Genomic DNA, 144,179 nt, shown 5'->3' on the forward strand with positions numbered 1-144,179 from the left:
AAGGATGGCCGCAAAATATTTACATGCCCACAACAAGCGATGTCTTTCAAAAAATCAACGGACTGAGGAAGTCATGGTGTGTTTCTCAAGTTGCTCCCAAGTGAGCTTGACCATCCGAGGAAGCTGGGCGCCTTTCTTGTTTCTTTTTGTGCTGGTTCCGCCTAGCGGCTGGAGTTTGTTTTGTGGAATAACACTCCTTCGGGACAGTTGTGGATGAATCTGCGCATTCTTTGTGCTTATGTCTCCTATTTGCTGGAATTTGTTTTGTGGAGTATTTTTTGCATGACATTGAAAGGATTAGGTCATTTGCTGCACTTATGAACAGCTGGCTCACTGAACATTCATTTGACTGTCCGAGTAAACTGAAAAAAATTTTGTTTTTGTTTTTTGTGCTGGTTCTGCTAGCGGCTGGAGTTTGTTTTGTGGAGGAACACACCTTCGATGCAGTTTTGTGAATGAATCTACCTGTTCTTTGTGTTTATTCTGCCTATTGGCTGGAGTTTGTTTTATACATTATTTTCTGTTATGTAATTCTGTCTCACGAGATTTGTATAGAAGCACCAGTTGTTGTCGTACATTAGATCTTGAAGGGATATTGCAAGCCGCTGGCACCCCTCATGATGTAATATTGGGAAGAGACTTTAATCTTTTGATGGACTCAGTCCTTGATCATAGTGAAGCAAAAATGTGTAAGCCCCCGAGCAACATTGACACTTCACAGGATGTGTAAAAATCTTGGTCTTGCAGATATCTGCCAACCTTTTAACCAATCTGGTAGGGACTATACATTTTTTTCATCAGTTCATAAGATTTTTTCTAGAATAGATTTTTTAGTCCCTCATTTCATCTGTTGTTGATTGCTCAGTTGGAAACATCTTAGTCTCAGATCACACCCTGGTGAGTTTAGAGACATTCCCACATACAGAGAAAAAGAAATCGTATAGTTGGCACTTTAATGAATCCCTTTTGCAAAATCCTGATTTCCAACAAATGTTAAAGACTGAAATCAATGTTTGTATGGAGACCAACTGGTCCTCAGTATCCTCTGGGAGGCACTTAAGGTGGTTCTTAGGGGTCGGATCATACAGTATGCCTCATTTACAAAAAATCCAAAGCACGTGAACTCGTGGAGTTGGAAGGAAATATTAAAAGTGCCGAGGCAGAGCTGAAGTGCCAAATGTCGTCTGATGGCCTCAGAGAATTGACCCAATTGAAATACAAATATAATACTATTTTGTCGTGGAAAGTGGAGTTTTGGTTGTTCAGGGCAAGACAGTCATACTTTGAGTCGGGGAACAAATCAGGGAAGCTTTTGGCTAGACATATAAAGCAGACAGAGTCTTTTTCTACCATTCCCTCATTTACCTCAGCCATTGATATTAATAATGCTTTTAAAGAATTCTATCTTGATCTTATAGTTCCACATCTTCATCTACCGATGAAGATATTAGAAACTTTGTGGAACCATTAGAAATCCCTAAGCTGATGACTGAGCATAAAAATTCCTTTGATTCTGAGATAAACTTGGAGGAGCTTGACGAGGTAATTAAGGCCTTGCCTACAGGCAAGGCTCTGGGGCCAAATGGCTTTGCCGCTGAATTTTTTAGATCTTATACTACAGAACTGGCCCCACTTTTGTTAGAAGTTTATACGGAATCATTAAAGAATGGAAAGCTTCCACCAACTATAACACAAGCCCAGATTAGTCTGATTCTCAAAAAGGACAAAGATCCATGCAAGTGTAAGAGTTACCGTCCAATTTTCCTGATCCAGCTAGATGTAAAAATATTCAGACTGAACTGAAATTTTGGATAAATCACCTGTAGAAATTGGCGAACCCCAGGAAGCATTGCAACTCCTTCACGGAAGTAGGTTGAGGCCAGTTTAGTAACGCACGTACCTTGCTGTTGTTCATGGCGACCCCTTCTGGGCTGATGACATAGCCAAGGAAAGCCACAGAGGTCTGATGGAACTCACATTTCTCGGCTTTGGCATAGAGTTGGTGGTGGATCAGACGCTGAAGGACTGCTCGAACATGGGTGATATGTTCTTCCAGAGAGTTTGAATAAATTAGGATATCGTCAACATAGTCAATAACCCACTGGTTAAGCGTGTCTCTGAAGACATCATTAATGAATGACTGGAAGACCGAAGGACTGTTGGCCAATCCAAAAGGCATGACCAGGTATTTGTAGTGGCCACTGCTGGTGGAGAATGCTGTCTTCCATTTGTCCCTCTCCCAGATGTGTATGAAGTTGTATGCACTGTGAAGATCAAGCTTGGTGAAGTATCTTGCGGTGTGTAACTGTTCAAGTGCTGCTGGGACCAGAAGTAGAGGATAACAGAACTTTACCGTAATGTCGTTGAGAGCGCGGTAATCAATGCAAGAACGGAGCCCACCATCCTTCTTGCCAACGAAGAAGAACCCGGATGTCGTGGGTTAGGTGGATGAAGCCCTTTACAGTTCTTCCTCAATGTAGTTTTTCATAGCCTCAGACTCAGGTTCAGACAAAGGAAAGATCATACCTCGGGGTAATGTAGTGCCAGGTAACAGTTCAATAGCATAATCACTGGAGCAGTGAGGAGGAAGTTGAGAGGCTTTGGCCTTACTAAAGGCTTCAACGAGGTCGTCATACTCAGAGGTAGTTTGAGCACTGAAGAGCGAACCTCCGTGTCAGTAGTGGATCCGATGGAAACGGGTGAAATGGGCTTTAGGCAGCTGGAGAAGCAAGTTGAGTCCCACCGGGAAATCTGTCCTTCACGCAAAGAGATTTGAGAATTGTGTTGTTGAAGCCACAGTAATCCAAGTATCACAGGGTTGTGAGGAGAATGAATGATATAGAGGCGTTTTCTTTCAGTATGAATAGTGGCAACTTGGAGGGTGATGTCCGTAGTGGTGAAGTGAACATGGCCGGTTCCCAGTGGGCATCCATCTAATGCTGCCACTGCCAAAGGAGATTCACAGGGGATTAGTGGTATCTTGACCTCTTAGCTAAGTCCTCATCAAGAAAATTGCCTGCGGCACCAGAATCAATCATGGCTTGGGTGGTGATTATGTTCTGACAACCAGTAATAGTGATGGGTACTTTAATACAGGAAGAAGTGAAAAGAGGAGTCAAGACATCACACACCGTCGGTTTAGATGATTGGACTGGCTGTAAGGGACAGGTTGCTCGTAGATGTCCGGCCTGACCACAGTATAAACACAGATGGAGCTTCGTGCGGCATTCTCTCTTTTCTGATGTCAGATGAGCATGCCCAATCTGCATGGGTTCAGTTCCACCAGTGCTGGATGTGGTCTGTGAAGTGACAGTAGAGAAGTGGACCGGTCTTCGAGAGCAGATGAGATTATCGAGGCGAAAGGCTAGATCGATAAACTGGCCCAGGGTTCTCCCTTCATCGTGGCGTGCCAGCTCAGATTGCAGTTCCAGATTGAGTCCCCTTCGGAAAAGCAACTTAAGTGTGTCCTCTACCCATACAGTCTGAGAGGCGAGAGTGCGGAATGTAAGCGCATACTTGGCAGCGGTGTCCTTCCCCTGTTGGAGTGAGAGTAACAGCTCACCAGCGATCTTTCCTCCCTCGGGATGTTGAGAACATCATCAAAGGTGGGGAACCTCGAACCCTCACAAGACCATATAGCGGTAGCCCAGTCCAGAGCCCTTCCAGTTAATAAGGAGCAGACAAAAGAGATGCGACTGTCATCAGTGGGATATAACGTGGATTGCTGCTTCACAAACATTGAACATTGCATCAAAAACCCCTTGCATCTAGCTGATGTGTGATCAAACTTCTCCGGAAAAGCAAGATGTGGGTTGGCGGTGAAGGTGTTCTGAGAAGGAGGGGTATTCACCGGAATGGGTTGAGATGCGTGTGGCGGTTGGATCGATGCATGAATGCGGAGGGTTCGCAAGATCTTTACTAACTCCTCCGTAGAAGCAGTCAGCCTGATGAGTTGCTGTTGGTGGGCAGCCAACACATTTGCTTGAGCGAAAACTTCAGTAAACAATTGCTGGAGCGATTTTATATATATATAAAATCACATTTACAGGTCCAGTAATGTCAGTGTAACAGATAAAGGTCGGGCAAGGAGGAGTCGGGAAACCAACAGTCAACGTAATGTTTAATATCAAACTCAACATAAAACAAACATAACCAAACACACACACACACATGCAGCATGGCCATGTGCGTCTCTCTTTCTCTCGAATTGGCTTCTCCGGCTCCCCTTTATCTTGCTTTTCCACTGATCATCTGATTCAGCACAGGCCGTGCACCCTCACAAAATGAAATTTGAGTGCCCAATACATCACATACAAGACTCTGAACTTTCAACCAAAACTCCTGGATTTTACCACACCTCCAAAAGACATGGATTATGACTCCATCCTCTGAATGGCATCGCCAGCAGGTGGGTGTGTCTTTAAGACCAAGCCTATACAATCTAGAGGGGGTCCAATCAAATCGGTGTAAAATCTTGAATTGCAGAAGGCACACCATTGCATCTCTAGATGCAGACTTGATGTTTTTTAGAATCCTAGCCCACTCTCCCTCCTCCAATACCAAGTTTAAATCTTTCTCCCATAATCTCTTAAAAGAGGTTGAAGCTCTGTCCCCCAGACTCTGAATTAGCAGGGAATAATACATTGATGCCTCATGACCTTTTCCAAAAGCAGTAATCACCACTCCCAGAGTATCTGCCGCTGTGGGTGGGGGGGGGGCTACTCCCAAAAATAGTACAGAGCAGGTGTCACAGCTGTAAAAATCTAAAGAACTAAGATCTGTAAATCCCAAAATGTTGAACCAGATTTTCAAAGGATCTCAATACTCCACTCTCATATAGGTCACTGAGTGTAGTAACCCCCTCACAATCCACTCTGACCAGCAAAAAAAGGGGACTTATTAATACATAATTTGGAGTTAAGCCATAAGATCGTGGCAACATATACATAAATGTCTGAATTAAAACACTCTGGACACTTTTGTCCATACCGAGTGTAAAGGCGAGATAACGGGGTGTAACTTAACTTCTCCAATTAGTTTGATAGAAAGGCTTTGCAATGGCGAAATAGGGGTAAGAACTTCCTGTTCAATACAAAACCAGGGAGGGGCTCTCTCAGGTGGAAGCGACCAATGAGCCAGATGTCTGAGAACGAAAGCATAATAATAAAACAAAATCTTGGGTAGGCCTAGCCCATCTTTATCAATCGGCCTATGCAGCTTACTCAAATTTGGGACATTTCCCATTCCAAATGAAGGACTTCGCTACTCTATCAAATTGCTTGAAATAAGAGAGGGGGACATCTATAGGGAGTGACTGTAGCAGGTAAATGAATTTTGGAATACAATTCATTTTAATAACATTAACCTTCCCAATCATCGATAAATGTAATGAAGCCCACCTGTCCACATCACACGAAAACCTTTTTATTAAGGGGTCAAAATTAACTTTAACTAAATCACATAAATTTCCTGGAAATAAAATAACCAAATACTTAATGCCCTGTTTGGGCCACTGGAAAGCGCCCGGCTGAAAAAACGTTATCGGACAATATGCTGTCAGAGACAAAGCTTCGGATTTAGACCAATAAACTCTGTATCCCGAGAACTTAGAAAAGGAATTAATAATTCCGTGGAGGCAAGGCATAGATCTAATAGGGTCAGAGACGAATAATAAAATATAATCTGCGTAAAGCAGAAGTTTATGCGCCACACCTCCCGCCATCACCCCAGGAAAATCATCCTCCTTTTTTTTCGCAGCTGCTAATGGTTCCAGGGCAAGACAGAACAATAATGGGGTAAGAGGGCAACCCTGCTTGGTGCTCCTATCCAGAGTAGATTAATCTGAAATTAATCCATTTATTTGTACCGGCGCTATAAAGTAACTTAATCCATCAAATATACGTACTCCCAAACACGTACATTTCCAAAATCTTAAAAAGATAATCCCATTCTACCATATCAAATGCCTTTTCAGCGTCAAGTGAGATGGCCGTGACAGGAGTCTGATCATTTGCCACTAACCACATGATATTGATGAAACGCCTAATGTTATCAGAAGAGCTGCGGCCCCGAATAAACCCCACCTGATCTGTATGTATAGGAGATGTCATAACTTTACTTAATTGGTTAGCCAGAATTTTAGACAATATTTTTACATCCAGCTGGATAAGGGAAATTGGACGGTAACTCTTACACTCACTTGAATCTTTGTCCTTTTTAAGAATCAGACTAATCCGGGCTTGTGTCATGGTTGCCGGAAGCTTTCAATTCTTTAACGATTCCGTATAAATTTCTAACAAAAGTGGGGCCAGTTCTGTAGCATAAGATCTAAAAAATTCAGCGGTAAAGCCATCTGGCCCCGGAGCATTGCCTGTAGGCAAGGCCTTAATTACCTTGTTGAGCTCCTCCAAGATTATCTCAGAATCAAGATAATTTTTTTTGCTCAGTCGTCAGTTTAGGGAGTTCTAATGGTTCCACAAAGTTTCTAATGTCTTCATCGAAAGACGGAGATGTGGAACTATAAAGATCAAAATAGAATTCTTTAAAAGCATTATTAATATCAATGGCTGAGGTAAATATTTCATCACCAGCATATTTCACTGAGGGAATGGTAGAAAAAGACTCTCTCTGATTTATATATCTAGCCAATAGCTTCCCTACTTCATCCTCTGACTCAAAGTATGACTGTCTTGCCCTGAATAGCCAAAACTCCACCTTCAAATAGTATTACATCTGTATTTCAGTCGGGTCAATTCTCTGAGGCCATCAGACAACATTCGGCACTTCAGCTCTGCCTCGGCACTTTTAATATTCCCTTCCAACTCCACTAGTTCTCGTGCTTTGGATTTTTGGATGAATGAGGCTTACTGTATGGTCCAACCCATAAGAACCACCTTAAGTGCCTCCCAAGCCACGCCCACCGAGGATACTGAGGACCAGTTGGTCTCCATATAAACATTGATTTCAGCCTTTAACATTTGTTGGAAATCAGGATTTTGCAAAAGGGATATATTAATTAGCGCCAACTATATGATTTCTTTTTCTCCGTATGTGGAAACACCTCTAAAATCACCAGAGTGTGATCTGAGACTAAGATGTAAAAAAAAAAATCTATTCTAGAATAAATCTTATGGACTGATAAAAAAATGTATAGTCCCTCCCAGATGGGTTTAAAAGTCTCCAAATATCTGTAAGACCAAGATTTTTACAATCCTGTGAAGCATCAACATTGCTTTAGGGGGCTTACACAGTTTTGCTTCACTATGATCAAGGATGGAGACAACAAAATATTAAATTCTCCTCCCAATATTATATCATGAGGGGTGCCAGCGGCTTGCAGCATCCCTTCAAGATCTATAAAAAGCCCTGATCATCAGCGTTAGGTGCGTAAATATTAGCCAAAATCAACCTTTGCCCCTGAATTTCTGCTAAAACAACGATGACCCTTCCTAATTTATCTTTAATCTGTTTGAGACATTTTAATTGCAGATGCTTACTTATCAATGTAATGACTCCCCTGCTCTTACTTGAGCCAGCACTAAAGAAAACATGTCCACCCCATATCTTCCCAAATTTTTCAGCTTCCTGTGGGGAAAGAAGCATTTCTTGAAGAAACACTATATCATATTTCTTACGTTTAAGAAAAGAAATAACCTTCCTTCTTTTTATGGGGTGCTCCAACCCATTCACATTCCACGTGGACAATACACTCATATTAACATTTTGACATATTAGAAAAAATGTATTGTGTGTCAGAAATAAAATGATAAAGACCACATTCCCCATTAGTGCAACAATCAAACCCCGAACCAAAAAAAAAAAAGAAAAATGTGTGCATTAATCCGCACACAACAGTGCCAATTGGTGTCCATTCCTCTAAACTCAAACAGTCCATTTACGCCTACGAGTGTCCCTGCGACAACTTTGCCATCAGATTGCTCAAGTCTGGTGTTTCTATACAAATTTTGTGAGACAGAATTACATAACAGAAAATAATCTATAAAACAAACTCCAATCAATAGGTAGAATAAACACAAAGAACATGTAGATTCATTCACAAAACTGTATCAAAGGTGTATCCCTCCATAAAAAAAACTCCAGCCGCTAGCAGAACCAGCACACCCAAAAAAAAACCCTGCTCAGTTTCCTTGGACGGTCAAACAAATGTTTAGTGAGCCGGCTGTTCATAAGTGCAGCAGATAACCTAATCCTTCCAATGTCCTGCAAAAAACACTCCACAAAACAAACTCCAGCCAATAGGAGGCGTAAGCACAAAGAATGCGCAGATTCATCCACAACTTTCCCGAAGGAGTGTTATTCCACAAAACAAATTCCAGCCGCTAGGCGGAACCAACACAAAAAGAAACAACAAAGGCACCCAGCTTCTTCGAATGGTCAAGTGTATGTTCAGTGAAACAAGCTCACTTGGGAGCAATGTGAGAAACATACCATGACTTCCTCAGTCCATTTATTTTATGAAAGACATCGCTTGTTGTGGGCATGTCAATATTTTGTGGCCATCCTTAGTGTCTGTTCTCAATTTGGCCGGAAACATCAGTGCAAAAGCTATCCTTTGTCAATGCAAGAGTTTCTTGAAGGAGTGTTACTACACAAAACAAACTGCAGCCGTTAGGCGGAACCAACCCAAAAAGAAACAAAATGGCTCCCAACTTCCTCAGACAGTCAAGTGTATGTTAAGCGAGTCGAGCTCACTTGAGGGCCATGTGAGAAACACCAAATGGCTTATTCACCCTATTGTCTCCATAAAAGACAATGTTTGCTGTGGGCATGTAAGTATTTTGTGGCCATCCTTAGTATCTATTCTCAGTTTGGCCGGAAACATCAGTGCAAAAGCGATCTTCCGTTGATGTAAGAGTTTCTTACATTCCTTGAAATGATCACGTTTCTCTCTTGTAAAAGTCTGGGAACAAGAAAATGCTATGGTTTTTCCAAGAAAGCCTTCCTTTACTCCTTGCCTCGCGTAACACAAGATCTTTATCGGATGGTCTCAGAAATTTGGCCAGAATTGATCGGGGCCTGTTTCCTCCATGGATCTCCGAGCTGGCTTATGGCCTGTTATGTCAAGCAGACTCAGGAAGAGCTCGTCTAGGAATTTCAACATATATCTGCCTTCCTCATGCTCAGGAATTCCAACAATTCGAACATTGTTTCGCCGATTACGATTCTCAAGGTATTCCAGCTTTTCCCAAATGCATTCCATGTCTACTTTGGTCACTAGCGGATTAGCAGCTAATTCCCTCTCCAGTGACTCCAGATAATCAATCCATTTCTCGATGTCCCCGATTCTTGTAACCAACTCAGAGAATTTCGCCTCCATCGCCGTAATCGATCAATGTATTACAGCAAGATCCTCCAGGTCCGCTACGACTTTCGCCATTACAGTCATGCTGGACAGTTGGCATTTAATTTCTCCCACCACACAGTCCAAACCAAGTCCCTGGTCTGCGGCCCTGTCTGAGGTATCAGCTTAAGCACGTAAGTGTCTTTTAATATCTCCAGAGCTTGAAGATTTTGAATTCTTTGACATGTTGACTTCTTAGAAAAGTTATGTAGCAGGGTGTATCGAATTTCACCAGTTTATGATACAAAAAGAATTAAAAACTAGCAAAGTGCGCAGAGCTCGTCGTTCACACATCCGACCCTCACATGATGCCACGTGACTCTCCGGAATTATCTTTTTAAGATTTTGGAAATGTTCAATACGTTTATTAGATGGATTAAGTTACTTTATAGACACCTGGTAGCAGTGGTACAAACAAATGGATTAATTTCAGATTATTTTACTCTGGATAGGGGCACCCAGCAGGGTTGCCCTCTTACCCCATTATTGTTCTGTCTTGCCCTGGAACCATTAGCAGACAAATGTGTCCAGAGTGTTTAATTCAGACATTTATTTAAATGCTGCCTTGAGTTTATGGCTTAATCCCAAATTATGTATTAATAAGTCCCCTTTCTGCTGGTCAGAGTGGATTGTGAGGGGGGTTACTACACTCGGTGACCTATATTAGAGTGGAGTGTTGAGATCCTTTGAAAATCTGGTTCAACATTTTGGGATTCCCAGATCACAGTTTTTTAGGGATTTACAGCTGTGCCACCTGCTCTTTTCTATTTTTGGGAGTAGCATACCCCCTAAAGCGGCAGATACTTTTGGGGGTGTGTTAAGATCCAGGAGTTTTGGTTGAGAGTGAAAGAGTCTTGAATGTGATGTATTGGGCACTCGGCTTTCATTTTGACCCAGACTATTATGTATTTTGGGCAATGGGGCGGTCATCGATGTTGAGAATAGGCACATAAAGAGTTGGGTCCTAACTAGCGTCATGATCGCCAGACAGGTTATTTAAGGGGTTGGAGGTCGGCTGGAGGGCCCTCATTTCATGAGTGGTGCTCAGAGATGGGGAGGGTGGTGGCCTTTGATGAAGGGTCATTTAGAAGGCTAGGAAAATGTAATTTGTTTATAGAGAATTGGGGCGGATACCTGACATTACTGGACGTGTAATTATATATATATATATATATATATATATATATATATATATATATATATATATATTCTTTTTTTTATTTATTTTTTTATGTGTGTCTATAATCATGTGTATATACTTTTATGTGACCACAGGCATGTTTGTTGGGGGTCAGGGCGGGGTTGGGGTTTGGGAGGGGTGGTTGTGGGGTTTAAATGTTTGAATGATTCCATATATATATATATATATGTTATTTTTTGTTTTTTGTTTTACTCTTGTATATATGTTTTGTAGAAATCAAAAAAATGGTTTAATTACAAATAAATAAATAAATGTCAAAAAAAAAAAGAGGTAATAAACTTTCATAAAACTGTACTCGTTCAGCTTAGACATCAAAGATAATTTTTTAATGAGATGTTTTGGCTGTTATGTGCTGATTTGACGCAACCCTGTTACTAATACTGGGGAACCTGAAAAGTATAATAGAAAACCTTTCAATTAAACTTATTATCAAGAACAGTCATATTTACATGAAATACTCACTGAACATCTGATTAAAGTTTTTTTTAATTATTATTATTTAGAGCAAGTTTTTCCATGTAATTTGTCTGTCATTATAAAACTAGACATTTTCCCCTCATTTCAGTATTTAATTGCATTTGTTTGTTCAAATACATTTTGTTTGTAATCATTCATACTTTTAAAAGGACAACACCTTAAACATACTAGAGCAGAAAACATATTTTTATATTATTTTTATTAAAATGATACAAAAACAGAGTTAAATGCATGCAATGCTGATGTTGTGGTCTAAGACAATGCTGATCTAAGTCACATTTAATTTTCATGGCTTACAATAGTGGCCCATACATCCCTCACAATTTATAGTGTGTTCTAATATGTGATTGTTGCATATGTTGTTTTGATCTAACTAAACATAACTCAACATCACTGAGAAAATTAGGTAAAAATACAAGGTGGTCAATGGGGAACCTACCCGTGGCATGAGGAAGAGGGGGATGGAGGGGCAGATGGATGGATTAATCATTATGCAGTCGAAATTATTTTGCTAAATAGATTAAATACACATATATGATTGTACATGTGTATTTTTGATTGTTTGCATGTGTGTTCATGTCACAGGATGCCTCGTACCAGGGATTGGAAAACCAAGATTGTATTTCTCTGCCCTCCGCCTCCCACATCCTCTCTAACAGCTGATGACTTTACCACTTTTTAACAGACAAAGTAACAACCATTAGCAATCAATTCTCCACACCACAAACACCCACCAACACCCTATTTCCCCACTACATTTTAGCAGGCTCTAACCCCAATGCTGAACAAATCCATAATAGACCCTGCACTCCAAGAAAATTACAGACTGGTCTCCCTCCTCCCATTCATAGCAAAACACATGAACAAGTTGTGTTCAACCAAGTCTCCTTTTTTCTTGCCCAGAACAACCTGCTAGACAATAACCAGTTGCTAACTGAGTCTTGCTGACCGTTACTGAAGCTCTGAGGTGAGATCAGCATCCAAATCATCTGTCCTCATTCTGCTGGACCTGTCTGCTGTTTAATATTCTGTCTCTCACAGCAAAGGGCATCACAGGAAACATGCTCTGCTGGTTTTAGTCTTACCTCACAGGTAGGTCCTTCAAGATGTCTTGGAGGGGAGTGGTGGCCAAGTCTCAACAACTAGCTACCAGTGGACATTTGGGTTCAGTGCTTGGACCTCTACTCTTCTCCATTTACCTGACATCACTGGGATCTGTCATTCAGGCACATGGCTTTTCCTATCATTGCTATGCCAATGACACACAACTGTACCTCTCATTCCAGCCTGACGATCTTACGGTTTTTGCACAGATCTCAGCCTGACTGGTGGGCATTTTGTGTTGGATGAAAGAACACCACCTCCAATTCAACCCAGCAAACACCGAACTTCTCGTTTTTCCAGCCAGCCCAGCAGTTCATCATAGCTTTTCCATCCAACTAGACTCATCAACAATTACATCATCAAAGACAGCCAGAAATCTCTGAGTTATGTTTGACAATCAGTTGAACTTCACAGATGACATTGCGAGAACAGCCCGATCATGCAGATTTGCGCTGAATAACATTAGGAAGATGAAAACTTTGCAACTGATACAGATCGCAGTGGCACGATTGGTCTTTAGAGTGCACGTCACACCTATTTTCATCAAATTGCGCTGGTTACCAGTGGTTTCTTGCATCAAATTCAAGGCATTGATGCTCGCTTACAGAACAACCGCTGGGTCCGCACTCCCTATCTACACTCGCCACTTCAAGTCTATGTGCTCACCAGAAGTTTAAGATCAGCGGGTGAGCGGTGCCTCAAGGTACCATCTCACAGAGGCACAAAATAATTTTCCCGGACCTTCAATTCATCTGTTCCTCGCTGGTGGTAGACCTTCCGAACCCCATTCGAGCAGCTTCTCTATAGCAGCTTCTCTAGCCACCTTCAAGAAACATCTAAAGACACATCTCTTTCATGAGCACTGGACCCAGTCCTTCTAATGCAAATGCTGTCTTCTTTCTTCTCAACAATATATATATATACATTTATATAGCTGAGATTTTCACACACAACAGTCTCTAGAATTTACTCAGAATGGTGCCAAAAACAAACAACATCCAGTGAGCGGCAGTTCTGTGGACTAGAAATGCCTTGTTGATGAGAGAGATCAACAGAGAATGGCCAGACTGGTATGAACTGACAAAGTCTACGGTAACTCAGATAACCACTCTGTACAATTGTGTTGAGAAGAATATCATCTCAGAATGCTATTATGAGATGCGGATTGGTGCTGTTTTGGCAGCACGAGGGGGAACTACACAATATTATGCAGGTGGTTTTAATGTTGTGGCTGATCGGTGTGTATATATATATATATATATATATATATATATATATATATATATATATATATATACATTTTTTTTCTAAACTCATTCTTGTTCACCCCTGTTTCTCACTTTCCTCTCTATTTGTGCTTCTCTAAGCAATTTGCAACTTTGTATTACAGTACTTCTCTTATTGCTGATGAATCACTTCTATTGTACTACTCATTTGTAAGTTGCTTTGGATAAAAGCATCTGCTAAATGAATAAATGTGAATGTAATATTATCGATTTCTCAAAGAAAGATGCTAATTAAGGAATTAAATGTCACTGTCAAGATCATGAGTCATATTTATGAAATAAACAATGAAAACTTTTAAATAAGTACCCTTTTACACTCATAATGTAAGTAACAGGGATGAGTTGTTAAGATGGACAAAGGCACCAAATGCTGAAAAGATGATAAAGAATATAGAAAATAGACAAGGTCACTTATTTTCTTCTGGCCATACTGTTAACAAATGTCTAGAGGATGTAATTTCATGTATGTCATGTGACCTATTGTTTTTCTATTTCCTTTATCAGGGTAGATTTTGTAACATGGTTGAGAAATTTACACCATCAAAATACACTTATATCAACCACACCATACAAAACGAGATTTAACAGTCATTTTACCTGTTATATTTGACATGCAATTTGGTCATCAACTAGATGGGTAAAGAGAAAATAGCTTTTTTAGTAATGCTTGAATTTCAATAAATAGTTTTTATTTTATTTTTTTAATTAAAGTTGTAATTTGTTTTCAGATAACTTAATTAAACACAACAAGTACATTTTCGGTTTTCTGAGCATTGTGAAGATCTACTCTTTGAAAATGTATGGGTTGGACTAAAAAAGGTGTGTGTCTGTCATTGAGTGTCTTACATTCCAGCATATTTACATTGATCCGGCCCTGAATAAAGACATCTTATGCTGTTTCACTTAGACTTGCATGAAAAAGTTTTCATCAGAGGGAGAAACTTCAAAGAAATGTGTGATTGTGATGTCCTGTCAGATTGTTGAAAAGTCTTGTGAACACTGAACAGTGAGACTGTTTTTCACATCAGAACTGACTGTGGAGTTAATAAATAAATAAATGTACATGTAAAAGTAAATGACCAGATATAGTCAATTCAAATCAATCTATTGTCACTACACCATTTACAAGTATAGATATAATGAAAGTCTTTGTGTTGTGTGTCATCCCTAAACACTAAGACAGGAGGACATAACATACACAGTATACTAAGTAACCATTATACACGTGTATACATAGTCTACGTATATTGTGCACCCGGCGCCCGCTTCCTCCTTTGTAGGGAAGGCAGTGAGTTCTGCAACAAAGGTGTAATATGAGACATTATGAATTCAGTATAATGAATTTATAATGCATTATACATATTTGGGATTCATAGAAAGTGTTACCAAAGTTTTTGTTTATCCAGCATTTTATATCCTCCAAACACACAAAAGAGATTTAAAAGATAAATCATCACCAGACTTCATAGGGAGGTACATATGTGTATCATCAGCATAAAAATGATACGAAATGCCATGCTTCCTAAAGATTAAGCCAAGGGAGGGCATATATAAGGAAAAGTATATAGTCTTTCACTGAATGATAGTGAAATGGACTTTGTGCCTCTTTGTGACGTGATCATCATTGACCGCAGAGAGCATGTTGGGACATAGACCTGGAGGAGTGAATTGAAGTAAGAGGGTTCTGTTCCACAAGCCATAGAATTACATTTTGTGTATGTGTTGCTAAGCAATGACTACTAACTGCAGACTGTGCCAGCCAGATACCACTTCATTCTTCTACGATGGACTTCAAAGAGGATGAACTGATGCCAGCACCAACCATCAGACATGGGATACTTCACTGGACACTGCCTGAAACTTGAACTTAAGATGGATTCCTCTGGAAATTAATCTGCCACAAGCTTACAGTCGAACTGCAGTGCACATTACTGACCTCTGCCTGCATCACCTTGGTCAAAGGGTGGACTACACTCTTAAAATGGAATACATAGATGATAAATTAATTGCAGCCTTCATCGGTCAAATAACAAAGGACAATGCATTTGTTTGCACTTCCGCAGTTAATTCAGGATATTAATTCTAAGACATTGGTCATTAATTTTACAGTTCATACAATATTTTTTTTGTTTAAACATTGGCCCCTAACACTTACTTAGTTTACTCATTTTAAATCTTGACTTGCACTGCACACAAATAACTAATATAGGCATTATATTCATAATGTTAGTCAGAGGGGAACTGGCCCCACAGTGAGTCTGGTTTCTCTCAAGGTTTCTCCTCTCCAAACACCCTATTCCTTCCCACCTTCTCCAGGCCATCTCTCCGTCCATCCTACCTGCACTCACACACATAATTAACACATCTCTACTTACAGGCACTTTCCCCACTACATTTAAGCAGGCTCGAGTAACCCCGCTGCTGAAGAAATCTGCACTTAACCCCACACAAATAGAACACTACAGACCAGTCTCTCTCATCCCATTCATGGCAAAAACACTTGAAAGGGCAGTTTTCAATCAAATCTCTGCCTATCTCTCACAGAACAAGCTGCTGGATGACAATCAGTCAGGCTTCAAAAGTGGACACTCCACCGAGACTGCCCTGCTGTCTGTCACTGAGTCGCTGAGACAGGGCGAAAGCTGAATCGAGATCATCCGTCCTGATTCTCCTGGACCTTTCTGCAGCCTTTGACACAGTCAACCATCAGATCTTACTCTCTACCATCTCCTCGCTGGGCATCACAGGAACTGTGCTTGACTGGTTTAATTCCTATCTATCAGGTAGGTCCTTCAAGGTAGCCTGGAAAGGTGAGGTATCCAAGCCACATCAGCTACTTACTGGGGTACCTCAGGGATCAGTGCTTGGGCCACTTCTCTTCTCTATATACACATCACTGGGACCCATCATTCAGGCACATGGTTTCTCTTACCACTGCTACGCCGATGACATGCAAATCTACTTGTCTTTCCAGCCCAGCGACACCACGGTGACTGCTTGTATCTCGGCCTGTTTGGCAGACATCTCGGCCTGGATGAAGAAACACCACCTGCGAAGACTTTCCAGCCAACCCTGCTGTTGAACATAACATCACTGTGCAGCTGGGTTTAATTACAATAACACCTTCCAAAACGGTCAGAAATCTAGGGGTAACCATCGATAACCATCTCAATTTCACAGACCCCATGTCAAAGACAGCATGATCATGTAGATTTACACTCTACAATATCAGGAATCAATATCTTAAAGCTGCTTTAAAATGATGTGTGTGAAAAGAGCTATTAAAAATAAAAATGAGTTGACAAATTAAAGGTGCTTTAAGCAATTTTTTTTTATGGAGTAGTATGCAGAAAATGTTCCTTCTCACTGAAAGATATCACTGAAATATGTGTCCTGAGCAGGGTTATTATTGTTATCGAAAACTAAAACTAATTAAAAAAACATGTTTGTTTACTGAAATAAAATAATACGAATATTAGATTAAAAAGAAACAAACGAAACCAAAATGCAAAATCTTGCCTTGACAACTAACTAAAATAAAATAAAAAACTAACAGAAAGTTGTAGATTCAGTTTTTTGTATTTTTAGTTTTTGTTTCATTTTCACATCCAAAATTAAGTGAATATCAAGGAGCAAAATGAAGTCATCTGCAGTTTTGAACAGATCTGGCACCACAACAATAGGTGGAGGTGTTCGGTGCCACACCTACTCAGTGTCTTCAAAATGTGCGAGCTGTTTAACAGGGTATACTGGAAAAATATATATTATTATTAAAATTATATATATATATATATATATATATATATATATATATATATATATATATATATATTGTGTGTGTGTGTGTGTGTGTGTGTGTGTGTGTGTGTGTGTGTGCGCGTTTAAATAATTTTTATGTAAAGCACTTTGAATTGCTATTGTGTATAAATTGTGCTATATAAATAAACTTGCCTTGTTGCGTCTGCGAGCGTGATTTCCCCCCCAAACCACTTCCTTACTGAAACCTGGTGATGGAGCAAATGAGTGCTGTGTGGGAGTACTTTAATACCAAACAGTGACTCTAAAAAGAACATGCATCTCTGTGTCACACAATACTACATGTGGCACCTAATAATAAACACATTCTCAAAAGTACAAGGAGAGATTGAGGTCCATTATTGGCCACTTTTGCTTTGTTTTTCCCCATTTGTTTTGAATTGTCACGTTATTTAATGTTATTTTATTGGAAATACATTTATCTCAGTAGTGAAGAGAGCATGTTGCAATGCTTCTGTATATGATAAATTAAATGATGGTTAAATCTGTATATTTTCATTAAAGTTTTTTATTTTTTTATTTTTTATTTTAATTTTAAAATGCATATTAACATACATAACATCAAGAGGAAATTCCACACAATCAGCACTGCATAACTTCCATCTCAGGTACAAAGGGTTCAGTTATTCAAATAATAAGATATAGAAAAATTAAACAAATAAAAATAAACATGCCAGATTATTATAACACAAAACAATCGAACAAAAGGATAAGGTGCCATTTATCTGTCAATTCTGAATTTGCAAACAATATTACAAGCCCTGGAAGATTTTTTTATTTTTACACTTATACAAAATATTGCAGTATTGTTCAAAATCATTTATAAAATGAAATAAATTTGGTTTAGCACCAGACCACTTCATTGTATGCATATGAAACTTCCCCATTAAAACTAGCAATTGGATGATGTATGCTTTATCCTTTTCTATCCCACAGTCATTAACATATATCATTATATCAGTCCCACCCAGTTTTACATCTATATGGAGTTGCCTTATAATTAAATTTTCAACATCAACCCAAAACATCTTTGTGTAAATACAATAAAAGAATAACTGAAAAATGGTTTCTTTTTTAAGGAAGCTCTGAACCGCAAGGTGACATAATAATAATAATAATAATAATAATAATAATAATAATAATAATAATAAAAAACTCTCTTCAAAAAACTTTTTTTTCTCTCTTCAAATATTTTTTTTTCTCTCTTCAAAAAAATGCATGCCATATGTTTGATATGGCATTCGTTGTCGTGTAACAACTGGAGTCATTTTTTTGTTTTGAAACCATCTATGCCGTTTGCTCAGTGTTACATGGTGGAAGCGAAGGAATGTATTGAGGGAAACATGGGGAAATGATTATTATGTTATGTGTAACGTTACTTATTCGTCCCCCAGCATTTATTATCATGAGCGTGTGTGTGAGTGGGGGTATGAGAAAGAGAGAAAAAAACATTTGAAGTGAGAAAAAAAAAAAAAAACTTTTTTTGAAGAGAGAAAAAAAATTTGAAGTGAGAAAAAAATTAGGTACAGAGAAAAACATTTAAGGAAGGAACTGAGACACAATTTATTTATTTATTTATTTATTTATTTATTTATTTTTCACCTCGCGGTTCAGAGCTTCCGTACTCTTTCATTATTACAGAATTCACATGAGTAATCAATATTCAATTTGAAACATTCCAATACATGTTTCACAGGAAAAATTCTGTGCATTATTATTTTCATTAAAGTTAAAATATACCAGATGTCTGACGTCATCAACACAAGACTGCGTATTTGTGACGCAATCAGCAGGCGACAGAACTGACAGCCGTTCATTAAACAGGTTTGTGAATAATAATAATTTATCATGATGTATTGAACTGATGTATTTAAGAGTCTTCCCGTTCAATGTTATTGCTGTAAAGAAGTAAAACATTACCGTTTTCAGTGATTGTTTTTTATATAAAAAACGAAAATGAAATCTGTATAAACAACAAGATCTGTGTAACACGTTTATATACAGACACATAAAGCACATGAATGCTGCTCAATATTAAAGTGAACTGTTTTATTCATCGTTTTTATTCTGATGATAATTTCTCTCATTTACAGTATCTAAAATTAACTTATTGATTTCATGTTTGAAAAGTTTGTTAAAAGGAACAGTTCACTCAAACATGATTTATGTCATTTCTATCATCTATCACTAAAGTAAAGACCATTTTTCCTCTCATGAAGTGACTTTTAGAAAGTAAGGAAAAAAATCTATCAAAACATAGTGTTTTGGGCTGTGCAATATGGAAACACCAAGTATCATGAAAGTAGTCCATATTACTCGTGTGATATATTCCAAGTCTTCTAAATAATATAATAATTTTGTGTAAGAAGCAGAATGAAATATAAATAGTTATTGACTGATAATCATCCCGTCCACTGTAGTTGTCAAATCTCATTCTCCATTCTGTGCATCACATCCACAACGCACCATTTTTCAGTCTGAACACAAATTAAATTTCAGAGTTGCACTAAGATTCTTCGAGTGATGACAGAATTTACGTGTTTAATCCTCCTATGGTATTCAAAAATGGCACCTCGCTTTAGTATTTTTGACCGGAAGAATCAGATGTGTAATCCTTTTTTATGATGATGATGATACCATTTCCACTTCCCTGAATCAATTTCCATTTTACCATTACAAATAAGCTAATTTAATTTATTTTATTTTTTTAAATTCAGAACCAACACTTCTATAAGCTGAAACATGAAGAAAATATGAGAATGTGACATAAATTGGAGGCAGATTGCTGCCATCTGGTTAACAAAATATAAATAATATGACTAGAAAACTATGTCACGCCAGTAACAGCTGCTATATTGATGGCTATATTCACCTACAGTGATGGCTTGTTGTAACCTAATGTTATATTTTATCACAAGATATGTATTTGGATATATATTTAGACATTGTCAAACTATTATTTGTCAAAGTTTAGCATTTTAAATTTGATTTGAAGTGTCAGTTTTTGCAGTTTATTTCATTATGCCTGCAATCAAACCTGACCATGTTGTTACAAAGAGAAGACACAAAATAAACATTTTTATACCAATAATTTATTTTAAACATAAAAATGTAATAACTCAAAGTGAATGCATAATAATGTCAAGAAAATGAACATCAAGAAACAGAAATGAACTGCAAAATTCTGAAAATTCAATTAGAGTATAAAACAGAAGAATCAAAGTAAATATTTTGCAATTTCAAACTTTCTAGAGTAAAAATTTATTTGGCAAACGTGTGTGTGTGTGACAGATTACTGTCATCAGCTGGAAAACAACAGATGACTTGTAATGCCAACAATGACCAGAAGAAGGCTGTAGAGCTCCACTTATTGATGCCCTGGTTCTGTGTCTGTGTGTGTGTGTGTGTGTGTGTGTGTGTGTGTGTGTGTTATGCATTGTGAGTGTGTTATCATCTCACCTCTTCATTTCTGAGTGTGTTTAGCATTGTGACAGACCTTTGTTTTTTTTTGTTTTTTTTATTTGTAAAAAAAAATTTTTTATAGTCTCACCAGATCATGTTTGTGAGTGGATGTTTTGCACTGAGGATGTTTTAGAGCGGTGGTTCTCAACCCTGTTCCAGGAGGCCCCCCAACATTACACATTTTGGATATCTCCCTAATCAAACACATCCGATTAAGCTCATCAGCTCATTAGTGGAGACTCCAAGACCTGAATTGGGTGTGTCAGAAAAGGAAGATATACAAAATGTGCAGTGTTGGGGGGGCTCCAGGAACAGGGTTGAGAACTACTGTTTTAGAGTCACCCTGTAATTTCTGTATTGTTGCTGATTTATTGATTGTATTTGACAGATCCAAAAAAAAAAAAAATTGTCCTTCCCATTCATTTTCAATGGTCGGTCAGTTTTTACTGCAAATAGCAAATGTGTTGCTTTTTTTTTTACAACCACTTAGACTTATCAACTCAAGCCCAACTTTTTTTTTTATGTTCAGATGGCAAATGGAGGAAAAGTCACAAAGTCTTGTACTGCTCAGATAAAGGAAACCATTTTTTTAAATGAGGAACATTTCACTCAAAAATGACCGATTACCATAGAAGAGTTAAGCCAAACGTTCCTTTAAGCACTTAGACACATGCATGCATGTTACTGACGTGTTTGTGTATTTGTGTAGATGATGATGTCAAACAGTTGGTCCGGCGGTCACGTGACACCCGTACTCTGCGCTGCAGTCTCACATGGATCAGAGCAGCTGATCGCCACCGGAGCCGAATCAGGCGAACTGACCGTGTGGAATCATGACGGATTGCCGCTGTCCAAACTGCACGTGAGCTCCGACGATGTCACATGTGTGACATTCTCTCCATCAGTGCCCACACTGCTGTACGCTTCTCACGGACAGACTGTTAGTGTGCTGGATGGCAGGAATCTGAAGTCAGCTGTGACAGATGTGCAGGACGCGGGCGAAGATGAGATCAACTGTCTGTCTGTGAACAAGACGGGTGACACGCTCGCTGTGGCCGATGATTCTGGAGCCGTGCGGATTGTCGATCTACAGCTGCAGAAAGTCACCAGGACGCTTCAGAAACACACAAACATCTGCTCATCCGTGATGTTCCGGCCGCACAGACCTCAGAGTTTAGTGTCTGCTGGACTCGACATGCAGGTGAGACTCTAACACCACACAGAAAGATGATCCATGAAGGTTTGTGTGACAAAGGTGGATTTTCTCTTTTGAAGCCATTCTGTAGTGGATTTAATTCAACGTTTTAGGGTCATTGTCCTGCGGCATCACCCAACGTCTACTGATCTTCAGCTAGGAACAGCCACCCTGATATTATCCTGTAGGTTGTCTTGATAAACTCGGGAATTAATTTTTCCCTCGATGATGTCATGTGGTCCAGGCCCAGAAGCAGCCCCAAAACATGATGCTCCCTCCAACATATTTCACCGTTGGGATGATGATTTCATGTTGGTATGCGGTGCCCTTTTTACACCAAACATAGTGTGTTCTTCCCAAACAATTCAACCTTAGTTTCATCAGTCCACAAAAATTTTTCCCAGTAGTGCTGTGGAGTGTCAAGGTGACCTTTGGCAAACTTCAGGTGTGCAGCAATGCTTTTGTTGGAAAGCAGCGGCTTCCTTCATGATGTCCTGCCGTGAACACTATGCCTGTTTAATGTTTTCTGTATAGTAGACTCATGAACAGAGATGTTAACCAGTTCCAATGATTCCTTCAAGTCTTTATCTGTCACTCTAGGGTTATTTTTTACCTCATTGATCATTCTGTGGTGTGCCCTTTGAGTCATCTTGGCTGGACGGCCACTTCTAGTGAGAGTACCTATAGTACTAAATCATCTCCATTTATAGACAGTTTGTCTAACTGTTGACAGATGAATATCTAAGCTCTTCGAGATAAAGCTGAAAAGGTTTACAAAGTTATGCAAAGCAACAATTCTTGATCGTTGGTCTTCTGAGATCTCTTTTTTTTTTTTTTGAGGCATGGTCCACGTCAGCAGATGCTTCTTGTGAAACTTAAAATGTTTGAGTGCTTTTTATAAGTCAAAGTAGTTCTAACCCACACCTCCAATCTCATTTCATTAACTGGATGCCAGGTTTGCCAACTCCTGATTCTAATTAGCTTTTGTTGACGTCATTAGCCTAGGGGTTCACGTACACTATATTGCCAAAAGTATTCGCTCACCCATCCAAATAATTGAATTCAGGTGTTCCAATCACTTCCATGGCCACAGGTGTATAAAATGAAGCACCTAGGCATGCAGACTGCTTCTACAAACATTTGTGAAAGAATGGGCCGCTCTCAAGAGCTCAGTGAATTCCAGCGGAATTCGCCACTGGACTCTAGAGCAGTGGAGACGCGTTCTCTGGAGTGACGAATCACGCTTCTCCATCTGGCAATCTGATGGACGAGTCTGGGTTTGGTGGTTGCCAGGAGAACGGTACTTGTCTGACTGCATTGTGCCAACTGTGAAGTTTGGTGGAGGGGGGATTATGGTGTGGGGTTGTTTTTCAGGAGCTGGGCTTGGCCCCTTAGTTCCAGTGAAAGGAACTCTGAATACTTCAGCATACCAAGAGATTTTGGACAATTCCATGCTCCCAACTTTGTGGGAACAGTTTGGGGATGGCCCCTTCCTGTTCCAACATGACTGCGCACCAGTGCACAAAGCAAGGTCCATAAAGACATGGATGAGTGAGTTTGGTGTGGAAGAACTTGACTGGCCTGCACAGAGTCCTGACCTCAACCCGATAGAGCACCTTTGGGATGAATTAGAGCGAAGACTGCGAGCCAGGCCTTCTCGTCCAACATCAGTGTCTGACCTCACAAATGTGCTTCTGGAAGAATGGTCAAAAATTCCCATAAACACACTCCTAAACCTTGTGGAAAGCCTTCCCAGAAGAGTTGAAGCTGTTATAGCTGCAAAGGGTGGGCCGACATCATATTAAACCCTATGGATTAAGAATGGGATGTCACTTAAGTTCATATGTGTCTAAAGGCAGATGAGGGAATACTTTTGGCAATATAGTGTACCTTTTCCAACCTACACCGTAAATGTTTGAATGATGTATTCAGTATGTACAAGAACAATATAATATTTGTGTGTTATTAGTTAAAACAGATTGTGTTTGTTCATTATTGTAACTTAGATGAGGATCAAATCAGATTTTAAGACAAATTTATGCATAAATACAGCATCTTAAAAGATGAAGGAAAGTGTGATCGCTTATGATACAAGCTCTTCAATGACTTTTGACCTGTTGCTGTGTTCATCTGCAGGTGATTCTATGGAATCTGCCAAAGGTTCGTCCGCTCTGGTCGTTCAGTCTCACAGACACGCTTCAGGACAATGCTCCACCGCAGACCGCAGGACAGATGTTCAACCCACCACTTGCTCACTGTGTCAGCGTCACATCCTGCGGTAACGTGTTTGCGTGCGCGGCTGAGGATGGCTGCGTGCATCTCCTGCGTGTGTCTGGAGACTCGCGGCTGTGGAAACGAGGCGTGTTCAAAGCTCACAGTCAGGGGGCATCGCAGGCACACTTCATCGGCTTCCTGTCGCACCCGTACTGGCTCGCTACAGGCGGGAACGACGGACTCGTGTCTCTATGGGACCTCAGTGAAGATGCCGTGGTAGCCAATGAAAGGACGCACAAGCAACATGTGAGGGCCCATAACAAGAGACATAAAGCACGAGAGAAGACAACATCTCTGAAACAGCAGACGAAGGAAGAGGAAGCTGACGGTGCCTTGTCCAGTTCAGACACATGTGGAAACATCGGACCAAAACTGTGTTTGAGTCACAGAGAGAAGGTGAACTGGATCTGTCCAGCTGTGCTGAAGGGGAAGCCCAGTGTTCTGGTGACCGACCAGAGCTGCAGTCCAACCGTCTACTCGATCGAGAAACTATAAACTCAAAAAGTGTGATCACTGTTCCTTATGGGTCTGGGAAAGTCATGTAAAATGGATTTATATGGATATAGAGCTTAAGTTATTAAAGTCATTTATGAAACTCAATGACATACTCCTGATGAATTTGTCTCGCCAGAAAAGTTATTCATGACAAAGTTCATAGTAAAACTACAGCAACATTTCTAAACGTTTTAACAGTTACTTTTAATAACACAGACAATGATTCATCAGCCACTTTAATTTTAATTTCAATAACAGCATCACTTGTCTGTAGCAAAACAAACAACATGAATGAAATGGGGAAATTGTTGACCTGAGAAAAAGTTAATCATGACATTCAGAATTTAAGTGATAATACTAGGGCAAGGAAATACAAAAAGAAGTGCCAGTATAGTTTGGTTGAATGGACAATATACCGTATCTTGCAATGATAAGGAAGAAAACCAAGAGAAGATGAACAATTGGTTTCATGTGATGAGGCGAATGAATTACATTAAAGTTCCTCAGAGTTTGGCCAGACATTTCTCCAGAGCATCAATATCTGCATCTCCATCTTCAGCTTTGCTTCCTCGAGCGCTGCACTCAATAAACTCCACACGATTGGGCAACTGAGAGAAGTCGAAGTCTTTGCCCTTCTTCCCCAAATACACGGATCCTGTCACGGCCCCGTCCTGAGCGGAGAGCGCAGCGGAGCGTGTCAGACGCAGAGTGTTCCTGTCACAACAAACATCACATAATTAAACACAACGTGCATTACCTTGTCAGTTATCTGGTCTGTTGTCCATTTTTCTTTGTTTATTTTTAGTGTTTTTAATAATGAATAACATTATTATAATTGTGACAGAAATAATAAGTGAATTACTCACAGTTCCTTCTCCAACTGCTGCTGAATTAATTTAGCTGATTTTGCCATTGTGATATCTGCAAGAAAACAAACATGTTCAGTGCAACTGAAATCTCTTTAAAGTAGGGTACACCTAAAGGAAAATGGGATTTTTTTTTCTGGTCACAAAATGTACAGAGATTGAAAAAATACATAGCTTTTCATTGAATATTGATGGAGCAACATAATTTGTGTGAGAATAATTAATAACAAAAGGTTGATTTGATTAAGAAATATAAAAAAGGTTTTTTACCCCACACTTAGGTGTTGTAGTGATATCGTCTAAATACAGGGGCAAAATGAGTCAACTAATGCAATTAATTTTGAGTCGGCGGTGGGGGGAGGTGGTGATAATTTTAGATAATGCTTATTTAATCCTTGTGTTCGTTTTGTGCGAGCACCTTTCGCGTTCCCAGTCAAAAATGACCATCCCACTAAGATTGTTAATAAAGCTCTCATACTGCATATATTATCACAAGATATTGCATTCGATCTTTTATCAGTTTCTTTTTATGTAATTATGTGAAAGGGTGAGGAGCGCCAACAAAGTGTCATGTGGGCAACTTCAAAGTTTTGAGTCGCTCTTAATAAGATGACATCCGGCACCCGCAGGTCAAGAGAAAGTGCCGAAAATTCTGTCAGAACAAGACGAAAAGTTCAAGTCAGTCAGAAAAATAATTAAGAACTGGTGAAGATATGCAAGTACTTTCTATCAAAGTGATATAAGTTGCTTACAAAAAAAAAAAAAAGAAATCGCTCTGTACTGTTGTGTATCATACAGTTTTTTTCATAGTCCAGTCCTTCATAAATAGAAAGACATCAGTTCAGTATGACGTATAATGGTCAGCGTGTCACTCATTTATTCTTAACAGATCTTATCTGTTCTGTGGAAACTATTATTATTGTTTATCTTTTTTATTATTATTATTTATTGTTTGATTTTTTTTAAGCCAAACTCTGTTTATTTTAGAGATAGACACCGATCACATGGTGTGACCTCTGACAAACACATGCATACAAGATCTCAGTGGAAGATAAACTCCCTACTGCCCAATTTATGAGCGCCACATCATGCACAAATATACATTTCTGACTTTAGGTCTGTAATGTCCCATTTGCTGTCTTTGAAGTTAGGTTATCAGGTCATAATCTCTACGAGTTTTCACCCAGTTCTGTTATCACTCTGGGAAAAGCTTTTAATAGCTGGCAGGTAATGGGATAGCTTATGTAAGGAGACCCCCATGTAGAAGGGAAGTGGATGTCTGAACTTTTCCCCCTTAAACCATGCTCTTTTCATTGGCTACAAGCCTTTCAACAGTATATATTCATCCTCTCGCCTGTGTAACCAAAACCAGCGGGGGCTGTTTGAAATTCAATCTTTACAGTATGTAATATGGTTAGTTAGCATTAAACACTTTAAGGAAGTTGACTTGTCCTGTGATGTGACATGCCATACTCCATCTAAAACCATTTCAAACAGCATTGTGCTTTTTGTCTTCTTTTTTTATTTTTTTTATGATTAACATTTTATTAAAATACAGAAGGCAAAACATAAATACAAAGAAGCAACTTTTAACACCCACTAGAACCCCTCCCCATCCCCATCCCCATCCGACCCTCAACAAACTCCCCTGTGGTCATACATGAGCACATACAAAAGAAAACAAAACAACTAATAAAAAAAAAAAACAATAAATAAAAAAAATAATTCACACTCATTAAAAAAAATACCCCTCTCTCTCCACTATTCCACCCCGAGAACCCTCCAAGAACGCCAAGTATCTACCCCATTTCCCAACAAACAAATCCAAATTCCCCAGTCTTCTATATGACCCTTCTTCTAAAGCCACCACCCTCCAACCGACTTCCAACCCCTCAAAATCACCTGTCTGGTGACCATATCACTGTTTAGGACCAAATCTCCAAATATTTATTCCCCACATTGATGACCGCCCCATCTCCCAAAATACAGAGTCTGGGGCAAAACGAAACCCGAGTGCCCAAGACGTCACATACAAAATTCTGAACCCTCAACCAAAACCCTTGGATCTTAACATACCCCCAAAAACATGGGTTGTGTCTCCATCCTCCGATTGGTATCACCAGCAGGTGGGTGTGACTTTAAGACCAAGCCTATCCAATCTAGAGGGGGTCCAATAGAACCCATGTAAAATCTTGAATTGCATAAGGCGAACCCTTGCATCTCTATATACAGACATGACATTTTTTAGAATCCTAGCCCACACTCCCTCCTCCAATACAAAGTTTAAGTCTTTCTCACATAATCTCTTGATAGAAGTTAGAGCTCCGACCCCCAGACTCTGAATTAACAGCGAGTAATACACTGATGCCTCATGACCTTTTCCAAAAGCAGTAAATCACCGCTTCCAGAGTATCTGCCGCTTTAGGGGGGTGCACGCCCATCACAATCCACTCTGTCCAGCAGAAAGGGGACTTATCAATACATAATTTTGGGTTCAGCCATATGCTTGAGGCAACATAAAATAAATGTCCGAATTAAACACTCTGGACACTTTTGTCCATACCGTGAGCAAATGCGAGATAACGGGATGTGACTTAACTTCTCCGATTAGTTTGATAGAAAGGCTTTGCAATGGCAAAATGGGGCAAGAACTTCCTGTTCAATACAAAACCAGGGAGGAGCTCTCTCAGGTGGAAGCGACCATTGAGCCAAATGTCTGAGACTGAATGCATAATAATAAAACTAAATCTTGGGTAGGCCTAGCCCACCTTTGTCAATCGGCCTATGTAACTTATTAAAATGTAATATCGGACACTTTCCATTCCAAACGAAGGATTTTGCTATGCCATCAAATTGCTTGAAATAAGAGAGGGGGATATCTACACGGAGAGACTGTAGCAGATAGTTAAATTTTGGAAAACAATTCATTTTAATGACATTAACCTTTCCAATCATAGATAAATGTAATGAAGCCCACCTGCCCACATCGCTCGAAAACTTTACTAAATTAACTCTTAACTAAATCAGACAAATTTGCTGAGAATAAAATGCCCAAATACTTAATGCCCTGTTTGGGCCACTGGAAGGCGTCCGGCTGGAAAGCCGTTATTGGGCAGTACACTGTCAGAGACAAAGCTTCAGATTTAGATCAATTAACTCTGTATCCTGAGAACTTAGAAAAGGAATTAATAATTCTTTGGTGGCAAGGCATAGATCTAGTAGGGTCAGAGACAAATAATAAAACATCATCTACGTAAAGCAGAAGTTTATGCGCCACACCTCCCGCCACCACCCCTGGAAAATCATCTTCCCTCCTTATCATGGCTAGCTGATGGTTCCAGGACAAAGACAGAACAATAATGGGGAAAGAGGACAACCTTGCCAGGTGTCTCTATCCAGAGTAAAATAATCTGAAATTAATCCATTTGTTTGTACCGCCGCTACAGGGTGTTTATAAAGTAACTTAATCCATCCAATAAAAGTATTCCCGAACCCGTATATTTCCAAAATCTTAAAAAGGTAATCCCATTCTACCATAATAAATGCCTTTTCAGCATCAAGTGAGATGGCAGCGACCGGAGTCTGATCATTCGCCACTGACCACATGATATTGATGAGATGCCTGATGTTATCAGAAGAGTTGCGGCCCTGAATAAACCCCACCTGATCTACGTGTATAAGAGATGTCATAACAATCGATTAGCCAGAATTTTTGACAATATTTTAATGTTTAGCTGGATCAGGGAAATTGGACAATAACTCTTACACTTGCTTGGATCTTTGTCCTTTTTAAGGATCAGACTAATCCGGGCTTGCGTCATGGTTGGCGGAAGCTTTCCATTCTTTAATGATTCTGTATAAACTTCTAACAAAAGTGGAGCTAGTTCTGTAGCATAGGATCTAAAAAATTCAGCAGCAAAGCCGTCAGGCCCCGGAGCCTTGCCTGTAGGCCTTAATTACCTCGCCAAGCTCCTCCAAGTTTATCTCAAAATCAGAAGAATTTTTTTGCTCATTCGTCAGTTTAGGGAGATCTAATGGTTCCACAAAGTTTCTAATATCCTCATCAGTAGATGAAGACGTGTAACTATAGAGATCAAGATGGCGCCGAGTATGGCTGCTGCGTTGCGAGCTCCGACACAACATAGTAGTGTTTTGTTTGTTTTGTTCACAATTCTTATGTTTTTTGTCTTGGATGTTGTCTGCCTTATTGTCTACGACAGACAAACACTTTTGGACATTGGTTCAGCAATTTCACACCGTAAACCGGACTTCACATTCCTCAATGCCGACCCGCTGTTTACAAACACGCAAGCGGAGCCCTTTGTCTGGGCAGCACGGCCGCAGAAACGCAAAAGCTACTCTCCCTTCCAGGATGGCTACAAATCCCTCCCCCGCCCACCATTTGGCAAATCGGACCACTCTTCCATTCTGCTTCTGCCCACTTACAGGCAGAAATTGAAACAGGAAGCACCCACCCTCAGAACGATCCAGTGCTGGTCGTACCAATCAGATTCTACGCTACAAGACTGTTTTGATCACACGGACTGGGAGATGTCCTGGTCCGCCTCTGATGACGACATCGAGCTTTACGCTGATAGCATAATGTGTTTCATCAGAACATGCGTAGAGGACGTGGTTCCGACCAGAACAATACGGATCTATCCGAATCAGAAACCTTGGATTAATAGCGATGTTCGCGCAGATCTCCGCTTTTAATTCCGGGAATGGGAGGAGCATAAACAAACCAGTTATTCCCTCCGAAAAGAACTGCAAAACGCCAGTACAGGAACAAGATTGAAGGACAGTTTAACACCACCAACTCTAGAAGCATGTGGCAGGGAATTAACATCATCATGGACTTTAAAGGGAATAAAAACTCCGCCATGAACACCGCTGCCTCTCTCCCGGATGAGCTAAATACTTTTTATGCTCGTTTCAAAGGAAATAACACCGCCCTCGCGAAGAGAGCTCTCGCGGCTGAAGCTACAGAGGTTAGTTCACTCTCCGTCTCTGTAGCAGATGTAACCCGATCCTTCCGACGGGTGAATATCCGCAAAGCCGCGGGCCCAGACAGCATTCCGGGCCACGTCATCAGAGTGTGCGCGAACCAGCTGGCTGGTGTTTTTACGGACATTTTCAACCTTTCCCTCTCTTTGTCTGTAGTCCCCACATGCTTTAAAACATCCACCATTGTGCCTGTTCCAAAACAATCAAAAATAACTTGCTTAAATGACTGGCGTCCTGTTGCTCTGACCCCCATCATCAGCAAATGCTTTGAGAGACTAATCAGAGATTACATCTGCTCTGTGCTGCCTCTCTCTCTTGACCCGCTGCAGTTTGCTTACCGCAACAACCGCTCCACTGATGATGCCATTGCATCTACAATACACACTGCTCTCTCCCACCTGGAAAAAAAAGAACACTTATGTGAGAATGCTGTTTGTAGACTACAGCTCAGCATTCAACACCATAGTGCCCTCCAAGCTAGATGAGAAACTCTGGGCTCTGGGCTTAAACAGCTCGCTGTGAAGCTGGATCCTGGACTTCCTGTCAAGCAGACGCCAGGTGGTTAGAATAGGCAGCAACATCTCCTCATCACTGACCCTCAACACTGGAGCCCCGCAGGGCTGTGTTCTCAGCCCACTACTGTATTCCTTGTACACACATGACTGTGTGGCAACACATAGCTCCAATGCCATCATTAAATTTGCTGATGACACGACGGTGGTAGGTCTGATCACTGACAATGATGAAACAGCCTACAGGGAGGAGGTGCACACTCTGACACACTGGTGTCAGGAGCACAACCTCTCCCTCAATGTCAGTAAGACAAAGGAGCTTGTGGTGGACTTCAGGAGAAAAGACAGAGAACACAGTCCCATCACCATCAATGGAGCAAGTCGTTGTGAAGAAGGCTCATCAGCGCCTCTTCTTCCTGAGACGGCTGAGGAAGTTTGGAATGAACTGCCACATCCTCACACGGTTCTACACCTGCACTGTAGAGAGCATCCTGACTGGCTGCATCTCCACCTGGTACGGCAATAGCACCACCCACAACCGCAAAGCACTGCAAAGGGTGGTGCGAACTGCCAGACACATCATCGGAGGTGAGCTTCCCTCCCTCTAGGAAATATATACAAGGCGGTGTGTGAAAAAAGCTCGGAGGATCAGAGACTCCAGCCACCCAAGCCATGGGCTGTTCTCACTGCTACCATCAGGTAGGCGGTATCGCAGCATCAGGACCCGCACCAGCCGACTCCATGATAGCTTCTTTCCCCAAGCAATCAGACTTCTGAACTCTTGATCTCCCACGATCAAATACATCAGCACTGCACTTTATTACCCTTACTCTTATCTCTCACACCGGACTGTCATAAATGATATTATATTCTCTCTTAACAACTGACTATCAACCGACAGCCTGAATGTCAATACAGTACAATACTGTACATTCTATATATACTTTTTTATATATATTTTTTTTATTGAATAATGTTTATCTATATAGTGTGTATTGTATACTGTACAGTGTATGTTATTATTTGTATATTGTTGAGTGTAATTATGTGTATATCAGATGTTTAAATTGTGCTGTGTTAATTTGACGTTATTGTAAATTGGTACTGTCTCATCACTGTCATGACTGCTATGTTGATCAGAACTGCACCCAAGAATTTCACACACCATTGCACTTGTGTATATGGCTGTGTGACAATAAAGTGATTTGATTTGATTTGCAGATAGAATTCTTTAAAAGCATTATTAATATCAATGGCTGAGGTAAATATTTCACCACCAGCAGATTTCACTGAGGGAATTGTAGAAAAAGAATCTCTCTGCTTTATTTATCTAGCCAAAAGCTTCCCTGCATTGTCCCGCGACTCAAAATATGACCGTCTTGCCCTGAATAACCAAAACTCCACTTTCCACGACAAAATAGTATTATATCTGTATTTCAGTCGGGTCAATTCTCTGAGGCCATCAGATGACATTTGCACTTTGCCTCTGCACTTTTAATGTTCCCTTCCAATTCCACAAGTTCTCGTGCTTTGGATTTTTTGATGAATGAGGCATACTGTATGATCCGAACCATAATAACCGCCTTAAGTTCCTCCCAAGCCACGCCCACAGAGGATACTGAGGACCAGTTTGTCTCCATATAAACATTGATTTCAGCCTTTAACATTTGTTGGAAATCAGGATTTTGCAAAAGGGACACATTAAAGCACCAACTGTATGATTTATTTTCTCCATATGTGGCAACACCAAGATGCTTCCAGATGAAACGAGGGACTTAGATATCAACAAAAATAAATCTTATGGACTGATGAAAAAAAAATTGATAGTCCCTCCCAGATGGGTTCAAAAGTCTCCAAATATTTGTAAGACCAAGATTTTTAGACATCCTGTGAAGCGTCACTGTTGCTTTAGGGGGCTTACACACTTTTGCTTCACTATGATCAAGGACTGAGTCCATCAATAGATTAAAGTCTCCTCCCAATATTATATCATGAGGGGTGCTAGCAGCTTGCAACATCCCTTCAAGATCTATAAAAAAGCCCCGATCAACAGCATTAGGTGCATAAATATTAGCCAAAATCAACCTTTGCCCCTGAATTTCAGCTAAAACAATAATGACCATTCCTAATTTATCTTTAATCTGTTTGAGACATTTGAATTGTAGATGTTTACTTATCAATGTAATGACTCCCCTGCTCTTACTTGAGCCAGCACTAAAGAAAACACGTCCACCCCATATCTTCCCAAACTTTCAGCTTCCTGCAGGGAAAGATGCATTTCTTGAAGAAACATTATCATATTTCTTACATTTAAGAAAATAAATAACCTTCACATTCCACGTGGAGGGAGACAACCCACTCATATTAACATGACATTTTAACATATGAGAAAACATAGATGGAGTCAAAAATAAAATTATAAAAGACCACATTCCAACATTAGTGCAACAGTCAAACCCTGAACTCCCCCCCCCAAAAAAACAAAGAAAAAAAAAAAAAAAAACAGAGAAAAGACAAATGTGCGCATTAATCCCGCGCGTCCATCCCTCAAATCTCAAACAGTCCATATGCGCCTCTATGAGAGTCCCCACAACAACTTTGCCATTGGATTGCTCAAGTCCGGTGTTTCTATACAAATTTTGAGATAGAACTACATAACAGAAAATAATCTATAAAACAAACTCCAGCCAATAGGCAGAATAAACACAAAGAACATGTAGATTCATTCACAAAACTGTCCCAAAGGTGTGTTCCTCCACAAATCCATTCGGTTTCCTCGGACAGTCAAACAAATGTTCAGTGAGCCGGCTGTTCATGAGTGCAGCAGATAACCTAATCCTTCCAATGTCCTGCAAAAAATGCTCCACAAAACAAACTCCAGCCAATAGGAGGCATAAACACAAGGAACATGCAGATTTATCCACAACTGTCCCGAGGGAGTGTTTTTCCACAAAACAAATTCCAGCCGCTAGGCGGAACCAGCACAAAAAGAAATAAAACAGGTGCCCAGTTTCCTCTGACAGTCAAGTGAAGTGAGTCGGGCTCACTTGGAACGTGAGAAACACATCATGACATCGCTTGTTGGGGACACGTAAATATTTTGCGGCCATCCTTAGTATCTATTCTCAATTTGGCCAGAAACATCAGTGCAAAAGCGACCTTCCATTGATGTAAGAGTTTCTTGCATTCCTTGAATCGATCACGTTTCTCTCGTCGAATTTGCAAAGTCTGGGAACAAGAAAATGCTGTGGTTCTTCCAAGAAAGCCTTCCTTTACTCCTCACCTCGTGTAACACAAGATCTTTATCGGATGATCTCAGAAATTTGGCCAGAATTGATCGGGGCCTGTCTCCCTCAGCGGATCTCAGAGCTCACTCGATTTCCATTTTATGGCCTGTTATGTCGAGCAGACTCAGGAAGAGCTCATCTAGGAATTTTACCATATCTTGGCCTTCCTCATGCTCAGGAATTCCAACAATTTGGACATTGTTTTGGCGATTACGATTCTCAAGGTCTTCCAGCTTTTCCCAAACGCGCTGCAAATCTACTTTGGTCGCTAGTGGATTAGCAGCTAATTCCCTCTCCGATGACTTCAGATAATTGATCCGATTCTTGTAACCGCCTCAGAGAATTTCGTCTCCATGGCAGTGACCAATCGACGTATTACCGCAAGATCCTCCAAGTCCGCCATGACCTTCGCCAGCATTACAGACATGCTCAACAGTTGCTGTTGAATTTCTCCCGCCGCACCGTCCAAACCGAGTCCCTGGTCTGCGGCCCTGTCTGGGGTATCAGCTTGAGTACTTAAATGTCTTTTAATATATCCAGAGCCTGAGGATTTTGAATTCTTTGTCATGTTGACTTCATAGAACAGTTATGTAGCAGGGTATATCGAATCTCACTGGTTTAAGACACAAAAAGAATTAAAAACTAGCAAAGTGCGCAGAGCTCGCCATTCACATGTCCAACCCCCTAATGGGACCACACGACTCTATAATTTTATTTTTATTAACAATACCTGTAGTAACTGTAGTATTTTTTGGCAGAACTATGGTTGTCATGGTACATGTTTGAAGGGGTTACAAAATATGATGCTTTCCAGTTCAAAATGGATGCAACTGTTTTTAATCAATATCAACCTTTTTTTCCCTTTACTTCTACAGTTTGAGAATGCATGTTTGTGTGCATGTTTTAAATGTTTTTTTTTTATTTTTTTTATAAAGAGTCTGTGAAAGAATAATGATTTCTGTAAGACACTTTCTATATCACAATTGTTTTAGTTATAAAAAGGTTTATAGATTAAAAGGATATAGAACATCCAGCATATTGCATGGTTTTGTAAGTGTGGGTCCCAAGTAACCACTGTAGGGCTTTACTGGTTGTTTAGATCAGTGTTACTATCAGAACTAATTAATAATTATTTCTGTAGTTATTAATAAATTAATTAATTGGATCTAACTCATTAAAACCTCATATGGGACTCCAGTAAATGTAGTGTGCTACGTTTAGGAGCAAGTTTGGTTATTAGCAATAATTAATAATTATCAAAGATAATTATTAAAATCAATAGAACATTGATAAAGCTTTTTTTAATCCTTTAAATCAACAATTATCAAAGATAATCGTTAATTGTTAACGTCGATGAAACATTAATTAAAATTAACACTAGCGTATTGATCATTCAAATTCAATCAAAGATAATTATCAATTATCAAAAATCAATATAATATTAATAAGGATTAACATTGACGGGGCACCACCCTGAAATCAGGGACTAATAACCGAATATTAAAACAGTCTCAATATTAGATTGTTTTCTTAGGAAAATTGACATCCGAAGAATATCGATTTTCGGGAAAAAAACAATGAATGAAGGTTTGAATCCGAGCACTGACATCCCGTCAGCATGACACAGGCGTATGCAAAACAAACCAAAACACTTCTCTTTGTAATATAAACAAAGTTTATTTATGCAGTAATATCAATTAATAATTAATACAATACAGTCAATAAACTTCCGACTTACAACTACAAACTAAACAGTGATATGATTAGATATGGAAATAAAATAATCCTGTAACACATAAGGTGTGTGTGTGTGTGTGTCAGTGTGGTTAGTGAGAGAGAGAGAGAGAGAGAGATTAAGTGACAGCCCGAAAGCTGATTTCGCAATAGCTGGAGATAAAGCAGCCGTGTTCATCACTCAGAGACGCGGTTTTACGAGCGGGGCTCGTAAAAGTCCCTTGTTATTTGACTCTTTAATGGATGAACTCAGTTTCTGTCTCACCCGCGATGGCGAAAATGCACAACAATCCAATTTGGTTGGACCACAATACAGCAAAACAAATTCGTGATAATTAATATCGAGTATTAATAATTAGCGGACATGGCGGTCCGTAAACTGTACAAGCAAAAACCTTGAAACACAAGAATAACACACTATAATATTCTATCTCTGCCCAGACGTAAACCTCTTACTTGAATCGCATGAGGACACAGGTAGAATGTGTTTTCCTCCGTCCTTTAACTTTGACACTGGTTCCTTGAGGCTCGGGTGATGACGGGAGGCCGTTTCCTCACTCTGTTGGCGGGCGGTACAGCTGTTGATTGTCAGCGGGCAGTACGGCTGTTGATTCTCGGCGGGCTGGCAGCTCATCCTGGGGGATCCCAAGGCGTTTTCAGGCCAGCCGAGAGATTTAATCCCTCCAGCGTGTTCTGGGTCTTCCCCGGCCCTCCTCCCAGTTAGACATGCCCAAAACACCACCGCATGAAGGCACCTATTCAGATGCCAGACCCACCTCAACTGGCTCCTTTCAACACAGATGAGCAGCAGTCCTACGCCGAGCTCCTCTTGGATGTCAGCGCTTCACACCCAATCTCTTATGGTGAGCCCTGACACCTTACGAAGAAAGCTCATTTCGGCCGCTTGTATTCGCAAAAATATTATTTCAGTCACTACCCAAAGCTCATGACCATAGCTCAGGATTGGAACGTACACCGACTGGTAAATTGAGAGCTTTGTCTTCAGGCTGAGCTCCTTCTTCACCACCACAGTCCGGTACAGCGACTGCAATACTGCAGACACTGCACCGATCCGCCTGTCGATCTCATGCTCCAACTTTCCCTCACTTGTGAACAAGATCCCAAGATACTTAAACTCCTCTACTTGGGGAAGCAGTTCACTCCCTACCTGGAAAAACCAGCTTCAAAAACACTCCAATCAGTGCAGTCAAAACAGACTTGTAGTTCCAGCTCTGCTTCATTGGTCCATCTTTTTACAGAAGTCCATCTTGTGGGCAGAACTGAAAAAGTGTGTGTGAGCAAGGAGGCCTACAAACCTGACTCAGTTACACCAGTTCTGTCTGGAGGAATGGGACAAAATTCCAGCAACTTATTGTGAGAAGCTTGTGGAAGGATACCCAAAACATTTGACCCAAGTTAAACAATTTAAAGGCAATGCTACCAAATACTAACAAAGTGTATGTAAACTTCTGACCCACTGGGAATGTGATGAAAGAAATAAAAGCTGAAATAAATCATTCTGTCTACTATTATTCTGACATTTCACATTCTTAAAATAAAGTAGTGATCCTAACTGACCTAAGACAGGGAATGTTTTCTACGATTAAATGTCAGGAATTGTGAAAAACTGAGTGCCAAAACAGTCATAAAAGTTACAGTATTATTTAACAGCACATCGAGCATTTTGGATCAAGGAGAATGTGATTCATCGTGACATTTGACCCCTGCAATGCCCCTAAAACTCACAGCTACATCAGAAACCGTGACGTGACATGTCCGTCTGATTTTGTCATTGGTGCATGAATATTTATTTCACAGCAGGATGAGTGTGTATTAAATTAAATAATGACCTTGTTTGTTGCAGGCGATCAGAAGTGTGGGATTATTTTTGGCCAGAAGAGCATCTGTGAGGATGAAATACAGGAACTCGGCCACATCTCTGACGTCCTTCTGAAAGATGCTGCTGTCCACCACAAACACAACAGCACTGACACAACACACAAACACAAACAATCAGTCACATGTACACAACAGCACTGACACAACACACAAACACACACAATCAGTCACATGTACACAACAGCACTGACACAACACACAAACACACACAATCAGTCACATGTACACAACAGCACTGACACAACACACAAACACACACAATCAGTCACATGTACACAACAGCACTGACACAACACACAAACACACACAATCAGTCACATGTACACAACAGCACTGACACAACACACAAACACACACAATCAGTCACATGTACACAACAGCACTGACACAACACACACAATCAGTCACATGTACACAACAGCACTGACACAACACACACAATCAGTCACATGTACACAACAGCACTGACACAACACACACAATCAGTCACATGTACACAACAGCACTGACACAACACACACAATCAGTCACATGTACACAACAGCACTGACACAACACACACAATCAGTCACATGTACACAACAGCACTGACACAACACACAAACACACACAATCAGTCACATGTACACAACAGCACTGACACAACACACACACAATCAGTCACATGTACACAACAGCACTGACACAACACACACAATCAGTCACATGTACACAACAGCACTGACACAACACACACAATCAGTCACATGTACACAACAGCACTGACACAACACACACACATCAGTCACATGTACACAACAGCACTGACACAACACACACAATCAGTCACATGTACACAACAGCACTGACACAACACACACAATCAGTCACATGTACACAACAGCACTGACACAACACACACAATCAGTCACATGTACACAACAGCACTGACACAACACACACAATCAGTCACATGTACACAACAGCACTGACACAACACACAAACACACACAATCAGTCACATGTACACAACAGCACTGACACAACACACAAACACACACAATCAGTCACATGTACACAACAGCACTGACACAACACACAAACACACACAATCAGTCACATGTACACAACAGCACTGACACAACACACAAACACACACAATCAGTCACATGTACACAACAGCACTGACACAACACACAAACACACACAATCAGTCACATGTACACAACAGCACTGACACAACACACAAACACACACAATCAGTCACATGTACACAACAGCACTGACACAACACACAAACACACACAATCAGTCACATGTACACAACAGCACTGACACAACACACAAACACACAATCAGTCACATGTACACAACAGCACTGACACACACAATCAGTCACATGTACACAACAGCACTGACACAACACACAAACACACACAATCAGTCACATGTACACAACAGCACTGACACACACAATCAGTCACATGTACACAACAGCACTGACACAACACACAAACACACACAATCAGTCACATGTACACAACAGCACTGACACAACACACAAACACACACAGTCACATGTACACAACAGCAGTGACAACACACAAACACAATCAGTCACATGTACACAACAGCACTGACACAACACACACAATCAGTCACATGTACACAACAGCACTGAAACAACACACAAACACACACAATCAGTTACATGTACACAACAGCACTGACACACACAATCAGTCACATGTACACAACAGCACTGACACAACACACAAACACACACAATCAGTCACATGTACACAACAGCACTGACAACACACACACAGTCACATGTACACAACAGCACTGACACAACACAATCAGTCACATGAACACAACAGCACTGACACAACACACACACACAATCAGTCGCATGTACACAACAGCACTGACACAACACACAAACACAATCAGTCACATGTACACAACAGCACTGACAACACACAAACACACTAAATCAGTCACATGTACACAACAGCACTGACACACAAACACACACAGTCAGTTGCATGTACACAACAGCACTGACAACACACAAACACAATCAGTCGCATGTACACAACAGCACTGACACACAACACACACAATCAGTGCTGTTGTGTACGTGTGACTGATTGTGTGTGTTGTGTGTCAGTGCTGTTGTGTACATGCGACTGACACAACACACACAGTCAGTCACATGTAAACAACAGCAGACACACATACACCCAAAATCAGTCATATGTACACAACAGCACTGACACACAACACACACAATCAGTCACATGTACACAACAGCACTGACACACAACACACACAATCAGTCACATGTACACAACAGCACTGACACAACACACAATCAGTCACATGTACACAACAGCACTGACACAACACACAAACACAATCAGTCACATGTACACAACAGCACTGACACAACACACAAACACAATCAGTCACATGAACACAACAGCACTGACACACAACACACAAACACAATCAGTCACATGTACACAACAGCACTGACAACACACACAGTCAGTCACATGTACACAACAGCACTGACACACAATCAGTCGCATGTACACAACAGCACTGACACACAATCAGTCGCATGTACACAACAGCACTGACACACAACACACACAATCAGTCACATGTACACAACAGCACTGACACACAACACACAATCAGTCACATGTACACAACAGCACTGACACAACACACAAACACAATCAGTCACATGTACACAACAGCACACAAACAGTCACATGTACACAACAGCACTGACACACAATCAGTCGCATGTACACAGCAGCACTGACACACACATACACACACAGTCGCATGTACACAACAGCAGTGACAACACACAAACACACACAATCAGTTGCATGTACACAACAGCACTGACACAAACACACACAATCAGTCACATGTACACAACAGCACCGACACAACACACACAATCAGTCACATCTACACAACAGCACTGACACACAAACATACACAATCAGTCACATGTACACAACAGCACTGACAACACACACAGTCACATGTACACAACAGCACCGACACAACACACACAATCAGTCACATGTACACAACAGCACTGACACAACACACACACAGTCACATGTACACAACAGCACTGACACACAACACACACAAACAGTCGCATGTACACAACAGCACTGACAACACACACAGTCACATGTACACAACAGCACCGACACAACACACACAATCAGTCAGTTGTGTCAGTGCTGTTGTGTACATGTGACTGATTGTGTGTTGTGTGTCAGTGCTGTTGTGTACATGTGACTGATTGTGTGTGTTGTGTGTCAGTGCTGTTGTGTACATGTGACTGTTTGTGTGCTGTTGTGTACATGTGACTGACTGTGTGTGTTGTCAGTGCTGTTGTGTACATGTGACTGATTGTGTTTGTGTGTTGTGTCAGTGCTGTTGTGTTCATGTGACTGATTGTGTTTGTGTGTTGTGTCAGTGCTGTTGTGTACATGTGACTGATTGTGTTTGTGTGTTGTGTCAGTGCTGTTGTGTACATGTGACTGATTGTGTTTGTGTGTTGTGTCAGTGCTGTTGTGTACATGTGACTGATTGTGTGTGTTGTGTGTCAGTGCTGTTGTGTACATGTGACTGATTGTGTGTGTTGTGTGTCAGTGCTGTTGTGTACATATGACTGATTTTGGGTGTATGTGTGTCTGCTGTTGTTTACATGTGACTGACTGTGTGTTGTGTCAGTCCACAACAGCACTGACACACAACACACACAAACAGTCGCATGTACACAACAGCACTGACACACAACACACAAACCCAATCAGTCGCATGTACACAACAGCACTGACACACAATCAGTCGCATGTACACAACAGCACTGACACACAATCAGTCGCATGTACACAACAGCACTGACACACAAACACACACAATCAGTCGCATGTACACAACAGCACCGACACACAACACCACAATCAGTCACATGTACACAACAGCACTGACACACAACACACAGTCACATGTGCACAACAGCAATGAGACACAATTAGTCACATGTGCACAACAGCAATGAGACACAATTAGTCACATGTGCACAACAGCAATGAGACACAACACACACAGTCAGTCACACGTACACAACAGCACTGACACACAACACCACAATCAGTCACATGTACACAACAGCACTGACACACAACACACAATCAGTCACATGTACACAACAGCACTGACACACAACACACAATCAGTCACATGTACACAACAGCACTGACACACAACACACAATCAGTCACATGTACACAACAGCACTGACACACAATCAGTCGCATGTACACAGCAGCACTGACACACACACACACACAGTCGCATGTACACAACAGCAGTGACAACACACAAACACACACAATCAGTTGCATGTACACAACAGCACTGACACAAACACACACAATCAGTCACATGTACACAACAGCACCGACACAACACACACAATCAGTCACATGTACACAACAGCACTGACACACAACACACACAAACAGTCGCATGTACACAACAGCACTGACACACAACACACAAACCCAATCAGTCGCATGTACACAACAACACTGACACACAAACACACACAATCAGTCGCATGTACACAACAGCACTGACACACAATCAGTCGCATGTACACAACAGCACTGACACACAACACACACAATTAGTCACATGTACACAACAGCACCGACACACAACACCACAGTCACATGTACACAACAGCACTGACACACAACACCACAGTCACATGTACACAACAGCACTGACACACAACACACAGTCACATGTGCACAACAGCAATGAGACACAGTCAGTCACACGTACACAACACACACAGTCAGTCACACGTACACAACAGCACTGACACACAACACACACAGTCAGTCACACGTACACAACAGCACTGACACACAACACACAATCAGTCACACGTACACAACAGCACTGACACACAACACACACAATCAGTTACATGTACACAACAGCATTGTCACAAAACACACAATCAGTCACACGTACACAACAGCACTGACACACAACACACACAAACAGTCACATGTACACAACAGCAGACACACACATACACCCAAAATCAGTCACATGTACACAACAGCAGTGACAAACACACACAATCAGTCGCATGTACACAACAGCACTGTCACACAACACACAATCAGTCGCATGTACACAACAGCACAGACACACGCACACAATCAGTCACATGTACACAACAGCACTGACACAACGCACACAATTAGTCACATGTACACAACAGCACCGACACAACGCACACACAGTCAGATGTACACTACAGCACTAACACACCACACACATCATTCACTTGTACACAACACACACACAATCATTCACTTGTACACAACACACACACAATCATTCACTTGTACACAACACACACACAATCATTCACTTGTACACAACACACACACAATCATTCACTTGTACACAACACACACAATCATTCACTTGTACACAACACACACAATCATTCACTTGTACACAACACAATCAGTCACATGTACACAACACACAATCAGTCACATGTACACTACAGCACTAACACACACACAATCATTCACTTGTACACAACACACACACAATCATTCACTTGTACACAACACACACAATCATTCACTTGTACACAACACACACAATCATTCACTTGTACACAACACACACAATCATTCACTTGTACACAACACACACAGTCACATGTACACAACACAATCAGTCACATGTACACAACACACAATCAGTAACATGTACACAACACACAAACACACACAATCAGTTACATGTACACAACAGCACTGTTACACAACACACACAATCAGTCGCATGTACACAACAGCACTGTCACACAACACACACAATCAGTCGCATGTACACAACAGCACTGACACAACACACACAATTAGTCACATGTACACAACAGCACTGACAAAACACACAATTAGTCACATGTACACAACAGCACCGACACAACACACACACAGTCAGATGTACACAACAGCACCGACACAACACGCACACAGTCAGATGTACACAACAGCAGACACACACGCACACAGTCAGTCACATGTACACAACAGCACCGACACACCACACACACAGTCAGATGTACACTACAGCACTAACACACACACAATCATTCACTTGTACACAACACACATAATCATTCACTTGTACACAACACACACAATCATTCACTTGTACACAACACACAAACACACACAATCAGTCACATGTACACTACAGCACTAACACACACACAATCATTCACTTGTACACAACACACACAATCATTCACTTGTACACAACACACACAATCATTCACTTGTACACAACACACAAACACACACAATCAGTCACATGTACACTACAGCACTAACACACACACAATCATTCACTTGTACACAACACACACACAATCATTCACTTGTACACAACACACAAACACACACAATCAGTCACATGTACACTACAGCACTAACACACACACAATCATTCACTTGTACACAACACACAAACACACACAATCAGTCACATGTACACTACAGCACTAACACACACACAATCATTCACTTGTACACAACACACACAATCATTCACTTGTACACAATACACACAATCATTCACTTATACACAACACACAAACACACCCAATCAGTCACATGTACATTTCAGTTCATTGTCACTCGTTCATCACTCACCGTGTCACAGTCTTGTATTTCTCCACAATCTGAACTCTTAAACTTTCATGACCGGGAACATCAATAAGAGTCCAGCTGCTGCCCTGCACAAACACACCACCATCACTTTATAAACAGTCTGATGACGTCATCGCGTACAGTTATAACAGATGTTATTAAATGACTCACTCTGTCATTCTTGCTTTTGTATGTTGCGCTGCTGTCTGTGATGGACGTCTGTGTTCTTACAAACTTCCCTAATAATAACTGAAGAGACACAGCGAATCATTAATAATTCAAGACATGTTTGATGATGTTTGATGATGTTTTTAATTAAACTGACTCGAGTGAAGAGCAGAGTTTTCCCGGAGTCACAGAGTCCCAACAACAGCACGACATTCCTCGCTTTACTGGAGCCCCACAGATGACCAAACAACACTGAACACACAACATACATCATAAATATATAATGAATGTTTCCTGACATGTGTGTTCATCGCGACTACATGACTATAAAGCTGCTGTTTCTTCTTACCGATAGTGAGTATCACAACCGCTAAAGCCACTAATATCCCGATGAGAAAAACAGCCTCTTGATTCTGTATTTCTTTAATGAAACTCTCCACAAACGGCTCTGAGGAGAAATCCTCCAGATCTAAATGAACCTTCTCCTCCATGTTTCCCCAGAAGTGAACTCAGATGATTGACGGCGGAAGCGGATGACACGTGTACTTCAGCGGACAGAGGAATCTTCTTCTTTCTTCTTCTTCTTCTTCTTCTTCTTCTTTGACGTTTAATGGCGGTTGGCAAACCAGCTTTTGGTGCATATTCCGCCACCTACTGGGATTAGTGTGCAGCATGCCAGCGGAATCTCATGAATATTCATAAGAATAAGATCACAGCCGTCTTCCTAAAGGGTTCAATCACACGTTTTAATTAATATTCATAAGCCAGACGTTCTCTAATTGGTCAGTTACGATGACCCTAAATAGCAATTATCGTATTTCAATTATTTACTGTGAATTTCAAATCAATATTTATATTACAATTTGTCCGTGTCATTATTCAGATATAAAATGTTGTCATGACCGCTGATAAAGAGCATGCAGACGGCGCTGTCGCGTGATGTCTGTTCTTTTTCTCAGCGCTGTTTATGTTTAGTCGTTGGTGATTACTGAATGCCAATTTTTATTTTTATTTGAGTTGGGATGACGTTTTTGATTTAAACAACTATATATTTAAGTCTACAAGTACCTCCAATAAGATTAAAAAAACAAAAACATCATGAGATTTGAATGTCCCACAGTGCGTCACCTGCAGGAAGTCGCTCATATCACTCGTCACGTGACTAATGGTGTGACTAAAGTGTGTGTGTGTGTGTGTGTGTGTGTGTGTGTGTGTGTGTGTGTGTGTGTGTGTGTGTGTGTGTGTGCGTGTGCGTGTGAGTGACATCACTCATCACGTGACTCGTGTGGCATATGAGGGAAGATGGCGGCCAACGTGGTGTCGATGTGTCAGTTCTGGAAGCGCTTTGACTTACAGCAGCTACAGGTCAGTGGATCATCGTGAGTTTAAAAGAGTCACTTTACTGTCGATTCAGGTGTGTCGAGCTGATGTCACATACAGTTCATACATTGATTGACCGGATATCGATGTTCTTGGTTCAGTGATCAGTGACTAATGTAAACAATCATCATGCCAATACAAACTAACCTCATTAATGAGATTAATGTATCTTTATAACTCCTTATGAGAGTTTATGATTATTAATGAGTAAATTATGAGTGTGTTTGTGTCGCTGATGTTAAATAAAACGTGATAAATAACTTGATAAATTTGCCCAAGCAGGTAAAATCAGGAACACAGAGTTAATACATGAGCCCTTGAATAGTTTTACTACGAACAACAGACGGAAAAGCAAGAAAATAGTCAATAAAGATCAATAATTAATTAAATGTCACTGAAAACTATCAATTGGTTCTTGTTCTTCTTAAAACTCAAGTAATTCTAAAGCCGCCCCTATCCACTATATAGTGCACTATTTCGCCCCCTATCCACTATATAGTGCACTATTTCGCCCCCTATCCACTATATAGTGCACTATTTCGCCCCCTATCCACTATATAGTGCACTATTTCGCCCCCTATCCACTATATAGTGCACTGTTTCGCCCCATCCACTATATAGTGCGCTATTTCGCCCCATCCACTATATAGTGCGCTATTTCGCCCCCATCCACTATATAGTGCGCTATTTCGCCCCCATCCACTATATAGTGCGCTATTTCGCCCCCTATCCACTATATAGTGCACTATTTTGCCCCCATCCACTATATAATGCGCTATTTCGCCCCCTATCCACTATATAGTGCGCTATTTCGCCCCCATCCACTATATAGTGCGCTATTTCGCCCCCATCCACTATATAGTGCGCTATTTCGCCCCCATCCACTATATAGTGCGCTATTTCGCCCCCTATCCACTATATAGTGCACTATTTTGCCCCCATCCACTATATAGTGCACTATTTTGCCCCCATCCACTATATAATGCGCTATTTCGCCCCCTATCCACTATATAGTGCGCTATTTCGCCCCCTATCCACTATATAGTGCGCTATTTCGCCCCCTATCCACTATATAGTGCACTATTTCACCCCCATCCACTATATAATGCACTATTTCGCCCCCTATCCACTATATAACGCTTTAATGAAAATCAAATCAAATCACTTTTATTGTCACACAACCATATACACAAGTGCAATGGTGTGTGAAATTCTTGGGTGCAGTTCCGATCAACATAGCAGTCGTGACAGTGATGAGACATATACCAATTTACAATAAACATCAAATTAACACAATGCAATTTAAAATCTAATATACCCATAATTACACACAACACAATATACAAATAATAACATACAATGTACAGTATACAATACACACAATATAGAATACACATACACACAATATAGAATACACATTATACAATAAAATAGTATATATAGAATGTACAGTAGGATGTATTGTACTGTATTGACATACAGGCTGTCGGTTGATAGTTGTTAAGAGTGAATATAATATAATAATAATATAATTTATGACAGTCAAGTGTGAGATTATAAGATTAATAAAGTGCAGTGCTGATGTATTTGATCGTGGGAGATCAAGAGTTCAAAAGTCTGATTGCTTGGGGGAAGAAGCTATCATGGAGTCGGCTGGTGCGGGTCCTGATGTTGCGATACCGCCTGCCTGATGGTAGCAGTGAGAACAGCCCATGGCTCGGGTGGCTGGAGTCTCTGATGATCCTCCGAGCTTTTTTCACACACTGCCTTGTATATATATCCTGGAGGGAGGGAAGCTCACCTCCGATGATGTGTCTGGCAGTTCGCACCACCCTTTGCAGTGCTTTGCGGTTGTGGGCGGTGCTATTGCCGTACCAGGCGGAGATGCAGCCAGTCAGGATGCTCTCTACAGTGCAGGTGTAGAACCGTGTGAGGATGTGGTGGTTCATTCCAAACTTCCTCAGCCGTTTCAGGAAGAAGAGGCGCTAATGAGCCTTCTTCACAACGACTTCAGTGTGGACGGACCATATGAGTTCCTCAGTGATGTGGACACCCAGGAACTTGAAGCTGCTGACTCTCTCCACTGGTGCTCCATTGATGGTGATGGGACTGTGTTCTCTTTCTCTTCTCCTGAAGTCCACCACAAGCTCCTTTGTCTTACTGACGTTGAGGGAGAGGTTGTGCTCCTGACACCAGTGTGTCAGAGTGTGCACCTCCTCTCTGTAGGCTGTTTCATCATTGTCAGTGATCAGACCTACCACCGTCGTGTCATCAGCAAACTTAATGATGGCATTGGAGCTGTGTGTTGCCACACAGTCATGTGTGTACAAGGAATACAGTAGTGGGCTGAGAACACAGCCCTGTGGGGCTCCAGTGTTGAGGGTCAGTGATGAGGAGATGTTGCTGCCTATTCTAACCACCTGGCGTCTGCTTGACAGGAAGTCCAGGATCCAGCTGCACAGCGAGCTGTTTAAGCCCAGAGCCCGGAGTTTCTCATCTAGCTTGGAGGGCACTATGGTGTTGAATGCTGAGCTGTAGTCTACAAACAGCATTCTCACATAAGTGTTCTTTTTTCCAGGTGGGAGAGAGCAGTGTGTATTGTAGATGCAATGGCATCATCAGTGGAGCGGTTGTTGCGGTAAGCAAACTGCAATGGGTCAAGAGAGAGAGGCAGCACAGAGCAGATGTAATCTCTGATTAGTCTCTCAAAGCATTTGCTGATGATGGGGGTCAGAGCAACAGGACGTCAGTCATTTAAGCAAGTGATTTTTGATTGCTTTGGAACATGCACAATGGTGGATGTTTTAAAGCATGTGGGGACTACAGACAAGGAGAGGGAAAGGTTGAAAATGTCCGTAAAAACACCAGCCAGTTGGTTCGCACACGCTCTGATGACGCGGCCCGGAATGCCGTCTGGACCCGCGGCTTTGCGGATATTCACCCGTCGGAAGGATCGGGTTACATCCACTACAGAGACGGAGAGTGAACTAACCTCTGTAGCTTCAGCCGCGAGAGCTCTCTCCGCGAGGGCGGTGTTATTTCCCTCGAAACGAGCATAAAAAGTATTTAGCTTATCCGGGAGAGAGGCAGCAGTGTTCATGGTGGAGTTTTTATTCCCTTTAAAGTCCGTGATGATATTAATTCTCTGCCACATGCTTCTAGAGTTGGTGGTGTTAAACTGTCCTTCAATCTTGTTCCTGTACTGAAGTTTTGCGGTTCTGATGGAGGGCATAACTGGCTTGTTTATGGTTCTCTGTGTTCCCGGAATTAAAAGCGGAGGTCCGCGCATTAAGTGTCACGCGAACATCGCTATTAATCCAAGTTTTCTGGTTCAGATAGACCCGTATTGTTCTGGTCGGAATCACTTCCTCTACGCACGTTCTGATGAAACACATTATGCTATCAGCGTAAAGCTCGATGTCGTCATCAGAGGCAGACCGGAACATCTCCCAGTCCGTGCGATCAAAACAGTCTTGTAGCGTAGAGTCTGATTGGTCCGACCAGCACTGGATCGTTCTGAGGGTGGGTGCTTCCTGTTTCAGTTTCTGCCTGTAAGCGGGCAGAAGCAGAATGGAAGAGTGGTCTGATTTGCCAAATGGTGGGCGGGGGAGGGATTTGTAGCCGTCCTGGAAGGGAGAGTAGCAATGATCCAAAACCCGGTCCCCTCGTGTGTTGAAACTAATGTGCTGGTGATATTTTGGTGCGACTGATTTTAAACTGGCTTTATTAAAGTCCCCGGTCACAATGAACGCGGCCTCAGGGTGCGCGGTTTTCTGCTCACTTATAATCCCATACGGTTCCTTGAGTGCCCGGTCTGTGTCGGCTTGTGGGGGGATGTACACAGGAGTGATAATGACCGCTGTGAATTCCCTCGGTAGCCAGAATGGTCGACACAGAAGCATAAGAAATTCCAGATCAGGAGAACAGAAAGACTTGATAGAATGTACGTTCCTCTGATCACACCAGGATTTGTTGATCATAAAACATACACCACCACCTCTAGTTTTACCTGAGAGGTCTTTCGCTCTGTCCTCTCGGAGCATGGAGAACCCCGCGGGTTCAATGGCTGAGTCTGGAATCTCCGCAGACATCCAAGTTTCTGTTAGGCAGATAATGCAGTAGTCCCTCGTCTCTCGTTGGAAAGAGATCCGCGCTTTCAGCTCGCAGAGCTTGTTATCCAGAGATTGAACATTTGCCAGTAGAATACTGGGTAGCGGGGGTCGATTTGCACGCCGTCTTACTCTGATGAGAACGCCGGCTCTGTTTCCCCTTTTCCTCCTGCGTTTCTGCGGCCGTGCTGCCCAGACAAAGGGCTCCGCTTGCGTGTTTGTAAACAGCGGGTCGGCATCGAGGAATTTGAAGTCCGGTTTACGGTGTGTGATTGCTGAACCAATGTCCAAAAGTGTTGGTCTGTCGTAGACAATAAGGCAGACAACATCCAAGACAAAAAAAAACATAAGAATTGTAAACAAAACAAACAAAACACTAACATTTTGTGTCGGAGCTTGCAACGCAGCAGCCAAACTCTGCGCCATCTTGAGTCCAATCATTGTTTCGGGTGTCGGCCATTTTGTAGTGGTGTCTGAATTCATTCCCTACATCTCGTTCCCCACTTTTGTTCACTTGTTCTTACACACGGTGCATTCTAATTTCGAGTGTACACTTGACGACTGTTGATTGCCCAGTACGAGCTGGGAGTTTACTGCTTCCTTCACTCCTTATTTCCTGCTGAATGTATTCAATTACTTTTTGACAAATCATTACTTGATTAAAATAACATAATAACATATAGAGAGGTAAATGTACTCTATTTAGATTTGTACAGAATTAAGCTGAATAATTATTTATTTACTAAATAATTCACTGAGGTGATATTATTTTAACTCAGGAGACTGCACACAGTGGAAATAATTCTGTGGATGATATAAATATTCGGTTATAACATGTAGGTTATGATAATTTGGTCGGATGAAACGCTACCCAGCTTGTATTGGAGTTTAAAGATACTAAAGTATAATAAATAAATACAATAACGTACATTTGATAAAATGTGTTTACTCTTTATATTAACATATATATTAAAAATGACAAACAGAATGAAGATTTATCGTATTAATATACAATTATCCGATACCAGTAATTTCAAATCAAATATCGTCAATACCGATACTTCTGTTAAAATGATTTTTTTGCAATTACTTTGGATAAAATGGGTAATTTAAAATATTATTTTTAGTCATAATTCATCATTATTCTTTTTTTTTTTTTTTTTTTTTTTTTACATTTGTGAGCCTAAGCAGAAAATTATGAGACTTCTATTTTGTTTACCCTTACAAAAATGAACCATGGTTTCATTACATTAACTATAGCTTAACCCTGGGATTTAGTTAAACCATAGTTACCACACAATTAATCACGATGAGCGGAAGAAATCTTTCCCATCCTGCACAAGTATTTGCTCATATAGCCTAATCCATTTATTTCACTTTGAAGCTTATGATTATTGTTCATGTTCAAATGATACTATCCCTAGTTTAAAATAAATTAGAATTAATATTTTTGTGTGAGGATCGATATTTTTGATACAACATCAGTATCGGAAGTATCGATACTTTATGATTGATCTGCCCATCACTAGTTCAGATATAGTGCACTCACTGCCATTCACTATATAGGAAATGGGGAATGAGTGAACAATTTCGGACACAACGTTTGATATCAACTGGTCATCTCACAGGACACTGACACCTCGTTCAGATAAACATGATATCAGCACAGTTTTTAGTGGCAGTTACTCTAAATCTTTTATAATGAAACTGTACAGTTCATCTGTTACTTCACATCACACACATCAAGACATCTTTATGGAGGTCTTTAATATTCCTTCACCAGCTGAGGAAGTTCAACCTGCCACAGGTGCTGCTGATACAGTTCTACTCAGCGGTCATTGAGTCTGTCTTCTGCACTTCTATAACTGTCTGGTTTGGTTCAGCTACGAAATCAGACATCAGAAGACTACAAAGAACAGTTCGGACTGCTGAGAGGATTACTGGTTGCCCCCCCCTTCGAGAACTATACACTTCCAGAGTGAGGAAAAAGGCTGGAAAAATAACTCTGGACCCCACTCACCCTGCCCACTACCTTTTTGAACTGTTGCCTTCTGGCCGACGCTTCAGAGCTCTGAGCACCAGAACCGTCAGGCACAGGAACAGTTTTTTCCCTCAGGCTATCCATCTCATGAACAGTTAAAACTGCCCCATTGAGCAATAACTATGTGCAATACACCGTTTAGTCTTTCTTATATTTATCCAACACATCCAACTTCTTCTGCCATTACATTCCTCTGGGAAAGAAAAACAAAACAAAAAACATTTGCACTGTACATAACAGATTGTATTAAATTTGCACTACCCATGTGTATGTGTGTATGTATGTATGTGTGTCTGTACATATGTGTATAATTATATTTTATTTTTTATTATTATCTATGTCTTGTTGTTGTTTTTGTATTGTTGTGTACTGGAAGCTTCTGTCACCAAGACAAATTCCTTGTGTGTGTAAGCATACTTGGTAATAAAGCTCATTCTGATTCTGATAATGATGTGACATGTAATGGTTAAAGTTTGCTGGTTTAATCCCAAAGATGAACACTTAGACACACAGTCACCATGGTAATTGGTAACAATCAGTGTGACATTTGTGTTTGACTGAGAAAACTTTTAGATGAGCATGTTATGTGGTGTATTGTTCCGAGTGTGTAAAGACTGTGATGTTTGTTCCCTGCAGAGAGAGCTGGACAGCACCGCCACACTTCTGGCCAGCAGACAGGATGAGAGCGAGACGTCCAGAAAGAAACTAATCGAGCAGAGCCGTGAATTCAAGAAGAACACACCAGAGGTCCGTTTGATGATCTCACGTGTGTGTGTGTGCGCTCAGCCAAGTGACTGAGAAACACAGTTTTGTGATGCAAAGTATTTAAAGGATTAGTTCACCCGAAAATGAAAATTCAGTCATTGTTTACTCATCACTGTGTTATTACCCCATATGAATTTCTTTTTCTTAACACAAAGCGAGAAATTTTCGAAAAATGTTGTTCTCAGTGATGTCATACAATGGCAGTTTATGGTGACCACCTCTTCAAGATTCTAAAGAAGGAATAAGATAAGGTTTGGTGAGAAACAAACCGAAACCTACTGTATTATTAAGCAAAACTCTTGATCGACCGTTAATCTCCTGTGCACATTCGTGAGACAGTGTGCACGCGAGCTTTAGAGCTACTGGCACAAGAGCAACAGTAGTTACTCAGCACGCATGAGATGGGGCGTTTAAGCAAAAACTCGTTTTGTTTCACTTCAACAGGACCACCAGCGATATTAACAACATAACACAGCTGCACACACACCAGAGAACAGACTCTGTAATATGGTATGGGGAGCGGTGTTAATGGTAGCTACCTTCAGCCCCATCTCTCTGTTTTATTGAGGAATCCAGTTCCAAAAAATAAGGTTGGACATTGAAATACATCTATTCTTCAGACGTGTTTGTAAGTTCTGTTCTCTGGTGTGTGTGCAGCTATGTTGTTTTCTGCTGTTAATATTGCTAGTGGTCCTTTTGAAGCGAAACAAAACGAGTTTTCGCTTGAACGCCCCATCTCATGCGTGCTGCGTAACTACTGTTGCTCTCCTGCAAAGAGCTCTAAAGCTCGCGTGCAGACTCACGAAGGCGCACAGGAGATCAACAGTCAGTGAACATTTTCACTAAATAATACATTAGATTTCAGTTTGTTTCTCATCAAATCTTATCGTATGCTTTCATAACAATCATGAGTCTCATGAATAATTTATTAGACTTCTGAATTATACTTTTGTGTTCTTTTGAAGCTTGAAGAGGGCCCTATGAAATCCGTTTTATTTTTTTCGAAATTCCAATTGTTTGGATTTTTAATTTGTTACCCATTTTTACTTGTAAAAAGTCAACTACGTGCATAAACAATTGCAATATGTCAATATATTTTTATTCAAACTGTGGATACATTTAGGATAGTGTAAACTCTCAGCACTCTCAAAAGTTCTCAGGGCAAAAATATAATTCATACCAGAGAATAAAAGAAATTAAATTGCAATAATTAGCCTGTAGGCCAAATAAAATATACGAATAAAAGTGTAGCTTAAAAATGGAATTTAGCACAAACTAAAGTCCTTTCTGGTGGCTCAATGCCCTCAGTTAATGTTATTTAATTCATTTGAAACGTGCTGCTTTCTTGGGCGTTTCCCATCTTTCACAGTCATCTCCATTGAAGTACATGATGGTAAGGCGCTTGGTGTTGAGCTCAGTAAGAGACTCTCTCTCGTCAATGAGGAGTGTCTGGTACTTGCTGAAGCTCCTTTCACAGTCAACTGAACTGACTGGAAAATACATGTAGGATATTGCCATTTCAGCAACCCTTTGAAATCGTTGGCTTGTGCCTTTCCAGTAGTCAGCAAGGTCCAGGGAAGTTGAGAGGGCTTCATTTCGGACACTATGTTGATATGCAGCCCACTCCTCACTGAGCTCTGGAGATGGGCACTTCAGAGCCCACAGAGTACCATAGGCCTCAACATACCTCTCCATCACAGGTGCCTGTCTGGGATCAAACACTCTGATCATCTTGTAGATCTCCCTGGCAGGATGGACATCCCAGTGCTTTGAACATTTTTCAAATGCAATGTGAAATCCGTCATGAAGGTGATCAAGTACATCACTCTTCTGTTGCATGGTCATTTGGTTCAGCAGCTCATCAGTTTTGGCCCCAAAGCCATGGGTTTTGACTGTTCCATTAACTAAGTAGGAATCAAGATCCTCCATGTAGTTATAAGCAGAGACTGCTGTGGGAGAGTGGGTGCCCTCAAGCACCCTCAGAGCTGTAACTAGTTTGCCACACCCCTCAGAGATGAAGGTCTGCTTCACCTGCAGGGCCTCTAGCTTGTCATCTGTATCAAGCAGTTCAAAGATGTTTCTATCTGCCTGAGCAGAGGAATTCTCAGCCATAAAAAACTCCTTGTTGAGATGGACATGGTCAGCATGGTACTGAACTGATTCGAACCAGCTATTCCATCTTGTATTTCCCGACTCAGGAGGTACCTTGGGCTTCACAGCCTCCTTCATTGTCAAAAAGCACAGCCATTTCTTGCAGGTTTTTTGAAGAAAGCAGATTTCACCACATCACTAAAGCTGTGACCTCACTGAAGTATTTGTAGTGTTGCCAGGTCTCTCCCACCAAATTGATGACATGGCACAAGCATTCAATACATCTTTGTAGGCTTTAAAACAATATGATGCATTGTCAGTTACCACTGCCAGAATGTCATTTAAGTTCACCTGACTGGTGTGGAGAGACTGCAGCACTGCCTGAGAAAATGATGAAAAGTTGCAGCTCTCCATGAAGATCACATTGGTTAGAAAGTATTTGCCTTCAGTACCTGTTGAATTAAATAGAAAATAAAAAGGAAAATTACTCTTATTCTTCCAAATAGACTAATGTGCCTTAGGTGTTAATATTAGACATGTACATGAACTACAAGCAGCAGTGAGCTAAATCAAAGTTATAGAATACCTTGCCATTGTTAAACCTACAATCGAGTTACTACAATAAAAGCCAATGCTAATTTAATAAACACCTATTACAGTGTTAAGGACACTCCGATCTCGGTTGTCTGAGATTTCATCGACAACGAAGATTTTCTTTCCCCGGATCTCTTGTAGCACTTTTTGCATGTGTTGGTCAAAGACGTGCGGCAGGTGAATCTGTCTCAGGCTACTTTCGTTTTCTGGGAGTGCGCCTCCCTGTTTGCAATGCTTCACAAGAAAGGGACGCATCTTCAATTTCTCAAGTGGTATGACCGTCTCCACACACATTGCAACAATCTCACGTCTAGCATCTATTGATGATGAGGTAGCTTCGATAGAAACCTGGAGGGTTGAGCTACCAGTCGTTGATTTCGCCTTGTTCTTGAGATGGACTCTCGGTTTTAGATGGTCATTGCACGTATCTTTAAGAGTCCAGTCAATAGTGTGTTGGCAAAACTTACAGAAAAGCTGTTGGCCAGACTCATAGTAGTCATTGGGATATTGTCCAGCCCGGTACTTGGCAGCTAATTGTGTGTTTCTTAATTTTTTAGATGCGGGTTGTCTTACCGGAGACAAGTCGTTTAGACATGTTTCTTATCAATGATGGCAATTCACGTGTGAACGTGAATATTCGAGACATGGTTACAAGGCAACATTGACTCATTTGGCCATATTTTAGCAGAATTCAAAAGTCTCTGACTGGTTATGTTTGAGTATTTTACACTATCGTGAGTTATGTGAAACACTTAGGTTTGGAATACCAACACAGAAAAATATGCAAATTCTGCAAGTTTCCGTGTTTCTAAGTAAATTCTGTTTTTATGTATATATTCCGGGATTCCGTCCTTGTTTTCCGCAACGCGGAAACCATAGGGCCCTACTTGAAGAGGTGATCACTGACATCACTGAGAACAACAATTTCTCCCTTTGTGTTAAAAAAAAAAAGAAAGTCATATAGGACTATAACAACACAGGGATGAGTAAACAATGACTGAATTTTCATTTTTGAGTGAACTATCTCGAAATTACACCACTTTCCATTCAAAGTAATGTAGGGCCGGAATGACGCATCGACGTAATCAATGACGTCGATTACGTAAATCTCAAACGACGAGACAGCAGCTTAAGTATTTGGACTATTACAATGAGTTTTGTCGGATTGTTGGTTGTTAGCCAGTGCCTGGGAGTCATCGTTGCCTCCTTATCTGTCATGGTTCACACAAAAACACAATGAAGACTCCCTACAGTAGATGCTAATGGCTAGTATGGCAACGCCGCTTTCCAGTGCATTTGCAAGTTGTAAGCAGTTTGTTTATGCACATATAGACCTATGAAACTAAATGTAGATTTACATTAACGTTACGCTCTAAGTCGGTGTAAGCAACGTTTTGCAAATAAATAATACATATGCTTTTCCGATTACAATTGGCACTAGCCATTGAAGTAAATCATACTCAACACTATTCACGGTAACTAATGGCAGAATATAGTAAACAACACCTTTCCTAATTAGGCCTACACTGCATAATAAATTTTATCTTTTGTGATGAATAGTATCATTAGATAAAAGTTCATTCATAGATTTCATGTAAAAAACGTCACTAATTGTATTTTGTGTCTTTTTGTGTCTCAGGAAAAGGCAAAGCAATGTGCAAGATTTTTTCCATAAACTATATAACTATATAAATATTATAACTAATAACTGTATGCTAATACTGTATGCTATAACTGTAATAAATGATGCCCTAAATCTTTTTTTGGGGGGGGGGGCTGAATTTATGTTGGACTGATGGACATTTGTATTACTGATAGATGCTTTTTATTTCTTGGCACATTATTTGTTTTATGTTGGGAATCTTTTATTTATAAATATTTTTATGAGAAAATGTTTGAAAAAAACATTGAAAGATTAATGGCCAAAGGATTAATCAAATAATCAGAAAATAATCAAATGTATAAAAAAAATAAAATCGTTAGATTAATCGACTAATCGAAAAATAATCGATAGAGAGATTAATCGATTGAAAAAATGATCGTTAGTTGCAGCCTTAAAGTAATGATGTACATGATTAATTACATTTGCTATCCGTAACTCAGTAATGTATAAACTATTACATTTAAAAGTAATCTGAGTTTAGTGTGGTAATAATAATACACACACTGTCACAGACTTGTGTTTACTGTTATATCTTTAATGTCCATAGTCAAAATTTGATTTTCAAAACGTTTGATTTTTCGATAGTTTGTCCTACAGTTTTATAGTCATACAGAGGCATTTTCATACACGTGATATTTTTGACGGTTTGCACACTGTTTCCCGAGTTGTTTAAGTGTGTGTGGCACATGTAGATCCGTGTGATTGTGTGTTTGTGTGTGTTGAGTTGATTGTGTTGTGTTTGTGTTGTAGGATCTGAGGAAGCTTGTGTCTCCACTGTTGAAGAGTTTTCAGTCTGAGGTGAGTGTCATCTCTGTCATTCTCTCATTGATCTGTCAGTGATACAACAAATATCATGTTTGTCTCTTTCAGATTGATTCATTGAGTAAACGGAGTAAAGAAGCAGAGACTGCTTTTCTAAATGTCTATAAACGACTCATCGATGTGCCAGGTAATTACTGTGTTTTGTTTTTCTGTCTGACATAGTGATGTGTATGTGGCGTGTACATCTTCATTCTGTGTGAATGTGTGTAGATCCCGTGACAGTGTTGGAGTTGTCGCAGCAGCTGTTGTTGAAGCTTCAGAGAATGAACGACATCGACACAGAGAACCAGAAATTGAGAGAAACACTGGAGGAATATAACAAGGAGTTTGCTGAAGTCAAGAACCAGGGTAAAATACACACACACTTGCAGGCATCCAATGTGATCCCTTTCAAGGGTCATGATATGATGGTGGTGATGCAGACAGCAGTTTTGGTATGTAGGTGGAGATTTTTGTCAGTGATGCCTGAGTTTCCCAAATGCATCGAGGCTTTTCAATTTCAAGATCATTACTGCAGTCATCTGAAAGGAGGAAATGATGGCACTATTGTTATTGAGTTATTTTTGATGGTGTAGGTAGGTATTGTGGGCAGGAGCTCCATTGGCAGACCACCTCAGTCTTGTTTGTATTAATGGATAGGAAGTACAGACTGAAGGTCTTCTGTCGGGCCACAAGAGCGCAGTCATCAGCATACTGCAGCTCAAGTACACACTTGATAGAAAGGTAGTTGCTTGAAGCATTGTGATATTTAACAAGTATTCTTCAAGCCTAAGTTCCACTGGTGTCTTCAAGCTCCTTGTGGAGAAGCTGGAGAAGAGTTGGGTGTAGGTTTTTCCACAGAAGCTCCCTGTTCTCAATGATGAAGGCTTTGGAGAGGTCAACAATGTCCATGAAAAGGTCTTCATGCTGCTCTGGACACTTCCTGGAGGTGCCGGCCAGTAAAAACGTATTTCAACTGTACTCCTACGTATCCAGGGACCAATGAGGTTACAATGTTAGGAGCTCTATCTGTGCTTTGCGGGCATGTTCTGTTGCTGTGCTACATTGATAAAATGCTTGGCGCAGGTCTCAGCATAATGTCTCCAACCATCTGTTTGCCCGACGGCAATGCATATGACATTAGCAGCATTTGCACGAATTGACTTGCTTCTCATGAACTACGGTTTATTGAAAGTGTCATATTACGCATTAACGACGTTAAAAAATTTGTGCCGTTAAACTAATTTAGCTTATTTTGGTGAGGCGAGTGGATTATTTTAGGCTTGTTTTTCCGGACCGTGTAGCTTGTTTCTCTTGTGAGATCTGGCAATGCTGCAATAGGTACTTCACCCACGCCTTAGCACAGAGACCTTTAATTTTAAAAAGAACGTAATTTTTAACCGTTCTTTTATTTTGTTCTAACCGGTAAACATTTGTAAAGGAGGCTGCAGAACTTTTGAACCGGAACGAAAAAATACAATTTTTGCTCAGAACGAATCGAAATGAAAAACATTTTGTTTTTAGTCTCTGCTACTATCCTTTACGAAAAGTGTGGTTCTCCAAACAGTTACAGAGTTTACGGCATGGCTGTAGCCGACAACAGCCTTAAATAAACAGTTTATGAGATCGGCCTCCTGTGTCTTCAATACGATGCTGCAATACTCTTTAAATCCCTTTTCCTGTTTACTCAGTGAAAAGAGGTGGCTTGGATAATGCAATATACATCGATAGTGGTGATCTTTGGTAGATTTTTTCAGTGCCATCTCAAAATGCCATTCACGGCATGCCGCACACCACCTGCAAACATCCCCGTGAATGCCCGGCCAATAAGAGGGCCATCAGACGTTTAGTGTTTTTCCTGCCCTAAGTGACTCGCCATCATATTATAATGAGGTGCTTCTTTGGTACAAACAATTGGGTTGTGTCTTCTTTTGTTTGAGAGTCCTGCGTCACTTGTTACAACTGATCCTTAACAATTGAAAAATATGGATATGATAGCACAATGTCTGGCTGGAGGCGTTGACCATAAATCACTTTCACTTTCATCTCGTATCTGCTCCAGAGGGAAATCCCCTGCTGGGAATCTTCTAAGGCCGGGGGAAGTCGCGGCCTTAGAGGATTCCCCAGCCAGCAAATCACCCACCCTCACTGATACACTTTGTTTCAGGACCCATCCACACAAATTCCCCTCATTAAAGATGTAAATTCTGGCCAATTCGTACCCGAAGTTAGTGGATTGGTGAGGCGGGGACTAACCGCAGCCTCGACACAATGCTTTTGTCCCCAAAATTGAAATATGACCACCACTAAAGGGTCATTTTGAACATCCCTGTGCACACACTTTACCTTCACCCTTCGGTCTGTACCCAAACCTGAACCTGAATACACCAAGGCTTGGTATGTACCCTTCTTAATACTCACAGGTGTCCGGTACACTCCTGCATGTCCGGCTTCCGGACCATTGTCCCCACCTCCATCGCAGGGCATCAGTCCTTGAAGTGCCCAGGTTCCCCGCAGCTCCAGCAGACTGGACCAGACTTCACGCCCGCTCCTGTGGCAGCGGATTTACCAACCTGGGGAAGAGAGTGTAGAGAGATAGCGGAAACTGGTGGGTTGAAAGATCCCCTGGCCCGGGGAACCAGTTTAGGGGGTACAACTTCCCATTTCCATGGAGTAGGAACAGGACGAGGACAAGAGGAAGGGGTGGGGGCAGAAGGAAAGAAAGAGAGAAAAGAGGGCTCGCCAGCCCCCTGAACCGCCACCAAGTGGTCCTCAGCCAGCTGGACAGCTACATTCAGCGACACCGGACAGTGGCACTGGACCCATTCCGCCATCCATTTTGGTATCCGGGGAATAAATTGCTCCAGCACCACCAGATCTACTACTGCCGCAGTGTCACGTTCTGCTGTCAGCAACCACTGCCGGCTGGAGTCACGGAGATGTTGAGCAAAAGGCAAACGGGTGGCCGAGCTCACCAAATGTCAGAGAACGGAACTGCTGGCAATGCTGTTCTGGCTCACTGCAGCTTCTCATATTCCAGGAGGTCTACCACCGGAAGCTGCTGGGCCATGAGTTGGGCCTCCCCGGTCAACCACGGCAAGAGGCGGACCACCCACTGGTTGTTGGGCCATCCCCAGGATTCAGCCGTCCACTCAAAACAACTCTATGAATGCCTCCGGGTCATCCTGTGGGCCCATCTTTGATGTGATGAATGGCCGAAGTTGTGGCCAGGGTCACGGCTGCAGTTTCCCCCTGGGGCAACAAGCTCCACAGCACCTGCTGGTCCTCAGCCTGGGTCTGAAGGACCACCCGGAACTGCTGCTCCTGCTCCACGTGCAGATCCAGTAGGGCTTGGTGCTGGGATGATTCCTTCCTTTTTCTTGGGTTTCGGAGCCACTGTGACACTGTCAGGTCAGTTAAAGGTGGAAATTTGGATGCAGGAACCAGCTCACACTAAGGGTGATTTATTTCTTCTGCTTTCACACAAAAGCTTAACGAAGTCCTTATTCCAAGGTTTCACATAAACGTAAACATTTTATCAATGTAGCACAGCAACAGAACCCATCCACAGTGTTTTCAGCTTCAGGTCTCACCGCTCTCTTCACTGCGGCTCCGCTCCTCTTTTATCTCCCTCCAGCTTTCAGTGTTAACACAACACAGCTGTCAGAGATAATTTTCCCCAGGTGTCAATCCTTACCGTTCTCTCTCTTCCGGCCTCGCTCTCCATAGACGGCGCTCGGCCACGCCCATCTCTCCACAGCATGATTTTCAATCATGTTTTATTTAAACTGCTAAGATATTATGGCTTAATTTTCTGTCAAGCTGCTTTGAAACCATGTGAGTTGTGAAAAGCACAATACAAATAAAATTGACTTGAGATGCATTTGCAGTGGGAAGGGTAGCAAAATGCTTCTTGGCATGGGAGATTTGCAGAGACATGTTCGGTTTGTTAGTAGGCTGTTCTTAATTGCTATACGTACACTACGGAGATGTCCACCGGGAACAGAAGAAGGTATAGCCCCCACCTTCTCTCAGAGAACATTTATCCAGAAGCCTGGTCTCACTCCGTGCAATTATGTCAATGTTGTAACGCTTCAATTCTGGCCTATCACTGTTTTTGTCAGAGTCCAGGAAAGTTAACACATTCCATGTGGCCAGTTTCAGGGTTATTATCTTCTTATTTCCTCCTCCGAGTGAAATATCCCAATTTACCTTTTTCATGTGACGTCACTATATGACTGCGCCGCCATGTTTGTGACCAAATTCCATGTCATCATTGTGCTGCGCTGTGGATGCAAAACATTTTTTTCTATTTATAAATCATGAAAAGGTGATACTGGTGTTTACTTACCAGAGCCAAAATGCCATTCAATAAAGTTTTATCTTTTATCTTTTTTCACCGAAGTCAAGCAGCGATGAAGGGGGAGAGCACGGATAAAAACACTTGTGGGTCTTTTGCTCATTTATTCAGACATGTCAGTTATCTGTACACGTGTCAGTTATATTTATAACATAATATAGTCAGCTACAATTAAACTGGAAATGCACATAGGATGATGTTATTCATAACACCCAGAATGTCATAATTGTGACACATTGTAATAAGTAATAAAAGCACTAATATGAATATTTAGTATACATTTGTGCTCAAAAGTTGCATACCCTTGGAGAATTGGTAATATATGTACCATTTTTAAAGAAAACATGAGTGAGCAGGCAAAACACATTTCTTTTATTTCTTATGGGATTCATATTCAACTGTAGGTTATAACAGAATGGCACAATCATAAAATAAAACATGGCAACAAAGAAAAAAATGAAATGACCCCTGTTCAAAAGTCTGCATACCTTTAGTTCTTAATACTGTGTATTGCCCCCTTTAGCATCAATGACAGCGTGCAGTCTTTTGTAATAGTTGTCTATGAGGCCCCAAATTCTTGCAGGTGGTATAGCTGCCCATTCATCTTGGCAAAGTGCCTCCAGGTCATGCAAAGTCTTTGGTCGTCTTGCATGAACCGCAGGTTTGAGATCTCCCCAGAGTGGCTCGATGATATTAAGGTCAGGAGACTGTGATGGCCACTCCAGAACCTTCATCTTTTTCTGCTGTAACCACTGGAGGGTCAGCTTGGCCTTGTGCTTAGGGTCATTGTCGTGCTGGAAAGTCCAAGAGCGTCCCATACGCAGCTTTCGTGTAGAAGAATGCAAATTGTCTGTCAGTATTTTCTGATAACATGCTGCATTCATCTTTCCATCAATTTTCACAAGATTCCCCGTGCCTTTAGAGCTCACACACCCCCAAAACATCAGTGAGCCACCACCATGCTTCACAGTGGGGATGGTATTCTTTTCACTATAGGCCTTGTTGACCCCTCTCCAAACATAGCGCTTATGGTTGTGACCATAAAGCTCTATTTTGGTCTCGTCACTCCAAATTACAGTGTGCAAGAAGCTGAGAGGCGTGTCAGGGTGTTGTTGGGCATATTGTAACTGGGCTTTTTTGTGGCATTGGCGCAGTAAAGGCTTCTTTCTGGCAACTCGACCATGCAGCTCATTTTTGTTCAAATATTGTCGTATTGTGCTCCTTGAAACAACCACACCATCTTTTTCCAGAGCAGCCTGTATTTCTCCTGAGGTTACCTGTGGGTTTTTCTTAAAAAGGAGCCAAACAACTATGTGAGAATAAATGGCTTCATATATTCACTACCCTTAAATAAAAGACCACCTTTTTTTTTTGCATGATCAGTCATATTTTCCAGATCAATGGCAAAATTTCACAGTTTTTGCCAGGGTATGCAAACTTTTGAGCACAACTGTATATGTAATGTGAATATACTAATGTTAGTCAACAAGCAACACATCAAAAAATGATGAAGCACAGACATTATTCACATCACCAGACTACAATGTAAACATATTATTCATATTCACTTTTATGCCTTGGTTGATTTCTATGTATTAAATCTGCTCTTACATTCATACAGATGGGATCATCACAGACAAAATCAGAGCAGAAAACAACACAAACATTTGTAACTTCTGACTGAGAGATGTTTACAGTGATGTACCAGTAGTTGTGTGTGCACTTGCTGGTCACACATCATACTCGCCGGAGTACGGAGATAAATCGTCAATAAAATATATTTAAATGTCCACGAAAGTCAAATTTGGCAATATCTGTGATGACTTCAGACCTGTATGCACCTTTCCTAGGACTTTGGATCAAAAGCATTTTTTGAGGTTTTTCTTGATATCATTTTACGGGTGTTTTTCCATTCACCTCTGTCGTTGTCTCCCACTGATGGTCACAAATGTGGGGGTGCAGGGAAGAAGTGACATCACTGAAACAGGTCAATAGGTGCTGCAACCTATATAGGAGTGAGTGGGCAAATTTTGGACCATCTCGTCTAGGCCCCTCCCCAAATTTGGGGTGAGCAGTGCGGTCCCTAATTAGGGCTGCTCAATTACACAGCGGTCTGCCGAGAAGATCTGCCACTTAACCCCAGGTATAAGCGTGTATAGCTCTGACTAGAGGCTTTCAGTTTATTCAAACCTGCCCCCATCGTCAGACACCGTATCGCTGCCACCAGATTCCGAATTCTGAAATCCCTGCTATGGTCAGTAGAGGAAGGTTGCGTGTGATGTGCCACAGAGGTGTGCAGTCCACAGTGACTTTGCTTGATCATGAGAAGATTGATTCTGATGGCAGATAGGCCCAAGATGACCAATATCTTCCCCAGCTGCAGGTGGACAAAACCAGTCCATCTAACGCATTCGCCATGGTTTACTGTTGTTGGAGGGTCCCCTGGCCTTTTTGTTTTACTTACCCACAAGGCAGCAGGGAAATGGTTGGCTGATTCCTGAGCGTTTCCACACGTTGGTGGGCCTGTTTATCACCTCTAGGGACCACTGCAACTCCGAGGTCCTCTGCCAGAGGTGTCTCTCTGTTAATCACAAGTGTGAACCAGCCGCAGTGAGCTGCAAGCGAGAGAGTTTATGCAGGTGGAGGAGCAGGCATGTGTCTCATCCTAGCTATTGCACTAGGTGTATCACAACAACCTGTGGGACAGGATCAAACACACATTTGTTTCACTGTATTAGTAAGGACATCTCATAGATGCAATGTTTTTTATACAGAGGTGATGATATTTGCTAAACACCACCCCTAATTCCCACCCCTTCACAATAATCATTAACATCTGTGTGTTTTCAGAGGTGACCATTAAAACCCTTAAGGAGAAGATCAGAGAATATGAGACGAGTGTGAAGAATCAGGCGGAGAACTTGGCCCTGGAGAAACAACAACAGATTCATAAAGACTACACTGAGAAAGAGAGGTCTGTACCAATTCACCTTTAACACACACTACTATTTTCTGGGCTAGTTGATTTATTAACAGTACTTTGCAAAAGTTTGAGGCAGTTGTGAAAGATGTTGTATTGTGTGGATATTTAATGACATGAATAACTTGTATTGATCAATAACTTATACAAAGTGCTTTACACAAATAACTAAATTAATATTTGGTGTGAGAACCCTATGTCAGTTCTCATAGGTTCAGTAGCACACAGTTTTTCAAGGTTGTTCAAGTTGAAGAACACAGTTGTGTGTATCTAGTCTTCTGTGTCTTCATGTAATCTCAGACGGACTCGATGTGGAGATCCATACCGTCTGTAGCACAACTCCTATTCTATTTGCAAAAGGAAAGTTTGGAAATTAAAATGTATATTTGCTATTGGCACTGAAGCAGAAGATATAAAATAACCATCTTAAGCCAAATGTTGAAACATCTTTGTGTATATGTTTAGGAAACATCTCTATATAACATACATGTGCCTTTTGCACAGTTCTGGATATATATATATATATATATATTAGTACTGTGCAAAAGTCTTAGGCAAATAAGATGTTTCACAAAAACATTTGTCTTAAAATGGTTATTTATATCTTCAGCTTTAGTGTGTCAATATTAAATATAAATGTTAGACTCCCAAACATTACTTTTGCAAATAGAAAAGATTAGAATAGAAGAACAGGGAGCCCTGCAACAGATGTCATGAACCCCACAGAGCCCCCCACTGAACATCGTGTCAGTCTGAGATTACATAAAGAGACAGAAGCAATTGAGACAGGCTAAATAGATAGAAGAACAGGGAGCCCTGCAACAGATGTCATGGCCCTCGCAGAGCCCCCACTGAACATCGTGTCAGTCTGAGATTACATAAAGAGACAGAAGCAATTGAGACAATCTAAATAGATAGAAGAACTGTGGTGAATTCTCCAAGAAGCTTAGAACATCCTATCTGCCAACAACCAAGAAAAACTGTGTCCAGGTGTACCTAGGAGAATTGAAGCTGTTTTAAAGGCAAAGGTGGCCACACCAAATATTGATTTAGCTTTTTTAAGTTTACTGGACTTTGTATGACATTAAGTGATAAATGAAAACTATTTATGTCATTATTTTTGAAGACATCCTCACTATGCAACATTTTTCACAAGTGCCTAAAACTTTTGCACAGTACTGTACAGTGCATCCGGAAAGTATTCACAACGTTTCACTTTTTCCACATATTGTTATGTTACAGCCTTATTCCAAAATGGATTAAATTCATTATTTTCCTCAAAATTCTACAAACAATACCCCATAATGACAACGTGAAAGAAGTTTGTTTGAAATCTTTGCAAATTTATTAAAATAAAAAAAATCACATGTACATAAGTATTCACAGCCTTTGCTCAATACTTTGTTGAAGCACCTTTGGCACCAATTACAGCCTCAAGTCTTTTTGAGTATGATGCTACAAGCTTGGCACACCTATTTTTGGGCAGTTTCTCCCATTCTTCTTTGCAGGACCTCTCAAGCTCCATCAGGTTGGATGGGGAGCATCGGTGCACAGCCATTTTCAGATCTCTCCAGAGATGTTCAATCGGGTTCAAGTCTGGGCTCTGGCTGGGCCACTCAAGGACATTCACAGAGTTGTCCCGGAGCCACTCCTTTATTATCTTGGCTGTGTGCTTAGGGTCATTGTCCTGTTGGAAGATGAACCATCACCCCAGTCTGAGGTCCAGAGCGCTCTGGAGCAGGTTTTCATCAAGGATGTCTCTGTACATTGCTGCATTCATCTTTCCCTCGATCCTGACTAGTGTCCCAGTTCCTGCCACTGAAAAACATCCCCACAGCATGATGCTGCCACCACCATGCTTCACTGTAGGGATGGTATTGGCCAGGTGATGAGCGGTGCCTGGTTTCCTCCAGACATGACGCTTGCCATTCAGGCCAGAGAGTTCAATCTTTGTTTCTCATGGTCTGAGAGTCCTTCAGGTGCCTTTTGGCAAACTCCAGGCGGGCTGTCATGTGCCTTTTACTGAGGAGTGGCTTCCGTCTGGCCACTCTACCATACAGGCCTGATTGGTGGAGTGCTGCAGAGATGGTTGTTCTTCTGGAAGGTTCTCCTCTCTCCACAGAGAAATGCTGGAGCTCTGTCAGAGTGACCATTGGGTTCTTGGTCACCTCCCTGACTAAGGCCCTTCTCCCCCGATTGCTCAGTTTGGCCGGGCGGCCAGCTCTAGGAAGAGTCCTGGTGGTTCCAAACTTCTTCCATTTACGGATGATGGAGGCCACTGTGCTCATTGGGACCTTCAATGCTACAGAAATGTTTCTGTACCCTTCCCCAGATCTGTGCCTCGATACAATCCTGTCTCGGAGGTCTACAGACAATTCCTTGGACTTCATGGCTTGGTTTGTGCTCTGACATGCACTGTTAACTGTGGGACCTTATATAGACAGGTGTGTGCCTTTCCAAATCATGTCCAATCAACTGAATTTACCACAGGTGGACTCCAATCAAGTTGTAGAAACATCTCAAGGATGATCAGTGGAAACAGGATGCACCTGAGCTCAATTTTGAGTGTCATGGCAAAGGCTGTGAATACTTATGTACATGTGATTTTTTTTTTTTTTTTTTAAATTTTTTTTTTTTTATAAATTTGCAAAGATTTCAAACAAACTTCTTTCACGTTGTCATTATGGGGTATTGTTTGTAGAATTTTGAGGAAAATAATGAATTTAATCAATTTTGGAATAAGGCTGTAACATAACAAAATGTGGAAAAAGTGAAGCGCTGTGAATACTTTCCGGATGCACTGTATATAATAAATAATTTATACACACACACACACACACACAACAATTAGTTCTGGTCCTCGAATCTGATTGGACGAGAGACGTTCCATGAGTACTGATGGTCTCACACCATCATCACTCATACGCTTCACTGTGTGTATCACTCCGCTTGTGTTCCTGCGGTTCTAAACTAAAGTGTAAGAGCAGTGCAGATGTGTTGAGAGCTACTGTATATGTGTCTCTTTACATGTAATTTACATATGTTAGCCAGCAGATGGAGGCAAAAGATCATTTTTATATGTAATATGAGCCAGTTAGGTGACGTGAAGCGAGTCAGCGTCAGTCAGTGTTTACATACAAATGCACTATATGATCGCTCGTATTACTACTACACTACTAAAGCCACGAAATAGCTTTAAACGGCTTTAAACGAACAACTTCAGCATTATGGCTCATCACAGCTGAGAGACAACAGACTGATTAATTACACAACTCAAGGCACTTACCTATTACCGGAGTTTCCACATTGGAGAGGACATACTGTTTATAATGGTGGAGGAGATTGCGGTTTCTATAGTGATCGACTCTTTGCACACCTGCTACCGTGAAATAGGGAGAAATACCCCTGCTCGGACGGCTATTTTTCCACTGAGAAAGCTGATCTTCAGAAAGCTGACAGCATCTCTGCTTGAGAGTGACAACAGATGATTGCACATGCTCCATCTCGCGCTCTCTCTCTCTCTCTCTCTCTCTCTCACTCACACTCACACACACACACACACACACACACACACACACACACACACATTCATCCTTGTTTATCCAATAACTTGGAAGAAACAGCACAAGCCGTGATACTGTTTCTGTAGTGACATTTTTGAATTACTAACGAAGGCTTGGATGCATCATTTGGTTTGAACCAGCAACGGCAGATTCTGATCTGTCACGTAAGAAAGTAGTTCCATGCACAAATGCGTTTTTTTTTATGACTGTACTCAGTTTTTCCTAATTTTTTTTAATTTACTTGTTCATTGAACTGTTGTATATAAGCAATATCACACTCGCAGTCGTGCTATATGGCCCTGCAGCAGAATCACAGCAGTGCTGATGTAGGGCCATATCGCACCCTTGTCATGTGATATTGCTTATATATACAGTTGTGCTGAAAAGTTTGCATACCCTTGGAGAATTGGTAATATATGTACCATTTTTAAAGAAAACAATCATAAAACAAAACATGGCAACAAAGAAAAAAATGAAATGACCCCTGTTCAAAAGTCTGCAAACCTTTAGTTCTTAATACTGTGTATTGCCCCCTTTAGCATCAATGACAGTGTGCAGTCTTTTGTAATAGTTGTCTATGAGGCCCCAAATTCTTGCAGGTGGTATAGCTGCCCATTCGTCTTGGCAAAATGCCTCCAGGTCATGCAAAGTCTTTGGTCGTCTGGCATGAACCGTACGTTTGAGATCTCCCCAGAGTGTCTCGATGATATTAAGGTCAGGAGACTGTGATGGCCACTCCAGAACCTTCACCTTTTTCTGCTGTAACCACTGGAGGGTCAACTTGGCCTTGTGCTTAGGGTCATTGTCGTGCTGGAAAGTCCAAGAGCGTCCCATGCGCAGCTTTCATGCAGAAGAATGCAAATTGTCTGTCAGTATTTTCTGATAACATGCTGCATTCATCTTTCCATCAATTTTCACAAGATTCCCTGTGTCTTTAGAGCTCACACACCCCTCAAAACATCAGTGAGCCACCACCATGCTTCACAGTGGGGATGGTATTCTTTTCACTATAGGCCTTGTTGACCCCTCTCCAAACATAGCGCTTATGGTTGTGACCATAAAGCTCTATTTTGATCTCGTCACTCCAAATTACAGTGTGCCAGAAGCCCTTTTTCTTTGTATCCCGAACAATTCTTCTGGCAGTTGTGGCTGAAATCTATCTTGGTCTACCTGACCTTGGCTTGGTATCAAAAGATCCCCGAATTTTCTACTTCTTAATAAGTGATTGAACAGTACTGACTGGCATTTTCAAGGCTTTGGATATCTTTTTATATTCTTTTCCATCTTTATAAAAAGTTCCATTACCTTGTTACGCAGGTCTTTTGACAGTTCTTTTCTGCTCCCCATGGCTCAGTATCTAGCCTGCTCAGTGCATCCACGTGAGAGCTAACAAACTCATTGACTTTATACACAGACACTAACTGCAATTTAAAAAGCCACAGGTGTGGGAAATGAACCTTTAGCTGCCATTTAAACCTGTGTGTGTCACCTTGTGTGTCTGCAACAAGGGTATGTAAACTTTTGATCAGGGCCATTTGGGTGATTTCTGTTATCATTATGATTTAAAAAGGAGCCAAACAACTATGTGATAATAAATGGCTTCATATGATCACTATCCTTAAATAAAAGACAGTTTTTTTTTTTTTTTTTTTTTTTTTTTTCTTGCATGATCAGTCATATTTTCAAAATCAATGCCAAAATGTCACAGTTTCTGCCAGGGTGTGCAAACTTTTGAGCACAACTGTATATATTACTGAATATGCATTTGGTTGTATTGTGACAGGAAGTTCCAGCAGTCACACGAGTCTTTGGTCAGTAAGCTGCAGGAAGCTGAACTCAAAGCTCAGACTCTACAGACAGGTATAAAATCAAATCACGTCACACACTCCATACACATCTATACATCTGACACTGATGCAGCCATATTTTACAGATTACATTTGGGTTTTATTTCTAGTTCATATCTCTAAACAAATGCTTTCTAAATGTAGCACAATTTCTAATGAAAGAAAAGATGAAGATTTTTGCCAGTCCATCGGTGCTCTTCTCCATAACAGTGTGTTTCACTCATAGAAGATCATATTTCATACATGTGCTTTACTCAGTTCTGCCACACAGACGCTGTAAATGCATGTTTGTGTGTTAGTGATTGTGTATTGAATAGGTCAGTTTTGTTCTTGTGTGTCTTTGCAGCTCTTGAAAGAACTCAAACGGAGCTTTTTGATTTGAAGACCAAATATGATGAAGAGTCAACGGCAAAGTAAGTGTGTGTGTGTCTGTGTGAATGAATGAGTGTGTGTTTGAGTGTCTGTGTGAGTGTTTCTGTGTGTGTTTGAGTGTCTGTTTGTGTGTGTCTGAGTGTGTTTGTGTGTTTGAATGTCTGTGTGTGCATGTCTGTGTGTGCATGCGTGTGAGTGAATGTGTGCGTGTGTGTGTCTGTGTGTGCGTGCGTGTGCGTGTGCATGTGATTGTGTGTGTGTGTGAGAGTGTGTACGTGTCTGTGTGTGTGTGCGTGTGCGTGTGTATGAGTGTCTGCGTGTGTGTGAGTGTGCATGTGAGTGTTTGTGCGTGTGAGTGTGTGTGTGTGAGTGTGTGTGAGTGTGCGTGTCTGTGTGTGTGTCTGTCTGTGCGTGCGTGCGTGTGTGTGAGTGTGCATGTGAGTGTGTGTGAGTGAGTGTGTGTGCGTGTCTGTGTGTGCGTGTCTGTGTGTGCGTCTGTGTGTGCATGTGAGTGTTTGTGCGAGTGAGTGTGTGTGCGTGTCTGTGTGTGCGTGTCTGTGTGTGCGTGTCTGTGTGTGCGTGTCTGTGTGTGCGTGCGTGTGTGTCTGTGCGTGTGTCTGTGTGCGTGCGTGTGTGTGTGAGTGTTTGTGCGTGTGAGAGTGTGTGAGTGAATGTGTGTACGTGTCTGTTTGAGTGTGTGTGTGTGTGTGTGTGTGTGTGTATGAGTGTCTGTGTGTGTGTCTGTAACTACATTTCCATTGAAGGATTTTTTGTGAAAAAAGTTTTAGCGCAACAAAATTAAGCTGATGGAAACGCAAATTATCGCTAAAATTTCACAAGTGTCAACATAATATGTTTCTGTTTAACTCTAGTGCATAAACTCTTATGACGATACATCAAATGTCATGAAAAACTGGTTTGGAAACACTTTTTGCCAACACAAATATCTCGTATCATGCACATGGACAAGTGAACGGAGAACAAATTAATGGTCACTGTTTGTGATTAATTTAATCCATCTGTTTATTTATTAAAGTTACTTTTCCACACCATTCAAAATAATAGACGGCAGTCATGGAATTACACCAAAATACAAAAAACATATTTCTGTGCACACAATGCTAGTATATTATATGTTTAGACCTATATATGCCTTTTCTTTACACAAACTTAAATTAGCCGTACCCTGTTCTGTAGATGAATAAAGTCGTCTGAATGACATTTTCTACACTTCAAGACTATAAATTATCTGAACTATTTGTCCAGTGCAGAGTTCACTTTCAGAAAACGAGCTTTTGAACCTTTTAAAACGTTTAAATATTTTCAATCTAACCCTCTTTACCTCGGATCACATTTGCTGAGCTTCTTCAGAAAATGTAAATTGCATTATGACACTAAAATTAATTTTAGATGATAATCAAATTCAGTTGGTCGTTAAAAGTTGCTGGACAAATATGCAGGACAATGCAGTTGTGATGGCGATGCTTTAGATTAGATGATTGTTTAAAATATTGAATATCAGGAATGTATCATATATGTAAACCCTGATATTACACCGCATCAGTTTTTCTTTAATAGCTGTACACACAGCATATACACATGGATGGATGCTCCTTATACTAAGACTGAAAGTTTCCCCCACTACTTGGTGCAGGTTGCCAGCTTGAACAGGGCCGTGACGATTCGCTTTTGGGTCAGAACCGTTGGCAACCTACGACAGGCACAACATCAGGACCAATATTACAGTCCTATCAGAAGGGCAACTGCTCCCTTTTGATTGCAATTCCTCGTTTTCTGATTGCGTTTATCTGTGAAATTAAAATGACATTATGCTGGTTAATTTCAATGAATTGTCTCAAAACTCTCCCCATTTTACCAAAACTTTGGAGGAAAAACAATTAGGGACATCTGGGAGATGAAAGGTACACAATTAGTGATAAACACACATTTCTGTATAGAAACGGCTTAAGGGCAGATTTCTTTCGCGATAAACCAAAACTTATGCGACAAAGTGTTTTTTTAGACATGATGTCATCACGCACACCATTTTTATCGATAAAAGGCCATTTGAATGTTTTTTTTTGTTTTTTTTTTACACATTTTCACTTTGTTGATAACATTGACTTTTATTCACTTTTACTCAAGTGTGTGTGTCTGTGTGTGTGTGTCTGTATGTGCGTGTCTGTCTGTGCGTGTGTGTGTGTGTGTGCGCGCGCATGCGTGCTTGAGCATGTGTGTGTATGCATGTGTGGGCATGCGTGCGTATGTGTTTTTACACTTCATGCAAGGACTATTTTTCTTATTCATTTTTTTACCCCATTCATAATGTATTATTGTCTTATTTGCTTAAAGATGCTGCAAAAGATTTTAGCCGTTCTAGATTTTTGACTAGCTGAGCTGTTGAATTAGCCACGCCCCCTTTTTCCAAAACCCTGCACTCCAAAGATACCAAATGAGCTTTATTGAGACCGATATTGAGCAGAAACGGTTGCCAAAAACAACAGTAGCAAAATAGCGCCTTCAGCTGACAACTGTAATGAACAACATGGCATAAAATGGCATTAAGCCCCAATAATTCACTGCAAATTCAACACTAGGAGAACATGCTAAATGATTGACAGGCAGAAGTGTCAGAGACTGTAGAACATTTTTGTTTGCTAGAGTCTAGAGTTGTCATAGAGACCAGTGAGAGATCTCAGGACAATTATTTTAGGAATATATTTCAGGGAGTAGGAACATTTTTTATTTTTTATTTTTTTTTTGGCATACTTTTCCATGAAAACATTGCTAACAGCACCTTTAACTCTGGAAAAGTCTGTTTAGGATGAGATGAGATTCTTACTCTGAATTTGATTGGTTCTCAGGGCTGATGAGGTTGAAATGGTGATGACTGATCTGGAAAGAGCCAATCAGGTAAATCCATTAGATGTCATCAGTGTTTATGAAAGTGTGTTATGAACTTCCGTCTGCATACAGTTTTAAAGTTTTCCTCCTGTGTAATTATTGTTCTGTTCTAATGAAACTGCAGACAAGAGATGACTTAAATCATTAAGAGCCTGATGAAAGGAAAACAATATCTGTTGTGGAGTAGGAAACCAACAGTTTCATTAGAAGGACAGTCAGAATATTATAAACTAACCCTATTGATGGACAACTTGAAAATCAAAAGTTTCCAGATGATTCACAATCAGAATGAGCTTTATTGCTAAGTATGCTTCCACACACACAAGGAAATTGTCTTGGTGACAGAAGCTTCCAGAGCACAAACAATACAACAACAAGACACAGATAATGATAAAAAGAATAAAAATTAAAAGCAAATATAAATATCAGTGTATATATAGAAATACACAATAAGACAAAATATATATGTACTGTATATATGTATGTACAAATACAAATCTGTATATACAGTGCAAGGGAATGTAATGCAGAAGAGGTAGAGTATGTTAAATAATATAATTGACTAGACTGTGTATATAACTCATATATCCAATGGAAACATTCACCAATTATATGAAATATGAATTACTTGCAATTATGCAATAAAACAACTTTGTGTGTGTTAATTAGCATGTACATGAGCTGTGCTGGTGTTTAGTATTTCTGACCCAGGGAAAACCCTGATTATAGGGCAGACCGGGGCTAGTTGTCACACTTTTTACTCCAGAGAATGTTTCTCAGTGTTGGTTTATTTTTGAAAGTACATTTTGACAGACAATTAGTGGGGCATGTTGTCACACTAAATGGGGTAAATTGACAGCTGTATGTCCTGCACTAATCTGTGATCTAGCAACTGACATACAGCACGAGTACACAATATACATTTATTGATGATAGTTTATTCATAAATGGTGCTTATTTACACACTGTCGTCATCTCTGCATCTCATTTGCAAGATGGAGCGTCTCTTAAGGGCTTGATTGTTGTAATAACTGTGTAATACGTGTGTAATAACAGTATTGTCAATGTTTTCCTGCAGAGATCAGAAGCTGCTGAGAGAGAAGTTGAATCACTGAAGGAGCTGCTCAAATCAACAAACAAAACTCACCTGACCGCACAGATCAGCCAAACTCCAGTCACGGTACTGCTGGCCACTGTGTGATGTTACTGACCGTAAAACCACTGTGATCAGTCTAAAATCATACATGATTTTCAAGACATGCTGTTCAAACTGTTATAAAGATGATCATTAGTATGTGATTTGTTCACCCTCTTTAAAGTGTCATGAAGTTCAGCACCAGACTTAATAAGGGTCATGAAAGGGGTGTAAAAATAAGTAAAAGTGTGGGCAGCTAGAGGGTGGTAAGATGAGAGTGGTTCAATCACAACAACTCAGTCACGATAGAGATGACTGAACATCAAATGTGACCCTTTAAGGTTAAGTCATAAAATGTAAACTAATGAAGCGTTTGAGAGAAGGTGTCACAGTGCTGTTATTGCAGGATAAATTATTATTGCACCGTACATATTTCTGGAGAACTCTTCAAACAATAACGAACATTACTGTATTTACAGTTCATACATGTTTTCAGGTATTTCTACAGGCTATATATGTGTATTTATAGTCTGTGTGAATTCAGGATGCGTGTGTTGATGTGGCATCACGCTCGAGTCTGGAGGCCGAGCTCAGCGCAAAAGAGCGTGAGATGCTTCAGCTGGTGGAAGATGTTCAGAGACTGCAGGCCAACATCTCAGTGCTGCGAGAGAACTCCAACATCCAGATCAGCCAATTACAACAGCAGCTCAACATCAAGACCACCACACTTACAGTAAACAGTCTCACTGAAAACACGTCTATACTGCTCATTCACATGTCTTTCTATGGTTCTCTTTGGGGTTTGCACAAACAGATATATATGAGAAACATAGTCTGAAAGTGGTGGATATTGAAGCTCATGCTAAACATGCTTCGACGATAATGACATTGTACACAAAAACTGACACAGCGTTGTCTGTGAAAAGTTGTATAGACACCAAATGTGCACCCTTCCAAAAGTATAAAGTAGTGATTATTTCAAGAACAGCCTCTCAAAAAAACATTTTCAAGTTTTTCAGAAGCTTCAACAGACTACATGAATGTGATCAGCACATCTTCTGTGGATGTTTTTCTCTTTTTGTTTGTGCAGCAACTGGAAGAGAAGCTGCAGACACAGTCAGATTATGAGGAGATGAAGAAAGAGCTCAGGTGAGAGATTCATTCTAGTCTAACATCACCTCAATGCATTTACTGACAGGGTCCAGCATTAACATTTTACCACACTTGAATTGATGTTTTTATATATGTGTTTTCCCCTTGTATGCTAGTGATAAACAGTGAAGGTCACTGTGTCAGTCGAGAAGCGTCAGTGTCATCTCAGTGAAAAACATAAAGAGCTCTGACAGCTTAATTGCCCTATTTACACCTGGTAGTAAGATCCGTCTTGGGTAACCGGATCACAAGTGGCCTGGCAAGACACATCACCACAATGGCTATGTTTACATGCACCCTCATAATGCGATTAAACTAGCTCATGTAAACAGAACACTGTGATTATCTGATTGCTACAATGATGAAATATAGACTTTATTTCATATTTGTTGAGCAGAACAACAAAACGTTTTCTGTTTTAGAAGTAAAGTCATTATTAATGTGATTACCTTTTATTGAAGTAATCAGTACCGTAATTCTGAAGAAGTAATTTGAGTAATTTCCCCGACACTGCGTGTCTTTTACATCGTCTTTCTTATTAGATTTATACCGTGTGTCCTTGTGTTGCAGTTCCTTATAAATAGTGAACGGCCAACTGATGAATAAATACAGTCATTTATTTGCTAAAGCTAGCATTTTTACTCATATTTGTGAGGGTTCATTTTGGACCCTGAATACAAGCGTAGAACTCCCATCTGGCCAAGTCAAACATGTTATTTATCTCGTTCTTTTACCTTGGCTTTATTAAGTGTGTCATATGAACAGATGTGTCTTAATCACTGACTCTGATTGTTCTTGACAGTATTTTGAAGTCAATGGAGTTCGGTCCGTCTGACAGCTGCACGCTGCAGGTAAATACAGCCACTCTGTGTGTCTTGTGTTGTCTTTACTCTGTCTGATGTGTTTGTGTCTCATGCAGGACTCGTCTAAACCTTTGGAGGTGTTACTGCTTGAGAAGAACCGCAGCCTGCAGTCGGAGAATGCGTCTCTGCGCATCGCTAACACTGAGCTGAGCAGTGAGTATGGTGATGATGTGTGACTGGAGATCATGCATGCTAATACCACCAGCAACACAACTGTTACACTAGTGAACACACACACTTCTCAATGAACAGAATATCATAATAGTGATTGATCAAGTATCATCTGTGTGTGTCGCGCAGGTCGTTATGCATCTCTTCAGATGGAGTTTTCTGCTGCAGTGAAGATCAGCTCTGATCAGAAAGATCTGATCATCAAACTGGAACAAGATCTGAGCATCATCCAGAGCATGACACGACCTGACGCTGAGGTTAAACACCAGCACAGTTCAAACACACCCATTACACTCATTTCACCAGTGTCGAAAACTAGTTTAATGGCTATGAGCAGATTTCATGTTATTTACAGCTTTATGACCTTTGACCTGTTGGTTATTTGGTGGTAATATATGTCAATTATAAATACAACATTTATGTTAATACACAAAAGCATTGCAGAGATAATGATTCACTTCCTGTCTGACATCTTCATTAGCAACTTTAAGGTTCGTCTGAAGAACATCAAAATTCAAATGAGTTTTTGTCTGTAATTGACCTGAGCAAATGTTGGAGAAGATTTAACTTGATTTTGAGTTACAAATAAAAATAAAAAAAATGTTTTAATAAAAAAAAAGTTTTAATCAAATAATTCTACAGGACTCTAGAAATATATGGAGTGAAAAAGGACGACTTTAGGCCAAGTTATTTTAAAGTTAAAAAGATTTTTGGACATGCTTTAACCTCCTGAGACCTGAGCATGACTGCTGAGTGCCTTTTCCATTTCCCTTTTTGATTTGTAGCACCTAAAGTAAATCAATTTCTAGAGCAAATAATTTTCCTAAACATTGATGTCCTCATATGTGGACAGCGGGACTAAGTTGTGAAATTTTAAATAACAACAAGCTATAAAAAGTCAGATTTTTTTCATCAAATTGTTTATGATGTTTCCAGCAGTGTTAATTATTCATGTTTTTGAGACGTTACAGACATTACATCAGAAATTAACATAATTAATTCTGATTCAAAGTAACGTCCAGCATCATCCAATCACTGTCAATCATGTTAAAATAAAATGATACATTATAAATTCTGAATCTATGTACTGATTATCATTGTCACATGTCTGTCAAACATGTTGAGTGATCCAAACATCATCTGCAGCCTGAAACTGAACTATAGGATGCTCCCTTGCTCCCTATTTAGTGAATGACTTAACCTCCAGTGTGCTGTCTGTCTGCACTGGTCTCAGAACAGTTAGAAATGCATCTTATTTTCATCCTAACTCCATATAAAGCCTCTGAAAGACACATTTATCAGCTTTTGGATGAACACATTTATTCTCAATGTGAAAATATTCAGTAAATAATATACAGTAAATATAGGAATGTCAAGTTTATTGATGTCACATGTGAAAAGTTTGATCTATCAAAATGAATTTTAATAATAAATACATTTTTGATCATCTGACCAAAATTTGGGGAATAATAGAAAGCTGTGGGATGAGTTGGAAAGAGCATGTTTTTGGCAATATTCAAAATTGTGGAAAATTTAGTTTGTTAGAAAGTGAAAACCCCAGGAATTTTGTGTTTGAGCCATTTGATTCAAAAGGTATTAGCTGAATCACATGATTAAAAGTTTAATCTGCTGGTGGCGCTAGAGGGATTGAGAGAGAGACCCCAAAACTGGCACCAGGAACATTGAGATCTGCCCTAATCAGTGTGCCAAATTTCACACCTTTTTACCAAATGCTTCTCTGGACTGCCAAAGACTTTACTGTCGGAGAACACAGAATAATAAAGAGACTTAACAAATACTGTAGACGTCCACAAACCTTAAGTGATGCACCCCTACAACAACTCTACATTAACACATTTAAACACACGTATCATACGGGTTATATGAATGACATGGAGTATCATATGGTGGTCATGTGGTGTAGTGAAAGGTGTTTGTCATCCTGAAGGGTGCAGACAGCAGTGTGCTGATCGTCCCGGAGCCTGTTAAAGAAGCTACAGCTCTGTTCTCAGGTAAACCAATACATCTGTCAGAAGTGCTCGTACACGTTTGTTGTGTTCAGGGTGTTCATAGAGTTGTGAATCTGTGTCGTGTAGGTGCGAGCGGATCTCCTCAGACAGATCTTCCTCCAGGTCAGATGGATTCTCTGCTGTCAATCATCTCCAGTCAGAGAGAACGCTTCCGCTTGCGAAATCAAGAGCTGGAGGCCGTGAGTTCACACTTGACCCCTGACCCTTACACACAAGACTTTATCCTGTTGTTCAGAGGGAGAGTGTGAATGAGTTGTTTTATCGTCCCTCAGGTGAACGGTTCACTGCAGCAGACACTACAGGCACTGCAGAGTGAATTGGACAGTCTGCGTGCTGACAACATCAAACTCTACGAGAAGATAAAGTTCCTGCAGAGTTACCCGAACAGAGTGAGTCACCACATGACTTTACACTCATTTGTCTCTTGACGAGAACTGACAGAACACACGACAGGCTTTTACATGACAGTAAACAGAAAAACTGTCGCACAAAACAAACACAGAAATAAATACAAGCATTTACACAGTTTTTCATTGAGAGCGGTTACATGAGCGCTCTGAGAATACTTAATAAGCCGACAACGCATGTGGTCATGTAAACACAATAAACCGGAGGACACGGGTAGATTTTTGCCCATTACTATGATTTCACGTGGCATGTAAACACCTTTACCGGCATTCTTACCGGCTTATCCGTTGTACGCACGTGTTTAGCGCATGCCTCTTCACGGTTTGACATCAAAAGCAGAGAATAACGTGATTATTTCCAATCGCATGTATCTTACAATCGGTTTTCTTAATTTGTCTGATTTTTGGGAGTAAAAATGTGCTCATTGAGGTAGAGTGAAATAAACTCATCAATTCATTCAGTGTGTGAGTGTGTGTGTGTGTGTGTGTGTGTGTGTTTAGGGGTAGGGTTAGGGTTAGGGGATAGAATCTATAGTTCATACAGTATAAAAATCATTATGTCTATGGAGAGTCCTCATAATGATAGCTGCACCAACATGAGTGTGTGTGTGTGTGTGTGTGTGTTTAGGGTTAGGGGATAGAATCTATAGTTCATACAGTATAAAAATCATTGTCTATGGAGAGTCCTCATAATGATAGCTGCACCAACATGGTGTGTGTGAGTGTGTGTGTGTGTGTGTGTGTGTGTGTGTGTGTGTGTATGGGTGTAGGGTTAGGGTTAGGGGATAGAATCTATAGTTCATACAGTATAAAAATCATTATGTCTATGGAGAGTCCTCATAATGATAGCTGCACCAACATGAGTGTGTGTGTGTGTGTGTGTGTTTAGGGGTAGGGTTAGGGTTAGGGGATAGAATCTATAGTTCATACAGTATAAAAATCATTATGTCTATGGAGAGTCCTCATAATGATAGCTGCAATAAAAGACAGATAAACATGGATGATGGGCAGTTCTGTGCACACGTGCATTTAGAGCAGATCACATGCATTGTGAAAGAAATAAAGTTCTGAATGTTCAACATTCATGCAATTCCAAACTTTAGTAATCGCTACAAATGATTATAGAAATCTACAAAGGCAACACAGTATAAGAGAAAAGTACAACAGCGCTTCACCAGGTGCGGAGCGTTGTAATCTACACACTGCACTTTCAGTGTCAAAATAAAAGCTCTAGGCTGACTGCCTCATCTCAAACTAACCTGAACAGTTAATGTAAAACAGCCCTTCCAAAAGTGTAGATGTGATCCTGCCGTCCTCCATCAGCACGTGCCAACAGCATCAGAAGAAAAAGGGTTGATACTAGAAGACGTCACTACAGGGGTTACTTTTGTGAGTGCGCATGCTAAAGAAGAAAAGTCTCCACGGTTGTTCTGTTCCTCATAAGAGTTCTCATCTAGAAAGTTCCTAAGGGAAAAGTACCAGGACTGTATATGGGAAAGGGGCTAATACTTCTGTTTTCTAAAGTGAATCACAAGTGTTCTTAAGGGGTTTGTTTGTTTGTTTGTGTGTTAGGCTGGAGACAGTGATGATACAGTGATGCGTTACTCATCTCAGTATGAGGAGAGACTCGATCCGTTCGCCTCTTTCAGTAAACGGGTAAGAAACATGCAACAGTTCATATAAACATGTCATATGGGATATGGTGTTTTATTGTGATGTTTTTGTCTCTTCAGGAGCGTCACAGGAGGTATCAGAGTCTCAGCCCATGGGATAAAGCCACACTCAGTCTGGTGTGTGAACAACACAAACACACACTATAATATGAATAAATCATCTATTATATGATCATACACTAAACACAAAACTACACAATGTTACACAATGACGCAGTTGTGTGAAATCATTATAATGATGTGGATCCATGCATGAAAGTGTGAATTGTAGTGTGCACTACAGTATGAGTGAGTGTGCAGTGTTACAGTAATGTTGTTTCAGTGTTTGAGTGTAAGTCCATCAGTCCTTCACTTCTTTTCTTATGTGTGTTTGTGTGTTTCAGGGTCGTGTCATCTTGTCTAATAAGACGGCCAGAACTGTTGCCTTCTTCTACACACTGATGCTGCACTGCCTCGTCTTTCTGGTGCATCACATGACCTTCATATGTTCAAGTTTAATGTCTTTTTTTAAAACATTGTAGAACATGATGTTGATCCTTCAGGAGTCACAGTGCACAACGACAAACAATATGAAACTTGTAAAAGACAATAAATAGACAGTGTAAACATGAACAGAAATAAACTAGAAATATAAATGTACACAGCAGGAAACGCTAGCAGAATGTGTTTATATATATATATATATACTGTATAAATCAAACCTGTGTGTGTGTGTATCAGGTGTTGTATAAGGCCGCGTGGAGTGAGAGCATCGGTCGGGATTGTGCTGCGTTTTGTGCAAAGAAGTGAGAGATTTTACCATCTGATATGATTGACTATTTCATCTAATCAAAATCAAAGCACTTCTATTATTGTGTGCTGAAGTTGTTGTAGTTTAACTCTCTTTCTTCCTGCAGATACTCGGATCACCTACACCACTTCCATGAGGACAGAGACATCTGGCAGTGACACTTCTGCTCACTTTCATCACAGTTTTATTCATTACGATCAAATCATAGTCAATCATTCATATTCATATCGTTTAGTGTATATTTTCCATTGAGATAATTAAAGGTCAGATCTTTTTATTGGTAATGGGATCAGTTTGTGCTGATATAATGGCTAAATGCAATTTAAAGGTTCAAACATGATAGATTATGTAATGAGATGGTCTGCGGGTTACTGTTCATTTCACTTGAAAACATATACATAAATCATACATAAACATATCATTATTGTATATTCATTACTAATCAGCAAACATTATTCAGACACTTTAAAAGAGAATTATTAATGGAAATGGTTTATGTAATCTTGTGTCAGATGCTAGTAATAAAATGATCTGTGGACAGTGTGTAGAATGAGTTGAATGTGTCTGTGAGAAGTACAGTTACACTCTTGAACTGAAATATGTCATAATTAAACACCAGAAGACTTTGTGAATCTATATGTCACAGGTTCATGTTGTTTCATCTGTGGTGATTGTTGAACACATCTCAGCCTAATTTCCATTTCAACAGATACATGAGTTTCCTTTTACATCAAACTTTTCTCCATATTTTATAGTGAAATAACGAGTCATAATCCATTATGTCATTAATAATGAATGATCTGGGTTGTGCTGATTGTTTTCAGTGTCTCCTGACAGACTGTAGGGTGTCTGTGAGCTGTTAATGTTTGAATAATTTATCTAATGAGACTCATCATGAGCTGTCACACACACACACCTCCATCAGTACTTTATTTGTTTCTCGAGCTGATGAACTGCAGCTTTATGAAATCATATACAGCAGCACACTTGTGCTCCAGAGTGTTAGTCACTTGCATTTACACCCATAACCAATTGAACTAAGAGTCAGTACATTAAAAACATGATCAAACTGAGTTTCATATTACCAAGATGATAATTACGAGAATTAAACACTCATGCTTATATAACTCTTGTGTCTATTTTCTTTAAGCAGTAAAGCACAAGAGGTTGAGTTATAGATAGAGGGGTTTAGACAAGACAGTGGATTTATTATATAATACAAATGTTAAGGACACAACTGTCACAGTACCTGTCCACTTTTTCAGCCAAAGTATTTTGTTCCTATTCGTTTCTTCAAAAGGGATTTTATGAATCTTCATTAAAGAGTTGTGCACCATAAACCAAACCAGCCAGCTCTGAGATGAATAACAACATTACAAACTTTCATTTGAAGCAAAACATTTTTTTTTAAATCAGACAAAAAAAAAAAAAAAGACTGTACTTAATGAAATAGTTCACTCAAAAAGTAAAATGCTCTCATCATTTACTCACCCTCATGTCATCCCAGATGTGTGTGACTTTCTTTCTTCTGCTGAACACAAATGTTAGAAGAACATTTCAGCTCTGTAGATTTATACAATGCAAGTGAATTGTGACGCTCAATAAAGCACATAAAGAGGTCATAAAATTAGTCCATGTGACTACAGTGGTTTAATCCATGTCTTCAGAAGTGTATATTTAAGTCATTTTTTCCTATAAATCTCCACTTTCATTTTCTTTCACATTTAGCCATCTACTGGTTGGTGCTGGTCAAAGGTAGGCATTAGTAGTAAAAAAGGACTTAAATATGAATCTGTCTCACCCACACCTATCATATCACTTCAGAAGACATGGATTAAACCACTGGATTCTTATGGATTACTTTTATGCTGCTTTTATGTGCTTTATTTATTTATTTTGTTTAAAATTAATTAAATTATATGAACTTATAACCCCCCCCCCCCCACCCCACACACACACCCGACAAAAACACGCACCTCAGTGGTTAGATAGTAAATTAATAATGACACATAAAAAAAGTAAACAATAAATCAACAGAAAGTACTTAGAATAAATCAAAACAACAACAACAAAAAAACCATAAGAATGCACACACACATTTAACATTGACCATCTCCTTCCTTGCATAAGGCGCACCCTTGTATCTCTAGCTGGAAAAAACAGGGAGGGGCTCTCTCTCAGGTGGAAGTGACCAATGAGCCAAATGTCTGAGACCGAATGCATAATAATAAAATAAAATCTTGGGTACGCCTAGCCCACCATTGTGAATCGGCCTATGTAACTTATTGAAATGTAATCTGGGATGCTTATCATTCCAACTGCAGGACTTCGCTATGCTATCAAATTGCTTAAAATAAGAGAGGGGGACATCTACACGGAGAGACTGTGCTCAGCGGTTAAGGCTCTGGGTTACTGATCAGAAGGTCGGGGGTTCAAGCCCCAGCACCACCAAGATGCCACTGTTGGGCCCTTGAGCAAGGCCCTTAACCCTATCTGCTCCAGGGGTGCTGTATCATGGCTGACCCTGCACTCTGACCCCAGCCTAGCTGGGATATGTGAAAAAGAAGAATTTCACCGTATATGTGCAAATGTATAATGTGTGATAAATAAAGAAAATTATAATTATTATAATGTAGCAGGTAGCTAAATTTTGGAATACATTTCATTTTAATAACATTAACCTTCCCAATCATAGATAAATGTAATGAAGCCAATCTGCCCACATCACTCAAAAATCTTTTTATTAAAGGGTCAAAATTAACTCAACTAAATCAGACAAATTTGCTGGGAATAAAATCCCCAAATACTTAATGCGCTGTTTGGGCCACTGGAAGGCGCCCAGCTGAAAGCCGTTACTGGACAGTACGCTGTCAGAGCCAAAGCTTCGGATTTAGACCAATTAACTTTGTATCCTGAGAACTTAGAAAAGGAATTAATAATTCTGTGGAGGCAAGGCAAAGATCTATTGGGGTTGGAGACGAATAATAAAATATCATCTGCGTAAAGCAGAATCTTATGCACCACACCTCCCGCCACCACCCCTGGAAAATCAACTTCCCTTCTTATCACGGCTGCTAATCATATGCTTTATATATCTAGCCAAAAGCTTCCCTGCTTTGTCCCCCGACTCAAAGTATGACTGTCTTGCCCTGAATAACCAAAACTCCACCTTCTGTGACAAAATAGTATTATATCTATATTTCAATCGGGTCAATTCATCAGACGACATTCAGTGCTTCAGCTCTACTTCAGCACTTTTAATATTCTCTTCCAACTCCACAAGTTCTCGTGCTTTGGATTTTTTAATGAATGAGGCATACTGTATGATCTGACCCCTAAGAACCGCCTTAAGTGCCTCCCTAGCCACGCCCACAGAGGATACTGAGGACCAGTTGGTCTCCATATAAACACTGATTTCAGTCTTTAACATTTGTTGGAAATCAGGATTTTGCGGAAGGGATACATTAAAGCGCCAACTATATGATTTATTTTTCTCTGTATGTGGCATCACCTCTAAACACACCAGGATGTGATCTGAGACTAAAATGTTTCCAATTGAGCAATCAACAACAGATGAAATGAGGCACTTAGATATAAAATATATATATATATATATTCTAGAATAAATCTTATGGACTGATGGAAAAAAAGTATAGTCCCTACTAGATGGGTTTAAAAGTCTCCAAATATCAACAAGACCAAGATTTTTACACATCCTGTGAAGAGTCAATGTTGCTCTAGGGAGCTTACACACTTTTGCTTCACTGTGATCAAGGACTGAATCCATCAATAGATTAAAGTCTCCTCCCAATATTATATCATGAAGGGTGCCAGCGGTTTGCAACATCCCTTCAAGATCTATAAAAAAGCCCTGATCATCAACGTTAGGTGCGTAAATATTAGCCAAAATCAACTTTTGCCCTTGAATTTCAACTAAAACAATAATGACTCTTCCTAATTAATCTTTAATCTACTTGAGACATTTGAATTGTAGATGTTTATTAATCAATATAATGACTCCACTACTCTTACTTGAGCCAGCACTAAAGAAAACATGCCCAACCCATGTCTTCCCAAATTTTTCAGCTTCCTGCGAGGAAAGATGTGTTTCTTGAAGAAACACTTTATCATATTTCTTACATTTAAGAAAAGAAATAACCTTCCTTCTTTTTATGGGGTGCCCCAACCCATTTACATTCTATGTGGATAGAGACAATCCACTCATACCAACATTCGACATTTTGACATATTAGAAAAAATAAATTGTGTGTCAAAAATAAAATTATAACGACCACATTCCAACATTGCAACAATCAAACCCCGAACTTCCCCCAGAACCAAACAAACAGAAAAAATAAAAATGTGTGCATTACCTCCGCGCATGACAGCACCAACCGGCTGTGGCACATTTACCAAATATGAGGCATAACCACCAAGAGCTTGTAGATTCATCCACATAACTGTCCCGAAGGTGTGTTCTTCCACAAAAGAAACTCCAGCCACTTGCGGAACCGCCACAAAAAAAAAAAAAAAGGCCATTCAGTTTCCTCGGGCAGTCAAATGAATGTTCAGTGAGCCGGCCCATTCAGCTGTTACATGAGTGTAACACATGCCCTAATCACTCTAATGATTTGCAAGAAATATTCCACAAAACAAACTCCATCCAATAGGAGGCATAAGCACAAAGAATGTGCAAATTCATCCACATGCTGTCCTGAAGGAGTGTTATTCCACAAAACTCCAGCCACTAGGCGGAACTAACACAAAAAGAAACAAAGAAGGCGCCCAGTTTCCTTGGACGGTCAAGTGAATGTTCAGTGAGTCAGGTCCACTCAGTTGCATCGAGAGCATCACACAATAATTTACTCATTCCATCGACTTTATGAAGGACATCACTTGCAGTGGGCATGTAAATACTTTGCAGCTATCTTTAGCATCTATTCTCAGTTTGGCCAGAAACATCAGTGCAAAAGTGATCTTCTGTTGATGTAAGAGTTTCTTGCATTCCTTGAATTGATCATGTTTCTCTCTTGTTGAATTCGCAAAGTGTGGGAACAAGAAAATGCTGTGGTTCTTCCAAGAAAGCCTTACTTTGCTCCTCGCCTCATGTAACACGAGATCTTTATCGGATGATCTCAGCAACTTGGCCAGAATTGATCGGGGCCTGTCTCCCTCCTTGAATCTCCGAGTTGATTTCCAATTTATGGCCTGCTATGTCGAGCAGACTCGGGAAAAACACATCTAGGAATTTCACCATATCTCGGCCTTCTTTGTCTTCAGGGATTCCAATAATTCGGATGTTGTTTTGCCGGTTATGATTCTCAAAGTCTTCCAACTTTTCCCAAATGTGCTCCAAGTCTGTCTTGATCGCTAGCGGATTATCAGCTAATTCCCTCTCCGATGACTCCAGATAATCAATCCGCTTCTCATCATCCAAAACTCTTGTAACCATCTCAGTGAATTTCGTTTCTGGCAGTGATCAATCGACGTATTACAGCAAGATCCTCCAAGTCATCAACGACCTTCATCATCATCGCCATCAAGTTCAACTGTTGACGCTGAATCTCTTTCACAGCACCGTCCAAATTGAGTCCCGGGCTTTCGGGCTGTTGTTCAGGGGCTTCAGCTTGAGCACGGAAGTGTCTTTTACTGTCTCCAGAGCCTGAGGATTTTGAGATTTTTGACATATTGTCTTCCTAGGACCGGTTTATGACCTAAAAAGTATTAAAACTACCTAAGTGCTCAGAGCTCACCATTCACACGTCCGACCTCATCTTTTATGTGCTTTATTGAGCTTTAAATTTCAATTGCATTGTATGGAACTACAGAGCTGCAATATTCTTCTAAAAATCTTCATTTGTGTTCTGCAGAAGAAAGTCATACACATCTGGGATGACATGAGGGTGAGTAAATAATGAGAGAATTTTCATTTTTGGATGAACTATCCCTTTAAAGTCTTAAATGAGGGAATAAACTACAATCCCATAAACATTGTGAATGATGTAATCTAATTAAAAACTATGGGGAAAAACAAATGATTTAAAGTTAATGATTATAAGTATATAAACAACATATTTTAGTCTTATTGAAAAATATTCAGATATCTACAAATACATACAGTAAGTAGTTCAGAGTGTAGGGAGAACGACTCCATTGCATAACTCAGTGCATCATGGGAGTGGGCGGAGCTGCAGAGCTCTTTTGATGAGATTCTCTGATTGGTGGATCTCTCTTTAGGATTATGGGTAGTGTAGTTCTTTAACAGGAATTCTGCTATTAAACATGATTGTTTTTATATGAAGTTGAAATAACATGGACTGATGTCTTAAACTGAAGAATATATCATCGATTAACAACCTCAGAGCTCACGGTAGGTCTGTCTTTAAAGGTTATCGTTGATAATCAATTCCCCTTTAGAGAATATTTTTACTTCAGGAAACAGACTGTTGTGTTCTGTTGTTCTCTATGGGTGTTGTGATTTAAATTCTAAGCTTAATATAATTTAATACTATTAGAAATGAATTCACTTTTGAAAAATAAAAACATGAGCAATTTGAAAATTAGCAGATGGTATGCACTAATTAGACTTGTTTGTTCTTTCTTTCTATCAATATGACACACAATAAAGACATCCAGTTCATCCTCACTGTATAACAGCAGTCACTTTCTCTCTTTATCTTCAATAAAAATGCATTCTCTTCCATGCAGCTGATGAAATATTAACGCTGTGCTGCAGGAACAACCCCGCTGACCCCACGATCATCTCTCGTACTGTCAGCATCTATCAGTGGGGGGGCTCATGGGATGTCACTATAGCAACAGAACTGCACTGTCACATCAGTCAGCCTGTGACATCATCCAGCAAAGCAGTCAGCCCATGTGACAGGCTCCGTTCATCAGGTGATATTGATGATGAAAGAAACTACTGCAGATCATCATTGTGACTGAATGTGTTTGTTTGTTTCTTTGACATTAACAGTGAATCACTCTTACAGTACTGTGATGGTATAGTGATGGTATTAGATAGCAATAACATAGTACTTTCCAAGGTACTTCAAAGAAGACCACAACATTACGATGGTAAATTCATTATAAATTTTAAATTTTAAATGCATAAAACTATGGTATTACCATGGTATCATATCCTAAACAAGATGGTAACACCCTGGTACTTCTTTTATGTGTAAAACATTGATACTGAGTTTATTATGTTCACTTCTGACAAAAACAGGGAATATGATTATAAATATCAATCAATCAATTAATCTCTCTCTCTCTCTCTCTCTCTCTCTCTCTGTGTATGTGTGTGTATGTAGCAGTGTAGAGTGCTGCTCTCTTGCCCTTCTATTTCAGTCACATCATGTGATTTCCAGCATCAATACAACACATCAGTCTCAGTCCAATAAAGATCCTACAGTGATGGTGATTTTGATGATGATGATGATGATGATGAGACTTCATGATGTGTGAGATACTGTGTGGAATGTTATTCTTCACTCCAGCTCTGTTATTTAACGTGAAGTTGCTAGTAAATAAACACAGTTTATTTATTAAAAGTGTTTGGTGTGTATGTGTGTGTGTGTGTGTGTGTGTGTGTGTGTGTGACTATAGATGTGTTTCCTGTGTGACTTTGTGAGGACCGGGATTCTGTTTGAGGAACAATAATCTGTTATATGGCAGTACATAAGCAGGTTTCAGGAAGTATGCAAAAAGAATTAGATTGTTTTTTTATTGAACCTATAAAACAAAATGAATGACTTAAAATAAAAATAAAAAAAATAGGGATCAGGGTTGGGTAAAAAATAAAAAAAATTCAATAAATCACTATCTTCATCTTAGTATCGATCTTTTACTGAATGTGAAGTTCAGCAGCAAGACACTTTCACTACATGTCAAGAGTAAAAGTTTGTTTTGACTCGTTCCATGTAATGTGAGTCCAAAGACAAGATCCACACAATCCATTTGTCATTGAATAATGCCTCTGTTAATATTCTTTCTTTTTGTTACAGTCAGTTGTTGATCAAAAACTTTTCATTCTAATCACATATAGCACGAATGTGGTTCCCTGTTGCTGCTGGCATATACTCGAGTCTGTGTTTGTAGCCTGCTTGGCATTATTTATTCTTCTATTTTCTGCTTACCATTGTTTGTTTTTATATTTGTTTTCATTATTTTATTAAAGATCTTTAACCTCCACCTTTGCCACGTGCATCTGTATTTCCAATTTCTGTTTTTATCATGATTCTACTACGTGCATCCATTTTTTCCTTGGAGTTTTGCACAGATTATTGCATTGATCTCAGACCTGCACTGCTCAGGAACCACCACCACAACAACAACAAACAACTGCGGTAATTCATGGCATCAGCATAAGTTATTGCTACATTCACTGCATTCCACATGTTTACGATAGCTTATGATAGCTGTCAGCAGTGAGGGATTTGCATGTGATAAATGTAAGGAATTAGTCTGATGGAAAAGATTAATGCGTTAGAGACCCATCTGAATGCTAGTGGAGGTCAGTGAGAAAGAGAGGCCGGTAGATATTGTTTTGGATGCAGGTAGTACAGCGAGCAACACACACACTTTGGGTCTGGCAGTTGAGCCCCCGCAGCAGGGTGTTTGGGTCACGTCTCAACGGCATTCTCATAGGGCAACAAGACACCACTCTCATGTTCCTGTTAGGATTTCCAACAGATTCTATACACTCAGTGATGCACCCACTGAGAAGCCTGTTGGAAGCGCCCTGGTTATAGGTGATTCTATTGTAAGGAACTTGGAAATAGAGACTTCAGCCACCATAGTAAAATGCATTTCAGAAGCCAGAGCAAATGACATCAAATAAAATTTACAAGTGCTGACTAATGTTAAAGGTATATTTTCTAAGATAGTTATTCATGTCAGCATTAACTATGTCTGGCTTTGCCAGTCAGAAATCACAAAGATAATGTTAAAGAGGTGTGTGAACATGCAAAATTATTTCAGACCCTGTAATATGATCTGGCCCCCTCCCTGCTCATTGTGGTGATGAGGTTTATAGTAGATTAGTGTCACTGAATGGCTGGATGTCTGAGTGGCATTCGGAGAATAGCATAGGATTTATAGACAATTGGACGAGTTTTGGGGTAGACATGACCTGCTAAAGAGAGACGGACTCCATCCCTCCAGGGAAGGTGCTGCTCTCCTCTCTAGTAATTTGGCTCATAGTCTTAGTGATAGTGATAGTATTTGACTAACTGGGGCCCAAGTCAGGAAGCAGACAAACTGGCTAATCCGAACATCTGCTAGCTGCCTTGAGACGTCACACAGGTCACAAACTACAACACATAGAGACTGTATCACCTAGATATCATAAAGATACTGTGTCTGTTCCTTGAACTACCAAACAAAAAACCCTCATTAAGTCATTTAGAAAAAATGTAATTGATGTCAAACTAGAAAATAACAAAACAATTGCAGATAAACATCATATAAAGGTAGGGCTAAACATTAGATCTCTTTCAACCAAAGCACTAATTGTAAATTCAATTATTATGCTCTGTTTGACTGAAACCTGGCTTAAACCGGATAAATATATTATATTTAAATGAGTCTACTCCCCAAGGTTATAAACATGAGCCTCATCTGAAGCGTTGAGGAGGAGGTGTTGCTACATTTTATAGTGATGTTTTTGGTGGAACTCAGAGGTCATGTTTGCTAGACCCAGTACCTAATAAGCTTCTAAAAGAGGTGTTTCCTATAATCTCAGAACCTCTTTTTAATGTTATTAACTCCTTGCTATATTCAGGACTCAGACACACTCACTCAGTTTAAGTCTAGACTAAAGACTCATCTTTTCAGCCAGACATACACCTAATTTATCCATCAACTGATAGTTATGCTGCATTAGTCAGGTCTGCCGGAACTGGCAACACTTCTAATATTCTATAATCCTGTTTTAAAGTGAATGGCATCTACGGTAATATTATTCTATTTGTTTCCCTGTCTTAACCTCGGGATACATATCCTGAGGTTACCAGAGCCTGATGTCCGACTCCCACAGCTACGTGTTGCTGAGTGATCAGAATCAGAATCAGAATCAGCTTTATTGCCAGGTATGCTTACACATACAAGGAATTTGTCTTGGTGACAGGAGCTTCCAGTGCACAACAATACAATACAGCAACAAGACAGAGATAATAATACACAAATAAATAAATAAACAAATAAATAAAATAAAAATAAAAATTGAATAGAAAATAAAGTATATATAGAATACACATTAAGATATATATATATACACAGGTGCATCTCAATAAATTAGAATGTCGTGGAAAAGTTCATTTATTTCAGTAATTCAACTCAAATTGTGAAACTCGTGTATTAAATAAATTCAATGCACACAGACTGAAGTAGTTTAAGTCTTTGGTTCTTTTAATTGTGATGATTTTGGCTCACATTTAACAAAAACCCACCAATTCACTATCTCAAAAAATTAGAATACATCATAAGACCAATAAAAAAAAGATTTTTAGTGAATTGTTGGCCTTCTGGAAAGTATGTCCATTTACTGTTTATGTACTCAATACTTGGTAGGGGCTCCTTTTGCTTTAATTACTGCCTCAATTCGGCGTGGCATGGAGGTGATCAGTTTGTGGCACTGCTGAGGTGGTATGGAAGCCCAGGTTTCTTTGACAGTGGCCTTCAGCTCATCTGCATTTTTTAGTCTCTTGTTTCTCATTTTCCTCTTGACAATACCCCATAGATTCTCTATGGGGTTCAGGTCTGGTGAGTTTGCTGGCCAGTCAAGCACACCAACACCATGGTCATTTAACCAACTTTTGGTGCTTTTGGCAGTGTGGGCAGGTGCCAAATCCTGCTGGAAAATGAAATCAGCATCTTTAAAAAGCTGGTCAGCAGAAGGAAGCATGAAGTGCTCCAAAATTTCTTGGTAAACGAGTGCAGTGACTTTGGTTTTCAAAAAACACAATGGACCAACACCAGCAGATGACATTGCACCCCAAATCATCACAGACTGTGGAAACTTAACACTGGACTTCAAGCAACTTGGGCTATGAGCTTCTCCACCCTTCCTCCAGACTCTAGGACCTTGGTTTCCAAATAAAATACAAAACTTGCTCTCATCTGAAAAGAGGACTTTGGACCACTGGGCAACAGTCCAGTTCTTCTTCTCCTTAGCCCAGGTAAGACGCCTCTGACATTGTCTGTGGTTCAGGAGTGGCTTAACAAGAGGAATACGACAACTGTAGCCAAATTCCTTGACACGTCTGTGTGTGGTGGCTCTTGATGCCTTGACCCCAGCCTCAGTCCATTCCTTGTGAAGTTCACCCAAATTCTTGAATCGATTTTGCTTGACAATCCTCATAAGGCTGCGGTTCTCTCGGTTGGTTGTGCATCTTTTTCTACCACACTTTTTCCTTCCACTCAACTTTCTGTTAACATGCTTGGATACAGCACTCTGTGAACAGCCAGCTTCTTTGGCAATGAATGTTTGTGGCTTACCCTCCTTGTGAAGGGTGTCAATGATTGTCTTCTGGACAACTGTCAGATCAGCAGTCTTCCCCATGATTGTGTAGCCTAGTGAACCAAACTGAGAGACCATTTTGAAGGCTCAGGAAACCTTTGCAGGTGTTTTGAGTTGATTAGCTGATTGGCATGTCACCATATTCTAATTTTTTGAGATAGTGAATTGGTGGGTTTTTGTTAAATGTGAGCCAAAATCATCACAATTAAAAGAACCAAAGACTTAAACTACTTCAGTCTGTGTGCATTGAATTTATTTAATACACGAGTTTCACAATTTGAGTTGAATTACTGAAATAAATGAACATTTCCACGATATTCTAATTTATTGAGATGCACCTGTATACACACACACACACACACACACACACACACACACACACACACACACACACACACACACAAAGAGGTAGGATGTGTTGAATAAATATAAAAAGACTAAACTGTGAATTGCACATAAATTTGCTCAAAGGGGCAGTTTTAACTGTTCATGAGATGGATAGCCTGAGGGAAAAAACTGTTCCTGTGCCTGACGGTTCTGGTGCTCAGAGCTCTGATGTGTCAGCCAGAGGGCAAGAGTTCAAAAAGGTAGTGTGCTGGGTGAGTGGAGTCCAGAATGATATTTCCAGCCTTTTTCCTCACTCTGGAAGTGTACAGTTCTTGAAGGGAGGGCAGGGGGCAACCAATAATCCTCTCATCAGTCTGAACTGTCCTTTGCAGGCTTCTGATATCTGATTTCATAGCTGAACCAAACCAGACAGTTATTGAAGTGCAGAGGAGAGACTCAATGACTGCTGAGTAGAACTGTATCAGCAGTGCCTGTGGCAGGTTGAACTTCCTCATCTGGCAAAGGAATTACAACCTCTGCTGGGCCTTTTTCACAATAGAGTCAATGTGGGTCTCCCAATTCAGGTCCTGTGAGATGGTAGTGCCCAGGAACCTGAATGACTCCACTGCTGCCACAGTGGTGTTTAGAATGGTGAAGGGGTCAGTGTTGGGGTGTTCCTCCTAAAGTCCATAATCATCTCCACCATTTTGAGCATGTTCATCTCCAGGTTGTTTTGACTGCACCAGACAGCCAGATGTTCAACCTCCCTTCTGTATGCAGACTCATCATCATCTTGGATGAGGCCGATGACAGTAGTGTTGTCTTCAATCTTCAGGAGCTTGACAGAGGGTCCTTGGCGATGCAGTCATTTGTGTACAGGGAGAAGAGTAGTTGGGAGAGCACACATCCCTGGACTGATTGTACATGTGTTGGAAGTGAATTTCCCCTGTCTCACTAACTGCTGCCTGTCTGTCAGAAAGCTGGTAATCCCCTGACAGATAGACGTGGGAACAGAGAGTTGATGTAATTTAGTCTGAAGAATAGCTGGGATAATGGTGTTGATCCTCCACAGACCTGTTTGCTCGATAAGCAAACTGAAGGGGATCTAGAAAGGGTCCAATGATGTCCTTCAGATGGGCCTCTCTCAAATTATTATATAGGGTGATGGGTCTGTAGTCATTAAGTCCTTTGATTTTTGGTTTATTTGGGACAGGAATGATGATTGAGCATTTGAAGCAGCATGGGACTTCACACTGCTCCAGTGATCTATTGAAGATCAGTGTGAAGATGGGGGCAAGCTGATTAGCACAGGATCTAAGACAAGCAGGTGAAATGCCATCTGGGCACTGTGCTTTTCTTGTCTTTTGTTTTTGGAAGACACAGCACACCTCTTATTCACAGATTTTTTTTCACCCAATTTGGAATGCCCAATTCTCAGTGTGCTTTTAAGTCCTTGTGGTCGCGTAGTGATTCGCCTCAATCCGGGTGGCGGAGGATGAATCCCAGTTGCCTCCGCATCTGAAACCATCAACCACGCATCTTATCATGTGGCTTGTTGAGCGCATTGCCACAGAGACATAGCACGTGTGGAGGCTTCACACCATTCACCACGGCATCCACGCTCAACTCACCATGCGCCCCACGAGAACGAACCACATTATAGTGACCACGAGGAGGTTATCACATGTGACTCTACCCTCCCTAGAAACCGGGCCAATATGGTCACTTAGGAGGCCTGATTGGAGTCACTCAGCACGCCCTGGGATTCAAACTAACGAACTAGCAAACTCCAGGGGTGGTAGCAAGTGTCTTTTACTACTGAGCTACCCAGGCCCCCCTTATTCAAAGATCTTAAGTGCAGGTTGAGTAGCAGGAGGGGGAGGAGGGGGGTTGCAGTAGGTGTTGGTGTTTGTGTGAAGTGAAGTTTAGAATGGGTTTTGGGTGTGAGACTGAGCCTTTTAAATCTACAGTAGAACACATTCAAGTTGTCAGCCACTTGTTGGTCCACTACAGTGTTGAGGGAAGGTCTCTTGAAGTTAGAAATGTCTTTCCGGCTGCTCCACACTGATGCAGGGTCGTTAGCTGAAAACTTGTTTTTCAGCTTCTCAGAGTATCTTCTTTTAGCCACTCTGATTTCCTTATTCAGTGTGTTCCTGGCCTGATTGTACAATACTTTATCCCCACCTCTGTAAGCATGCTTTTTGGCCTGACGAAGCTGCCTGAGTTCTTCTGTAAACCATGGTTTGTCGTTGTTGAACGTTAAATAATTCCTAGTAGGAATGCACATATCCTCACAGAAACTGATATATGATGTAACAGTATCTGTGAGCTCATCCAGATTAGTGTCTGCAGCCTCAAAAACACTCCTGTCAGTGCAGTCAAAGCAGACTTGTAGTTCCAGTTCTGCTTCATTGGTCCATATCTTTATAGTCTTTACTACAGGCTTAGCAGATTTTAGTTTCTGTCTGTAGGTTGAAAGAAGATGAACCAGACAGTGATCAGGTAGTCACAAATCTGCTCTAGGGACAGAGCGATATGCATCCCTTATTGCTGTGTAGCAATGATCCAGTATATTTCTGTCTCTGGTTGGGCAGGAATTTCACCATATCCCGACCTTCTTTGGCCTAAGGAATTCCAACAATCCTTACGTTATTCCACCGACTACGATTTTCCATATCCTCCAACTTTTCCCAGATGTGCTCCAAATCCACCATGGTCGCTAGCAGATTAGCACCTTATTCCCTCTCCGATGACTCCAGATAATTGATCCGCTTCTCGACATCCGCCACTCTTGTAACCACCTCAGAGAATTTAGTCTCCATGGCAGTGATCGATCGAATTATTACAGTAAGATCCTCCAAGTCAGCAACGACCTTCGTCAGCATTACTGACAAGTTTAACAATTCTCGTCACTAACATGTTTTTTCAAATTTTGAGGGAATAATGTCCCAAAATCCAAGTATGTTGACATCATGTTTATCAGGGCGCTGACATGTGAAAAATGAATGAATTTTTTAAAGCGGCATATCAAATGAAACTAGAGACTCTCCTCTTTACAAACAAACAGGTTTCAATTAAAAAACTTAAAGAGGTTTCTTACTGGGACTCGCGTGACACCTTGTGAGGAGTGGACGTGTGAACGGCGAGCTTTGCGCACTTTGCTAGTTTTAATACTATTTGTGTAATAGACTGGTGAGATTCGATACACCCTGATTCTTAACTGTCCTAGGAAGACAATATGTCGCAAAATTCAAAATCCTTTGGCTTTGGAGATATTAAAAGACACTTACGTGCTCAAGCTGAATCCCTGCAGTGGCAGGCCGGAAACCCTGGACTCAATTCGGACGGTGAACTGAAAGAAATCCGGCGTGAATTGATGAATGTGTTGGCAATGCTGACGAAGGTTGTTGCGGACTTGGAAGATCTTGCTGTGATATGTCAATCGGTTACTTCCATTGAGAGGAAATTCTCTGAGTTGGTTACAAGATTGTCGGACATCGAAAAACGAATTTTATCTGGAGTCATCGGAGAGGGAATTAGCTGCTAATCCACTGGCGACCAAGACAGACTTGCAATGCATTTGGGAAAAACTGGAGGATTTGGAGAATCGTAACCCTAACAACATCCGAATTGTTGGAATTCCTGAGCATGAGGAAGGCAGAGATATGGTGAAATTCCTAGACTCTTCCAGAGTCTGCTCGACATAACAGGCCATAAGCTGGAAATCGAGCGAGCTCACAAGGTCCCGACTCGGAGATCCATGGAGGGAGACAGGCCCCGATCAATTCTGGCCAAATTTCTGAGATCATCTGATAAAGATCTCGTGTTACGCGAGGTGAGGAGTAAAGGAAGGCTTTCTTGGAAGAACCACAGCATTTTCTTGTTCCCAGACTTTGCGAATTCGACAAGAGAGAAACATGAATGATTCAGGGAATGCAAGAAACTCTTACATCAACGGAAGATCGCTTTTGCTCTGATGTTTCTGGCCAAACTGAAAATAGATACTATGGATGGACGTAAAGAATTTACATGCCCACAGCAAGCGATGTCTTTCATAAAGTCATTGGAGTAAGCCATTTGATGATTTTCATGTTGCCGCCTCGTGGACCAACTCATTGAATATACACTTGACTGTTCGAAGAAACTGGGCACTTTTTTCATTTCTTTTTGTGCTGTTCCGTCTAGTGGCTGGAGTTTGTTTTGTGTAATATCATTTCTTCGGGACAGCTTGTGGATGAATCTGCTCATTTTGGGTGCTTATGCCTCCTTTTGGCTGGAGTTGTTTTTTTTTAATATTTCTTACAGGACATTAGAGTGAGTTTGACTGCCCGAAGAGCTGCATGGCCCATTTTTTATTTTTTTGTGCTGGTTCCGCTAGCGGCTGGAGCTTGTTTTGTAGAGGAACACATCTTCGAGACAATTAAGTGGATGAATCTACGTTTTTTGTGTGTGTGTGTGTGTGTGTTTATACCGCTTATTGGCTAGAGTTTGTTTTATAGATTATCTTCTGTTGTGTAATTCTGTTTTACAAATTTTTGTATAGAAACACCGGACTTGAGCAATCTGATGGCAAAGTTGTCGCGGGGACTCTCATAGGTGTACATGGACTGTTTGAGTTTAGAGGGATGGACGCCGGTTGGCACTGTCGTGCACGGGGTTAATACACACGTTTATCTTTTTCTGTTTGTTTGCCATGTTGACTTCAAAGAACAGATATGTAGCAGGGTGTATCGAATCTCACCGGATAATAACATACAAATAATTAAAAACTAGCAATGTGCGCAGAGCTCGTCGTTCACACGTTCACTCCTCGTATGGCGTCACGGGACTCCCTGCTGATGTGCTGTGTGTTTTTTTTTTTTGTGCCAAACATACCTTTTACAATTTTGGGCAAAAAGTTCAATCTTGGTCTCATCAGACCATAACACATTTTTCCACATGGTTTTGGGAGACTGGATATAGGTTTTTGCTGGGCTTGGATGCTTTTTTTTTCCATCAGAAAAGGCTTGGTCTTGCCACTCTGCCCCATAGCCCAGACAGATGAAGAATACAAGAGATAGTTGTCACATGTAGGGAGCAACCAGTACTTGCCAGAAAGAGCTGCAGCTCCTTTAATGTTGCTGTCGGCCTCTTGACCAGTTTTCTCTTTGTCTTCTCATCAATTTTGGAGGAAGTCCTGTTCTTGATAATGTCACTGTTGTGCCATACTTTCTCCACTTGTTGATGACTGTCTTCACTGTGTTCCATGGTATATCTAATGCCTTGGAAATTGTTTCACACCGCCTCACGACTGATGCTTCGCTGGTGAACGGGCCTCAGCATCCTGATTCTCTGCAGTGATTCGGCAGGGTTTGTGTATCCTTACAAAGCAATTGTATATGGTGTATTGTATACTGTGTGATATAAATATAAATATATGTTAATTTATATATTTATATATCTAAAAGAGTCACTTACATGTTTGCGTCTTTTTAATGATGTTGTTTCGTAAGTGTTCCTTGTGCACATCCCGCCGTCAGATCAGCATGAGAGCTGCGTTTACTGTCTGGGCTGCGCCCACGCAGAGTCAGCTCCCATGGAGACAGGCTGCCCTCACTGTGAATGCATGAGTCTCAAGACGCTTCGCTCGTGAATCACCCTCGTTCTGAGGGATGATTCAGACTCACAAGCCCTCCCACCTGTCTCTTCTGTGATACCCGAGGATTCACATGAGGAGGCCTGGCGGGGCCACGAGGTCGAGCAGGATGACTTTGAGGTGGTCCTTGTGGTGGCACACGCCCCGCGAGCCCCTCAGTCTCTCTGAAGCGCATGTTTTCCGATACGCTATGTGCGAGACGAGCTCCGGCCTTCTGAAAGAGCGGGCGGCCTTGTCTCGTGCAGTGGTTCTGACGCTGGGGATAATAATGTCGATGTCATTATGTCTCTCGCTGCATCAAGCGAGTGGTCAGTGGATGATGCTGCCGCCCCTCCCCCCAGCGAGGATGAGGGACGTGCACATGTCACTGACAGGGAGATGCTCCCCATCCTTACAAGGGTGGTCGAAGAGTTTCACCCTGAGTGGTTCCCCCAGAGGAACCTGAACAATCTCGCCTAGATGAATGGTTCCAGCAGTCCGGACGCCGTCAAATGGCAGTGTCCCGCAAATTCTTCCCCGAAGTTCATAACAAACTATCCAAGTCCTGGCGTGTGACCTTATTTGGCGTGCTCGCGCAGTGACGCCATCCTCTTTAATGTGGATCACGTGGAAGAAAATGATTATTAATGCGCCACACCTCTGCCCAGCGAGTAACAGAGTGTGGAAATCACGCCCTATACATCCTTCCAAACCATGTCGACAAACGTCCGCACTGGCGGGAAAAGCTTACTCAGCAGAAGAACAAGCTGGATCAGCACACCACACAATGGCGGTGCGCCAGGAATTTCAAGCCAAGCTCCTCAGGCAAATGGACGAGCACGGCTTAGATCCAGAGATATTCAAAGAGCTCCGCACCACTACAGATTTAGCGCTGCATACCACAAAAGTCACTGCGCAGGCCATCGGCAAGTCCGTGGTCAGTCTGGCAGTTCTGGATCAACGTATATGGCTGACCCTCACAGAAATGAGCTATAAGGAAAAATCCACTCTGTTGAATGCTAAAATGTCTCCAGCTGGCCTCTTTAGTGCTTCTGTGAATAAATTTGTTGAGCGTTACATCGCGATTCAGCAGCAGTCACAGGCTATGAGACACTTTATGCCCAAACGGAGCATATCACAGCCAGTTCGCCCTCGCTCTGTTTTGAGCCAGTGTCTGACTAAAAGCCCCATACCTGCTGCCTCACTGGCACCTGTGTATCAGCATGCTCAGCAAAAGCGCTCCTGATGGGCACAACCCTTTGAAGCGTAAAGTAGTGTCTGCGGTTACTCCAAAAAAGGCTCGACTGGAGACACAAAACACTGTTCCCCATCTCCCCACTATTGTTTGTTGGGAAAGGAATATTGTTGTTCACAATATTGTTCAGAATGTTGCTTCTGTTTCTTGTACTCAAATAAATGCAATAAAAAATGCAATAATTGCAAAAAAGAATACAGCATTCGTTGCAAATGCACGAGATGCTCACACATTCTCAATAAAGAGCCCCTTTTTCCTTTTCAAAGCACACAAATTATGCGCAACTGCTTCCCTATAGTGAGCGTCACATCATATCATACAGTGAGCAAACCAAATTGCTCTCTGTCCCATTACGCGGATGCGTGGCGAGCCCTAATGGGTATTTCAGAATGGGTGCAAAAATGATAGAACATGGTTATACAATCCAATTTTGCACACCAGCCACCCCTTTTCAACGGTGTTCTGTCTTCCACGGTTTCGTCCGTGTTACGAGCCTAAATACACAGTCTCATCTTGAAAAACGCAATAGAGATTGTGCCAAATTGTCAAGCACAAAAAGGGTTTTACAGCATTATTTTCTTGTTCCAAAGAAAGATTGTGGGCTTCACAATCCTGGATCTGAGACATTTAAATCGCACACTTATAAAGCACCCATTCAAAATTAATACTCAGAAACGGATCTTACCACATGTACGACCACACAACTGGTTTGCGTCTATAGATCTGAAGGATGCGTACTTTCATATCCAAATTGTATGACATCACAGCATGTTTTTGAGATTCACGTTCGAGGGAACAGCATATCAATTCAAAATCCTGCCCTTCGGACTGTCTCTGGCTCCTCGCACATTCACGAAGTGCATCGATGCGGTTCTCGCTCCTCTGAGACTGAGCGGCGAACATATCTTGAACTACCTTGACGATTGGCTGTTACTGGCACAATCAGAGGCTCTGTTATGCCAGCACAGATACTTTCTGCTTGAGCCATTCTGCAGTGTCCGCCTCAGTTCAAACAGAGGAGAACACTTCCACTGAAACTGTTTCAGAAAGCATTGGGATTTGTGGCGGTGGCATCCAATGATAATATATGCAAAAAAGTTGTCATACCTTTGTTAGGTAAAAATGAAATAGGCTTCATGTGCTAATATCTAAATTAACTGCTTTTTTCAAAATCTAAAACATAATTTAATTTGACAGAATCAACCATTAGGATACACAAAGGAACCAACAAACTATTTTTAAGTTTATTTAGATCAATCCTCAATGTAAAAATTTCCATTGGCTAGCCTATATGTAATACTTATGGCTATATATAAGTCTTGTGGTAAATTATATTAGTAAATTCTGTGTGCTCCCTTTTGTTTAACCACAATATCGGTTATTAAAGCAGCATGAAATTTATTCTAGGCACTTGTGAAAAATGTTGCATAGTGAGGATGTCTTCAAAAATAATGACATAAATAGTTTTCATTTATCACTTAATGTCATACAAAGTCCAGTAAACTTAAAAAAGCTAAATTAATATTCAGTGTGACCACCTTTGCCATTAAAACAGCCCCAATTCTCCTAGGTACACCTGGACACAGTTTTTCTTGGTTGTTGGCAGATAGGATGTTCTAAGATTCTTGGAGAATTCACCACAGTTCTTCTATCTATTTAGTCTCAATTGCTTCTGTCTCTTTATGTAATCTCAGACAGACACGATGTTCAGTGGGGGGTCTGTGGGGGCCATGACATCTGTTGCAGGGCTTCCTGTTCTTCTATCTATTTAGATTGTCTCAATTGCTTCTGTCTCTTTATGTAATCTCAGACTGACTCGATGTTCAGTGGGGGGTCTGTGGGGGCCATGACATCTGTTGCAGGGCTCCCTGTTCTTCTATCTATTTAGTGTCTCAATTGCTTCTGTCTCTTTATATAATCTCAGACTGACACAATGTTCAGTGGGGGGTCTGTGGGGGCCATAACATCTGTTGCAGGGCTTCCTGTTCTTCTATCTATTTAGATTGTCTCAATTGCTTCTGTCTCTTTATGTAATCTCAGACAGACACGATGTTCAGTGGGGGGTCTGTGGGGGCCATGACATCTGTTGCAGGGCTCCCTGTTCTTCTATTCTAATCTTTTCTATTTGCAAAAGTAATGTTTGGGAGTCTAACATTTATATTTCCTATTGACACTCTAAACTGAAGATATAAATAACCATCTTAAGACAAATGCTTTTGTGAAACATCTTATGTGCCTTAAAGAATTTTGCACAGTACTGTATGTATTGAAATGCAACTGAATAGGAATGGATGCATAATTTATAGAACATTTGAATAGAAAATGATTGGAAATGGACAATGCAGTGTTTAATCTTCACACACACACACACACACACACACACACACACACACACACACACACACACACACGATGTGATCCCAGTGAGTTTGACACTGATGCTGTGAATCACCTTCACTCAGTGGTGACCAGTGACTTCATGACGTGGTCCATTTAAAGACCAATGAGAAACGGCGGCGCTTCCCCTTTAAGAGCAGCTGCATTGGCTGGAGAGTAGGTGATCGCGCGTCATGTATTAAAGTCTATATATTTCGCACATATATGGACATCATACAGCGAGTATATGGATCATATACAGCGATGCGATGTGCGGGATCACTGGAAGAACATCACTGATGTCTGATGCGGTGACTCATTTAACAGAGGTGAGAATGAACGGCACGTTTGATTCACACAGGACGCGTCCAACAACAGCTCGACGCGACGCCAGAACGCGTCTTGTGTGAACTGCGCCTTTATATATGTGCTTATGGCTTTAAATGTGTTTTTATGTAATAACTGATGGATTGAGGGATAATGTGGGTCACGCGCTGATTCTGCTGCAGTGTTCATCTGTATCGCGCTTGCATAATAAATAATGATCGAAGTGTAAGTCTGTGTGTGTGTGTGTGTGTGTGTGTGTGTGTGTGTGTGTGTGTGTGTGTGTTGTCTGTCTGTCTGTCTGTCTGTGTGTGTGTGTTGTCTGTCTGTCTGTCTGTGTGTGTGTGTGTTGTCTGTCTGTCTGTGTGTGTGTGTGTGTTGTCTGTCTGTCTGTCTGTCTGTGTGTGTGTGTGCTGTCTGTGTGTGTGTGTGTGTGTGTGTGTGTGTGTGTGTGTGTGTGTGTGTGTGTGTGTGTGTGTGTGTGAGGGTGTCTGTGTGTGTGTCTTGTCTCTCTGTGTTTGTGTTGTCTGTCTGTGCGTGTGTCTGTGAGTGTGTTGTCTGTGTGTGTGTGTTGTCTGTGTGAGTCTTGTCTCTGTGTGCCTTGTGTTTGTGTGTGTGTGTGTCTTGTTTGTGAATGTGTCTTGTCTCTGTGTGTGTGTTTAGGGGTAGGGTTAGGGGATAGAATCTATAGTTCATACAGTATAAAAATCATTATGTCTATGGAGAGTCCTCATAATGATAGCTGCACCAACATGTGTGTGTGTGTGTGTGTGTGTGTGTTGTGTGTGGGTGTGAGTGTGTGTGTGAGAGTGTGTTTAGGGTTAGGGGATAGAATCTATAGTTCATACAGTATAAAAATCATTATGTCTATGGAGAGTCCTCATAATGATAGCTGCACCAACGTGTGTGTGTGTTTAGGGGTAGGGTTAGGGTTAGGGGATAGAATCTATAGTTCATACAGTATAAAAATCATGTATATGGAGAGTCCTCATAATGATAGCTGCACCAACGTGTGTGTGTGTGTGTGTCTGTCTGTGTGAGGTGTGTGTGTGTCTGTCTGTTTGTGTGAGGTGTGTGTCTGTCTGTTTGAGGTGTGTGTGTGTGTGTCTGTCTGTCTGTCTGTTTGAGGTGTGTGTGTGTGTGTCTGTCTGTCTGTCTGTTTGAGGTGTGTGTCTGTCTGTGTGAGGTGTGTGTGTGTGTGTGTGTCTGTCAGTGTGAGGTGTGCGTGTGAGTGTCTCTGTGTGTGTGTGTGTGTGTGTTGATTGAGGCCTCATACAATAGATTCATTCATAGAAACAGATATATTAAATTTTGTTAGATATGGTTAAATGTGTGCAGTGAGTGTGTTTATCAAGTCTCCTACACACATCACTTAATTTATTTCGAGTGTGAATTCACATTTAAAGAGAATATCTACCTATATATATATATATATATATATATATATATATATATATATATATATATATATATACACAAACACACACACATACACAACCGTTAGTTCCTGTTGAATCTGACTGGACGAGAGACGTTCCATGAGTACTGATGGTCTCACACCATCATCACTCATACGCTTCACTGTGTGTATCACTCCGCTTGTGTTCCTGCGGTTCTAAACTAAAGTGTAAGAGCAGTGCAGATGTGTTAAGAGCTACTGTATATGTGTCTCTTTACATGTAATGTGCATATGTTAGCCAGCAGGTGGCTGATGAAAAAGATCATTTTTATATGTAATATGAGCCAGTTGGTGACATGAAGTAAATCCGCGTCAGTCAGTGTTTACATTTAACAGCTCTACGTGTTCGCTCGTATTACTATTACACTACTAAAGCCAGGAAATCTCATCACAGCTGAGAGACACAACAGACTGATTAATTACACAACTCAAGGCACTTACGTCTTACCGGATTTTCCACATCAGAGAGGACGTACTGTTCATAATGGCGGAGGAGATTGCGGTTTCTATAGTGAATGACTCTTGCACACCTGCTACTATGAAATAAGAGGAATACCCCCGCTTGGATGGCTATTTTTCCACTGAGAAAATGGGATGCATTTCACCAAAATTACCTTTTGTTCAGAAAGCTGACTAACAGACTACAGCATTATCAACAGGTGATCGCACACACTCCATCTCTCTCTCTCTCTCTCTCTCTCTCTCTCTCTCTCTCTCATTTACACACACACACACATCCTTGTTTCTCCAATAACATGTTAGAAACAGCCCAAGCTGTGAAACTAGTAGTTCTGATATTATGTTTTTGAGAAGCTTGGATGCATCATTTGGTTTGAACCAGCAACGGCAGATTCTGATCCGTCGCGTAAGATTTTTTATTTTTTTATTTTTATTTTTATTTTTATTTTTTATTTTTTTGTGACTGTACTCTGTTTCCCTAATTTTTTTACAGTTTACTTGTTCATTGAACTGTTGTATGTAAGCAATATCACACTCGCAATCATGCTATATGACCTTGCGGGCCAAAGAGCAGTGCTGCGGCTAAACGCAGCAGTGCTGATGTAGGGCCATATCGCACACTTGCTCGTGTGATATTGCTTAAATATATATTAGTTAAAGTGATACACTTAGGTTGAAGTCATTAAAACCCATTTTTTAACCACTCCACAGATTTCATATTAGCAAACTATAGTTTTGGCAAGTCGTTTAGGACATCTGCTTTGTGCATGACACGATTACTTTTTTCCAATAATTGTTTACAGACAGATTGTTTCAATTTTAATTGACTATATCACATTTCTAGTGGGTCAGAACTTACACACACAAAGAAAACTGTGTCTTTAAACAGCTTGGAAAATTCCAGAAAATGATATCAAGCCTTTAGGCAATTAGCTTCTGATAGGCTAATTGGAATCAATTGGAGGTGTACCTGTGGATGTGTTTTAAGGCCTACCTTCAAACTCAGTGCCTTTTGCTTGACACCATGTGGAAATCAAAAGAAATCAGCCAAGCCAAGAAATCAGCCACAAAATTGTGAACCTCCACAAGTCTGGTTTATACTTGGGAGCAATTTCCAAATGCCTGAATGTACCACGTTGATCTGTACAAACAATAATACACAAGTATAAACACCATGGGACCACGCAGCCATCATACCGCTCAGGAGATGAATTCTGTCTCCTAGACAGGAATGTAGTTTGGTTGGAAAAGTGCAAATCAATCCCAGAACAACAGCAAAGGACCTTGTGAAGTTGCTGGAGGAAACAGGTAGACAAGTATTTATATCCACAGTAAAACAATTCCTATATCGACATAACCTGAAAGGGTGCTCAGCAAGGAAGAAGCCACGGCTCCAGAACTGCCATAAAAAAGCCAGACTAAAGTTTGCAAGTGCACGTGGGGACAAAGATCTTTTTGGAGAAATGTAGACTGGTCTGATGATACAAAAATTGAACTGTTTGGCCATAATGACCATTGTTAAGTTTGGAGGAAAATGGGTGAGGCTTGCAAGCTGAAGATCACCATCCCAACCGTGAAGCATGGGGGTGGCAGCATCATGTTGTGGGGGTGCTTTGCTGCAGGAGGGACTGGTGCACTTCACAAAATGTCTTCACTTCACAGAACTATCCATGGAAGTCTTCTGATGTCTGACTTGGTAGCTAAACCAAACCAGACGGTTATAGAAGTGCAGAGGACAGACTCAGTGACTTTTAATAGAACTGTATCAGCAGCGCCTGTGACAGGTTGAACTTCCTCAGCTGGTGAAGGAAGTACAACCTCTGCTGGGCCTTTTTCACAATGGAGTCCATGTGGGTCTCCCACTTCAGGTTCTGTGAGATGGTAGTGCCCAGGAACCTGAATGACTTCACTGCTGCCACGGTGCTGAATGAATGGTAAAATCCACTATCATCTACACTGTTTTGTGTGTTCAGCTCCAGGTTGTTTTGACTGCACCAGACAGCCAGCTGTTCAACCTCCCTTCTGTATGCAGATTCATCGTCATCTTGGATAAGGCTGAAGACTGTAGTGTCGTCTGTGAACTTCATGAGCTTGACAGAGAGGGGTCCTTGGCAGTGCAGTCAGTTGTGTAGAGGGAGAAGAGTACTAGGGAGAGCACACATCCCTGGAGGTTACCAGTGCTGATTGTACATGTGCTCGAGGTGAATTTCCCCAGTCTCTCACTAGCTGCTTCCTGTCTGTCAGAAAGCTGGTGATCCACTGACAGATAAGAGCTGGGAACAGAGAGCTGGGTTAATTTAGCCCATAGGAGAGCGGAGTTGATGGTGTTAAAAGTATGTAATGCTTTTGTAGTATGTTGAAATATGTTATGCAGTCCCATATTGACTGCATCATGTACAGGCTTGTTTGTTCTATAAGCAAATTGAAGGGGATCCAGAAAGGGTTCAGTGATATCCTTCAGGTGGGCGAACACCAGTCTTTCAAATGACATCATGACCACAGGTGTCAGAGCGATGGGTCTGTAGTCTTTAAGTCCTTTTGATCTTGGGTTTCTTTGGGATGGAGATGATTGTGGAGCGTTTGAAGCAGCAGGGAACTTAACACCGCTCCAATGATCCGTTGAAGATCTGTGTGAAGATGGGGGCCAGCTGGTCAGCACAGGATTTTATACATGTGGGTGAAATGCCATCAGGGCCCTGTGCTTTTCTTGTCTTCTGTTTCCGGAAGACCTGGCGCACATCCCCTTCACAGATCTTAAGTGCATGTTGAATAGCAGGAGAGGGGAGGAGGGTGGTGGCAGGAGGTGTAAATGCTTGTGTGCTGTGAAGGTCGGAGTGGGTGTGGGTTGTGTGACTGGGCTTTTCAAATCTACAGTAAAACGCATTCAGGTCGTTAGTCAGTTGTTGATTTCCTACAGTGTTGGGAGATGGTGTCTTGTAGTTGGTAAAGTCTTTCAGGCCTCTCCACTCTGTTTTTCAGCTTTTCAGAATAGCTTATTTTAGCCATTCTATTCTCCTTGGTCAGTCTCTATTTGGCCTGATTGTACAAGATTTTTTCCCCACTTCTGTAAGCATCATCTTTGGCCTGACGAAGCTGCCTGAGTTTTGCTGTAAACCATGGTTTGTCGTTGTTGTATGTTAAATAAGTCCTAGTAGGAATGCACATGTTCTCACAGAAACTGATATATGATGTCACAGTATCAGTGAGCTTGTCCAGGTCGGTGGCTGCAGCTTCAAAAACACTCCAATCAATGCAGTCAAAGCAAGCTTGTAGTTCCAGCTCTGCTTCATTGGTCCATCTTTTTACAGAAGTACATCTTGTGGGCAGAACTGAAAAAGCATGTGCGAGCAAGGAGGCCTACAAACCTGACAAGGTTACACCAGTTCTGTCTGGAGGAATGGGCCAGAATTCCAATAACTTATTGTGAGAAGCTAGTGGAAGGCTACCCAAAATGTTTGACCCAAGTTATACAATTTAAAGGCAATGCTACCAAATACTAACAAAGTGTATGTAAACTTCTGTCCCAATGGGTTTGTGATGTAAGAAATAAAAGCTGAAATAAATAATTCTCTCTATTATTATTCTGACATTTGACATTCACATTCTTAAAATAGTGATCCTAACTGACCTAAGACAGGGAATGTTTTCTATGATTAAATGTCAGCAATTTTAATTGATTCCATTCAGCAAATTAAATAAACATAACAGAAAATGTGGAATCAAATGATATAAAATGACCCCCCCCCCGAATGAAATATGAGTGCCCAGTATGTCACACATAAAACTCTGAACCCTCAACCAAAATTCTTGGATCTTAACACATCACCAAAAACATGGGTTGTGTCCCCATCTTCTGATTGGCATCACAATCTTAAATTGCATAAGGCACATCCTAGCATCTCTAGATGTAGACTTGATGTTTTTTAGAAACCTAGCCCACACTTCCTCCTCCAATACCAAGTTTAAATCTTTCTCCCATAATCTCTTGAGAGAAATTGAGTCTCTGTCCCCCAGACTCTGAATTAAAGGGGAGTAATACACTCATGACCTTTTCCAAAAGCAGTAATCGCCACTCCCAGAGGATCTGCCGCTTTAGGGGGGGTGTATGCTACTCCCAAAAATAGTACAAAGCAGGTGGCACAGCTGTAAATACCTAAAGAAATGAGATCTGGGAATCCCAAAATGTTGAACCTTATTTTCAAAGGATCTTAACACTCTCATATAGGTCACTGAGCGTATTAACCTCCCTCACAATCCACTCTGTCCAGCAGAAAGGGGACTTATTAATACATAATTTTGGATTCAGCCATATGTTTGAGGCAACATTTAAATAAATGTCAGAATTAAACACTCAGGACACTTTTGTCCATACTGAGTGCAAATGTGAGATAATGGGGTGTAACTTAACTTCTCTGGCTAGTTTGATAGAAAGGCTTTGCAATGGCAAAATAGGGGCAAGAACTTGTTCAATACAAAACCAGGGAGAGGCTCTCTCAGGTGGAATCGACCAGTGAGCCAAATGTCTGAGACTGAATGCATAATAATAAAACCAAATCTTGGGCAGTCTTAGCCCACCTTTGTCAACTGGCCTATGTAACTTACTGAAATGTAATCTGGGACGCTTACCATTCCAAATGAAGGACTTTGCTATGCTATAAAATTGCTTGAAATAGGAGAGGGGGACATCTATAGGGAGAGATTGTAGCAGGTAGTTGAATTTTGGAATACAATTAATAACATTAACCTTCCCAGTCATAGATAAATGTAATGAAGCCCACCTGTCCACATCGCTCAAACCTTTTTATTAAAGGGTCAAAATGAACTCTAACTAAATCACAAAAATTTGCTGGGAATAAAATGCCCAAATACTTAATGCCCTGTTTGGGCCACTGGAATCCGCCTGGCTGAAAAGCCATTATCGGGCAGTACGCTGTCAGAGACAAAGCTTCGGATTTAGACCAATTCACTCTGTATCCTGAGAACTTAGAAAAGGAATTAATAATTCTGTGGAGGCAAGGCATAAATCTAGTAGAGTCGGAGACAAATAATAAAATATCATCTGCATACAGCAAAGCTTATGCGCCACACCTCCCCCACCACCCCTGGAAAATCATCCTCCTTTCTTAGCGCGGCTGCTAATGGATCCAGGGCAAGACAGAACAATAAGGGGGAAAGAGGTCAACACTTCCGGGTGCCCCTATCCAGAGTAAAATAATCAGAAATTGATTTGTTCGTTTGAACCGCCATTACCTGGTGTCTATAAAGTAACTTGATCCACCTAATAAAAGTATTCCTGAACCTGTACATTTCCAAAAATCTTAAAAAGATAATCCCGGAGTCACGTGACGCAATGTGAGGTTCAGACATGTGAACGACAAGCTCTGCACACTTTGCTAGTTTTGATACTTTTTGGGTCATAAACCAGTTAGATTCGATACATCCTGATCCATAACTGTTCTATGAAGACAATATGTCAAAAAATTCAAAATCCTCAGGCTCTGGAGACATTAAAAGACACTTGCGTGCTTAAGCTGACACCCCCCTGGAGGCCTCGATTTAGCTGGAGTTTGTTTTGTGTAGCAGCACTCCTTCGGGACAGTGTTGTGGATGAATCTGCACGTTCTTTGTGCTTACACCTTCTATTGGTTGGAGTTTGTTTTGTGGAGTATTTCTTGCAGGACACTGGAGTGATTGGGTCATTTGTTGCATTCATGTAGCAGTTGAATTTGCCGGCTTACTGAACATTAGTTTGACTGTCCAAGGAAACTGAACGGCCTTTTTACAATTTTTATTATTTATTTATTTTTATTTTTTGTGTGCTGGTTTAGCTAGAGGCTGGAGTTTGTTTTGTGGAGGAACACACCTTCGGGACAGTTATGTGGATGAATTTACACAAATTTGGGAGGATAAGCGGTGGACATGTTTTCTTTAGTGCTGGCTCAGGTAAGAGCAGGGGATTCATTTCACTAAGCATCTACAATTCAAATGTCTCAAACAGATGAAAGATAAATAAGGAAGAGTCATTATTGTTTTAGCAGAAATTCAGGGGCAACGGTTGATTTTGGCTAATATTTACACACCTAATGCTAATGATCAGGGCTTTTTTATAGATCTTGAAGGGATGTTGCAATTCCAATAAATGCTTCAGGCTGAAATCAATGTCTATATGGAGACCAACTGGACCTCAGTATCCTCTGTGGGCATGTCTTGGGATGCACTTAAGGCGGTTCTTAGGGGTTGTATCATACAGTATGCCTCATTCATCAAAAAATCCAAAGCACAGGAACTTGTGGAGTTGGAGGGGAATATTAAAAGTGCAGAGGCAGAGCTGGAGCGGCAAATGTCGTCTGAATGCCTCAGAGAATTGACCTGATTGAAATATAGATATAATACTATTTTGTCACGGAAGGTGGAGTTTTGGCTATTCAGGGCAAGACAGTCATACTTGGAGTTGGGGAACAAAGTAGGGAAGCTTTTGGCTAGATATATAAAGCAGAGAGAGTCTTTTTCTACCATTTCCTCCGTGAAATCTGCTTTTGGTGAAATATGTACCTCAGCCATTGATATTAATAATGCTTTTAAAGAATTCTATCTTGATCTTTATAGTTCCACATCTTCATCTGCCGATGAAGATATTAGAAAACTTTGTGGAACCATTAGAACTCCCTAAGCTGACGACTGAGCAAAAAAATTCTCTTGATTCTGAGATAAACTTGGAGGAGCTTGGCTAGGTAATTAAGGCCTTGCCTACAGGCAAGGCTCTGGGGCCAGATGGTTTTGCTGCTGAATTTTTAGATCTTATGCTACAGAATTGTCTTCACTTTTGTTAGACGTTTATATGGAATCATTATAGAATGGAAAGCTTCCACCAACCATGACACAAGCCCGGATCAGTCTTATTCTTAAAAAGGACAAAGATCCAAGCGAGTGTAAGAGTTACCATCCAAAGACTCTGGGAGAGGTGATTACTGCATTTGGAAAAGGTCATGAGGCATCAGTGTATTACTCCCTGCTAATTCAGATTCTGGGGGATGGAGCTTCAACTTCTATCAAGAGATTATGGGAGAAAGATTTAAATGTGGTATTGGAGGAGGGAGTGTCGGCTAGGATTCTAAAAAATGTCAAGTCTTGATGCAAGGGTTCGCTTTATGCAATTCAAGATTTTACATAGATTCTATTGGACCCCCTCTAGATTGTATAGGCTTGGACTTAAAGACACACCCACCTGCTGGCGATGCCAATCAGAAGGTGGAGACACAACCCACGTTTTTTGGGGGTGTGTTAAGATTCAAGAATTTTGGTTGAAGGTTCAGAGTTGTATGTGTGATGTTTTTGGCACTCAAATTTTACTTTGCCCCAGACTCTGTATTTTGGGTGATGGGGCGGTCATAAACTTGGGGGATAAACATATAAAAACATTTGGTTCTGACCAGTATCATGATTGGCAGACAAATTATTTTAAGGGGATGGAAGTCGGACGGAGCGCCATCATTTCCGGAGTGGTGTGCAGAGATAAGGAGGATGGCAGCTTTCGAGGAGGGGTCAAGCAGAAGGCTGGGGTTTGGGGACTTGTTTGTTAGGAAATGGGGTAATTATTTAGCATTTTTGTGGGACTCTCTGAGAGGGGATGGGGAAAGAGAGATTTAGTTTAGTTACGTATGTTTTTATTATTATTATTATTATTATTATTATTATTATTATTATTATTTTTATTTATTTTTTTGTGTGTGTATTATTATACGTGACCACAGGGGTGTTTGTTGGGGGTCAGGGTGGGGTTGGTGATTGGGGAGGGATATTAGTGGGGGTTAAATGTTGATTCGATATGTATGTGTTGTTTTTCTCTGTTGTGTATTTTTGAATCAATAAAACATTTTAATTGAAGAAATATGCTGACTAATCCACCCAGGAGCTGCTTGACATGAATTCCCTTCTTGATCCTCGCTTTAAAACCACATACATAAATGCAGAGAGAGTGGACTACATGAAGGTCAAAGCAGCTGGAGAGATGGAGAGTCTTGCAGTTGAACAGACAAAGTCTGCAGAGGGAGTCTCACTGCCACCAGCCGAAGCTGCTGAAGAGTCAGAACTTCCTGCTAAGAAGCAGAAGAGTTTGGGCAGCTTCTTAAAAATTGCATCATGCCAACATCAAGCTGTCCCTCAATCAGAGAGAGAGTCCATTGAAATGGAGCTTAACAGCTATTTACAGACAGTTGACGTTGATGGTGAGACCAACCCCCTGGAATGGTGGAGGCAGTACGAGGGCAATTTTCCACGAGTGGCCAGCCTAGCCAAAAAATATTTGTGCATCCCTGCCACAAGTGCCCCATCAGAGCGGGCTTTCAGCACAAGTGGGAATATTATCACATGCCATAGATCAGCACTGAAACCCGAGAGAGTTGACCAGCTTGTATTCCTTGCTCACAATTTGTAATTGTTTTGATTGAGATGTTTATATATATATATATATATATATATATATATTTGTTTTATTTATTTAATATTTTATTTATTGTATTTTAAGTGTTTATATTTATTTGATATTTTTTCCTGCAAAAGTAGTTAAAATGTTATAAGAAGTGTTTACTTTTGACGTTTTCTACAAGAAGAGTTTATATTTGGTATTTTCTGAAAAAATATAATTTGATATTTTTTTTTATATTTTTATTTTTTCTGTTACTTAAGTTTATTTTCTTTATTGCATTGCTTTGAGAAGATGTTACTTTGAGGAAAGTTTATAATAATAAGGTCTGTCCACATCATACTGTGAAATGTGGCCTTTTGTGAAATGTATTATGGTAAGGTTGATCTAAAAGTTGAGTGTCTTTCGTTTACTATGTGCATCAAGTTCCAAATAAAAGAAAAAGTAATCAAGATGAAGTACTTTTCATTTTAAGTATTTAAGTGACTGGATTATCCAAAACTAGGCATTACCACATGGTTATTTAATATATAAAACCCTTTTTGTTGAGTTTTCAGAATAACTATATATATAAATAACTATATCATGATATATATCGTTACTGTGAAATAAAATTACTCATACCGTGAAAAAGAACTTTGGTCATATTGCGCACCCCTAGCTACATTTCTCTAAATGCCTCAAAAACACTAGACGCCATGTTCATCCTTGCCTTCTTTTGCTTCCTCCGTTGCTCCAAACTCACCACCATGACAAAATTTGACACAAGAATCCATCCCATCATTTTGGACCTCCACATACTAGACAACGACACATCAGATACTTAATCAAACAAAGCTAAATGGACCAAACCAAAAGAGGGCACCCAGTTTTCATTTTCAACCTTCCTACTTCCAGCGCTTCCAATCGCTAGCCCACTATTGACATTACAGAGGATCCCAAACCAAAACCTCTCTAGATCCCCTCTTCGTCAATGACAAAAATCAAGCAGTATCTCGATTCTGGTTCCCAGACCACCTCATTCGTCCTGTTCAATTGTGGCATCTCAGATAACTATACTCAAGCCATTACTGTTGCATCAGCACAGCAGCCCACAAAGGCTTGCCCAAACACCAAACATGATTACTGGGCTGCTGGTCATCTGACGCATATCTTGGCTACATCCGCACCAACCATCTTCATATCAAAAAAGCACATCAAGCCCTAATCACCTAACCACAAATGTTCACATTCAGGGTCGGGGGGACAATTGCTTCATCCATGACTTTCTAATAGGCTGGCCCCACCTTTCGGACGCAGCCGGGGTCCACCCCGACCAGTCCGGAAGCCCCCCATCCCACAACGTAGGATGGGCCCACCTTAAGCACTCAAGGGCTCTCCTGTTCGAATTGCAGTGGGGGTTCTCCCGCTCGAATGCAGTGCGAGCTAACTCACATTTATTTGTATCATGGGCTCCCCCATTCGAAGTGCAGCAAGGACTCCCCTATTTGAATGCTGTGAGGGCCCCCCCATTATCAGGAGGAGAGGCTGAGGTCATTCCGAGTACCTAGGATTCACTCCTACACATGGGGTGATCTGCCCTAGTGGATAGGATTTATGCCTCCGCTCGGGCAGGTTCTCCAGCACAATCCATCAAGGGCTCTCCCATTCCGAACGCTGAGTGAGCTATTCATGTTTCTTTGTATCCAGGTCCAGTCCCAGATCAAAATCTCTGAGGGTGCTTCTGAATATTTTGGGGGTGTTCTAGTAGTTAAAGTGAAGATGCAATAATGCACCAATGTTATTTAATTGAGGGTGCTTTAAGGTCCGTTTGAGGGTGCTTAGCAGGTTGGGCTTACCTGCTCAAGCAGTTGCAGTGCCCGTCCCTCTGGGTTCACCCGTTCGCTGCACGGGCCGATCCGTTGAACTCACTTAGCCTGGAGGGAGACTTAAGGTCATCCAGGCGGCTAGGATTCACGCCTCTGTCCAGGGTGATCCTGCCCTAACGTGGGGACGGCCCCTGCATTCGGGCATAACGACTCCTCCAGCGCTTTTCAGGTCTCGCAGAGCTAATTTCCATGTGGCCGCAACCGCCACTGTCTCTTCAATGCTTCTGCCTATTTTCATTCTCCATCTCTACCTATTCTACACCTCCCAGTTTCCTATCCGTCAAGCGGACCATAGTGTAAGGCTGCCTCCACTAGCAACCCCCGCTCCTCCTATCATACTTTGGAACCTCTGCCCACCTCTCACAGGGCTCAGCAAGCGCCTCCCCCTCCCTCAGATTAATTTCATAATTTTACGCTCATTTTGAGGGGTACAAGAGGTACTGTTAAATAGTTCGTCTCATCTCAAATACAAGGCTCCGTAGACAACAGCTCGCTGTCCTGTATTCTGGCATCTTTTACCCCCCGTATTTGTGCTCAGGTCAAGCCTCAAGCCCTTCGCCCAGGACAGCGAGCCACAAACGTTTTACACTGTCCTCTAAGCAGGATTACATTAACTTGCGAACTACTGAAACAGCTTTTGGCAGTGACGTGACCAATAACCAATAACAGTCAATTAGACAAAGGCCGAAATGAAGGACCACTTAAAATCTACTCCTGGTGGAATGATTCTTTAAAACAATGTTTTAACTATATAAAGACAACAAAAATATTCCCATTTATAAAAACATGATAAACAAAAACAAAAAGTAAATACAACAGAAAATGTAAACCAAAGTAACCAAAGATTATGCAAAAGGTGTGTAGAAACATCCACAATAAGATCAATTAATCACAAGTAGAAGATAGATAGCAGTTTTTAAAAACAAAATGTAACACACACACATAAATACTTCTTACTCATTTATTAAAAAACATCTACAACATCCCATTGAACAGAAGTTCATCATTAAGTCCCATCAGTGATCAAAAAACCTCACATCTCTGTAAAATCAGTTCGATGTTTCATCTTGAAACTTTTTTGATATAAAATTTTATTGATTTGAAAAAGGATTACACAAACAGAACATACACACACTGAATCGGTTTATAAAATTGTATGTCCCTTCCCCTGAACATCTCTCCCCCCACTCTCTCCACAGCCCGTCACTGAGCACCCTCCAAAATGGCCGAAAACCTGCCCCATTTCCTGTCATATGCAGCCGAATTGCCAATTTGTTGCACCATTAATAAAAAGAGGGAACGCTTGTTAATTTCCATCTCCTCAAAATTATCTGTCTCCCGATCATCAAGCCGGTGAGGACCCACATCTTTATATACCCATTGGCTATTTCAATAACCGCCCCATCACCCAACACAAAGTGCCCAGGACCTCGCAAACTAAATTCTGGACTCAACCAAAACTCTTGAATCCTCAAACAAGATCAAAGGCGTGTATTAAATCTCCATCCTCCAACTGGCATTGCCAACAGGTGGGTGTGTCTTTTAAACTAAGCCTATACAATCTAGAGGGGGTCCAATATAATCGATGCAAAATCTTAAATTGCATCAGATGCACCCTTGCATCTCTAGATGTAGACTTGATGTTTTTTAGAATCCTAGTCCACACTCCCTCCTCCAATAACAAGTTAAAATCTTTCTTCCACAATCTCCTGAGAGAACTCTAATTTCGGTCCCCCAGACTCTGTATTAACAGGGAGTAATACATTGATGCCTCATGACCTTTTCCAAAACCATTAATCACCACTTCCAGAGTATCTGCCAGTTTAAGGAGGTGTATGCTACTCCCAAAAATAGTACAGAGCAGGTGGTGCAGCTGTAGATACCTAAAGAACTGAGATCTGGGAATCTTAAAATGCTGAACCATATTTTCAAACAATCTCAACACTCCGCTCTCTTATAGGTCACTGAGTGTAGCAACCACCTCACAATCCACTCTGTCCAGCAGAAAGGGGACTTATCAATACATAATTTTGGGTTCAGCCATATGCTCAAGGCAAAATTTAAATAAATGTCTGAATTAAACACTCTGGACTCTTTTATCCATACTGAATGCAAATGCGAAATAACGGGGTGTTACTTACTTCAGTTAATTTGATAGAAAGGCTTTGCAGTGGTGAAATAGGGGCAAGAACTTCCTGTTCAATTCAAAACCAAGGAGGGGATCTCTCAGGTGGAAGTGACTTACCATTCCAAATGAAGGACTTCGCTATGCTATCAAATTGTTTAAAGTAAGAGAGGGGGACATCTATAGGGAGAGATTGTAACAGGTAGCTAAATTTTAGAATACAATTCATATAATAACATTGACCTTCCCAATCATCGATAAATGTAATGAAGCCAATCTGCCCACGTCGCTCGAAAAACTTTTTATTAAAGGGTCAAAATTAACTCTTAACTAAATCAGACAAATTTGCTGGGAATAAAATGCCCAAATATTTAATGCCCTGTTTTGGCCACTGGAAGGCGCCCGGCTGGAAAGACGGTACTGGACAGTATGCTGTCAGAGCCAGAGCTTCATGTTTAGACCAATTAACTCTGTATCCTGAGAACTTAGAAAAGGAATTAATAATTCTGTGTAGGCGGGCCTGGGTAGCTCAGTGGTAAAGACGCTGGCTACCACCCCTGGAGTTCGCTAGTTTGCTAGATCCAATCCCAGGGTGTGCTGAGTGACTCCAGCCAGGTCTCCTAAGCAACCAAATTGGCCCGGTTGCTAGGGAGGGTAGAGTCACATGGGGTAACCTTGTGATCGCCATAATGTGGTTCGTTCTCGGTGGGTGCGTGGTGAGATGGCGTGAAGCCTCCACACGTGCTATGTCTCCGTGGCAATGCGCTCAACAAGCCACGTGAAAAGATGCACAGGTTGACGATTTCAGACGTGGAGGCAACTGAGTTTCGTCCTCCGCCACTCAGATTGATTCGAATCACTATGCGACCACGAGGACTTAAGCACATTGGGAATCAGGCATTCCAAATTGTGAGAAAAAGGGGAAAAATAAAAAAAAGAATTCTGTGTAGGCAAGGCATAGATCTAGTGGGGTTGGAGACGAATAATAAAATATCATCCGAGTAGAGCAAAAGCTTCCCGCCACCACCCCTGGAAAATCATCCTCCTTTCTTATTGTGGCTGCTAATGGTTCCAGGGCAAGACAGAACAATAATGGAGAAAGAGGGCAACCCCGCCGAGTGCCCCTATCCAGAGTAAAATAATCTGAAATTAGTCCATTTGTTTGTACCGCTGCTACAGGGTGTCTATAAAGTAACTTAATCCATCCAATAAAAGTATTCCCAAACCCATACATTTCCAAAATCTTAAAAAGGTAATCCCATTCTACCATATCAAATGCCTTTTCGGCATCAAGTGAGATGGCAGTGACCGGAGATTGATCATTCGCCACTGACCACATGATATTGATGAAACGCCTAATGTTATCAGAAGAGCTGCAGCCCCAAATAAACCCCACCTGATCTATATGTATAAGAGATGTCATAACTTAATCGGTCAGCCAATATTTTAATAACTAGCTGGATCACGGAAATTGGATGGTAATCTTACACTCGCTTGGGTCTTTGTCCTTTTTAAGAATCAGACTTATCCGGGCTAGTGTCTAATTCAAAACATTTGAATAATGCCTATATACTTGTGAAACATCCAAAAACAGAATAAAGAGTGAGAGTACTGCAGGATCAATGTTAATTACCAAATTATAATATGAATATCTGACACCCTGTACTCACTTTCCTCGTTTAAAATGAGTCAGTGAAACACAAGAATAAGGGATCGTGATTGTGAATGTCTAGCTCCAAAAGCACATAAAGAACCATAAAAGTTGTCCATATCACTCATGCACTATTTCAATTCTTCTGAAGACGTGATAGTGTTGTGTGAGGAATAGACTGAAATTGAAGTGTTAATTCACCTCTTCACCCTTTCCAATCTGGCTCACTTGAAAATGTCTTTAAGCCCAGTGAGCGCACCTGACAGCACATAACGTTACGTGTCCAATGGAGCCGAAGAAATCTGCTTAGCCATGCTTATAATGCTAGATTTCTGCCACTCTGGGACGTGTTTGTAATCTGTAAAGAGTGTATGTATTGTCTTATCATTTACGTGAGCAATGATATCATCATGTATATGTGAGATCACAGTTAGAAAGATGACAGCTTCATTTCTGAATGCCTAAATATACAATGTTGAATTATTACAATTTTGTTAACTCAGCCACAGTTTTGACACAATGAATGTGTGCATCTGAAGTGAAAAAGTCTGAATTGAACATAATGATGTGATTAAAGCACTGAATCCATCAGGAACGTCAGCATTATCGTCAGATTGTGAATGCTTTCATCTCACAGTGATTGGTTGGCGCTGCTTCTCATTTGCATAAAGTTGAACGCAACCAAAGATGCTCCTTAAGTGTCCGTCGTATGTGTACATAGAACAAAACAAAAAAAAAATAGCACAAAGACACAAGAATTCAAAACTCAATTGTAAAATAGATTTTTGTGGTCTGGAGGCCGGTGAAAGACTTGTTTAATTAAATGGAAATTAAACAAACACTGGATTTAACTTTTTAAAGCTTTTTATTTGTATTGTCTAATCTTGGGATGTCAAAACTACCAGTACTTTGGTACCAAGTCGATACTGAAAAAAAATAAAATAATATATGACAGTGTTTATCAGAAACCATGGATTAATAGTGATGTTCGTGCGGCACTTAATGCGTGGACCACCACTTTTAATTATGGGAACGCGGAGGAGCATAAACAAGCCAGTTATGCCCTCCGCAAAACTATCAGAGCAGCCAAACGCCAGTACAGGGACAAGATTGAAGGACAGTTCAACACCACCAACTCTAAAAGCATGTGGCAGGGAATTAATATCATCATGGACTCTCCCGGATGAGGCAAATAAGTTTTATGCTTATTTTGAGGGAAATAACACCGCCTTTGCGGAGAGAGCTCTCGCGGCCGAAGCTACAGAGGTTAGTTCACTCTCCATCTCTGTAGCGGACGTAACCTGATCCTTCCGACGGTTGAATATCCGTAAAGCCTCGGGTCCAGATGGCATTCCAGGCCGTGTCATCAGAGTGTGTGCGAACCAACTGGCTGCTGTTTTTACAGACATTTTCAACCTTTCCCTCTCTTTGTCTGTAGTCCCCACATGCTTTAAAACATCCACCATTGTGCCTGTTCCAAAGCAATCAAAAATAACTTGTTTAAATGACTGGCGTCCTGTTGCTCTGACCCACATCATCAGCAAATGCTTTGAGAGACTAATCAGAGATTACATCTGCTCTGTATTGCCTCTCTCTCTTGACCCATTGCAGTTTGCTTACCGCAACAACCGCTCCACTGATGATGCCATTGCATCTACAATACACACTGCTCTCTCCCACCTGGAAAAAAGAACACTTACGTGAGAATGCTGTTTGTAGACTACAGCTCAGCATTCAACACCATAGTGCCCTCCAAGCTAGATGAGAAACTCCGGGCTCTGGGCTTAAACAGCTCACTGTGCAGCTGGATCCTGGACTTCCTGTCAAGCAGACGCCAGGTGGTTAGAATGGGCAGCAACATCTCATCACTGACCCTCAACACTGGAGCCCCACAGGGCTGTGTTCTCAGCCCACTCCTGTATTCCCTGTACACACATGACCAATGCCATCATTAAGTTTGCTGATGACACGACGGTGGTAGGTCTGATCACTGACAATGATGAAACAGCCTACAGAGAGGAGGTGGTGTCAGGAGCACAACCTCTCCCTCAACGTCAGTAAGACAAAGGAGCTTGTGGTGGACTTCAGAAGAAAAGACAGAAAACACAGTCCCATCACCATCAATGGAGCACCAGTGGAGAGAGTCAGCAGCTTCAAGTTCCTGGGTGTCCATATCACTGAGGAACTCACATGGTCCATCCACACTGAAGTCGTTGTGAAGAAGGCTCATCAGCGCCTCTTCTTCCTGAGACGGCTGAGGAAGTTTGGAATGAACCGCCACATCCTCACACGGTTCTACACCTGCACTGTAGAGAGCATCCTGACTGGCTGCATCTCCACCTGGTACGGCAATAGCACCGCCCACAACCGCAAAGCACTGCAAAGGGTGGTGCGAACTGCCAGACACATCATCGGAGGTGAGCTTCCCTCCCTCCCTCCAGGAAATATATACAAGGCGGTGTGTGAAAAAAGCTCGGAGGATCATCAGAGACTCCAGCCACCCGAGCCATGGGCTGTTCTCACTGCTACCATCAGGCAGGCGGTATCGCAACATCAGGACCCGAACAAGCCAACTCCATGACAGCTTCTTCCCCCAAGCAATCAGACTTTTGAACTCTTGATCTCTCACGATCAATATACATCAGCACTGCACTTTTATTTGCCTCAGACTGGACCCACATTTTATACTTCTCTTAATAACAAACTGGCAACTGACTATCAACCAACAGCTCAGTGTCAACACATTGGGGGGGGGAGAGCGGGGTACAGTGTATTTTTATTGTATACAGCAGGGGTCGGCAACCTATGGCACGCGGAGGGGTGATCACTGGCACGCCAGCAACGGCGAGAGAGGAGTAGACTATTTTATTTATATAAATTCGCACCTGCATTCCAATCTACATCTTGATGTAATCCTTCCTCATGATCACGTTGCGTGTTTTCATCAGCTGAATGGGAGACTAAACAAAAAGTTAAAACGAGTCTACAGTGTACCCAACAGATTCGTGCAGCACGTGCAAGCCATTCACGCATCAAGAGCCGGCAGCGCTTCACTTACGGTTAACCGCACAAGTTAATGCGCCCGCTGTGCTTTGGTCAGACTGCGTGGATGACAGCCTACATTCTGTGTTTCATTTGTTTCTTTTTGCTTTCAGAACAACACGTGATGTAATGAGGAAAACACAATTATTAATCCTTGAGATTTCCAACCCAGCATACAGATACACCCTCCTTAAACCATAGTCACACTCAAAATTACATTAAACGATTAAAAGAGAAAAGATAAAAATCTGAGTCTATTCAAAATCTAAATTAAACCTGGAAATAAAGTTTTAGGATTTTGCAGGTGCGATTCAGTGAAAAGGGTTAAATAGTTGATAGTTGAACAGCCACTGACCAGAAAAAAAACTAATGGCACTCCATGTCTAAAAGGTTGCCGACCCCTGGTATACAGTCTTCTTATTTTGTGTATACTGTATATTGTATAATGTATATTATTATTATTATTATTATTTGTATACAGTCTTCTTATTTTGTGTGTACTGTATATTGTTCATTATTAGGTGTATATTGTGTTGTGTGACAGATGTGTAAACTGTGTTATATGTAAATCAGATGTTTATTGTAATTGTCATACTGCTATGTTGTTTGGAACTGCACACAAGACTTTCATCCACTGTTGCACTTGTGTATATGGTTGAGTGACAATAAAGGGATTTTGATTTGATTTTGATTTGATTGTTTCTACAGTACAGTACCACGTGCACTGTTTGACTGATAGACGGCTGCTTACAAATGGTCACAAGCTAATTTGAGCATGTTTTGATACTCCTTTTACACTGAAATGAACAATTACTCGAAATTGTGATTTATTAAACTGTGAATTTTATTAAATATACGGTCTGCATGTGCTGTGCGCTACAAAGTGAATGTGTGAAGCCACTCATATGCTAAAAAGTAGGGGTGGGTAAAAATATAGATTTTCAGATGCATCGTGATCTTCATTTGAATGATTTTGATATCAGTTCTTAAATCCCAAGACTGATCTTTTACTCTATGCGCAACCCTCCACTACCTGAGAGGTAATCACTCGCATTTGCAACCAAATTTCACGCTTTGCGACTAAAAATGTCTGTATTTGGCAACTGGCTGGTAAATGTGTAGATGTCACTCAGCAGTGATTGAGTAGTTTATTGGCGAAGAAGTTCAGCAGTGAGATCCTTTCACTGCGTGTTGAGAGTAAAAGTTGTTCTATGTAATGTGTGTCCAAGACGAGATCCACTCAATCCATTTGTCATTGAAAAATATCTCTTTTAATATCCTTTCTGTTCTTTAAAAAAAAAAAAAAAAAACATTTAATTCTAATCATGCATCGCACAGATGAGGTAAAGCCATTCAAATCCTCTCTAGTTAAAGGCACTGTTTACAGAAACGCAGTTTTTTTTTGTTAAAGAGACCGTACTGGTTTTAGCACGTGTTCAACAAATCAATGTAAATAAGTGTAAATAGTAAAAAAATTATGTAATTAAACAAAAAACATGTTACAAAAAATTATATATGAAATATAATGTTATTTATTGATTGAATACATGGATTTGTTCATTTTAAAAAAGCCAAAATGTGTCCAAAATGATGAAAAACTAAAAAAAAATATAATTAGTAGAATTTATATTTTAGTAATGTACCTAGTTAGAAGGTCCCCTGTATAAATAACAGCATTAGCAGGGGCCTGGGTAGCTCGAGTAAAGACGCTGGCTGCCACACCTGGAGTCACGTGTTCGAATCCAGGGCGTGCTGAGTGACTCCAGCCAGGTCTCCTAAGCAACCAGATTGGCCCGGTTGCTAGGGAGGGTAGAGTCACATGGGGTAACCTCCTCGTGGTCACTATAATGTGGTTCTCACTCTCGGTGGGGCGCGTGGTGAGTTGTGCGTGGATGCCGCGCAGAATAGCGTGAAAACTCCACATGTTTCTGTACATTCAAATGGAAAAAGATGCAGTAAAGTTTGTGTGCAGTTTCTTCTCTTTATATGGTGTATTGAGTGCACTGTACTTTATGTTGTATGCAAATGAAGAAGTTCTCGTGTGCTTGATGAACGGTAACAAACTAAAATGGATAGCATTTACACCTTGTGTCTCCACTGTGATTGGATAGGGATTAGGGATGGGCATTTAGAGTAATTTTGTAGTCAAGTACTGGAACACATACAAAATGAGTAATCGATTACTTGAAGTTTAGAATTTTAGTTTTTCTTATTAGAAAATGAGCACTATGCATAAACAACAACATCAAGATTCAAAAATTAACAAAATACATTCTAAGTCTTCTGATGTGTCACTTTAAATAATTTACATTTTCTTTTTGGGTGAATTACAGTGCATCTGGAAAGTATTCACAGCGCTTCACTTTTTCCACATATTGTTATGTTACAGCCTTATTCCAAAATGGATTCAATTCATTATTTTCCTCAAAATTCTACAAACAATACCCCATAATGACAACGTGAAAGAAGTTTGTTTGAAATCTTTGCAAATTTATTAAAAATAAAAAAATAAAATAAAAAAAATCACATGTACATAAGTATTCACAGCCTTTGCTCAATACTTTGTTGAAGCACCTTTGGCACCAATTACAGCCTCAAGTCTTTTTGAGTATGATGCTACAAGCTTGGCACACCTATTTTTGGGCAGTTTCTCCCATTCTTCTTTGCAGGACCTCTCAAGCTCCATCAGGTTGGATGGGGAGCGTCGGTGCACAGCCATTTTCAGATCTCTCCAGAGATGTTCAGTCGGGTTCAAGTCTGGGCTCTGGCTGGGCCACTCAAGGACATTCACAGAGTTGTCCCGGAGCCACTCCTTTGTTATCTTGGCTGTGTGCTTAGGGTCATTGTCCTGTTGGAAGATGAACCATCACCCCAGTCTGAGGTCCAGAGCGCTCTGGAGCAGGTTTTCATCAAGGATGTCTCTGTACATTGCTGCATTCATCTTTCCCTCGATCCTGACTAGTCTCCCAGTTCCTGCCGCTGAAAAACATCCCCACAGCATGATGCTGCCACCACCATGCTTCACTGTAGGGATGATATTGGCCAGGTGATGAGCGGTGCCTGGTTTCCTCCAGACATGATGCTTGCCATTCAGGCCAAAGAGTTCAATCTTTGTTTCTCATGGTCTGAGAGTCCTTCAGGTGCCTTTTGGCAAACTCCAGGTGGGCTGTCATGTGCCTTTTACTGAGGAGTGGCTTTCGTCTGGCCACTCTACCATACAGGCCTGATTGGTGGAGTGCTGCAGAGATGGTTGTTCTTCTGGAAGGTTCTCCTCTCTCCACAGAGAAATGCTGGAGCTCTGTCAGAGTGACCATCGGGTTCTTGGTCACCTCCCTGGCTAAGGCTCTTCTCCCCCGATCGCTCAGTTTGGCCAGGCGGCCAGCTCTAGGAAGAGTCCTGGTGGTTCCAAACTTCTTCCATTTACAGACGATGGAGGCCACTGTGCTCATTGGGACCTTCAATGCTACAGAAATGTTTCTGTACCCTTCCCCAGATCTGTGCCTCGATACAATCCTGTCTCGGAGGTCTACAGACAATTCCTTGGACTTCATGGCTTGGTTTGTGCTCTGACATGCACTGTTAACTGTGGGACCTTATATAGACAGGTGTGTGCCTTTCCAAATCATGTCCAATCAACTGAATTTACCACAGGTGGACTCCAATCAAGTTGTAGAAACATCTCAAGGATGATCAGTGGAAACAGGATGCACCTGAGCTCAATTTTGAGTGTCATGGCAAAGGCTGTGAATACTTATGTACATGTGATTTTTTTATTTTATTTTTTTATTTTTAATAAATTTGCAAAGATTTCAAACAAACTTCTTTCACGTTGTCATTATGGGGTATTGTTTGTAGAATTTTGAGGAAAATAATGAATTGAATCCATTTTGGAATAAGGCTGTAACATAACAAAATGTGGAAAAAGTGAAGCGCTGTGAATACTTTCCGGATGCACTGTAGTTCTTTAACAACTTCATGCATCCACAGCACCAACCAGTGCATTGAGTTGTAACAGCAAGGTTTAGGCGAGAGAAGCAGTTTCATTGTTGCCCACGGCAGGCAAAGCAACATGGCAGTCACTTTGGATAAAAGCATCTGCTAAATTAATAAATGTAGATGTAAATGTTAGGCAAAGGCACAAAGGAAAATCAAGTTGCAATACTCAAGTAGTGTTTTTACTAGTCGAATATTTAAAGCTGAACGAGTACTCCTGGCTACCTCTAAAAGTGGTTTAAATGATCCACAATGGCTATGTTCACACCGCAGCTGAATGTGGCCCAAATCTGATTTTTTCACTCACAGGATCTGTTAATTGGATGATCATGTGAACAGTCAAAAGCGCTTTGAATCTGACATTTTCAAATCCGATCTGGGCCATTTTCATATGTGGAAATAAATCGGATATGTATCTGATTTTTTTTCAATGTGTCTTCAGTGTGAACAGCCAGGTCAGATTTAATGTGATTTTTACATGAATCTACCTCAACATTCATCATATGCACGCTTGATTTCCAGTGTACTTTAAATACGCCTGTTATATTTTAAAACGTTTGAGTGTGAATCATATGTCTAGTTAATGCATTCAGTGTCTTTTTAAGGAAAGAAAATAAAAGAATAGGCTTCAAGAGTTGGGTTCAGTGGTTCGTTTGGATTGCATGTTAAATATGCGTATGAAAAGATACAGATGTAGATTTATTTAATGGCGAACTTTGGTCGTGTCACTCGCTCAGAAAAAACAGTTTCTATATTTCTCAAGCTGAATCAAAATATGAATGCAAGCCAATGGAAATTTGAAATAAATAAAGATAACTCTTATTACCTTAGATAATGCTGTTTTTCCTGCTGTCTTTTGATTTTATGGTGTGTTTCGCTTGTAGGTAATATTACACTTCTTTGGAAGTAAATTCAGACTAAAGTCTTTGAAGCATAAAAGCATGGTGAATTGCTCTAATCGAAAGAAAAAATAAATGCATTGTATTATCAGTGCTTGAATTTTGGGAGGCTGAAATTTAACATGATTGTATTTTCAAGCATTGAATATTTCATTTGGAAACATTTCACAACTAATTTCATTATTAAAAATTTTATAAATAAATATTCACCTTCCAAAGTTAATTTCCAAAATATTCAGTTCATTTGAAAATATGATTTTTCGACAGGTAAAATTCAGCCCGTTCTTTTTTTACTTAACAAAATTAGCTTCCTCAAATTCAGTGGTTCAAATTCGGTTGGAAATTCAACCTTTCACATCCGGTAACTGCAGGAAAAGCAGCAGAGTACCGATGCACAATCTCTACCTAGTGCTATTCATTCTCACCAGTAGGTGGTGCAATGCAATCATGTGTTAACTGCTGAAGACTAAAGTTACAGGTAGAGAGAACAGCCATGTATGTTTTGATAGTTGGTTTTTCAATTTGAAAAGAAATGAGCAGAAACAAGAAAATTAAATAAAATTATATATTACAAGAAAAATAATAAATGAATGAGTGAAAAATGTATTAGACCTAAATCTATAAACAATAGGCTTACATTTGTGCATGAGTTGGTACAAAGTGGCCGTATGATATTAAATTCAGGAATTATATCAGTGTTATACTGTATCTATGGGGAAATTGTCTATCTTGGCGTGTCTTCCCACATTTCTTCTCTTTACAAACTCCTCATCTTCCTCTCTGATACCGAAGGACACTGTCATGTGCTCATTGTTATGCATTGATGATCAGTTTGGGTGCAAAGTGCAGATCTCTGCTTAATCAGTTAATGTATGTACATTTACCCTATGTTAGTGCTTCCGCCCTATTGTGCACCAGAAATAGGCCTCCCAACACGTAACCTCTTTATAATTTTTATATAGTTTTCACAGACCCTAGAAGCTTGCACCCTGATGGTCAACCCACAGATGAAAAATGAAACATTGCAAACGCACATTTGATGAACAAAGCAGTGATTGTGTAAAAACAGTAGATCGTAGCCTTTAGCACAAAAATAATTAAAAAACGATGTATTTATGTCATTTATTAGTTAATTATTTAAGAAAATAACTTTTGAACATTTCTCAGCAAGCTAAAACGAGTATTTATAAAGTTATGCACAGATATATGAATGAGTGACACTATACGGTCAGATTTCAGCACTTCACAATGGACAGCAAAGAAGCACTTAAAATGTGTCGTGCGTTCGGTGCAGGTTTGGGAAATGCACCAGAAAAAGATCAAATTGTTTCCCCATTCTGATGGTTGATGTGAACATTAACTAACCCCTATCTGCATGATTTTATACACTACTGCCACACGATTGGCTGATTAGATAATCACGTGGAGGATTGTTGGTGCCAGACGGGCTGGTTTGAGTATTTCTGGGATTTTCACACACAACAGTCTCTAGAATTTACTCAGAATGGTGCCAAAAACAAAAAACATCCAGTGAGCGGCAGTTCTGTGGATAGAAGCGCCTTGTTGATGAGAGAGATCAACAGAGAATGGCCAGACTGGTTTGAACTGACAAAGTCTACGGTAACTCAGATAACCACTCTGTACAATTGTGTTGAGAAGAATATCATCTCAGAATGCACATGTCGAACCTTGAGGCGAATGGGCTACAACAGCAGAAGACCACGTCAGGCACTTTATAAGGACCACAGTGTTCATAAAAAAGTGCTCAGTGAGTGTATATACAGTTTATACACTGTATATATACATACACACAGATTATATATGGAAGACAAGTGTAAAAAAAAGTAATAGGGTTTGGAGCAACATGATGGTGAATATATGATGACAGAAATTTCATCATTTGATCAGCTATTCTTTTTAAAGCAAATGATCTGCAGAAGGTGTGACTTGATTGAACCGACCAAGTTTAGAGTGTTATCTCTTCTATTTATTTTTACCTACTATTCTGGTTTGTTTTGTTGTTTTGAAGTTGCTCCCAAAATCCACATGGCTCAAAAATCTGAGGGTTCATATTTGCTTGAATGATGTTTCTGCTGCACACTGTGGCGCACCTTTCATTCAGATCTGTCAGACAGAGATCTGATCACACTTACCCATGCATAATACCACAAAAATATTTTCCACGTCACCTAAATTCTCTGTAATTTTCAGAATTGTAGAAATTTTGACATATAGTTCAAATCCTTTCCATCAATTTGAAGTGAAGAAAACGGGAGAAGATTCAAAGTGTATTTCAGTGGAATAATTCATGGGGTATTGTTTATTAAATTGGGTGATTAGATCTCAACCCTGATTGTCTGTTGTGTTCTTCACATTGCGAAAATAAAAATACATAAATAGAAAAAGTATAAGCAGGCAAAATAAATGGAAAAAGTCAAGAACCTGCAACACAGCTCTTTGCCAATGGATGACTGTAGCCACACAACCTCAATTCATAATAAATTAATTGCATATGACAAACACATTTGCATTTTGAATATGATCATAATCAATCCCTGACTACCTCTAAAATGTAGTTGCACACGATCTGATTACAATGCATCTAGGTTGCATGTACACCTGCTATTTAATGTGCTATCCGATTGTGATTCGATCACCGAAAAGGTATGTTAATTACAGGTGTAAAGGAGGCCTTGGTGTCTGATAGCCGAACATATATTCACCTCTCAATCTGTCTCTGTGTGTGTCAGTATTTTGGCAGGGCATTGGTATGGTCCAGTAATGAATGGTGACGCGGCTCCCAGCAGCCCAGATCATTCCTGCTGCCCGCTGCCTGACTGGAGGAAGTTCTGTGAGCTGCATGCACAAATTTCTGCCACCGATTTCGCCTACAAGTTCCGCCGCTTCATCAGCGAGAATCCCTGCTACGACTCACCCGGCGCAGATGCCAGCTTCTCGCAGCACTTCACCCAACACTTCTTAACCTGCTTCTCTGCTGCCCTCGAGCAAGTGCAGGGTGCCGGGTCACCGGGCGACACCTCCACCCTGAAGTACAGCATCGTTCCATTCGTGGGCATCCAGGGCTGCACGTTGCCCTTCACCCACAACTTTTACCGGCATCGCAAAGAAGTGGGGGCATCGAGCGAATCGCTGGACAGCATGGACAGCGGAGGGGGCAGAGCCAGTGGACAGGACCCACAGATGCCCACTCGTAAGATGACCGGAGTCAGTCAGTCGAGGAGTTCAGAGGACGTGTCGCTCGGGCATCGCAAGGCGCGCTTCAAGAAAGGCTTCTCCCTGCGCAACATGAGTCTAAGCGTGGTGGATGGAGTGAAGGAGATCTGGCACCGCAGGGCATCTCCAGAACCCGACCTCTTGAGCGGCTCCAGGAGATCGAACTGCGGTGAGGTTGTGGGGGCGGAGCACTGGAGCCAGAAGCTGCGTCTGCCACGTGGCGCTCAGGGTCACAGGATGGAGCTGCTGGAGATCCAGCGTGAGGGCGTGCTCAGATACATGGTGGCCGATGACACTCACTGCATGGGTGCTGCGCAGTGGCAGAAATGCAGGTTGCTCTTGAGGAAGAGCGCTGCGTTCGTGGACACTGGAGAGAAGTTCCTGCTGGAGTTCTACGTACCACCAAAGGTAGAAGAACATGAGCTCAAACATCTGATGTGTGTTATATGTTATAGTAAAATATGCCCCAAATTAAAATTTGGGACCAGGACTGGCACATAGTGTATATCTTCCCCTTAATCTCAAAATGAGCCAGAGTGGTAAAATACATTTAATTAAAAACACCTAGGTAAAACTTTATGTTAATGAAACCAGTAAAATACCACTAATCTTAAATACAGGAGAAAGCTAATTATGACTTAAATTAGAAAAGAAAAAAAATGCTGGAAGGTATCCATATATAAAGAAAGTAAAGAACTGCTTAAAGAGAGGTCTTTAAAAAGGTAATATTGATAGTAGGGTCAAGGTTAAGATTAACAACTAGGGGGTACCAATAAATACAATTATATTTAATGTTACCAAAGAAAGGTTGAAGGTAGGTTTAAAGTTAAGGAGTTAAAGGCTTGGGTTAGGTTACGTTGGTAAATTACTTCATGAGTTTGATGTCGAAGAACATGAGTGTCCTGCACAAAGTAGCTTTCACTGGTAGACTAGATGAGTTCATGAATAAACCAATTTGTGAAGTGATCTTTACAGTTTCTGTGGATACACTCTTAATATTGCACATAGGGTATATCCTGCAGATCTCAGAGCCGTTTTAGTCCTGTAGACTCGACTGATGACTTCCTCTTCCTGAACAAATTAAAGACAGGAAAAAACACAACAGGAATGAGTACTTTACGCTTGAGTTACTACAACATAAACATATCAGCCCTGGATACAGAGTTTGAGCTGAGACCAGCTCCTCTGTCTACATGTGGAACTGATATTCAGAAAATATTGTTAAGCTTACATTAAGACTGTAAAGTATGGCACAGAAATATTGCACTCAAAAGCAGATAAAAGCAGATTGTGGATCAGAAGTCATAAAGAGTTGTTGTGCTCTGTATAGTGGATGTTATCAGAATCAGAATGAGCTTTATTGCCAAGTATTCTTACACATACAAGGAATTTGTCTTGGTGACAGAAGCTTCCAGTACACAAGCAATACAACAACAAGACAGATAATAATAATAAAATAAATAGAATAAAAATAAAAAGTGAATAAAAAATAAGTATATATAGAAATACACCATAAGACAATATACATATATACGTATGAACAAATACAAATTGGTTATGTACAGTGCAAGGGAATGTAATGGCAGAAGAGGTTGGATGTGTTGGATAAATATAAAAAAAGACTAAACTGTGTATTGCACATAGTTATTGCTCAATGGGGCAGTTTTAACTGTTCATGAGATGGATAGCCTGAGGGAAAAAACTGTTCCTGTGCCTGACGGTTCTGCTGCTCAAAGCTCTGTAGCGTTGGCCAGAAGGCAACAGTTCAAAAAGGTAATGGGCAGGGTGAATGGGGTCCAGAGTGATTTTTCCAGCCTTTTTCCTCACTCTGGAAGTGTATAGTTCTCGAAGGGAGGGCAGAGGGCAACCAGTAATCCTCTCAGCAGTCCGAACTGTTCTTTGTAGTCTTCTGATGTCTGATTTCGTAGCTGAACCAAACCAGACAGTTATAGAAGTGCAGAGGACAGACTCAATGACCGCTGAGTAGAACTGTATCAGCAGCGCCTGTGGCAGGTTGAACTTCCTCAGCTGGCGAAGGTGTTATTGGTGTGAAGATGTTTATATCTTCAGTGAGTATAGTTCCTTTTCATGTGCACATCTTTCACACAACATCCACTTTACTACAAATGAAACCTTTGTAATGAAAGAAGCATTTGGACAGATGGACGTATTACAAGTCAAGTGAACTTTAGTGTTCTCAGCGGTCATGCGACGCACAGAACAGTGTGTTTATATCAGGGCTGTCGATTTAGGGTGTTAATTCAGTGTGATTAATTCTTCAAAAATAACGCGATAAAAAAATTAACGCAATTAATCATGACCCGTAATAAGGAATATTCCAGCCATCAGAGCAATTCAAGTTTGAAGTACTAGCTGTTTTCTCCAGGGGGCAGTAAGTGAAACTCCAGCTGTACAGAGAACAAACACACTCAGGCTTGCTGGACACTAGCCATAGCACAAGATGATGACACGTTCTTGCGTTCAAACACAGCTGGACCAAATGCAACTATGAATGCAGGGATCTCTAAGTTTTAAACTACGTTTAACTTGACACAACGACCTAAGGACACTGTGTTTATGATGCAATGCAACCAAAGTGTGAGTCTCCAAGTGTCCGTCTGACGCAGGTGTACCTTGACGCTTCTTTAGACATGCTGTTATAATAAATCTCAACTGATTGTCGAATTCAGTGGCAAAATAGATTTCTGTGGACTGTAGGTCAATGATAGGCTTATGTTCAATAATATGGAAATAAACTTTATATTGCCTTCTAAAGCGAATTATTATTTTATAAAACATATTTATAATTATTTGAATAAAATCATTATTTAATGATTATATGTTGAACTATTTGAGGGCCTTTCTCAGCAGATATTTATACATGCGATTAATTGCAATGAATTTGATGAATTTATTAGCATATCATTAAAAATGGATTGACAGCACTATTTTAAGTTAATCGTGTGGTGGTTTTGTTGTGTTGTGTTTATAGTCATCCAAACCCAAAGTGAGTGTTCCTCTGTCTGCCATTGTGGAGGTGAGGACCACGATGCCACTAGAGATGCCTGATAAAGACAACACGTTTGTGCTCAAGGTACTTTATTATTTTATTTTATACTCTACATAAAGAGTCACTACATATCATATCTATGCATATAACATATTTCCATATATTTATATTAAGATTTTGTTGTTAACTACAAAGACCAAGCATCCAATCAAACTCAGTTACAGTATTTTGGTGTAAAGTCATCTGTCACTTGGCAGAAGCTCATCAAATTAGACAGATGTCAACATGGACAGATTACGTGACATAAACTCATCCTTAAGATCCATGAATGTCCCAGACTACATGGATTATGTGTTATGCGTTTACACCTAAGTGAATTATTGGCTGTCGAGATCATGAAACAATTTTAGTACCGAGTAAATGTCAAATCTGGTTCCTGAAACAAAACCAGTTGAGAAGCACTGAACTAAGAGACTAAGAAGTGTGCTGCACTGTAGAATAATTTGTGTTGGCTAGGTGATATAAAACAGTGCTGTACGATGGAAACAGTAAATTTGTGGTTTTGTGTATTACAGGTAGAAAATGGTGCTGAATACATCTTGGAGACCATTGACTCCCTGCAGAAGAACTCGTGGGTAGCTGATATCCAGGACTGTATAGACCCGGGGTAAACTGAGCCATCAACATCTGTGTTCACATGCATTTACTTTGTACTAGGGCTGTCAAGATTAATGTGATAATTAAACGTTAATTTAATTTAACGCTCTTAATGCATTTATTCAGTATGACATTACTTTGTGATCACAATAACCTGACGTTGCCAACCCAACGTCATCAAACAATCATTCTGTCTGGCTCCCTGGACTCTCTTCCTTTGTGTTTTGAGAAATATAGAATCTGCATTTTACATTAATTGTGGTTTAAAATTGTAATTGGTTGTCAGCCCTAGTTTTCACATGTGTCATTTGTCATTATTTGAGCTCTGAGGTGTGAATCAGAGTTATTATGTGTCCTGATATGTTCAGCGTTATGTGTTTAAATGTGCACAGGGACAGTGGAGACGATATTGAGCTCTCATCAAGTGCTCACAGTCAAGCGCTCAAAGATTTCTCACTGGTGTCATCATGTAGTTGTGAGCAGCTCTGTGACGGTACGTCATGAACGATAGACAACACGTGTCATATTCTGTTTACACATGCTTAAATCCCATTGTTTAATCTCGGTCTGTTCACACACAGTTTAGTTATTTACTGAAGTGACAAATCTCTCCTGAAACATTCAGGTGGTGACAAATGCATTTAATGCAGTGACACTGACAGCATGTCAGTTACTATGTCTTAATAAACACTGACGTTAATGCGGCCAATATTAAAACATCAAACACCAAAAGTGTTAAATCCTTCATGTTTCCCGTTTACCGCCAGGAGAGGCCAAACTATTGCTATGGTGATCACTATGATCCATCATGAGTTCAGCAGTGACCCCTGAATACTGAAAACATACATAAATGATTATTTATAGGATTCACTCTTGTATCTAAAATTGTCTTTGCAGTGAGCACATGGACTGAATGTGTTATTTTGTGCTATTTTGTTCAGTTTCACAGCAGCCATCGGAGCGCTTGCAGTGCAGTAATGCAGCTGATCACACTACAGCTCACTGTGAAGAGACACCAGTTACACAACACCCTTCACACGTGCCCTTAGAGCGATTCCTGCAGTCGCCCGATGCCCACAACACTAACACAACTGCAGGTACACACACTCTGAGTGTTGTGCCACACACACACTATCTGTCTGTTAGTTTACTCTGTTCTCATTGCTCGTGTCATTCAGGAAGTCCAGATGAAGCTCAGAGAGAAGCAGAAGCTGATGTCAGTTTGGTGGGTTACCCGTGGTTTCACGGGACACTGACACGGGTGCGTGCGGCTCAACTCGTTCTCACCGGTGGCGCTCACAGTCACGGCCTGTTTGTGATCCGTCAGAGCGAGACACGACCTGGAGAATATGTGCTCACGTTCAACTTCCAGGGCAAAGCAAAGGTGACTTTGTTGTTTACTTTTATTTTGCACCACTTTTATACAGAGACTTGTTTAATAGATATTTTTTTAAAAGTACCATCTGAACAGATTTTACCATTTTTATCTTGTATACATTTTTAGTGTCTTATTTAATATTGTAAATATTTATTGATGAACCTTTGTTTGCCATGTGAATAGCCTGGTTGCTGACATGGCATTAAAACTAACTAAATAAATAAGTAATAAATATCTTTTATTTTGCCTAGAACAAAACAAACGGAACAATGGACATTGAATGTGTTTTTATAAATTAATTGACACTCAGAGGGGTAGGAAAAGAATTACAATACATAAAACATGAAAACATGATCAAAAAAGCAGATTAATAGGAGACACATTGAATGTATTCATGTCTTACATCCCCTCAACTTATAGATGATCATTGCTTTGCACACACATTAAACACCATGTATTGCATTGCAACATAAAGCTTAAATTTGGGATAATTCATAAGGTCTTGATGGGTTATCATAATCTTGATGAGTTATTAGGTCTGAACGGTTGTCAGTGAAGTCTGTTTTTTGTTCATATGAGCATGAGCAACATCTCACTGACACATTTGTAGAAACACGCAGTTTTTAAAGAGTTATTAACATGTTCAGAGTGTGGGGATCTCGGAGCAGCAGTGGTCCCCAGAGGTGTTTAACCAACCACTGCCCCACTGACGTGTGGGTGAACCAGGGATTGAATGATGGTTAGGGGAGTAAACCCTGACCACAAATCTACAGCTGGGGACAGGCAGGGTTCAGCAGACCGAACCTCCAGCATTCCCTTGCAGGTCTCGCCAGACAAAAGTCATCATGAGCATCTCATGTCACTGGAGTCTGTCTGGCAAAGCGAAGATGGTGGGAGTATGGATTGCGCTTCCAGACCCCCACCTTAATCTCCTCTTTTGCGTGAGCTCAAAACATCGCCAACCCTATCTTCTAGATGAAAAATAAAATCAAGACCACCTGGCTGCACCCCCCGCTCAAAGCACTGGCACCTCCTGGATCACATTGTTGTTTGGCTGACAGGATATTCTTTTTACACATGTTTTGTTAGGGTTCAAGTGTTGGACTGACCATCATATGGTCAAATCCAAGGTCTGCGTGGAATTTTAACCTCGTTGCCCAAAGAAAGCTCCCAGTACAACACTGAACTGCACTTGACAATACCATTACCAGAGATAAGCTTCTGGCGGACAGGTTAGGCTAGGTTTGATTTTCCAGATTCCTGAGAAATCCATGGACTGGTCATTACTGAGCTCAGAAGTTCATAGTGCAGTCTCAGATGCACTTGGATTTTTAAAGAAATTGCACCAGGACTGGTTTGACTGTAATCGTCACAAAATGCAAAACTCCTGGAAGTAAAACATAGTGCCTACCAGAGCTTGACATTAACACCCGCTAACCTGCCAAATGTGGGTAGAAATCGGGTTTGGCGGGTAACTCAGTCACCCTTACTTGCCACTTTGGCGGGTGGTCGCAGACGACGCAAAAGTATTCGTCTCGTGTTCAGCGCCTTATAAGCAGTAGCCTAAATATGCTTCTCACATCTGACATGCACATCTTTGCGGGGCAAATGAAGCAAGCTTTCACACGAAAAGTTCTAACTGGCCATGCTTGCCTTCAGATATAAAGGTGACTTAAATCATTAGGCCTTTGTCCTGCTGAACTCATCATTCTTGTTCAAGTAAAATGCATGCAGTTACAGTCTCCAGTTACCTTTATCACTTTTTGTGTGGCTGGGGATTTTGGCTAAATGCTGAGTGGCTAGTGACTTTGGAATAACACTAGCCACAGTGTCCAGTGAACCAAACAGTTAATGTCAAGCCCTGGTGCCTACAAAGCTTTCTGGTCCAATCCGTGTCACCCGCGCTGAAAGACGCCTTTACCGCAGCAAGAGCGGAAACCCAGCGTGCTCTCCGGAAAATGCAGGACAAGGAAAGGCAAAACCTCCAGATCCTGAATCGGTAAGCAGAGCATTTCAAGAGCCTTCTCAATCATAAAAACCCAATTGATCCACAAATCCTCTGTGAGCTCCATGACCATCTCGACACTGCACCACAATTCTGTGAAGTACTTCATGCTATCAAGTGCTCTAAGAACAAAAGAATACTGGACCTGATGGGGTTCCTGCTGAGATATTTAAATATGGTGGATCTCCTCATATACCACCTTCACTTCTTCAGCGTATCAGTCTGGCAGTCGAAGTCTCTTCCTCAGGAGTAGAAAGAAGCCAATATTGTAGTGATCTACAAACAGAAGGGGGAGAGAGTGGAGAAACAGCCAGGGATTCTGCGTCCTCTCTGTTGCAGAAAAGGTGATGCTCAATAGTTTAATAGAGCACATATCAGAACGCATCCTTCCAGAAACACAATGTGGTCTCAGGAAAGGAAGACGCACCGGTGACATGATTGTTGTCATACGTCAGCTACAGGAAAAAAAGTAGAGAGCAGCAAAAGGACCTTTAGAAGGCCATTATTGACCTATCAAAGCCTTTAACACTGTGGATCATGGAATCCTGTGGAGATTGCTTTCGAAACTCCACCCAGGTTTCTTTCCATCCTCTGTCAGCAGCGTAATGGCATGCAAGTCAGAGTAATCCCTGGAGACCTCCAATCAGAGCGTTTGCATCCTGGCGTTATTCAACCTCCAGCTGTTGGCCATTACTCAACATGAACTGAGAACTGTTACTGTTTTTGGAGTACTGATTGTTCATGATACTTAAATCACAGATTCTTCACTTGACAATATGCTGATAAATATACTCATTTAGAACAGAGTTTTGTTGTAGTAAATGGTGCTTTAATATTTAATTATTTTTCAAGTACAAAGAGAATTGTTAAAGCTGAAGTTCGTAATTTCTGCGCCACTAAAGTCACCAAACGGAACAGCAAAAATAATTACTGTTTTCAGACAGATTTCTGAAACCGTATTTTTCATTGGTAGAATAGATAGTCCCGTCCCCGTCTCACGGCATTGGTTGAGTCAAAGTTGTTGTTGGGTCACTCAAAACAAACAGGATTTTCTTATGGTGCCACAAAGACACAATGTTTACAATCTTCTAGGAAATTAACATATGAATGGCTTACTTCTAGTTATCCCTGCATGTTAAACTGGGATAAGAGAAAGTATTTTAACATTGAAAACAAAGAAACACTTCAGCTTCTTGTTAAGGAAGGGCAGTCATGAGAGTGAAGCAGAGTGATTATAATGATGTCATTGCTCAAGATTTCATTGCGTGTGTGTGTGTGTGTGTTGCAGCACCTGAGGTTGTCAGTAAATGATAACGGTCAGTGTCACGTCCATCATCTGTGGTTTCACACCGTCACTGACATGTTGCGACACTTTCACACACATCCCATTCCTCTGGAGTCTGGCGGATCTACCGACATCACGCTACGATCATATGTACAAGTCCAGAGATCAACTACAGGTACCTCAAACACACACTTACAGTGATAATGGATTACTGTGTCCTCTAGCTGTATGTACTCAGTACAGTGACACTCTCAGACACTGTTCAGTGTTTGTGGATTCGCTCCAGCAGGCACGATTGTTCCAGCTGAGCGCGAGACATCACTGTAGGGTCACAGAGACTGTCAGCATAATGAAGACAAGAAGCACTTATACAGGCACAGAATATCTGAGTCTGTTTTTGAGTCATTGACTACGTTTGCATGGACACCAGAAAGTGTCTTATTGTGAGAAAGCAGCGTTCGGGTTTACATGTACTGTATAAGTGCTGTTCTCTTTACACTCGTATACATGCAGCTCGGTCAGTAAGCAGCTTTAGCAACCTAATTTCCCCGTGACACTTGTGTAAACAACAAACATGGTATCCGAGAAAGACTTTGCTATTTTATTCTCTGTTGCTTGGCTTTATTTCCTGATATTCCAGAGTTGTTTACATGGCCACATAAGCCACATTCATAGAGAGAAACCTAGGTGTGTTAAACCGCTTTCTCTTAGTCCCTTAAACGGCATAAGGAAACCGGCGGTCTGATAGGTAAATCGAGATGCAGTTCAAGTCGAACACACCTGATGACAACCTACATGTTGGTTACGCCACATGGCTTTGATTTGGTGGACAAACATTTTTCCAAATATGAACCATATTATTATTATTATTATATCAACATTTCATTGATTTCAGCTTTTAATAAGTCTTTGGCCAGTTACAACACTTTTTTATTTGAACCCCTAGAAAAAATATCAAAATAATGTAGAGTTCAGAAAGTGAAATGTTCATCATAGTAGTGTATTTAAAGGAATTGTGCACAAGTCAGCCAATCAGATAGGAGCTTGAAGTTTTGAGAAAACTCTTTTGTGTGTGTGGTCAGTGTGCGTCTGACTTTGAATAGACCGTCTTCAAACTAGCAGTGAGATTCAGCAGTTGTGAAGCTCAACACATTCACATTAAAAACCATTCAGTGACGTCATCTAATTGAATAAATACAATATATTATGCTTCACAACACTTTCCAATTTCACCTGAAACAACAAAAACCCCATAGACTTGCATTGAAGGAGGGACTCTCAACAATGTGCAAAACAATACCCGAAAATCTAATTTGACATTTGATTCAATTTCATTGTTTCATTGTGTTAATTGTCAGTTTACATTGAAATGCATCAATTAGTCTTGAAGACAGTGTGTTATTTCCTCATTATCTTTTATTAACGGCGGTATGTGTGTGTGTACAGATGTTTCGTCTCATGTATCGTCACCCTCCCTGCGGGATGTTTCCGTCTGTCGGTCTGAAGTTGCTGTGTCATCAGACACGCCCCTGTCATCCAGTGCGTCATCATCACCGATGGCTCCACCCCCCGCTGGACTGCACAGCCGCAGCAACAGCGCAGAGAGACTGCTCGAACCTGCCGCCAATAGTGCAGACGATTACCACGACAACGACGGCTCGCGACGGGCTCGCGCGGTGGAGAACCAGTACTCCTTCTATTAACGACAGCTGTCAATCAAACTGTCCATGGAGCCTAGTGATTATTAGTCTTATGAAACACATTGTGTGGTTTGTTTCTTGTTTATTTAAACTGTTGCATCAAATCCTGAACTAGTAGCAGAAACAGCACACTTTGTCTTTTTAATTCCTTTGTGTTGTTTGTGATTTGATGCGTGTGAATATGCTTTAATGTTTAATAAAATATCCCACGAAAATTCTTGTTTTTAACATATTTGCACAAACTTATTTATTGCCTAATTTAACAAGTCATCTATCAACAAAAATAATTCACAAAATGTCTAAACAAAAACTCATACTGCTTTGGAGATTTGCAGAACCAGAGGAACATGTTATTGCTCAGTTGTTTCTCCTAACAATCTGAGCACAGTTTGAGACATTGTTGAGATCTCTTGTGAAACTCTAGAGGACACATGTGTGAGATCGCATGGAGTCTTTTTCTCAAGAGAAACATCTTCAGCAAGTCTCCGTTTGCCCTCCATTTAGCCTCATGGCAGTCAAAGAAACCGTTGAGATATTAAAGCTGTCCATAAAACTCAGGGTCTTGTGGTGGTTTGAGTCGCTCCAGCTCTCATTCTCACAAATGTCTCACAGATGTCTTCATGTTCACACGGTGTCTCTGGTACAGCGGTTGAAATGACTGATGAAAAACAAACACTTTCACCACTGTCAATATACAGTTTTTGGGCAGCTGTAGAATTGTTCGGTGTTTTCAGATCTCATCGTTCCTGTTGTCCTGATACGGATGTTTGCTGGTAAACTTTATGGATGTGTATTCATGATGAAAAGTGAAATCTTCCTCACCTCACATGATCCACCAGTAGATCTGACAGATGTTTGTCCTGAAGCGTCTTGTGCTGGTCTGACATGAGTAAATGATGTTGTGGACAGTAGAGTTATTGACTGCACTTTCAAACACTTCCATAAACCTTCATCAGTCTTTCTCTCATGCACACCTGAAGAACAAAGATCAGACCCGACCGCATCTGTGTGATGTGTCTATTAACACTTCATTTCTAAATGAGATTCATTAGACATTTCAGATAAAAATGTTGGGATTTACTAACTGCTCCCGCACATAGTGCATTTGTGTCGATTTACACAAATAAATGCAAAATGTGATTTTTCCATGCCAAAACTCATCAGTATTTCATTAATAATGACCAAACATGTAAAGACAAATGTTTTAAGGGGTGTAATAACTTGTCACGTGGTAAATTTATTGAAGCCCTTAATCTGGATTTCATAAACATCTCCTCAAACATCCTGATCTTCATCCTTCATAAAAATCAACACATTCACAACATTTTACTGTTTGTTAACGGTCAACATCACTGACAGATTATGTTTGTCAAGACTGTTGTGATACGATGGACAGGAAGTGAGGTGGAGCATGTTTCCTGTGCAGCTTTGTGATTCTCATCATCTGTTCATGTGTCTTAAGTTGGTTCTCTGTCAGTCATTTGGATGCTGCTTTCGTCTCGTGGTATTTTGAGGACATTTCTCAGAAGCTCATGACCAAATTGAATAAAACGACCTTTTCAGTGTTTGCACAGTTTGTACAGTGACTATATGTAACATGTCTGCTTCGTTATATCACATTTATGATGTCATTTCCGCTCAACAGCTTCAAACATGTTTCATCTCTCTGAATGATATCCAGATGAACACATGAACATCTCATTCACAGTCACAAGTGTTAGTGATTTTGTTCAGTTTGATGCCTCCCATCCATATGCTTTTACAGCTCATTAAAGTCTTAAAATGGACAGAACCAAAATGGCATGGACTTGGTAAATAACTAGTTGCAAATCTCTGATTCTGTAATGATTTATTCATTTAGTAGATTGTGTCATCTGTGTGTTCATTCAGTGAGTTATTTTGAGTGGAGTATCTTGTGTACATTCACTAACACATATGACCATTGTGACCCTCTTTTTACACAAGTTACTCGCCAGTTCACATCGTAACTATAAAAACTGTATTTAAATGACGAATTCCACATAGTTCCCATACATATTCCCTTTTGTTGTTTTGGTCACAAGCTCTATACTGATTTTGTTTTCAAATGAACGATTTATGCTAATAGTGCGTTAACACATTGAACTTTATATTATTGTGAATAATATTGGTGATGAGAAATAATAATGAACTCTGGGTTAAAACAGGAATCTGTGTAATTGACCTTCATATGATCAATCACAGAATATTAAAGGAAAACAAACTTTTGTGAGTTTATGATAAAACTAAATCTTTCAAATGTCACTGTTCAAGAACAGACAATATGACTAAAATAACGTCAGATTTACTCATTTACTGGCTTTTTACACAATTAACTCCCAACTAAACTAGTTGCCCTTATTTTGCATATCGTGACGTGTGTAATGAAAATATGAACATGAAATACACACAGTGCATCTTAATGAACCGTATTCAGTCATGTAAAAAACTAATCTGATTTATTTTCCCTTTATGTTATTTCTGTGCTGTCTTGTAACCATTAACAGCAGTGACCTTCAGCCAAAACCCCGCCCCAAAATCAGTGTTGGGGAAGCCACTTTGAAACTGTAGTTTGACAAGCTACTCATAATTTTAAGTAGTTAAGCTACAGTCAAACTAGTCTTTTGAGAAAGTAGTTAGCTACACTACAAGTTACTATCAAAAAATAGCTAGCTACATTGAAGCTACTTAATGAGGCAATATTTTTTACACTGTTACTATCAAACCAATAATATTAATAACAATTTACACTAATGACATTTATTAATTAATGTATTAATTATATTAAATGTATTTAATACATTTAATGAATAGTAACATTAATACAGTTAATAATGGCCATTATAAAATACAACAGTATAAAATAAAAACAAAAAAGGTCAGACGCCATTAAAAAATCATTTTTATACTACACACTTTTCAGTCCTGCTGTGG

The 144,179-nt window shown here is 40.7% G+C and overlaps 5 protein-coding genes across 5 annotated transcripts; 4 read left to right on the plus strand and 1 right to left on the minus strand.

The window, feature by feature from the left end:
* Positions 1–18,936: 18,936 nt before the first annotated feature.
* Positions 18,937–24,776, plus strand: wdr53 (WD repeat domain 53). The gene is made up of 3 exons (XM_051665209.1): positions 18,937–19,069; positions 21,417–21,908; positions 24,039–24,776. The coding sequence occupies exons 2-3, from the start codon at positions 21,417–21,419 to the stop codon at positions 24,669–24,671; spliced, it is 1,125 nt and encodes a 374-aa protein (XP_051521169.1). The 5' UTR covers positions 18,937–19,069; the 3' UTR covers positions 24,672–24,776.
* Positions 24,777–24,890: 114 nt separating this feature from the next.
* Positions 24,891–45,533, minus strand: srprb (SRP receptor subunit beta). Its single transcript, XM_051665231.1, has 7 exons — positions 45,279–45,533; positions 45,087–45,181; positions 44,933–45,010; positions 44,765–44,847; positions 37,928–38,064; positions 25,538–25,592; positions 24,891–25,385 (listed from the first exon to the last, which is right to left on the minus strand). Exons 1-7 carry the CDS (start codon positions 45,418–45,420, stop codon positions 25,175–25,177), a joined length of 801 nt encoding a protein of 266 aa, XP_051521191.1. The 5' UTR covers positions 45,421–45,533; the 3' UTR covers positions 24,891–25,174.
* On the plus strand, positions 41,815–44,758 carry LOC127421953 (filaggrin-2-like). Its single transcript, XM_051665208.1, has 2 exons — positions 41,815–44,370; positions 44,619–44,758. The coding sequence occupies exon 1, from the start codon at positions 43,134–43,136 to the stop codon at positions 44,313–44,315; it is 1,182 nt and encodes a 393-aa protein (XP_051521168.1). The 5' UTR covers positions 41,815–43,133; the 3' UTR covers positions 44,316–44,370; positions 44,619–44,758.
* A 608-nt stretch (positions 45,534–46,141) lies between the features above and the next one.
* Positions 46,142–83,258, plus strand: cux1b (cut-like homeobox 1b). Its single transcript, XM_051665173.1, has 23 exons — positions 46,142–46,294; positions 53,096–53,206; positions 58,323–58,370; positions 58,443–58,521; positions 58,605–58,742; positions 65,584–65,707; positions 71,060–71,136; positions 71,470–71,536; positions 74,360–74,408; positions 75,478–75,579; positions 76,079–76,267; positions 76,625–76,683; positions 77,489–77,537; positions 77,606–77,702; positions 77,850–77,977; positions 79,669–79,732; positions 79,817–79,929; positions 80,023–80,139; positions 81,730–81,813; positions 81,891–81,947; positions 82,214–82,294; positions 82,551–82,615; positions 82,727–83,258. The coding sequence occupies exons 1-23, from the start codon at positions 46,232–46,234 to the stop codon at positions 82,776–82,778; spliced, it is 2,013 nt and encodes a 670-aa protein (XP_051521133.1). The 5' UTR covers positions 46,142–46,231; the 3' UTR covers positions 82,779–83,258.
* Positions 83,259–103,885: 20,627 nt separating this feature from the next.
* LOC127421939 (SH2B adapter protein 2) lies at positions 103,886–143,045 on the plus strand. The gene is made up of 9 exons (XM_051665175.1): positions 103,886–104,045; positions 130,709–131,600; positions 134,185–134,286; positions 134,778–134,869; positions 135,252–135,352; positions 135,801–135,956; positions 136,038–136,243; positions 139,531–139,702; positions 140,974–143,045. The coding sequence occupies exons 2-9, from the start codon at positions 130,740–130,742 to the stop codon at positions 141,228–141,230; spliced, it is 1,947 nt and encodes a 648-aa protein (XP_051521135.1). The 5' UTR covers positions 103,886–104,045; positions 130,709–130,739; the 3' UTR covers positions 141,231–143,045.
* Positions 143,046–144,179: the final 1,134 nt, after the last annotated feature.

Source organism: Myxocyprinus asiaticus, chromosome 31, assembly GCF_019703515.2.
Source record: "Myxocyprinus asiaticus isolate MX2 ecotype Aquarium Trade chromosome 31, UBuf_Myxa_2, whole genome shotgun sequence".
NCBI lineage: Eukaryota > Metazoa > Chordata > Actinopteri > Cypriniformes > Catostomidae > Myxocyprinus > Myxocyprinus asiaticus.

Coding starts and splice junctions, on each gene's coding strand:
- LOC127421939 (XM_051665175.1), top strand. CDS start 130,740: ATGAATGGTGACGCGGCTCCCAGCAGCCCAGATCATTCCTGCTGCCCG. Junction 131,601..134,184: donor AGTTCTACGTACCACCAAAG/GTAGAAGAACAT, acceptor TTGTGTTTATAG/TCATCCAAACCCAAAGTGAG. Junction 134,287..134,777: donor ACAACACGTTTGTGCTCAAG/GTACTTTATTAT, acceptor TGTGTATTACAG/GTAGAAAATGGTGCTGAATA.
- srprb (XM_051665231.1), bottom strand. CDS start 45,420: ATGGAGGAGAAGGTTCATTTAGATCTGGAGGATTTCTCCTCAGAGCCG. Junction 44,848..44,932: donor ACAAAAGCAAGAATGACAGA/GTGAGTCATTTA, acceptor GTGTTTGTGCAG/GGCAGCAGCTGGACTCTTAT. Junction 25,593..37,927: donor GATCGCCTGCAACAAACAAG/GTCATTATTTAA, acceptor GTTTTCTTGCAG/ATATCACAATGGCAAAATCA.
- LOC127421953 (XM_051665208.1), top strand. CDS start 43,134: ATGTACACAACAGCAGTGACAAACACACACAATCAGTCGCATGTACAC.
- wdr53 (XM_051665209.1), top strand. CDS start 21,417: ATGATGATGTCAAACAGTTGGTCCGGCGGTCACGTGACACCCGTACTC. Junction 21,909..24,038: donor CTGCTGGACTCGACATGCAG/GTGAGACTCTAA, acceptor GTTCATCTGCAG/GTGATTCTATGGAATCTGCC.
- cux1b (XM_051665173.1), top strand. CDS start 46,232: ATGGCGGCCAACGTGGTGTCGATGTGTCAGTTCTGGAAGCGCTTTGAC. Junction 76,684..77,488: donor GAGATGAAGAAAGAGCTCAG/GTGAGAGATTCA, acceptor TGTTCTTGACAG/TATTTTGAAGTCAATGGAGT. Junction 79,733..79,816: donor AGCTACAGCTCTGTTCTCAG/GTAAACCAATAC, acceptor TGTGTCGTGTAG/GTGCGAGCGGATCTCCTCAG.